The 121,896-nt window shown below is 44.1% G+C and overlaps 3 protein-coding genes across 3 annotated transcripts; all 3 read left to right on the top strand.

Annotated features, from left to right (window-relative positions):
* The first annotated feature begins 375 nt into the window (after positions 1-375).
* LOC138593487 (synaptopodin 2-like protein) lies at positions 376-22,978 on the top strand. Its single transcript, XM_069664511.1, has 5 exons — positions 376-587; positions 5,844-5,995; positions 6,173-6,439; positions 6,587-6,975; positions 19,352-22,978. The coding sequence occupies exons 1-5, from the start codon at positions 486-488 to the stop codon at positions 22,090-22,092; spliced, it is 3,651 nt and encodes a 1,216-aa protein (XP_069520612.1). The 5' UTR covers positions 376-485; the 3' UTR covers positions 22,093-22,978.
* A 7,571-nt stretch (positions 22,979-30,549) lies between these two features.
* On the top strand, positions 30,550-43,305 carry myoz1b (myozenin 1b). The gene is made up of 5 exons (XM_069664969.1): positions 30,550-30,631; positions 39,924-40,090; positions 40,168-40,237; positions 40,360-40,534; positions 43,071-43,305. The coding sequence occupies exons 1-5, from the start codon at positions 30,550-30,552 to the stop codon at positions 43,303-43,305; spliced, it is 729 nt and encodes a 242-aa protein (XP_069521070.1).
* Positions 43,306-45,026: 1,721 nt separating this feature from the next.
* On the top strand, positions 45,027-106,160 carry usp54b (ubiquitin specific peptidase 54b). Its single transcript, XM_069663907.1, has 19 exons — positions 45,027-45,067; positions 56,791-57,388; positions 68,092-68,184; positions 75,011-75,145; positions 76,678-76,791; positions 78,074-78,156; positions 79,769-79,874; positions 84,798-84,944; positions 90,103-90,252; positions 90,892-91,090; positions 91,302-91,484; positions 91,826-92,045; positions 93,262-93,651; positions 93,929-94,056; positions 94,147-94,305; positions 100,311-100,458; positions 104,572-105,395; positions 105,493-105,620; positions 105,716-106,160. Exons 2-19 carry the CDS (start codon positions 57,233-57,235, stop codon positions 106,052-106,054), a joined length of 3,702 nt encoding a protein of 1,233 aa, XP_069520008.1. The 5' UTR covers positions 45,027-45,067; positions 56,791-57,232; the 3' UTR covers positions 106,055-106,160.
* The last annotated feature ends 15,736 nt before the right edge of the window (positions 106,161-121,896 follow it).

The raw sequence follows: 121,896 nt of genomic DNA, 5'->3' as shown, positions 1-121,896 counted from the left end.
TCTTCCTCTAGTACCTGCTCTTAAACTACTAAGTTGTTCTACAGAGAGTAAAGCAGCTGAAATGCCTAAAATATGTCCTCTGTACACCCCCTGTCTGTGCTCTAAGGTGGGGGTCTCTGTGGGTGGATGAAGACAAATCTGTGAGCTGTGGCTGCTGTCCAGGCCGGCTGAGCTGGGGGTCAAAGAGGGAGTGGTGGCTGTGGTTATTTCGGGCGAGTATATCAGCAAGCATCCCCTCCTGAACAGAGCGCTCGAGAGTGACATGGCAAGTGTTGAATACTGGGGAGGATGAACACACACACACACTCATGCCCCCTCTCGCCCTCCTGAGTGCCCACCCTCCGACACAGCATTCCAGTGTAAGCAGATGAAAGCCAGCCTCCCCCCTGTCTCCTCATGGGTGGAGTGATTTGTCGTGGTCGCGGAGCGGAGCCCGGAGCTTTACCGCATTGATTCTCGCAGAGTGTGAGTGACTGAAGAGAAGGATGGTAGCGGAGGAGATCGTGGTCTCCCTCTCAGGAGGAGCACCCTGGGGCTTCAGGCTGCAGGGGGGAGCAGAGCAGCAAAAACCTCTACAGGTGGCAAAGGTATAGTGGATCTCTTTCTCTCTCTCTCTCTCATGTGTGTGTTGCAGAGAGTAACTGCCAAGGTGGTAACCCGAGAAGATGGGTTTAATAGAGACAGCCGTCTGAGGCCTTGATGGTCAGTCTTGTGGTTTGCTGTGTTTGTAATTCAAGCATTGGTTAGAAACTTTATAGTGGAGGGAAAAATCTGAATAAATGAATCATTACATGGCGCCACTGTGAGTTAAAACTCTGGTGTTTGTAGGTATTTGCAGTGCTGTTAAATAACTAAGGACAGTACAAATGCAGTGTAATTGTCTAGCTTTGTCAAACACCTGTGCTGTTGAGATCACTCACTCTAGAATAGTCGTAGTAACTAATACGTGGCGGCTGTGGCTCAGTGGTAGAGTCGGTCGTCTCTCAATTGGAAGGTTGGGGGTTCTTTCCCTGACTGCAACAATCATGCATTAAAGTGTTCTCGGGCAAGACGCTGAACCCTGAATTGCTCCCGAAGCATAGATCCTGATTGGAGATTGGCTTTACTCAGGCCTCTGCTGTCAATGTGTGTGTGAAAGGGTGAATGTGACATGTAGGGTCAAAGCGGTCAGAAGACTGGAGAGCACTAGTTAAGTAGTTACTATTGAGTTTTATGTTTTCTGTCTGCTAGTTTTACAATATAACCTATAACCTGGGATTAGTTTGATGGCAAAGTCATGTTGTAATAAAAACTCTACTTTTCTGATGCTATTGAACAGTAATAACATGTAATCCTCCCTTCTTCATGCTACATTACTTACAGTTTAAAATACTCAACAATTTAAAACACCAATTATAACAGACATGTTTTTTTTAGTTACAAAAATGGTCAGAATAACATGTTGCAGGTTTGTTTTAGTTTAACGTAAGGACAGTAAAGACAGGAGACATCCAGTCATCACAATCAATACTGAACACATGATCTAACTGAAAAAAACTTTGATGCTCGACCAAGAGCGCCATTGTTAAAAGGAGAACTGTGGTTTGAGTTGGGCCGCAACTAATAATTATTTTTATTGCAAATAATCGATTCGTTTTTTTACTCGATCAAATACAAGAAAATGTTAGAAAATGTCCAACTGTTTTGTCCACCAACCAAATATATTTACTTTACCGTCATAAAGACGTAAAGAAACCAGAAAATATCCACATTTAGAAAGTAGGAATCAGAGACTCTTTTCTCTAAATTAGATTAATCGTTATGTTAATACTTTGCAGTTAATTTAAAAGTTAACAACTGATGAATGAATCACTCGAAGCAACTTTACTTAAAGTGATAATCTGGAAGATTTTCATTTAAATAAATGTCTGTTAAGTCACTATCTATCGCCAAATGAGGTAACACAATGGTGATTGAGCCGATGGCCCACTGATGAAAGCCTTTGCATTTGCAGTACTACGGACTGGGTGTCTGTGCCGACTTTCGCAGAAAAAATCACAAGCGGCGCCCAGTTAGTGACGTGTTTTCCATCAGCCAGCAGTGGTTGGTCTGCCAGAGAGGGTACAAACAAAGAAACGATTGATGACTACAGATACAACTTCAAAAATCAGTGAAAATCCAAAGAAAAAGAAACAAACTTGACGCTCAGATGAAGGCAAAAAGTCTGACAAGGAAAGCGACCGTCAGCCAAGAAAATCAAGAGTTACAACCGGACAACACTGTCTGGATATCTGGGAAGTGTCCTCCTGTAATTACCGTTTATCGCCACAGGTGCCACCAAAGAGAACGAAGCTGAGATCCTCTAGATTATCACTTGGTCGCAGCATATTTTAAAGTTCCTGTAGTGATTCAGGAGCTTTATGGGTCAGAGAACAGTGCAAACACGTGTTTAGGCGTCAGAATGGCTGCATTCTGATGGTCATACAGTAGTAGAGAACACTATACAGCTATATAACTAACCTATACTGGCACAGCCACATAATTGTCCACATTAGACTTTTTCTCAGATCTGTCACCGTCACATATTTTTTAAGACAAAATAATCCGACTTTAATCTCAGTAATATTCTTCTTTTTTAGTTTGGTTTCTCCGCAAGCTTTTTTTGCATCCGTGTTTATATTTGTTGACAGTCCAGAATGTTCTCTCTAATAAGAAAATCTATTCTGGAGAGCAGGAACGCGACCTCGCTCACACTGATGTTACAAAGTTGGCCCGTCACTCACGAGCTGTCATAACCTCTGATGCAAAATGAAGGTGGTGCGATTCTGGCATCCAGGACGCCGCACTTTATCCGGGATTTTCGAGCTGATGAGGTCACCCTTAAATGAGAGATTGATCAGTGTCCGCTTCCTCTTGTTGGCGTGGGTGCGTGTGACCTGTTGTGCATGTCTTGTTGGACATACCTCAGATAAGCCCTGTTGGGACGGGAGCGCAAACTGCAGGATCAGAATAGCTCATTTAAGAGGAGCTGGAAGCGGGGCATGGAAAAAGAAGGCCTCTTGTTCACACACACACACACACACACACACACACACACACACACTTTCCCGTCTCTTATCAAAGCGTTTCATAGTTTCGTACATTTGATATTTTCTCTGATTCCCGTCACAGTCGCGGCAGCCTTTCTTCATCCGTCTAGGAATGTGGGTAATTTTTCTGCAAGGTTTTATTTTGGGTATGTGCGGGAACATATGGTGAACGACAGGCATCCCCCCACCAACGTCCAGACTGGTGATGCAGCTGTTCAAACCCCCTCTTTCTTGTGCGGTGTGTGTACATGTGTGTGTACATTAGCGCGAGGTAGATAGCTTGTTCCTGCACGTGATTGTGTGCACGCCAAAATGGGATTATTGGGTCAAGAGTTACTGATAAAGGGCGAAAGTGCGTCCACTTCAGAGTCCGAGTAGGTGCGGGAACACTTTCTGCTCTCAACATTTTTACAGAGATAAGGTGTGGGTGCGTCTGTGTGTGTGTGTGTGTGTGTGTGTGTGTGTGTCCTTCTTCTTTTAGAGGAAACAGTTATCTAGTTTACAAGAATACTTGCCGTCCCATCCATCCAATAACTCAGCCAACCCCCCGCAGACATACTTCCTGAAGGATCCTGTGACATCATCTCTCAGCGACCTCCAGGAACAGCTGCATGACCTCATGAGTTATTCTCATACAGGGACCAGGATGGCTAACATTAGAGGAGAGACGCCTGTTGCTGTAAACTGTTGATCAGTATCACAGCTGACGGCCACTTAACTAAAGAGAAACCATAAATTTGGTAGTATTATAACAGGGAATACAGTATATTGAAGTAACAACCTGAACAACTAGAGTTTGAAGGAGTGGTGGAAGAAGTACCTGTCCTTTAAGTAAAAGTAGCTTAAAGATACACTGAAAAAAGGAGTTTTGAAGGTAGTAAAAAAATCTATGCAAAATTGTGTAAGTGAAATATATTGAAATGATTAAAGCTTACCTGCATTACCTCATTTTCAAAATAATGTAATAAAATCTACCCAAAGATATCGGGCCTGTGCTGCAAAGTGAGCATGCGTCAAAGTTTGTTCTTGGCTGCAGGCCAGGGTTGGATTAAAGTTAAGATTCCTGTTTTGCTGTGTATCATGATGATGAATGAATCAAAGTGTTAATATATTCATTAATTCAATATGCCAGACGCTTTGTAGTTGCCGGGTCAGTATATGACAAGAAGTTTAAATGTGTAGCCCTCTCTTGGCGGTCACACTGGCCGACTTTCCTGAATATTAGTCAGTAAATTCACACAGTGGTTAGTGCCGTCGCCTCACAACTTGAAGGTTTCTGGCTTGAATCTCGGTTCGGACAAGTGGGCTTGAGTTTACATGTTCCCTCTGGGAACTCTGGCTTCCTCCCACAGTCCAAAGACATGCTATTTAGGTTCATTGGTGACTCTACTCGTGAGTGTGAGCATGAAAAGTTGTCTGTCCCTGTGTCAAGACTTATTATTACTCATGTTTATTAAGTAATTAGTTGTGTAATCTAATGAGAAATGTTGAGTAGAATTTACCCAATTTATTTTAGTGTATCATAGTTGTTAAATTTAGATACTCTTAACTCAAAAATAGGGTAAAATCTACTCAGTCAAATAAAGTGCAAATTGTTACCTCAATTTTACTGAGTAGATTCTATAGGTTGCTTTTTATAGTGTACTTGGTTAAAGTGAAGGTACATTCAAGGACTTGCTAATATTGGAGAGGAGAGCTCCCCAGAGGTAGGGGGAGGGGTAATTGAAGGGGTTGAAAGCCAATAAAAAAGTCTGAAACAACCTTTTAGTCTTTGAACCAAAATGCAGAAAAGTGTCTTGTGTTGGTCTGAGGTTAAAGTTCACAGATATGTAAACTTCAATGACTGTAGTGATTGTTTTAGTTACGTCTCCTCTCGCCGTTCCTCCTCTACTCTGCTAATCCGGAACTGATTGGCCTTTTTACAGCACCAAATAACCAATTAAAACTAAACTTGTCAGAAAAATGAACACTTGATCATGAATCAGCACGCTAAGAACAAACTATAATGACAGAAACCATGTTTGAGAAACATTTATTTTACGTGTATTTTGATTTTATAGTTTGACTCATGTCCCATCTATTAACATGGAGGAGGCGGGCTTTATGACCTATACTGCAGCCAGTCAGCAGGGGGAGATAGAGAGGGTTTGGCTTCACTTTTAAGGAGCTTTCATGTCGTCCATCTTTTTATACAGTCTATGCTTCTACTTACAACATAATACACAGAAGTTTCTCATGACATAATTTAGTGGCCAACACTTACCTTGAACTACCGTCCCGTTCTTTTGATTCTAACGCAACAGAAAGTTCCATCAGTGGCAGCCATTTTATTTGTTTGTTTACAAAAATATCTCAACTGCAGAGATAAACGGTTGTGATTGGCCTGACCGGAATCTGGTCGAATGAAAATCTGTGGGAAACAGGACAAGACACGTCTGCCAGAGCACGTCAAACATGAATTAACGGATTTGTCTGGTTTCCAGGCGAGCAAATGATTAAAAAAAGAGGAAAAAACATTTGCTACACAAAATTATTGATGTATTTGTTCTTTAATTTGTATCAATCTTTCCTTAATTTCTTGGGAATGATTGAATATATTTTCCCTTAAGAAATCCCCTCATGGTCATAACTTGGACTTTTAACAATGGACTAAAACTTTTAATACCTCAAACATGATGATTTGCAGGGAAAGTAGACTGATAAATGTCAAATAACGATATTTTCCCTGCTGCATCTACAAGTATTATATCATAATTAACCCTTTCCCCTCTGCAGGTGCGCAGGCGCAGCAAAGCGTGCAGAGCTGGACTGAAGGAGCACGACGAGCTGGTTGCGATTGGCGAACAAGTGTGTGCAGAGCTCAGTCATGCACAGGCCATGAGCCTCATAGATACACAGAGCGCTACACTCAACCTGAGGGTGAAAAGGTCAGAGCGCGGACTCACACACACGTACACACACACACACACACACGCACACACACACACACACACACACACACACACACACACGCACACACGCACACACACACACGCACACACACACACTCATCAAACAAACTGATGCATGTTTTGCATTTTAACTTGTGCTCTGTGTGTTTGCAGGCCTCCCTCTGGTTTCCACTCTGCATCGCCCCGCTCCTCCGCGAGGGTCCTGCCTCCCACCTCCAACCGTTCCTCCATCCTCTCCCCCACAGGTATACCCAGCGGCATCACTTCCCCTCCTGACAGCGAGGCTTACTACGGAGAGACCGACAGTGACGCAGACACGCAGTCGCACACGCACCGTCGCCAACGCCGCACACCTCCTCACGCACGCTCACCTGCGCGCTATGACAACCAGGAGGAGGAGGAGACCTCAGAGATGAGCGGGTAAGGGACCTAAAGTTGGACACCACTTCCTGTTCCCAATGTTTTTATTAATAGAACTCTTCTTTTATCAGTCTTTCTTAGAGATGTCACAGCTACTTTCAGACCAACTAAACTTCATCATCTCCCTTGTGTTGTCCTCCCGCTAAGGTACGAAAGCGCCACAGATGTCGGGGTCTCCCTGCAGGGCCAGTGGGACGGTCAGTCCCTTCTCGGCGTCCCCCGCAGAGAGCTCATCTACCAGCCCCTCCAGACCGACTGGACCACTCCAGCTCACACTCCACACACTCTGACCCCTCACTCACTCACACCCACCCCTGATCAAGGGTTGGCTGAGGCGGAGGGAGAAGGGGACAGTGGCTTCCAGGAGGTGGGGGGCTGCGTCGGGCTGACCTGCCCGCCGCTGGTGTCTCCTGAGCGGGCCAAAGAGGCTCTGATGTTGAGCTCCAGCAAACAGCTGGTGCCCATGGTGGGACCACAGATGACCCCTCTCAGCGACGAGCTCTCCACAACTTATATGGAAAAAGCACGACAAGCTAGTGAGTATATCCTCATCGAAAACTACAGTACAGTATAATAATACAGTTACAATGATAATTATACAGTTGGCAAAAACCAAAACCAGAGATGTTTTAACGTGTTTTAAAAAGGACAAAGAAAAATAAATTAGACATACAAAGTCATCGTGTGTCATGGTGTTCTATCTAGTCAGGTATTCATAGTATCTTGTGCTCAGGATGACAGTAAAATCCCCTTTAACATATTTTTAAATCTGTTATAGAGATGTTTTCATACCTTATACCCTTATACCCTAATACCTGAGTTTACATATCAGCTGACATCAAGCACCGAGCCAATACCAGAGTCATAAAAATGTTCTATATAGTTATCATTATTTATTATTTCACACCTGTATGGATGTGATATGATACCATTGTCGTACGCTCTGGCTCAGGTTCTAAAACATGAATTACATGCAGAGAATAATTGCCATGAGCTTTGCTTGACAGTCAGTCTTTACTGAAAAAGAACTGTTAGGGCCCGATCAGACAGAGCGCGTTTTGCAGGCTGTAAAAAACGCGAGGCACACCACGCAGCCTACAGTTAAAAAAAGAGCAGCTTGCTTTTTTTTCTACTGTTGTTAAGGCAACCACCGAATCATTAGCTGTCATTAACCTAACTGTTATATTGTAAACTGACAGAAGGCCCGCTTCTACATTCATCCGACTGGACAATGAGAAAAAACGCCCATGATGTCGGGCGCTTTTCTGCTTTGAGTTGATGTTTTTTCAGCTCGAGGTGCTCGGAGCGTTTCCTCAAAAACGTGAGGCGCTCTGCAACGCAAAAGCAGCGCGCAAACAATGACAGAAAAGACGCCCCCAGCTGCTAAAACGTGCTCTGTTGAATCGGGCCCTTATAAATCAATGTAGGAATAAGAATTTATTTTTTGGGAGCTAATAAGTAAAGAGCTAACGGTCTCGATCGATGCGCAGACTGGCGTACTTGCTGATGAAGATTGCTGTGTTTTAGGGGGTGTTGGAGCCATTTTCTGATACTAGTTATGACATTTGAACAACTCTACTTTGTACTTTTGTGAACTTGAAGAAAACACAGAGCAGGTAACACCAGAGGGGTGATGTAAAGGAGTTAAGAAGGTCTGTTAGATTAAGCCAGTAACGCGGTTCAGAAAATACAGTTTAATTGATGTAACAGCACTTATTATATTTACACCAGTGGTTCTCAGCTGGTCTCGCCTCAGGACTAGGGATGCACCAATACCAGTATAGGGTATCAGAGCTTAAGTACTCGTACTCGTAAACTACAGCGAGTACCGCACCTGAATAGCACTTTACAGCTTGGCGTTAGCCTCCCGGCGGAGAAGCAAAGTTGAGTGTTAAATTGTCAGCAACAGTTGCATCATCCCGTCGATTTACTTTTTTACAGTCGGAAAGTGAGGAACATCTGGTGAAAATTAGACATGTTTGTAAAGTCATTATGAGAACTGAAATGATATTATTAAGTACTCATATCGGTACTCGGTATCGGCAAGTACCCAAATGTAAGTACTTGTACTTGGTCTGAAAAAAAGTGGTATCAGTGCATCGCTACTCAGGACCCACCACCACCTCCTTGATGATTATTATTTCATTAAAATCTGCGCAGTTTGGACCTGAGACGGAGTGAAACATCACAGCATGTCAACATCACAAAACACAACAGCAGAATAGTCGAGCAAAGTGACCAGCAGTGCGTAAGAGGAACATATTTGTAACGGGTATGGTGAGGACCCAAAAGCAGCACAGGCAGACGGGATATCAGTCGGTAATGACCTTTATTATTCACTGCAGTCTTTAACAGTTTATACAATGGCAGGGTGAAAAGTCTTGGCTCACAGTGATCTTCTGCGAGATCTGAGAAGGAGGGAGCCTGGTGTCGCTGACTGAAGGCAAAGCCAACAACAGGTGGATTACCTAGCTGGCAGACAGGTCCAGTGGTGAGCTGTGTAGCCACAGAGCCGAGTAGGTGTGTAACCAGGAGGGAATAGGCGAAACTCGTGGTCGAAGACAGAAGGCTGAGGTAATATCCAGGGCAGAGACGAGGCAGGCAGGTCGGGGACAGACGAGGTCGGCAACAGGTGATCAGTCCGGGGAAAAACGCTGGAAAGTCAGGCATAATACAAGAACAATCTGGCACTGAAGCAGAGACAGGAGCAGGCTTAAATGCAGCCAGGGCTCTCACAGGTGTGGAGAGTTGGCCTGATGAGGAGGCGTGGCTGACAGGTAGAGTGGAGCAGAGACAGGTGTAGGGAGTTGGTCTGATGAGGAGGTGTGGCAGACTGGCAGAGTGGAGCAGACTGTGACAGAACCCCCCCCTCAAGGGACGGCTCTTGACGTCCCAAGAAGAATGGACCAAGCCGGGTGGGAGGCGGGGGGCCTGGAGGAGGGCTAATACTCGTCTGAGAGTCCGGCGTCCATCTCCACTTCCATGGTCCCGGGGAGAGTGTCGTCCTCCTCAGAGTAGGGGAAACCCTCTCTGTCCTCGGCGTCGTCGCTGTCGTTCGGGGACTCCGACGGAGGATGTGGTCTGGGAGGTGGCCTGGTTCTGGACGTCTGGTTGAGGTTGCGCCGATGGAAGTCCCTGATGAGGGTGTGGTCCAGAATGTCCCTCCCAGGGACCCAGGACCTCTCTTCAGGGCCGTAACCCTCCCAGTCCACCAGGTACTGGAATCCCCTCCCACGCCGGCGAGACTGCAGGAGGCGACGGACAGTGTAGGAGGGACCTCCATCGATGAGGCGAGGAGGCGGTGGAGGTGGCGCGGCAGGGACCAGAGCGCTCTCTCGGACCGGTTTAACCTTGGAGACATGAAATGTGGGATGAACCCGCATGGATCTGGGGAGCTTGAGTCTCACCGCCACCGGGTTGATGATCTCCTGGATCTCGAACGGGCCGATGAACCGAGGAGCCAGTTTCTTGGATTCCACTCGGAGGGGGAGATCACGGGTGGAGAGCCAAACCTTCTGACCCGGTTGGTAGTCCGGGGCCTTGGAGCGGTGGCGATTGGAGGCCGCAGTGTAGCGGCCAGCGGCCCGGAGCAGAGCCGCCCTGGCTCGGGTCCACGTCCTGTGACAACGGCGGATGAAGTACTGGACAGAGGGGCAGGATGCTTCTCTTTCGAGTGCTGGAAAGAGCGGAGGCTGGAACCCATAGGTACACTCAAAGGGGGAGAGACCTGTGGCGGAGCTGGTCAAGGTGTTGTGGGCATATTCTACCCAAAGAAGTTGTTCGGACCAGGAAGTAGGGTGTTGAGACGTCATACAGCGTAGTGCCGTTTCCATTTCCTGATTTTTGCGTTCGGTCTGGCCGTTGGACTGGGGGTGGTACCCCGAGGACAGGCTGACGGTGGCTCCCAGAAGCGAGCAGAACTCCCTCCAGAATACTGAGGCGAACTGGGGGCCCCGATCAGAGACCACGTCTACTGGGATGCCGTGGAGACGGACGACGTGGAGGAGGAGTAGCTTGGCCGTCTCTTTGGCAGATGGAAGTTTGGGCAGGGGCACAAAATGGGCCATCTTACTGAACCGGTCTACCACCGTCAGGATAGTAGAGTTGCCGCTGGATGGTGGTAGACCGGTGACGAAGTCCAAGGAAATGTGCGACCAGGGACGATGAGGCACAGGCAGAGGATGCAGAAGACCGGCGGGGGCATGGTGAGTCGGCTTGTGCTGGTTGCAGGTGGGACAGGCATTGACGAACCCCCGAATGTCCTCATCCAGTGACGTCCACCAGAACCGGCGCTGCACAAAGTCCTTTGTCCGTTGAATCCCTGGGTGACAGGTAAGTTGAGTGCTGTGGGCCCATAGTAGAACCTCGGACCGGAGATCAGGCGGAACGAACAGGCGGTTGGGGGGGCAAGCGCTGGGTCCGGGCTGGTCTTGGGCGGCGGCCCTGACTTTCTCCTCGATCTCCCAGGTGAGTGTAGCGACCAGACGGGAAGAAGGCAGGATAGTGTCCGGGTCGGCCCTGTCCCCCTCCCTTTCCAAGAACTGACGGGACAGGGCGTCGGGCTTGACGTTGCGGGACCCCGGTCGATAGGAGAGGGAAAAGTTGAACCGGGTCAGGAAGAGTGCCCATCGGGCCTGGCGGGAGTTCAGTCTCTTAGCGGACTGGAGGTACTCGAGGTTTTTATGGTCCGTCCATACCAGAAACAGCAGTTTAGTCCCCTCGAGCCAGTGTCGCCACTCTTCTAATGCCAACTTGACGGCGAGGAGCTCTCGGTTCCCAATGTCATAATTCCTCTCTGCCGGGGTCAAACGTCGGGAATAGAAGGCGCAGGGGTGCAACTTCTGGTCGGCGGCCGCTCTCTGGGACAAGACGGCCCCCACTCCTAAGTCGGAGGCGTCCACCTCGACCACGAATTGCCGTTCAGGGTCCGGCATTTGGAGGATGGGGGCCGAGGTGAATCGTGTCTTCAGGGCCTGAAAAGAGTCATTAGCGGCCCTGGACCAGAGAAAGGGCACCTTGGAGGATGTGAGAGCTGTGAGGGGGGCCGCCACCGAACTGTAGCCCCTGATGAACCTCCGGTAGAAGTTGGCGAAGCCCAGGAAACGTTGAAGCTGCTTGCGGGAATCAGGGGCGGGCCAAGTGGTGACGGCAGAAACCTTGGCTGAGTCCATCTCCACGGTCCCTCTCCCTACGATGTACCCCAGGAAGGAGACAGACGAGGCGTGAAACTCACACTTTTCGGCCTTGACGAAAAGGGAGTTTTCCAGGAGGCGTTGGAGGACTTTCTGGACGTGATGAACATGTTCCTCTCTGGAGCGGGAGAAGATCAGGATATCATCGAGGTAAACGAAGACGAACCTGTTGAGCATGTCCCTGAGCACGTCATTAACCAGGGCCTGGAAGACAGCAGGAGCGTTGGTGAGGCCGAAGGGCATCACCAGGTACTCGTAGTGACCGGTGGGGGTATTGAACGCCGTCTTCCACTCGTCCCCCTCACGGATCCGGACCAGGTGATAGGCATTGCGCAGGTCAAGCTTGGTGAAGATGGTGGCGCCCTCCAGGAGCTCGAAAGCCGAGGAGATGAGGGGCAGGGGGTACCGGTTCTTGATGGTAATGTCATTTAATCCACGATAGTCAATGCAGGGGCGGAGTGTTTTGTCTTTTTTCTCCACGAAAAAGAAACCGGCTCCAGCCGGAGACGAGGAGGGGCGGATGATGCCCGCCGCTAGACCGTCGCTGATATATGTCTCCATCGCCCCCCTCTCAGGAACGGACAGGGAATACAGGCGTCCTCTGGGCGGCGTGGCACCGGGCTGGAGGTTGATGGCGCAGTCGTAGGGCCGATGTGGGGGAAGGGAGGTTGCCTTGGCCTTACTGAAGACCTCCCTGAAGTCCAGATACTCAGCCGGGACCCCCAGCACATCGGTCGAAGAACTGGTCCCGGCAGAAGGTTGTGGTGCGGCGGCTTGCTTGAGGCAGACCTGGTGACAAGATGAACTCCACCCCAGGATCGCCCCTGTGGTCCAATCCAGGTGCGGATTGTGACGTCGGAGCCATGGGAACCCCAGGAGGAGAGGATGACGAGGAGAGTGCAGGATGTGAAACTGGAGTGTTTCATGGTGGTTCCCGGAAATTAACATCCGTATGGGTGCTGTCAGGTGGGTCACAGTTCCCAGAAGTCGACCATCCAGAGCGTTGGTGGAGACTGGAGCTGGCAGGGGAATCTGACCGACACCCAGCTGCTGAGCTAGATTAAAATCCATAATGTTGGCATCAGAGCCAGAGTCAATGAGGGTGGCGAGGGTCTGGGATCCCTCAGGCAGCAGCAGGCGGACCTGGCACAGGGATCGTGTGCTGGAGGAGGAGCTAGACGTATGACTCACCAGGAACTCCTTCCTTCCTGGTGAGTCCGTCCTTTTAGCGGACACCCGGAAATAAAGTGTCCCGCTTGGCCACAATACAGGCAGAGGTTCCCCTCGCGGCGTCTTTTCCTCTCTTCAGGAGTTAAACTGGCCCGGCCAACCTGCATGGGTTCAGGCTCCCCTGAAGACCGGCTGCCAGAAAGCATCGATACCCCGGAAGCCGCTGGTGGCGGGGCGGGCTGGCGTCGTCCCGCTAGCCCCTGATGTTTCTCCCGCCGTCTCGCTTGAATGCGACGATCGATGCGGGAAGCCAGCTCGATGATGCCGTCGAGAGTGGTGGGAAGATCATACGATATTAGTTCATCCTTGATGTAGTCAGCGAGCCCCATCAGGAATGCGTCGCACTGGGCAGCCTGGTTCCACTCACTGGAGCTAGCCTGGGTGCGGAAGTTGATGGAGTAATCGGCCACTGAATGCGACCCTTGGTTCAGACCAAGAAGCCCTCCAGATGCGTCCGGCCCTCGGGAAGCTTCTCCAAACACTTTACGAAGCTCAGCAGCGAAGGCTTGAAAAGAGGAGCAGGCTGGAGTGCGACGCTCCCACTCGGCTGTTCCCCACAGCCGAGCGCGCCCCGTCAGATGATTCACAGTGAACGCCACCCTGGCGTCCTCCGAAGCGAAGGTATGGGGCTGGAGAGCGAACAGGATCGAACAGTTCGTGAGGAACGGGCGGCAACCCTCCGCGTCCCCGGCGTAGCGTTCAGGAACCCCCACACGAGGCTCCGAAGCGAAGGCAGAGGTAGAGGCGGAGGCAGCCGGGGCTGGTGGAGGCTGGACGGGTTCCGGGGGCAGAGGGTGAGCTTGGGCAAAAGCTGCGGCGAGCTGTTGGACCTGCGAGGCTAGCGAGGTAAACGCCTGCTCCTGCTTAGCCACCGCCAGTCGAACATCTGCAGAGTTAGAAAGTAGCAGTGCCTCGTGGTGCTGGAGCATCGCCTCTACCTTCTCCAGGCGATCCATCGCCGTGTGTGCTGGGTCCATGTCTGGCCAGATTGTACTGTAACGGGTATGGTGAGGACCCAAAAGCAGCACAGGCAGACGGGATATCAGTCGGTAATGACCTTTATTATTCACTGCAGTCTTTAACAGTTTATACAATGGCAGGGTGAAAAGTCTTGGCTCACAGTGATCTTCTGCGAGATCTGAGAAGGAGGGAGCCTGGTGTCGCTGACTGAAGGCAAAGCCAACAACAGGTGGATTACCTAGCTGGCAGACAGGTCCAGTGGTGAGCTGTGTAGCCACAGAGCCGAGTAGGTGTGTAACCAGGAGGGAATAGGCGAAACTCGTGGTCGAAGACAGAAGGCTGAGGTAATATCCAGGGCAGAGACGAGGCAGGCAGGTCGGGGACAGACGAGGTCGGCAACAGGTGATCAGTCCGGGGAAAAACGCTGGAAAGTCAGGCATAATACAAGAACAATCTGGCACTGAAGCAGAGACAGGAGCAGGCTTAAATGCAGCCAGGGCTCTCACAGGTGTGGAGAGTTGGCCTGATGAGGAGGCGTGGCTGACAGGTAGAGTGGAGCAGAGACAGGTGTAGGGAGTTGGTCTGATGAGGAGGTGTGGCAGACTGGCAGAGTGGAGCAGACTGTGACAATATTCTCTCTGCAGTCCATTTAATTAGCAGCTTCTTACAACAGAAACAAAATATAAAACTGCAACATGAATGCAGCTACTGTCGGGCTCATCAAGAATGTGGATGTAACTGTAGCTGGGATTATCCAAGTAAATAATGAACTACACTACTACTACATGCACGTCATAGGAACACATGCCCTTCAAAATAAAAGCGCAGCATAGACTTTTTTTTTTTCAAGCACACATCCGCGACCCACTTTTGGTTGTTGAGAACCAAGGCTTTACACGATGCCATCGATGTATTTATATCACTTCAAGCAATCAAATCTCCAACCTGTTGCCGGGGATTTATGGCCTCTTAATTTCATATTTCTGTGGACACCACAACCACCACAGACCCAGGACATGTGCTATAACCACACCTCCAGAACCCAGTCAAACCTTTCAATGACTCTTCTGTTGCCACTGTCTTGAAGAACAATTCGAAGGCTCTCTTGATGCTTGCTTGGTGCCAAAAACAAGAAGAGAAAACGCCCCTGACTGCTGAATATAATTCTGGATGCAGCTTTAGTCGCTCTCATCAAAACTTATAAAGTAAAAACGTATAAAGTTTGAGGATAAGACTCTGAAAACAGGAAGCGCTCTAGTTTCTTACAGTGATGCAACTATTTCAGTTCGACTGCAGTGTTTTAACTTTTTCATTTAAATTCCTAAGCTCCCCTCAGAGTCCCCCGAAGGCTTCCTCTGCAGTCAGAGGTGCAGTGTTGGAGCCTGAATCCATCGCCAGATCGCCCTCTGGTGGTGCTTTGTCAGAACCGGAGCGTCCGGTTACATTTTCAGGCTGGTGGTGATGGGGTGAGATATACCAGATACCCACGGAGATATTCCACCTCCTCCCCCCCTCCTCACCCCTCCTCCCCTCGTCTGTCTCTGCTGTCAGTATTCTGAGCATTTGCCTCACTCGCTGTATTTATAGGCATTGAAGCTTCTGATTGATAGACTGGACGCAGCTCTGACTTACAGACGACACAGCTGAATGTGCAGTAAATGAGAGCGTGGTTGCTTGATTATGCGTTGCTGTTATATATTTTCAACTAATCAGTCAGCAGAACATCTACTGCTACTAATAGTAATATTCTTTTGGTGGTTTTAAGCATTAGTTGGAGAGAACAGTTTTCTCTTTGTGTCGTTAAAATCACAGGATTCGGTTATATTTCAGGCTGTACAATTCATTTAACTGAAAAGTGGTGGGTAACACTGGTTGTGAGATGATAACTCGGGATAAAAGGAACTTTTTTCTAAGGACATCTCCAAAGGCCTCAAAACAGGAGGGGTCACCAACACTGGCTGCTGGGAACTAAGGGGTCAAAGGCAAAACAGATGAAACCACTTAAATGATCGATGTCAAAAGTAATTACACTGACTTCTACTGGGATCATGAGAAGTAGTTTTAGGGAATTAGCCTAGCTTAGCATAAAGACTGGCAGTAAGGGGGAACAGCTAGCCTTGCAGTTACGTTTCCCACTGATATTCAGGGGATGAGGGGAGTAACAATATTATTAAAACTGAGCAGAAAGAAGAGAGGAACAAACAATAAGCAAATTTAAAGTTGTAATCTCGAAGATCTCAGCTTCGTTCTCTTTGGCGGCACCTATGGTGATAAACGGTTATTGCGGGAGCACACTTCCCAGACAGTGTCTCATGTGTGATGTCCACGGTTGGCTCCGGTTGTAACTCTCGATTTTCCTCGCTGACGGTCGCTTTCCTTTTTAGACTGTTTGCCTTCATCTGAGCGTCGAGTTTCTTTCTTTTTCTTTGGATTTTCACTTCTTTTTGAAGTTGTATCTGTAGTCATCGATCTTTTCTTTGTTTGTTCAGCCATAGTAGATTACTGTTTACTCGCAACACTTGCAGAGACCGGAAAAGCAGCCGCTTAGCTCCACCTACTCTCTCTGGCCAAAATTACACCCAACAACAGAGAAACACTGTCTATCTACTGAAGGAATAAACACTATAGAGGAGTCCCACTTCAGACACACTCAGCTGAAGGGCCCATTGGCACTGGCTGCCTCCTCTCTCCTGCTCTTTCTGCTCTTCGTTTATTGGCAGGTTGGAACAGGTGAGCTCAATCAATTTAAGCCGTATAGCCCCCCTTGTCTAAACTGTTTATTCTCTACAAAAAGCAAAGTGTAACAACCACAATTTGGTCTTTAAAGTTCCTCTAACTCGTAACATTTATTCAACCTTATGTGTCTTACTCATGATTTTAACAAAGGCAAACACGATCACAGCTGATCAGACTAGATAGTTATGCGCTGACTGAGTTGGTCCACTAATGAGAGATCTGTCCTCAGGTACAAGAGCCTGAACGGCGGTCTGGACTTAGGTTAGGGCTTTACCATAGCACGCATGATGACTGAGGCGTCCAGGGAGCTGCCCTTTCTCACGTTACACACACACACAAACAAACACACACACGAAACACACAGGCATGCATTGCCTTTGACTTTGGATATGGGATTGTAAGCTTTGCTGCTGTGTGTGTGTGCGTGTTTGTGTGTTTGTGCGTTGTTAGGTGTGAATTGTCAGCGGCCGAGGCAGAACATCAGTGAAGAGTTATGACCAGGCTTTCCTTTAAACTATAATTGGCTTTATGAACTCACACACACACACACACACACTCACAACACACTCACAACACACACTCAATGACACCGCTGTCTAAATATCCTGGGTCTTCCCGTCCTTGTGTGTGTGTCTCTCTCTCTGTGTATGAGACAGAGCCTGGACAGGTGTTTGATGCCTGTCACACAGACAGGAATAGTGGGTTGACATCATGTGTTGGTTTGAGTAGCTGGACACAGACAAAGGTCTTTACATGGGCTGTGCTCTGAGAGAAGAGCTGGAAGACAGACACTAAACGGTCCTCCATTCAGAGCAGAACCGGACTGGGTGTGTGTGGGAGGGTCTGAGGGAGTTTAAGGACACAAACACACTCACGCTTGTGAGATGAGGGACATCAGATCTCCGTCAGGTTCAGATGTAGGTGGACATACAATCCCACACACCGTGTACGCAGGTAAGCCACATTAAAACTCTTTTATGTACGTGTACTTAGTTTAATCACAGAGCTATGTGTAGCCGTTTTAAATGACATTTTTATGTTGAACATTTCTTTTAAAGGACTATTGAATTATTTTAATTTAATTTTAGTAAGTCACCAACTTCTAAAGATGAAGTTAAGGAAGTTAGTGAATCCTATTTACCTGTGATTGTACATCTCAATTTGCCAGTGTCGTAAAGACACATGATACAATTTGACGTGTCTTTACTGTACTGCTTTTCCGTCTTGACGAGGCTACACATCTCAACAGCTATTGGATACATAGGGATGAAATATGGAACGGATTTTCATGACTTTGGTCACTCTCCTTGTGTGACCCAACATGTCGTTCACATTTGTTGTTTTGAGTCTCTACAGCTAGTGGAAGACTGATCATAAATGTAATATTCGCTTACTCCAAGATTGTGTAATGCTTTTTGTTTATGACTACATACTTGAAAAAACTACTGACATTCATCTGGCCTCAGTTGTTCTCTTTGATTCGTGGTAATTAGCAAGTGTTAGCATGCTAACGTTCCAAACCAGGATGTGTTAGCAGGTAGCTCACTGCACCGCAAAGTCTAACAGAGCTGCTAGTATGGCTGTAGAGGAGTCTTTGTTGTTCTAGTTGTAGCAATGTTTTTGAAATATCTGATGTTTACAATAGGGATGCACGATATTATTGGCACGTTATCGGTATCGGCCGATATTGGCTTAAAAATCAGATATCGGCCAACACGCCGATATCCACCGATATAATTAACCGATAAAATAATGGGCTGCTGCATACTTGATTAAATGCCCGACCTCGGCGCAATGTCCCCGGCACGAAGAAGACCTGCCCGGCGCAGCGTGATGACGTCACGTGTGTCTTCCTGCAGCATGAGAGAGTTAGAAGCCAAAATGTCCGTGGTGTGGAAGTTTTTCAAAGTGTCCGAAATAGATGGAAAACTGCTATTTGCAATGACTGCTCAGCTTCGGTGATGCGAGGGGGAGCCAAGGCAAAGTCTTTCAACACTACAAACTTGAATAACCATCTCAAGACCCGTCACCCCGACCGTTGTAACAAATGTGATAAGAGTATCACCATTATACTGTGCGCTAATTCCAATACAGAAGAGAGTTGATGATCTCTGCAATTAGGTGTGCGGGAAAAAAATATCAGTATCGGTTATCGGCTAAATGAGTTGTAAAATATCGGCATATCGGATATCGGCAAAAAATCCAATATCGTGCATCCCTAGTTTACAAGTGAAATATTTAAATTGGTGTTGGGGTTGTGTGTGACCTCAACTGTATTAAAGATAATTCATATATAGAATATGATTGTGAATGAGCAGAGGTGGCATCAGTCCATCGTTATGTCGTGGGGATAATCATGTGAGGTGAACCAGGATACTAAAAAGATTGAAATAGCCCTGGACTTATCAGAGATACATTTGTGTGCACTTGCTGGCGTGCACATGTGCACACACACACAGCCACAAACAATCATATGTGCAAGAGAGACGCTCTGATCTCACCTTACAGGAGTGTGTGAGTCAACTCTGGAGAGCAGCATGAATTCTTTGTTCTCAATCCACAACATGCACTCCTGTCTGTCAGTGATAATCCTCATCACAGCTACTGACTTGGATAAAACTGGATGAATCAGCCACTGCTCACAGTCAGTGAGGGCTCTCTCACTGTTGTTTCCATTGTTTGTCACCTTGTTAGTTATTCATCCAAAATCTCATTACCAGTTCCCTCCTTTGTGTCCTCTCTCCTTCAGCACATTTATTTTGGTCTCTCTCTCTCTCTTCTTCCTGTCTTGCAGAGTTGCAGCGTGGAGAGAGTGTGGTTGAGAAACAGGTGAAAGAAGCTCGTACTAAATGCCGCTCGATTGCCTCTTTGCTGACTGATGCTCCCAACCCCAACTCAAAAGGGGTGCTTATGTTCAAGAAACGCCGACAGAGGGCCAAGAAGTACACACTGACCTGCTTTGGCAAAGCTGAGGGAGATAGAGAAGGAGAAACAGAAGGAGAGACAGGAGGGGAAACGGAGGAGGAAGGAGGAAGTTCCGTCCTAAGTGGCTCAGAAGTTGACGAAGAGGGATTCTCAGCGTCGTTTGACCCTACGTGGGACACCGGTTATCTAGACCTGCTGGACAGGAGGAGCTCTGCTTGCCCGACAGCCACACCAACTACTCCAACAACGCCAACAAGCAATCACAACTTAAGGCCTGACATATCAGCCTATCAGACTCCAGGACTTGTGACCCCTTTCAATCAAAGTCCAGGGTTGGAGGTCTCAGGGCTGGCTAGCTCTGCCTATCAGGGCTCAAGACTGGAGAGCAGCATCCCAAAGCAACCAATCAGCAACTCAACGATGTCTCCTCCAGCTGTGGCTCTGACTAATGGGGGGTCTGTAGCTGTAAGTCGGGCTAGTGTTGTTTTGAGTGCCCCCACTCAACTTTCAAGTCAAAATGGACAGCATGTCCACCCTAATCCTACTCCAAATCTTAGCCCTAGCCCTAATACAGACTCAGATCCTTATCTGAACGCCAACCTCAGTCCTAATCCAGCTGTTCTGAACCGCACTGCACGCCCTTTCACCCCAGGTCCTACCCCTTCCCGTCCAACAGTAACCTCTGTGATGTTCCGCCCTCCCCAACCCAAACCAACAGCCATGACTATGGCATCCAAACCCATGGCGGCAGTCTCCATGATGACAATCCAACCTACACGCCTTGCGTCAGGGCCAGATGCAAGGAGAGCGGTGTCCAGCACCTCCCTGTACATCCCTCCAAGAAACAACAACAGCAATACTCCCCCCTCTGTTAACTCTCCTCCCTCCTCTTTGTCTTCAGCACCGTTCTCACAGCCTGGGACAAATCAACCAACATTTACACCTCAGCCCGCAGTGTTTGCTTCCCAATCTACCCCGTACTCTCCTTCTGCAGCTCAAAGTACCCTGGTCTGTCCACCACCTGCTCAACCCTTTACCCCCCAACCTCCTATGCCATTTGCCTCTCATCCTTCTCCTTCTTATCCACCTCCTTCCACCTTTATTTCTGCTTCTCCCATGTCCCCACCACATCCCCCCGAGCCGACCCATATCCCCTACCCCCAGCCCACCCCTCCTCCTCCTACTCCCTCTTTCATCCAACCTTCTCCATCTCCAGTTGTCCACCCCTTCATCAACACAACATGTGCAGTGACTCCTGGGCCACAAGCTGCCATGGAAACTACATCACCTCCCCAAGCTCCTGCCACTGATTCCCTGGGGACACGAGAGCAGCGCATCTCAGTTCCTGCCGCTCGCACCGGCATCCTGCACGATGCCCGTCGTAGAAGCAACAAGAAGCCAATGTTCTGCGCAGTCCAGAACAAAGATGTAAATCCAAATCCGGACTTGATGTCAATGGTCCAGAACATGGATGACCGCTTCGTGAGAACCCCAGGTGCTGAACCTGGAGCTGCACCAAGTGGGGAAACAGGGCATGAATCAGGGCCAGAGGAGGACTGGCTAAGGCTGGGGGCAGAGGCTTGCAACTTTTTGCAGGCTCAAAAGGGACCAAGACCACCTCCTGTAGCTCCCAAACCACAAGCCCCTGAGGTGCCACAGCTGGGAGGAAAGGGAGGTCAGTTGTTTGCCCGCAGGCAGAACAGGATGGATAGGTATGTCGTGGAGCGAGCTCCTTCTGTTGCCGCAGCACCTTACTCCCCTGCCCAGACAAGGGAGCCCTCACCAACACCCTCTCTCCCCGCCACCTGGAAATACTCATCCAACATCCGTGCTCCTCCCCCTATCAGCTACAACCCCCTTCTCTCTCCTTCCTGCCCTCTCAAGGCACAGAAGAAGCCTGAGGTGGCAAAGTCTGGGCAAACCGGATCCAAGGGAAAGAAAGCGGCGATGAAGTCTATCGACATCATGAGCCACCAGCCCTACCAGCTCAACTCGTCTCTGTTTAATTACGGTGGCGGAGTTCCCCAGGATGCCTCCACTTATCATCAGAACCAAGGTATGACAAGTGGTCCTCAGAAGACGGCGCGAGTATATGAGGTAAAGCGCTTCTCCACGCCTCCACCGACATCCACAGGGCCTGCGCTCAAAGTTATTGTTCCTCGATCGGCTACTACACTTGGAGAACCGATGTGGCGCTCTGATGTCGCATCTCCTCCTCCTCCAGTATGCCCTGCCCCCTACCAACCATATCAGCCCCAACTCTACCAACCTCAACCCCCACCATACCAACCACAGTGGGCCACTTCCCCAGTGTGTCCTCCTCCTCCCCCTGCTCCTACCGCTCCACTCCCACAGCTCCCATCCTTCTCCTCAGCTCCTGCTCCAAATCAAGTCCAGTGCCCTTCTTTCTCCCATCTTCAGCCCCCCAACAGTGCGCAGGCCAACAGGCAATTTAAGAGTGCCCCAGATCTGAGTCCCCTGAGCCCCCCTGGTGGCTCTCGGCCGATGTCCAGCAACACTCAACCGACCAGGGTCCCCAGGCCCAGGTTCAGCACTTCTAACCTGGGTCTGCAGCCTAGCGTCTGGCGCCCTGGATCCACCACACACTGAACTCTGGTCTGGACATAATAAACTATGTCTCTATGGGAACATAGAAGAAAATTTTTATGTGTTTTTAGTATTGTAATATTGTTATTCAGGGCTGCAGCTTGGGGTTTTATCAGCCACGTTTTATCACAGGATCTTTATGGTTTAGCCACCCATGTAGCACATTTTATCACTTACATTTAATGCTGTTTACTCATTAAACCACTTTATTTGGTTATAGTTAAAAGGGAACACTGGTTTTTTTTAAAGGAAAATGTAGTGAGGAAACCTGAGAAACGGAAAAAAAAACTTTACGGCAGATTAAAATGACAGAAGAAGAGATTCTGAGGTATAAAGTTCTGTAAATATTGAATGAATGTAAAAGAATTAAGTTGTATCACAAAACAGAAGAACAGAGGACGTGATGAAAAGACAGTTGTGAGAAAAGTGGGGTTGGAGGATGGGAAAAAAAGATGGAAAGGAAAACGTTGATGAAGTGACGTAACTGAAACAATATCTGATGAGGTGGAGAAACACAGATTTGAATTGTAACTTCACAACAGGTCCCACACCCCACAGTACCTGTTGCCAAACAGAAATAAAGGTCGCTTACTAACAGATTTTAAGTACCACTATTGCGGTAATTCCCCCTCTGTTATATGTATTCAAAGGATTGTGTGTTTGATCATTCTGAGTGTCTTTTTTTAGTTTGCAGATGCAGCGGTGTGCTTTGTTTTCTGTTGCCTTTCTTAGGTCAAGGAGAACAGCTGTTATAAAGACGGGAAGCCTTTCACAGTAGGCTTGATTTCTGATCTGTTGATATGAAACTGGAGAGGTATAACATGTCTGTTTAGCTGTGATTCTTTTCCACAGAGACTGGGAGACTGAATAAAAATAGACATGACTCACATCAGCTGTCACTCTGTTTCTTCCTGTGTCACCTACGTCACCACTTGCTCCCACACTGCGCCCCTGTATCGTCCCCTCCTCCCATCATCTTTTACTCTTTTCTCTCTTTCAGGCATTTGCTGACGAGACTAACGGCCTAATTGTTCTCTGGGGATTTAGGCAGTTTTAGGATGAAATACAAAGATTTCAAAGGCAGTAGTTAAATCATGAAGGAGATGTTTTTTGATCTTTCACCACATGGAGGCACTGCAGGATATGTCTTCCAGACATGTTGCACCTTTACAGTTTATGGTCTCGTCTCTTGCCCTTTAAAATAATCAACACAGTAAAAATGTGAGTTACATTTAAATTTATATCATTATCTTTTACATCCTATCTTCTTATATCTTAAAATTAATTTCCTACATAATTGTAAACACAGGATATTGGGAAATCCAGTTGATTGACAGGGAAAATTAAAAACTATTTCAAATATATGCGTCCCTTTTTTACTTTTATTTCAATATTTGATCATTATCTCATAATTGCAGTAGGAAATGTCCTTGTAGGATTGTTGGCTTACATTTAAAAGAAGTTTAATGACAGCCAGCTGATGTCCTCAATGCTGTGAAACCCAACCACGGCCACCGAAAGGGATCTAACCTCTGACCCTTGACTGGCATCAGGTGACAGACGAGGCTAACTTTAGCTGCTAACTTTAGTCAACTTTAGGTCCACTGGTAAGCTTAGCTGCTTTGCTAGTGGAAGGCACAACTCACACACACACAAATCTCTGCTGTGTGCAGCGTTTTTACTTTTTCACAAACTAGGTCACTGGATTTTAGACAAATATAAAAGCTGCTGACTGGAGCGACTGTTTTTCACTCTTAGTTCTCCCTCTTTTTGGTCTCTCCCCTCTCTGTTAATTCCTCTCTCACCGAGTTGAACACCCTCACACACACACACACAAACATGCACTGCCCGTTTCACCTATTTTTGGAGCCGATAATCTGTAGCTATTTGGCACGGTACTAAACTCTTAATTCTGATGGCTTTTTTACAATGTGATTGAGTATGGAGGGGAACAGCTACCTGGTACATCCTGTCTCATCCCGCTGCTCGGCCAAAGAGGCTCTTTGATCACACCATGTTTGTGGGTCAAGGGAGTCAAGTGTTCAACGGTCAAAGGTCAGGGTTTAGGGGCAGGTCAGACATTAATGGTCATTCTCACATTCATGTGGATTAGTCATTTTAGGTTGTTGTTTTGAAATAATTAGTTTCTTTTTTTGTTCTAATTCATTATTAGCTTATCTGTGCGGCTGTAGTAAATATCACAAGAGGGTTATTTGCAACAACAAACCAGCATGGTAATAAACCTTCAGACAGGGAGTTACATCCCCCACTAGATTTATAACCATGCTACATCTGTGTCAAGGCCGCCTGGCTCATCCAATTTCAAGACCACGATGCTGCACGAGTGATTGTTGTCCCTGTTAGTGGCATGACTCTTCTGCAATACTGTTGATCCCTTTTTTTGTAAACTCATGTCCTGCCTGAAATATCTCGACAGCTATGACGTGGATTGGTATGAATTTCAATAGGCAGTCATAGTCCCCAAAGGATGAATCCTGCTAATCCTCAGACTCTGACATCTTGTGACAACAGCAGCTCAGTGTTCATTCACCCTGTGAAGAAACAGGGTAACATTTTTCACCATAAAAAAATGAATGAAGCTTGCAAGATGAATGTCTGAATGGTGATCAATTAACATATAAACTTCATTTATGTGTTCTTTAGTCTCGTTTATTATCAAAAACATGCAAAACTTGCGACGATCCTACTAGCCTTAGCTTTACGTTTAAGCTAGTGCTGAAGAGCAAATGTTAGCATGCTAACGCCCTAAATTAAGATGATGAACCCGCAAAGATCGAGTGTTAGCATTGTTAGCATATCAGCATGCTAGCTGTGCCTAAGAACAGCCTCAAAGAGGCACTAGCCTGGTTGTAGCCTCGTCACTTGTTAACAAACGATATAATTCATGACTTACCTTAAGGAACGAGATGGCACAAATGTTACCAAAAAGTCATTTATTTACAAAAAAAGGGGTTACAAATCTACGAACATTGAAATCATTTCGGATTCTTGGTCGCCTGATTAGTGCTAATGTAATGTTCACTCTTGTAGCTGTGTTTCTGGTCTCTGATAATTTCTGAGGGAGACATTTGGCTATTTAAGCTGCTAAATGCTTCACTATGTTGCCGCAGGTAGCTTATGGTGGGTTTTTAGAGCTTTTTTACTGAAAATAGCTGCCTGACACATCAGGAATGACTGATTGATGATGACTGATGATTGTCAGACGAGAGACAATGGACTGAAACTCACTATAAAGCTCAGTCAAGTTGACAGAAGCTGCTGATTCAGGTTGAATTTCTCTGAGTGACACATATCCAATTGTCACATTGTCTTTGATGTCACCTGATACTTTGTACTCATCTACATTACAGCTGCTTTGAAAATAGATTTTGTTGTCAGTGTTATCTTCCAACATACTGAACAAATTCTTTGCAACTCCGGAAGATCAATCTTCACCAGTTGGTGAACAAAGGTTTGTTTACTGCCTGACCAAAACTCAAGGTGACACAGCAGAGAAACATAGAGACTTTATAACTTTTTCCACAGTTGAACCATTGCACCTTGTCAGGAGACTGACAGGGAACAGACTGACACGATGATACCAGTGATACAGCTGCCAGGCACAAGCAAGGTTTTAAGTTGCTCATCTTGCCCACAGGTTTGCTTGTCGGCGTGGGATGTATAAAGAGAAAACAACAAAAGCGTAAATGCCCTCAAACACGTCGAAACCTATGACAGGGGAAGAAAGTAACTGTTGAAATGTTCTGTTCTCTTGGGTTGTGAGCCAGGTGATCAACAGCCTCTGTCTGTGTAATGCAATGGATGTGACAAAAGGGAAATATGATTGATTGTCTTGGAGAGGTGGGAATCAAATAAGGGTGCAAGTGTGTTTTTGGATATACAGGGGTGGGTGCATTACCTAATTCCACTTCATTCCTCAGGGAGATCCACACTCCACACTCAGGAATGACACCAAACGACCCAGGACCAACTGACTGAACATTGAGAACAACCAAACTCCACTCAGAAAGGCCCCAGCCAGCCTCAAACCCAGAAACTTCATGCTCCAAATCAACCATGCAAACCACCGTGCTACTGTGCAGTACTTACCTGTTCAAGTCTATCTATATTCCATTACAATATGACAACTTAAAGAAATGCACCACACAAATTATTTGTTTTGCCCAAGATGGGATTCGAACCAGGGCGCGAACGTACTCTTCTATCTACGGGACAGGTGCTATATCCATTGAGATAAGTGGATGCTCTTCTTTAGGGGACCGTTCATTGATTTGAACTGATTATAGGTTTTCACAATGGTAATGTTAAATGAAAGAGCAACATGATTGATGGTCTGATGGAGGTCGGGATCAAATGGATGTGCGAACGTGCTCTTCTGTACACGGGACAGACGGACCTACTGCTCCCTACTCTCCCTACCGCGGACAACCATGCTCCACTCAGCCCCAGCCAGTCTTGAACCCTGAACCTTCATGCTGCGAGTCAACCGTGCTAACCAACATGCAGAGCTTGCGTGTTCAACTGTATCTGTTTTCCATTATGATAACCAGGGTCTTAATTCACCCTCAAGAAGGAAAATCAAGAGTTAGAACCATGGCAGAGGGAGCCAGCCGTAGACGTCTGTTTAAATTGGGAAGTGTCCTGCAGTGATTACCAATTGTTGCCAGTGGGTGGCGCTCAAGAGTACAGAACTGAAATATTAGAGATTGTATCTTTAGCAGAGAGATTAAACCTACAACCCTGTTTAAGCGAGGCTTCCACATGAACCAGTTAGAATTACTATGCTTTGTTAAGTCTTATGATTTACTTTTGGACACACATTATCAGTTTCCTTTAGCGTTTAGAATTTTAGTTAGCTAGTGAGCTAAAGTTAGCAGCAGCTTGGCTAGCAGCCCCTGAAGCCTCACCAAAGTGCTCACTCAGACACTATTTTTTTTTGTTTTACATAAAACTGCTCTATTCAATGTTCCCTGATTGAAATTACCTGGTCAGTTTGTTTTGGAAAAGACTTAAGAAAAGACTTGATACGCCCACAGAAAAAAATCCTTGTAAATGATTAACATCTGAATCTAATAAGTTTAATAAGAGTTGACTCTGGGTCTTCTTTGCTGATGATTAAAATCGTTTACTTTGAGGATGCAGGCTTAATGTGAGGCACAAAAGAAGTAACACTGTTGTTATATATTTGTTTTTTTATTGGCCTTTGTAGGATTTCTTTATCAGATAAAGTTGATACTTTAAAAAAAATCATTATCAGCTTTCTATCATCACTCTGCTGAACTAGAAACACCACACCCACCTCCTGCTTGACCCCCTACTCAATTCACCCACATCCCCCTCCTCCTCCCACCCATCATGCCCAGTCCATAGCACTGGGGCAGCCCTGCTGATAGGGTTTCAGTCTCTCTGGGGCGAAGAGGAGGGCAGGCAGTACAAGCTCTGGGACTCAAACCTACCTGGGGATCTGTAATTCTCCTGTTTTGGGACCTTCTGAAACCTGCACCTTCCTGTGGATACCTGGGTCTGAGGTAAGATGTTAGAGAAGATGAAATGTGTCTCACACATGCTTTGGATGTTTGTGGATTATCTACGATGGCGGACACTGAGTTGTCAAATAATTCTGGATCATCACTGGGAAGGATGAATTAATGAATGAGGGAATCAGAAGCAACTTTTTATGATAGAAATTGCTGTTTTTGATGTACTTGCTCAAGAAAGGCTCTGCAGTTAACAAAGTTTGAAAGGAACATTGCAGATATAAAATTGCTTGAGGACAAAGTTCAATTAAACTGATTCTAACTAAATGGTCCCCAGCTGGTGGAAGACTTTTCTCCACTTCCAGCAGCTCTTACCTAACACTGCGGTGGGTGAGGAATGTGGCCCTGAGTGGTGGAGTTTTTAGTCCGTGGGTATGGATGTACTGTATGTGTGCATTTGGGAATGTGCTTACTGATGCCCTTCCTCCCCAGCTGTCCCCTGGAGATTTATCTGGAGCTAAAACAGGCTGGTCGTGGGGGACAGGAGAGCCTCTTCGCTCAGAGGGGCGGTAACAGGAGCCAGGCGGCTCCTGGAGTCGCCATCAGCTCGGCCTCCATCTTGCAATTCCCAGAACATCCAAAAACACCTGTAATCTCCGGTTTTTAATCCACAGCCGCTGACTCACGTTAATCACAAGAGGAAAGCAATTTAAGTGCACATCTTAGTGCTTGTATGTGCTGATGACAGTCCCACTCACAGCTATAGAACATGTGTTCATAAAAATAGCTCGCGCAGGACTGAATCCCAGGCCTGGAAATGAGCTTCAATTACAGCGGATGAAAAGCAATTACATTAACTGTCTCCCAGTGGACAGACCCTCCAGCTTTTTCTTCTTGTACTGGGACTCACCTACAGCCTTACATAATTGCTTTCGACCCGTGCGACAGACAGCGACATACTACTTGCCCCCATCTGAGCGGTTAGTCAAGAGAGACGCGAGCTGCCACTGGGAATTAGTGCCCTCAGGGGAATGCAGGGGGGCTATACACAATGTTTTAAGTGTGCTTAACTTAATTAGGGAACCAGGTTTTGCTGGAGCTTGAAGATTTGCAATGTGATCTGTAAGTTCATCGGACTCAAATATATCCCGGGAATCAATTTAGACTTCCTCGTGAAATATTTTGAAGCACTTTTGTCGTATCATGTTTCACTGCCTGCCAGTGTCTTGTTGCTAATTCTGTCGTGCTCTCTGCCAGACCCCCCGAGAGTGTTAATACTATTAAACATGTTGGGAATGACTTTTAAAGATAGTTTCTAGTCTCTGTTACATTGTAAATAAATTCAAGTAAAGTTGGCTGAGTCATTGGGCAAAAGAAATGTTGAAAGTAGTGCATTATACAAACATTTTAAATGCACTTAAAAACAAGCGTAATACACAAAGTAAAAGCCTTTATGTTGACATGATAGTACGACATAACCCCACTTTATATCCCAAACACACCTAACCCTGCCTTATAATTGTAAAACAATGTTTCTTACAGCTTTGCAAAGCACACAGTTTTTTAAAGCTCCTGTGAGGACAGTCGGTTTGTGTTGATTTTGGCGCCCCCTGTGGACAAAGCCGTATCTTATCTCTTTGCTGATTTTGCTGCTTTGCTGACCCCCTGCCAGCAGTTTCAGGCATTAAAAAATAACTATATAGAAATTATCAATCTTGTCACTTGTATAGTTTGCTTTTGTAGCTCATATAGAGTAATCAGAATTAATTTCAGTCTGTCTCATAACCAGCGAAAAACTCCTCACAGGAGCTTTAAAGGCCGGCATTGAAGCTTGATTCTGTAATTTAAAAGACAGTAGTCTTAACCTGCAACTGCATGGATGAGCAAACGCTAAAGTAAGACCACCTAGATTCTGAAATTAAAAGATTTTAAAACTCACCACTTGAGGTCAGTGAATCATGCTGAAATCAGAAAGTCGTACAATTTAAACAACAAAATATTTTGTGTCCGTGTTCATTGTCTGATCTGACATATTTGTTTTGGCCAGATCCTAATCTAATTCAGATGTAAGAACGCTTATCTGAAAGTTTCATTAGCTAAAGGCTAAAGTAGTCTTTCTAATAGGATGTTGAGTGTGTTTAAGCTAGCCATTAGCTGCCTTTTCCAGCTCCACTCCCCACCCCTCCATGTCCCTGTTGATACGTGAAACAATAACAACCTCCAAGCTAGAAACCTACACACTTATCGCTAATTAGCTAACTTGCAAATGGTAACTGAACTAGACTTAAATACCTGTCTTTACATCTGTTTACATTACATACCTGTTAAACAGCGTGTTAGCAGTATCATTTTAAGCACGTTAGCATGCTGACGTTAGCATTTAGCTCAAAAGCAAGGCTGTACCCAAGAGTCTTGCAGAGCTGCTAGCAAAAATTGCATGATGATTTGGATCATGGGACCAGGAAGGATTTAGGGTTTCTATCCTTGTGTTTTATACATCGTTTAATGTTTCATGTGGTGTTTTATTTTGCTGGGGTTCCCTTCTTGGTTATACTTTTAAAGGGCAGCATCCTGAGCTAGCAACGCAGGGAAATATTTGTATCTTTAGTGGCTAAAAGCACTGCTGCTGTACTAGCTAATTGCTAACTTTTTGTCTGCTGTTTGGTGCTGGGTAGATAGTGTACAGTGGATTCATCAGAGCTAAATTTTGACATGTCACTAACATTACAAGGTGTAAAAACCAAAACAATGTGCTTGAACATGCTAGAACGCTCCGTCAGCTAATGAAGACTGAGGAAATGCTAGCTAGTGGACCTTGTGTTATAAAGTTTCTGTTTCTCTTCGGACCGTACGTTTTTTTTTCTGTTTAAGGCAGCTGCAATTCTTTGCTTGTTTAATGGAGCTGATGATGATGATTAATACCTAATATAAAGTATTAACTTCTCTGTTCTGTCCTTTAGCCATGCCTCTCACAACTTCTGCCCCTTCTAACAAGAGGAAGGCCAACAAGATCATCACTGACCTGTCCAACATCAGCCAGAATGGTAAAACACATCACATGTAAACACGAAACATTTGCATGCCTCTCTATCCCTCGACGACCTTCCTCTGTCCCCCGTGTGTTTATCCAGCCCAGTAAATGTTAAATCAGATTGTAAGCTTCTCTCTGTGGTGTCTGTTATGTGCGCAGCATGTGTGAGTAAATTAAACCGCCTGGGTGTAAATCGCTGCGTGTGGCCTTATCTTGCAGTTTAATAAGAACACACACACTTGGTCCCAAGCAGTAACAGAATATCTAACATGCATGTGGCATCTCTAGGAGGAGCGTGGATCATTATCAGATGGCAGAGCAGCCACAAATCTGTCACCATTAGCAGGCAGCACAAAATAGCAGACGGTGATTCAGCTCGCACCATATTTGTTTCATGCTGTGCAGTCAAATCAATGTGACTTGTAAAGATGTAGAAAAAGAGATCACAACCTAAATCTACTAATGGAAAATATATGAGTATTGCTTGTTATTTGAGCAGCATCTTAACATAGAAGGAGCGAATTGTTGATTCATACAAATGCTAAAAGGTTTATCTTCGGCGTCGGTTTAGCTCAGCGGTTAAATTGGCAGCCCATGTACAGACGCTACAGTCGGCCCAGGGTTCGACCTCCACCCCCTGCTGCGTGCCTTCCCTCCTCCCCCGTTTCCAACACTATCCACTGTCCTCCGTCTAAATAAAGGCATAAAAGGCCCACAAATAATAACGCCAAAAAGGTTTATCTTCACTGTTTTCTTCATGCAGCTTAATTAGCTACGGCTGCACATGCTAATCCACAAAATCTTTCTCTGCCCCACAGATTTTAACTAATGAAGGAGAAGTGTTTAATACATTTCACCACCACATTTTCACCATCTGTTCATCTCGCTGTGCAGCTGAAAAAGCTTGCAGACTTTATTTTGTACTCTAGTGGGGAAACGATTTCCAAAACTTTTCAAACAATGCCGGCATGCAACCATAAGAGTGTGGACAGTGATAGAAAGTAAATGTATTTCCCCTCACTTATTTCAATTATCTACCTTATAATACTTTTCCACTACATTTCAGACAGACATACCACTCCAGTGACATGTCGACAAGTTACTTTGCAGATTCCTGTTTGCATCTGTTTATATCACATACCTATTAAACATTGGAGTGTTAGCAGTATCATTTTAACCCTCTGAGGCTCTTAGGACATTATTGTCCATTTTTTGCAAGTTTTTTTTGTCGTCTGGCCACCATTTTGCCTGTGTTAATGCACATGGCACAATTTTTTGTAACAACATTTTGGAAGTATGGAATTTTGGAATTCAAATATACATTTTTCTATAGACCAATAGAACACTGTTATATGAATTTACTACCCTATTTAGACGTTATGGACAAAAATGTCCACTTACAAGAATTGCTATAAAAATAGTACAGATTAATATTTTTTTTCCGCTTTTTGGGTTAAATCTTTTGATCAACTTCAGTCCTGATCAAAACTATCAAATATTGAATAATTATCAGGATTTTAACCCTTTAATTGCCAGTTTGAAAACATGAAAATCATATTTCTTGTGAAATAACACACAAAAAATGAGCTATTTTCCATATAACAAATGTTGGGTGGCTGGGGCATTTTTTTTTTATCAGTCTTAAATATGTCAAGGATTAACCAAAATATTGACTTTGATGCATTATTAGTTTTTGTGTAGCATCAGATTTAAAATTTACTACCCTATTTAGACGTTATGGACAAAAATGTCCACTTACAAGAACTGCTATAAAAATAGTACAGATTAATATTTTTTTTCTGCTTTTTGGGTTAAATCTTTTGATCAACTTCAGTCCTGATCAAAACTATCAAATATTGAATAATTATCAGGATTTTAACCCTTTAAATGCCAGTTTGAAAAATGAAAATCATATTTCTTGTGAAATAACACACAAAAAATGGGCTATTTTCCATATAACAAATGTTGGGTGGCTGGGGCATTTTTGTTTAATCAGTCTTGGATATGTCAAGGATTAACCAAAATATTGACGTTGATGCATTATTAGTTTTTGTGTAGCATCAGATTTAAAATTTACTACCCTATTTAAAAGTTAAGGACAAAAATGTCCCATTAACTCCCATTCAAACCACATTTTTTTTATCTCAAAGCCATTGCTGATTATAATCATGCATTCTGTAATGTTAGGGTTTCATTTTTGAGAAAAATAGTAAAATCTGTCATTTTTACTGTTCACCTCTAAAATCAGCCATTTACTCATTATAGGCCTATGCACACAATTCTTGTTATTTCTTGGTGATAAAACATATGTAAAATACTGCAGTAATACTATTTCTGCTTTTTTTCCACGTTTCCACTGAAATAATTTTGAAATCAGCATCAGATCTTTAAATTCTTTTTTAAAGATTATTTTTTGGCCTTTGGCTTTATTTATAGGACAGTTGAAGATAGACAGGAAATGTTGGGAGTAGAGAGTGGGGGATGACATGCACCAAGTGATCGGCAGACTGGGAGTTGAACCTGCGATCAGTGTGACGAGGACTGCAGCCTCTGTACATGGGGCGCCTGCTATACCAACTGAGCTAAACAGCGCCCCAGATCTTTCAATTCTTATTTATTTTACATATTTGAACATTCAAATTGAACATTCAAAACAGAACAATATGTTACAAAAAATAAAATGGATGTACAAATGATGAAAATAAACTGTGTGTGTGCGTGTGTGCAGAAAAAAGATGGATGTGCAAATTATGTAAACAAACTATATACATTTTAACTTTTAGAACAATTTATAGAACAAAAAGTGTGTGTGTGTGTGTGTGTGTGTGTGTGTGTGTGTGCACCGTCAGCAGCTCCAGCAGCTCCAGCAGCTCCAAAAAGAGGGGGCTGTGCTCAATTTGCACAGGAAAAAAAAAAAAAATCTACACCTGTTGCATCAGGTGTGACAACTTTGTGTGCAAAGAGCACACAGTCTCATGCTGCAAGTTCTGCTGGGAGGACTAATCTTGCCTCCACACACACACGCGCACACGCATGCACGCACGCACGCACGCACGCACGCACACACACACACACACACACTTTTTGTTCTATAAATTGTTTTATATATATATTATTTTTTGTAACATATTGTTCTGTTTTGAATGTTCAATTTGAATGTTCAAATATGTAAAATAAATAAGAATTGAAAGATCTGGGGCGCTGTTTAGCTCAGATGGTATAGCAGGCGCCCCATGTACAGAGGCCGCAGTCCTCGTCACACTGATCGCAGGTTCAACTCCCAGTCTGCCGATCATTTGGTGCATGTCATCCCCCACTCTCTACTCCCAACATTTCCTGTCTATCTTCAACTGTCCTATAAATAAAGCCAAAGGCCAAAAAATAATCTTTAAAAAAGAATTTAAAGATCTGATGCTGATTTCAAAATTATTTCAGTGGAAACGTGGAAAAAAAGCGGAAATAGTATTACTGCAGTATTTTACATATGTTTTATCACCAAGAAATAACAAGAATTGTGTGCATAGGCCTATAATGAGTAAATGGCTGATTTTAGAGGTGAACAGTAAAAATGACAGATTTTACTATTTTTCTCAAAAATGAAACCCTAACATTACAGAATGCATGATTATAATCAGCAATGGCTTTGAGATAAAAAAAATGTGGTTTGAATGGGAGTTAATGGGACATTTTTGTCCTTAACTTTTAAATAGGGTAGTAAATTTTAAATCTGATGCTACACAAAAACTAATAATGCATCAACGTCAATATTTTGGTTAATCCTTGACATATCCAAGACTGATTAAACAAAAATGCCCCAGCCACCCAACATTTGTTATATGGAAAATAGCCCATTTTTTGTGTGTTATTTCACAAGAAATATGATTTTCATTTTTCAAACTGGCATTTAAAGGGTTAAAATCCTGATAATTATTCAATATTTGATAGTTTTGATCAGGACTGAAGTTGATCAAAAGATTTAACCCAAAAAGCAGAAAAAAAATATTAATCTGTACTATTTTTATAGCAGTTCTTGTAAGTGGACATTTTTGTCCATAACGTCTAAATAGGGTAGTAAATTTTAAATCTGATGCTACACAAAAACTAATAATGCATCAAAGTCAATATTTTGGTTAATCCTTGACATATTTAAGACTGATAAAAAAAAAATGCCCCAGCCACCCAACATTTGTTATATGGAAAATAGCTCATTTTTTGTGTGTTATTTCACAAGAAATATGATTTTCATGTTTTCAAACTGGCAATTAAAGGGTTAAAATCCTGATAATTATTCAATATTTGATAGTTTTGATCAGGACTGAAGTTGATCAAAAGATTTAACCCAAAAAGCGGAAAAAAAATATTAATCTGTACTATTTTTATAGCAGTTCTTGTAAGTGGACATTTTTGTCCATAACGTCTAAATAGGGTAGTAAATTTTAAATCTGATGCTACACAAAAACTAATAATGCATCAAAGTCAATATTTTGGTTAATCCTTGACATATCCAAGACTGATAAAAAAAAAATGCCCCAGCCACCCAACATTTGTTGTATGGAAAATAGCTAATTTTTTTGCTTTTTTTCATAAATAATAACAGTGATATCGAGTAATCAAACAGGCATTTAAAGGGTTAAAAACTTCTCAAAATTATTGAATGTTTAGTTTTGAGAAGGACTGAAGTTGTTTGAGAGATTTATGCAGAAAAAAGTAGAAAAATATATTAATCTGTATTTTTTTATGTAGTTTTATGGGAGGTGGACATTTTTGTCCTTAACAACCAATTAGGATGGGAATTAAGACGAAGTCGGAGGGTTAAGCACGCTAGCATGCCGACATTAACATTTAGCTCAAAAGCAGTTTTGCAGAACGGCTCACATTGAGACATTTCCAAGTTTTAAAGATTAAAGATATGAGTCCTGTAAATATCTTGTTAATACGGGTACTTTAACCTAAGTAAGATTTACCAACTTCCTGGGTTTATGATCAAATACCTGCAAAACTCAAGACATTCCCATTAAACTCAGCTGTACTTCACGTTTTTTGCTAATTAGCTAACTTGCTAACACGCTAAACTAGACTTTAAGTAATAATCTGGAAGATTTTCATGTAAATAAATCTCTGTTAAGTCACTATCTATCGCCGAACGAGGTAACATAATGGTGATTGAGCCTATGGTCCACTGATGACAGCCTTTGCATTAGCAGTATGGACTGGGTGTTGGGTGCGACATTCGCAGAAAAAAAACGTCTGCTTTTCCGCTCTCTGCAAGTGTTGCGAGTAAACAGTAATCTACTATGGCTGAACAAACAAAGAAAAGATGGATGACTACAGATACAACTTCAACAATAAGTGAAAAGCCAAAGAACAAGAAACAAATTGGACGCTCAGATGAAGGCAAACAGTCTGAAAAGGAAAGCGACCGTCAGCGAGGAAAATCAAGAGTTACAACCGTAACAAAGGGAGCCAACAGTAGACGTCAGGTTATCTGGGATTTGTGCTCCCGCAATTATCGCCACAAGGTGCCGCCAAATAGAACAAAACAGAGATTGTCGAGATTATGACTTTAAATACCTGTTTTTACATCTGTTTACATTAGACACCTGTTAAACATCGGCGTGTTAGCAGTATCATTTTAAGCATGCTAGCATGCTGATGTTAGCATTTAGCTCAAAAGCAATGCTGTGGGTTGCCAGATTAGCTCAGCAGTTACAGTGCGCCTCCCATGTACAGAGGCCCAGTCCGACCCTTGGCCCTTTGCTGCATGTCATCCCCGCTCTCTCTTCCCTCATTTCCGACTCACTGTCCTACTTAAAGGATAACTTGGGGATTTTTCAACCTAGACCCTATTTTCCCATGTGTTTATGTGTAAGTGACTAGTGGAGACAACAAGAGACACTTACTGTAACGATCTGAGCCTGTCAGTAGCAAAAACAAGCGCTTTTAGTGGCTGTATATTGGCGTATGCCCAGTGCCCCGTTTAGTTACACTGTATCTCATTTCGCGGCTGCCGGATGGTGCTCCCTCCCTGAATACTGGATCGATTTCAGTAATTGTTGTCTCCACTAGTCACTTACACACAAACACAAGGGAAAATAGGGTCTAAGTTGAAAAATCCTCAAGTTATCCTTTCAGAAAAGCAAAAGCCAAAAAGTTATCTTTAATAATCTTGCAGAGCCGCTAGCATGGCTGAGACTTTAGCACTTCCTGTTTCGATATGTTTTTCTATGAGTAGAAAGATGTACTTACTATATCACATTATATACTATATCAATTTTATATTTTCTGCCATCTCTGTTCATGCGAGTGTGTCTAAGCGCACACGCTTCTGTTGTTCAGTAATCTCTTGATGTGCTTCCCATTTGTGTCCTTGCTGTTTTCGCTACCTCTCCCTCTGCTGCCACATCTCTATCTTTCCACCAGTTTGTTTTCAGTCAGTCATTCAGGAGCTTATCCCGCTTATCCCTTTTTTTTTTTTGCTCCAGTTAATGCCCACTCATCTCTCCATCATCCCTTCCTCTCTGTGGCACTGACTTTTCGTCCCGTGCCTCTGTCCATCTCTGCGCTGTCCATCTGTCCGCCCCCTGTCTCTGTCAGTCTGTCCAATTTCCCCCCAGTCAGCAGCCGGCTCCAGTTTCACATTCTTCTGAATTAACACTCTAATCAATATCCCCATGGGAGGGTTCGCTCCTCTCAGCAGCCTCAATTACTCTCTCTCTCTCTCTCTCTCTCACGCACACACACACACACACGCTTAACACACACCCACTTACACAAGTCTGATTTACGAGGTACTGCTAACAGCTCTCTGCAGCATTGCAATGCCAACTCCCCGCTTTATAGATGTATTCGTGCGTGTGTGCGTGTGTGTGTGTGTGTGAGTGTGGGTTTATGGCTGGACTCCAGGTGTTATGAGTGATATCAGAGTGTACGTGGTGGATGAGGAGAGTGTTTTATGAGGGGCTCTGGAGCAGTAAAATCCATCAGATCTCTCCATCACTGAAAGAGGAGAGAGAGGCAGCATGTTAGAAGGATTTCCCTCCATAAACAGTTCGAGCAGAAAACCTGCTCTGGCACTCCCCCGTGCCCTTTTCTTCCATATTACTTTGGCCCAGTAACCCTCACGACTCCCCTGGTCTCACGCACACACATCCTTTAACACCGCACCAACAGGTTTCAACTATAATTCAGCATAACAAGGAGAGCATGGAAGCCAGAGGATTGAAACACAGTATTTACTGTTTTAAACATCCCTCTTTCAATATTAGAAACTTAGCAGAATATGAGCCCACGATTTAATCCCCTAATGGGTTTGGCTGATAAGAAAGGGCACAGAGTTAAGAGCTGTAATTCATTAGTAAAAAGTTCATAAAATATTTTCTAATCTTAAAAATGAACATAATGCTGTGACACAGAATATGTATTAGATGGTATTTTGTGTCTTGCAGTATGAAGTTGCAGCTAGCAAGCAGTTAGCGTAGCTTAGAACCAACTCCTTGTAAAAGTTAAACTTGTTTTTTCACTTAGGTTAATGTGCAACGTATATGTGTTGAGTCTTAGAGGTTTAGATGACATATATTAGCTGCGTCCCAATTCAGGGGCTGCATCCTTCGAAGGACGTATAAGGCTGATTGCGTCCCAGCGGTGCATCGAAGGCTGTCCCATTTTGAAGGCTCCGACAAATGCGGCCTCTTTTTCCCGGTGCCTCGAAGGATCCATCAGGTGCATCCTTCGTGGTCCAACGTATCGGGAGATTCATTGTGCGCCAATTCAAACAAGATGGCCGACTCTCAAGTGTGAAAGTGTAAAAGTTTTTGGTTTCAACTCAATCGAACAGCTAGCGATACAAAGTTAAAAAAAACAAAGGGCCCTTGAAACAAATTATCTTTTAAGTAATAGGTTAAGTTATGTGACGCTACTTATGATAGCTAGTTAGCCAGCTTGCTACCTGTTGCTAGGCTACGCAAGGGTAAGGGAACAGCTGGTGACTCAAACAGGAAATCCTCCCAAGACCAGATGGTCTCATTTCAGTTGGGCCTTAGCGGTCTATGCAGGCTACGACTGCGTCCTTGGAAGGATGCAGCCCCTGAATTGAGACACAGCTATTGTGTTGGCTTAGGACAGAGCCAGGCTAGCTGTTTAGCTCTGTCCTTAAGCTAAGCTAAGCTAACCAGCTGATGTTGTTAGCTACAAATTTACAGTCTAGAACTGTTTATCATCACCAAATTTTATCTAATACCTTTTTAAGCTGTAAGCCATGTGTCAGTCTAGTGGTTAACATGAAAAACTGCAGTGAATATACAAAGAATAGACATTGGAAATGTTTTCCAAAATCCATCCATGTTGTCTTTCATTACTGAGACGTCCTCCTCTATCTCTGGTTCAACTTCAGTCTCCTATTCACGATTTGTTTCAAGGGCCCTTTGTTTTTTTTAACGTTGTATCGCTAGCTGTTCGACTGAGTTGAAACCAAACACTTTTACACTTTCACACTTGAGAGTCGGCCATCTTGTTTGAATTGGCGCACAATGAATCTCGGGATACGTTGGGCTACGAAGGATGCACCTGATGCAGTCTGAAATGTGTTGTCCTTGTGGGGGAATGTGTGGGTTTGAATGGGGATGTTTTCCATCTGATGGATGAACATAATCTAGTGTTACCCATTAGTCAGATTTGATCCGAACACAACAGGAGGCTTAAAGTGGTATTGCTTTTTTCATCTTGGCAAATATACTGAACAAGGATTTTCCATGAAAGGCTAAATTAGTCTTTGAAACTTTCATTTGTCATTTGTCTTTGGGACATTTCAGAATTTTCTTCCAAATTGGAAATTTGACCTCTCTTAACTATTTACTCATACTGCTGAGTTAGGAACAGACATTAAATTGAATAAAAGATACATCCTTAATGCAGGCAACCCATATCTACCATACGTTGTACACAAATCCTTCTAAAATGGGAATTTTGAGAGTGAGACAGAGAGGAAAACGTTACAGATAACCGATATAGCAGCCAATTTAGTGATTTTACGAGAGGGAAAGAAATAAAACCTTTGTGTGTGTATTTTGCACCAATATGACGATACGGTAAATGTAAAATAACTGTCACGGACGAATTAAGTTTCTAAATCACTCCAAAGATTGTTTTCTGTATTATATGATCAGTACCTAATGCGATACTGATATATTTGTATTAATAATATCGGCCCAATAATTTATCAGTTGAGCTCTCTATCTTTTTTCTACATACACCCACCTGCAGTTAGATGTTAAGCCTCGCCGATTTGCTCTTCTTTTCGTCTTTGTCAGATGATGAGTCAGACCCCGAGGCCGCTGAGCTCGACCTGGGCACCAAGATCAAGACGCCCAAGGACACGATGCTGGAGGAGCTCTCCCTGATGAAGAACAAGGGCTCCAAGATGTTCAGGATGAGGCAGCAGAGAGTGGAGAAGTTCATCGTGACCAACGAGAACACGGTAATCACGCAGTAGAGAAAGAGCGTGTGCACGTCGTGTGTATTTGTGTGTACTGATGTTCTTCTTTTGGCTCTCAGCAGAACCTCGAGAACCTGCTGATGTCCCCTCCCCCGATCCCACCGAAGCCTGAGATGCCAAAGGTGGAAGGTATGAGCATGAGTGTTTTACATCCCTTCTCAATATTTAAGATTATTGCTTTACTGTTAGGATGTTTAATTTAATCTTTCTGGTCTTCCCTTGTTTTTCTCTCCTGCCCCCGTGTGCCTCAGTGGTGGAGGAGATGGTGGTGGAGGAGGAGAGGAAGGAGGAGTATGTACGCACCTACGTATCGCCATGGGAAAAGGCAATGAAGGGCAACGAGGAGCTGACAGCCACCATGAGGGCCTGCATGCCGGGACCCATCCAGATCCACCCGGAACTGCCTCTGTACAAGAGCTTCAACAGGTACGCACACACATTTACCTCCATCTCAGCTTCTTTGTATGCAAGCATAACGACGATTGATTTTCAATCAGTTGTTCAGCTCATAAAGTGTCTTTACACGTCTTTGTAGCTTTGAAGTACCAAAGAAACTTCAGTGACAGCTTTGCATTTGTAATGACAGTTATTATGTTGAAGGAGCCGCTTGAGACATTAAAAATTAATTATAAACTTATCCTGACTTTTAGTCCCCAGTTTGGGTCAAGCTCCAAAAAAACATGAATAATAAAAACACCTTCCACAGCAGGAAGTATCTGTCATCTAACTTTGGTGTGGATGAAATAATGTGTCACTTTAAAGCTGCGATATCAACGTGACGTGTGTTTAAACACGTCAAGCTTCATGTCCGACAGGAGATCAATGTGATGAGGATCATTATATGTATATTTTCTCTTAAGCTTTGGTGTTAAGAGAAAATGAGTTATTAAAGGATCATAGAAAAATCAATCATCAATTAAAACATTATTCTACATATCAAGCAGTTAACTCAGGTTCTCCAAAATTACCAACAATCATCTCAGAATAAGGAAAAACCTCAATTAAATAGTCTAAAACTGTGGTTCTCAACTGGTGGGTCAGGACCCAAAAGAGGGTTGTGGAGCTGTTTTCAATGGGTCGCATGTGTGCTTGGGAAAAAAAAAGTTGATACTGCGCTTTTATTTTGAAGGACATTGGTTTCCTCTGACGTGCGCGCAGTAGTGGTGTAGTTTAGTCACACTCTATGTATTCACTGATTGGGTAATCTCAGCCACAGTTACATTCTTGAAACTTGAGCCTTTAAGTGGTTGCATTTATGTTGCAGTTTTCAGCACATTTCTGTAGAGTTCAACTATTATACTGTTGTGTGTTGTGATGCTGACATAACTGTGATGGTCCGTTCCGTCTCAGGTCCAAACTGCACCATTTTTCATCAAATAAATTGAAGTGGTTGAAAAACAATCTGAAATTTGGGTCGCAGTTTGTCATTACGGAGGTGGTGGTGGGTCCTGAGTTGAGACCAGTTGAGAACCATTGGTCTAAAAATTATGCCCCATAAAACTTGCCAGGTAAACATCCACATCTGTCTGACTGCATGCAACAGTTTGTAACGCATTTGTTTTTATAGTTTGTAGTCTTCAAGCTTTAGCAGATATGGTCCAAGCAAACTAATTTTGATACATTAAAGGGGGAGTATTATGCTTATGTCAAGCTTCATACTTCACTCTGTGATACCTGTGGAGTAGCTTAGCATCATTTACAGTTAAAAAACCTCCTCATTTTTCTCACACTGGTGCTCTGTGCAGGCCCTCATACAGCCTCTGTCTGAAGCGACTCAGTCAGCTCTGTCCCTTTAAGAAACCCCGCCCCTACAAGCCCACTTTCTTCTGATTGGCCAGCTCTCCGAAGCCTGCGCGTAGAAAAAACAGTGTGAAACCTGGCGTTCACAGCAGCCTGCAGGCTGAGCTGAGAAGCCTGGGGATTACTCCAACATACTTTTACCTACAGATTTCAACAACATAAATCCCCCTCTTTAAACAGTTAAAGCAGAAAATACTTCATAAAAAGATAAGAGTGTCGACCAGCAGTTTGCCATGTCAGCAATAGTGAAAATGTCTCCCTTACACATTCATGGCTTCACCCAGCAGCCCACATACTTCACATAATGCGCCACACTACTGACATTTGGGAATGTACCATTATACTGTCCACTAAGACAACATTACGCCCCAATGTAATTATATTAATCTTATTTGAACCCTTGATCTCTGTCCTTTGTTATACTCCTAATACTGTTTGATGACCCTGGTAAGAGCAGCTGTATCCTTCTTAATGGATTATGGGTCTGAATAAGCAAAAACAGCCAGAGACAACGGGCCCCTGAGCACAGATATGTCTCTTTGTGGTTTGTTTAGTGTAGCTGTTTGCATCTCTTTGTGGTCATTTCTCTCACTGTGGGGTCATTGTTCAACTCTTTAGGTTGTTTTGTTTCTCTTTGCAGTTGTTTTGTGCATCTTTATAGTTGTTTCACACCTTTTTAGTGGTTAATTTACGTACCTTTGTTGTTTTTTTTGCTGGCTTTGTGGTCGTTTTGTGTCTCTTGTTGCTGGTTTTCGTATGTTTGTAATCAAGTTTTATACCATTGTTGCCATTTTGACTTTCTTAAATGACTTTTTTGTATCTTTGTTGTCATTTGAATCTGTTTGTGTTTGTTTTAAGAGCCTCTTTGTGGTTGTTTTGAGTGTCTTTGTAGTCTTTTTGTAACTCTGGTTGTCTTAAAACTCAGATGTTGTTTTGCGTGTCTTTGTGGTTGTATTGTGAAGTCATTTAGATAACTACCCCACAATTGTCAGTACATTCAGAGGGTTTGGTCCTGAGGTGCTCTGACTTCTTTGGTGTTTTTTATCTTCTCGCAACAAAATGTTAAAGTTGAAAGTTGCTGAGCTCGATTGTACAGCAAAAGAGCTTCCTATCACAGGGTACCTTGTCTTTCCTCAGTTTCCTCTTTCCTCTCTCTCACTAGGACGGCCCTGCCATTCGGCGGCCTTGACAAGGCGCCCAAGACTCTGACCTTCGAACTCCCAGAGCTCAACATGGACAATGAAGAGGCGGAGCCTCTGCCCAGCCTGCAGGCCGACATCCGCTCACGCCCCTCATTCAACCGCACGCCCATCGGCTGGGTCTGCAGTGAGGACAACTCAAACATCCACATGGACCTGGACACCATGCCCTTCGACGGAGAGACAGATGACCTGTGAACACGCATGTACACACAAGCTTATTTATAGTACAGGTAGCCTGCAGAACACACATGCACTGGAACTCATTAACACACACATACAACCTCATAAGTGTATACATGAGAGCGTTAGGCACAGTTTATGATTAACTGAGATACACCAACAACATAGACACTGTCAGGACTGCTGAGGCTCCCATGAACACATGTTTAAATGTATTTTACTTACCTGGAACAGAAATGTAAAAGAATGATTTCGAAATGATTTAAAATGACTACAAAAGTATCTCTCCTGGTCTCCTGCGTGCTTTTTATCTTTTTTCCTCCCTAACCATGAGTCTTACTAGGATTGTGCATACTCTGAGCTTATGTGAGACCTGTGTGAATAAATAGAGATAAGCACTGTGCACTCTTGAAACAATGTATTTATTCAATAAAGTTTCCCTTTACAGAATGTCTGTGTGCTTCTTATGTTAACACTGCATGTCATAGTCTGACAGAACTGCTGTTAAAAAAATGACAATATCTCATTTATATATATTATATTTTTCTTGATGTGGCTCAGTTGTAATAATAATTTTTTACACCAAAGACCAACCTTAAACAGAGACGGGTTAACAGGTTTATCTGGTAACAAATGAACAGGGTTACAAGCTAGGCTAAGCTAACAAAGGTACTTCTAAATAAATCTAGCAATAAAACAGACAGCAAATATAGCACAGTTTGCCACAGGTGAGCTGGTTGCTTGTATTGGGTCTGAAGATCCGCCCATCCAGGAAGTGGAGAAGCAGGTAGTGGAGAGACAGAAGGGGAGAGGATTTTGCCATCCCTTCCCTGCTAGCTTAAGTCATGAAGTAACTTTTTAGCCAGCTAATAATTTAGCTAATGATAACCTTTATAACTTAACATGCTAACACCTCACTCCTCTTCAGCTCCAGCATCTTGTGTAATTATGGTCACTTCTGGCAGCAAGAAACCAGGACGGAGGCTTGAAAATGGTAGTACACAATCACAGGTGTACACTTGTTTTTATTTTATTGTTAATGCTAGACTGTCTCTCAGCTAGGAGCAGTGATTGTGGACCAAGCTATGCTAGCTCTTCTGCCCTGTCCAGTCTCTGTGCTAATAAGCTAACCTAACTCAGGATATTCTTTTTATCTTATACTCCAGGGAAGAGAATGAAAATGGTATTTCCCAAGTCTATTTCTGTCCATCCCATGTATGCTGCTTTATTTAGTGACATTTTTGTGCTTTTGACTTCTCATGCCCACTTTCTCTCAGCTGTGGTCTTAAAAACCACTGCCAAACTAAACAATGTCCCCACGACCTGCTCTATGAATAGCTGTGTTCAGGCTGTGACTGTAAACTGGTGCTGGCAGGTCTCCAGTGATAGCAGCTAAACAGATGTCCTCTACATGTAGCTGACAGCGGGTTACATCTGACAGTGGAGAGCAGCAGAGATAAAATAGAGACGAAGAAAGAGAGAGAAAAGGTAAAAGGCCACATGAGCAGCTACGGGATGACATCATCACCATCCTCTTCGCCTCGTGCCCAGAAGGCGGCGGCATCGCGCTGAGCAACCCTCCTGATAAAACCGCTACGTCACACACTCTCATTCGGAGAGCTGGAAGATGGCACGGTATCGCGAGAGCGGCGTGCCGCGACCGCAGCGCTGGATGGCGCTGGTGGGGGCTGGATGCGCCCACGGCTCGCCCTCTCTCCCGTTAAATCACACGGTAGGACACGCGAGCGGACGGAGACAGGCGGCGACAGCACCCGGGGTGAGTAAAAAACCTGCACATTATACGCACTGGCATGGGGCTCCGTCACAGCTACAGAGGCCGGGAACACGCGCATGTGACCGTACAGGACAGAGTACACCATCAGTAGGTGTGTGTGTGTGTCTGCGTGTGTGTGTGTTTATGGAGGAGGGGGCAAGTCAGCGTGTCGGCCAGATGTGATCCTCAACAGATGTGTTCTCGTGACAGTCTCAGAGGATGGCTGTCAGCTTCTTCTGTCGTCTCCATCATTGTCATCATCACTCTCATCAGCAGCACGAGCGGCGTTTGTTCCTCGTGCTGGCTTCCCTCACTCTGTTGCTCTGTATCGTGTCAGTTTTAGTGTTTTATCCGAGGTCTCGTGTCACACTACGCAGCAACTCTCCCTCGTGCTGTACACTGGTTGCAGCTTTTACGGACAACAGCATCCCTTCAACTCAAGTTCACCCCGGTTTCATCACAGTCCGCGTTTGTTGTTCGTAGTTACAGGTGTTATTGTTCAGGATCACATGCCACTACCGTGCGCGTGGCTCCTGTCCTGTGCTGCGTGTTTTTGGTCTCGGGGTTGTTGGGCTGGACTCTACCCTGCGTGGACTTGTTGATGGATGGCCGAGAGACCGCAGCCTTTTACCGAGGCGGATTCACGCGCGGCTGTCATCGCTCCCGGGGGCCTGTATTGATTTAACGTTGCGGCTTCGATCCGCGTGATTGATGACTTTGGCCCCTTACCGGGCCCGCATCACCGCCAGCCTACAGTGCCGTCACATTCGCGAAGGGGGGGTGACACAGCCCTCTGCTGCCTGCCTCACGCGCGCGCTCACACGTGAATACTTACCAAAAAAAAAAAAGGGGAAAATAGGGTACTTGCCATCCCCTCATTAAGCAGCAGCACACTTTTGTTTTTGCTATACTTGTGAGGACATTGCATTAACAGTCATCCCTAAAAGCTTATCCTAACCTTAATCAATACTTAAAGCTCCTGTGAGGAGTTTTTCACTGGTTACGAAAGAGACTGAAATTAATTCTGATGACTCTACATGACCTACAAAAGCAAACCAGACCATCAGCGACAAGACTGATTATTGCTATGCAGTTATTTTTAATGCCTGAAACTGCTGGCGGGGGGTTAGGTGTCACATAACGCGGTTAACTGCACGCTGCCTTTGTTTACACTTTTAGGGCTAAACTTTAAGTGAGTGATACATGACTGTTAAAGAAAGCAGGGTGAGATTTTTTGTTTAAAACCACCACTGAAGCATGTACAGGACTAAATCAGCAAAGAGACAAGAGGTATGGCTTTGTCCACAGGGGGCGCCAAAGTTAACACAAACCGAAAGTTTCTCACAGGAGCTTTAAAAAAACAAAACTTAACCCTAAAATACATGCCTTACCATGCGGATATAATGTTGCTTCTTAATGTATAATTGGCTACAACACATAATGTCTCCGTACCATGAGAAATACAAACCACACACACACACACACAGGGACACACAGGGACACACACAGCTAGAGCAGCACACCTCCACACTGAGCTGAAATGTCGCCTTGACATTTAAGCTGGACTTATCATCAATTTTAGTTTTTGGGGATGAAGCGTTCCGGAAAGTGGTGCATTTTGTTTTTGCTCTTCTTCTTTTCTAGTTTCAATACTTTGTTTAGTGTTAGCGTTAATATCCAGCCTGTTTTAGCGCAAAAAAACAGCTCAAATACTCATATATGTACTTTCTTTCATACAACATGTCCTTAGCCGTTTCCATATTTTGTGACCTGCCTCTGCAGCTCTGGTACAGTATTCTGCTCTTAAGTCCTGGAGGAAAAAGTCACTTCAAATTTATCTTCAAAATAGTTTGCCCCGACTCCCTGCAAGTGAAGTCTGCCTGGTGTCCATCTTTGATCTCAGAGCGATTTCACTCAGTCGGGGGCGTTTTTTTAAATACTTAAGCCAGTCAGGAAGATTTGATGTTGTGATGTTACTTGACGAAGAACATCCTAAGAACTGACGATGAGGATTTACACACTCAGGGTTTAGGACTTATTTTTGCATGATAAAAGGCCGGTTAAGTTCATCCTGCACGCGTGGGAAAATGTCTTTGAGAATAATGTCATTGACTCATTTCCTGTGCCTGCACACACGCGATCATGTGGTGAAATAAGAAGTTCAATTCTACTTCAATTCACTTAATTGGTTTAAATCCTCCGAGTGCTTGTTGTGGACTCGGTCACGTGTGAAGGATCCCCCGGCCTGTGTTCTTGGGCAGGTTCCCAGGGCGTCCGTCCATTGTTGACGTTTGAGTTTAAAGTGTTCCTGCTTCAGAGGTCGAGGTCGGTCCACATGCACGGGATTATGGGAAATATAAAAACGAGCAGATGAAGTCACGGCCCGAGGATGAAGATGGAGGAGAGGAAAGGAGAGGCACGCTCACATGAAGTCTCCTTTGACCTTTACCCTCTCTGTCTCCTCTTTACATGTGGTTGTTCAATGTAATGTTCTGCTTATTCCTCTCCTCTTCTTCCTCCTTCCTTTCTCTCCTTTCCTTTCCCTATTCTCCCATTTCCAACTCTCCCTTTCTCTTTACCCACCTCTCATCTCCCTTTACTTTACTTTCTTATTCTTTTATCCGTCTTTCCTTCTGTACTACTCTTTCTTCTCTTTTTCTCTCTCCTTTCCTTCCCTTTTATTCCCTCCCTAATTTCCCCGTTCCAACTCCCCCACTTTACTTACTTTTTCCTCTCGTCTCCCCTCCTTCCTTCTCTTTTCTCTCCTATTTATCTCTTTTCTCCTTCCTAACCTCTCCTTCCTCTTCTCTCCCTTCATCTCCTCTTGTCTCCTCTCCTTGCCTTTCTTCCTCTTCTTCTTTTGTCCGACTTCCCTTGTTCTTCTTCTGCTTTGTTTTTTATTGTCTTTTTCTCAATCTTTCCTTCCCTTCTATTCCCTCCATTATTTCCACTTTGCAACGCTCCTATTCTGCTCCTCTCTACTTTTTCCTCTCTATCTCTCCCTTTCCTTCCCTCTCCCCTCATCTACACTCCTTTCCTTTCTCCCGTTTTCGTCTTTCCTACAGTTTTTTTCTTGTCTTATTTCTTTCCGTTCCTTTCCTTTCCACTTCTCCCCTCTGTGTGCCTCCCAACTCCTTTCCTTTTGTTTCTCTCTTATCTCCTTTCCTTTTCTTCCTTTCCCCTCTTTTCTCCTTTCCTCTCCCCTCCTCTTTTGTATTTACTTTTGTCCTCTCTCCTTTCCTTCTCTGTCCTTTCCTCTATTCAGTCTTTTGTTTTACTTTCCCCACATCTCCTCTCCTCTCCCACGTTCTCCTTCCCTATTCTTTCCCCCCTTCCTTTCCTTTCCTATGTTTTCTTCTCCTTTCCTCCCCTCTCCTTTGTCTACCTCTCCATCACTCTAAACCCCTGTTCCTCCTCCCCTCCTCTCCCTCTCCTCTCTGACTTCAACTGTAAAAACCTCACATTATTCCCAGCATGCCTCGTAAATAAGGCTGCTTATGTAATAGCCTAAATATTAAGCAAATATTCCCCCTCTTTATATTTTCTACTGACACGATTGGGTGTGCACATGTGATACGGCGATAATGGGTTGCATCTAGGTTACACCGTGCGTGTGCGTGCGTGTGCGTGCGTGTGCGTGTGTGCGTGGATGCGAGTACATGTGTGTTGTTTCCCATGTATACTTTAATGTTGCAAAGTCTGAGCGGGGAAACGACCTTGAAGCTCGCACAAAAAAAAAGACCTCAGTCTCGCTAATATGCTCACACATGCAGCCGCACGTGTGCCCACTATATGTTCACACAAACACACACACTCAGCCCAAACACACACACACACACATGTGTAACTTCTCTTCAGACACAAGTGGGGAAGAGGAGGAGAAGGAGAGGCACTGAGGGGAGGATGAACTCTGGGCTCTCCCTATTGTCGACTCAGGCTATTTGAAGTTACACATAACCCAGTTACAGGGAAACCACTGCATGTGTGTGTGTGTGTGTGTGTGTGTGAGAGAGAGAGAGGTGTATGAAGTGAAGTTTTTTGGAAACAGAGAGGAATTAGACAGAGATGAATGGGGGAAGAAGTGGAGAGAGTGAATGAGAAAGGAAAATAGAGGTCAGTGGAAGAGAGTGAATGACAGAGAGAGAGCAGGGATGAAGTGAATGGAAGAGAGAGAGAGAAAGAGAGAGAGAGAGGAAAGTGCAGCCAAAGGAGACGAAAAAGAGCGAGCACAGTTTGTGAAAGAAGAGCTCCAGACTTCCTCTATATATAAATCCAGTTCTCAGCTCTGTGTTTGCAGGAGTGGGAGGGAGGCAGAGTGAGAGACGGGCGATTATCCTCGGGGACAGTATCAGCTCTTTGTTCAGCTTGCATGACACCGGTGTCACTGTCACCGAGCCACACTGACCCACAGCACACAGACACACTGTCATTCACTGCATTTAAGTCCCTTCGAACGCTGACGCCAGCTTTCACTGCCGGAATGTTTTACCTCTACCTGACAGGGAATGAAGCCGATCATCAAGCGGAGAACAAAAGAGCAAATAAGACTAATCGGATGTGAGCAAGGTGCTTATTCGTTGTAATACCGCCGATCATTTGAACATACAGGGTGTGAAAAACAGAAAGAATGTGCCACCTTTCAGGGACGTCATATTCTAGCGGGGTATGCACTACAAGATAATCAAGCTGATTTTGGGCCTGATTCCCGACATCAAATCGTAAATATAAACCATCTTCAGTATTTACGATTTGGTATCCTGTTATGTTTAAGGGGTGAGGGACCCCAAGGACATCCGAGCACGCACTTTGTGGATAGTCACGTGAAATGAAACGATAGGCCAATGAGAAGGCAAGCTGAGGAAGACGGAGGCACAACAACCCAAACGCGAAGCATAAAGTAACACGTATAGCCCATGTTCACGCCGTCTCCATGACCTTTTTCTTCGTGAATTTTCCGTAAAAAAGTCGTCCAAACAATATCACCAGCAACTCTTCCTGCCCGTCGTCCGCCATGTTTGTGGTCAAACTCTAAAGTCTCGTTTGACCACGAGAGATATAGTGAGATTTCCTGTTGTGAGCGTCGTGATGTGTTGTTTGTGTTGTATCATTGCTCTCCACACACTAAAGGAACTTTAGGAACAAAACTGTTCCTGATCCTTCCTTATTTGTCGTCATGTGTGGGGTCTTTCATTTTTAAAATCTTTCAGTGTGGGCCAGCATTAAGCATGTAGAAAGTGTCCTTATCAATGGAGCTTCAGATGAAGCACAAACTAGCCATCAGCTACCCTCAGATCGATCTCAGATCCCATCGGTTATAGTCGGAGACGATAGAGCCTCTGGGCACACCGGTGAACGTGCCGGGCGGTAAGCGATAAACGACTTCCCGTCAAGACTTCCTTTTCCGCGTGCTGCATTGTTACGGAAAGAGAAAGCGTTTTTCTTCTGATTGACTTTAATTAACGGGTCTTACCTTTGCTGGAATTTCAACATCATGATGCAGATTAGTAAGAAGTAAAAAGATGTCTGAGATCAATAAGAAGCTAAATCGTCGTCAGATAGCTGCTGATGGGAGCCGGGATGTCATCACGGCGGATTACGCTCCGCCTGCTTTTGCTCTCCACCCGGACTGTTTTTCCTGCATACGCCGCAGCCTGCTGATACGTGATTGGTCAATATTACTCGGACTACAAGCGTAGTACAAACAGAACACTTGCCTTCTGGAAATCCACGCCCCTGCCTACAGATTCTACATTTCTATGTAGAATCTGTAAACAGAGATTAGCCTCAGATTAATTGGCAGCTTTTTGGATTCATTCCAGATTCAGGAGGGACGTGTTGCAAACACAGGTGTTGTATAAAACAGCAGATAGACAGAAACTCAGCGTTATCGCTCAGCTAATATGCACTCTTTAATATTTGTTTATTTATCACACTTAAATTGTATTGAAATATTGAACAATGTAAACGCACATCACAGAGTTTTCTCACATGCTGCAGGCCTGAGCACGTTTCTGATCTTTCCTTACTGCTGCCATTTTGGACATCAAGCATGTGAAGATGAAAACTAACAAGTAGAAATATGTGACCTTTCTGGGAGGTCATATTTTGGATGTTTGACTCATATGGCCAAAAATGTATGGACACCATACTTTTCTTCACAACGAAACAAATTTTTTTTTGAGCTGTTGATCACAACATCAAAAATGCAATGACAGCAAGCAGAGCAGCCACAGAATGGACCTTGTGCTGAGACTGTTTTGCATGTGTGCGGTGATATTTTGGACAAAGGTTTGCTTTTAACTCAGCAGCAACAGATTGAGGCATTGAGAGAAAGGAGGAGAGAAGACAGGAGAATATAGCAGTGGGTTGGATAATGACAAGGTAGGGTGAGAAATGTTTGAATAGCAGTATTAACATTAGAGGTGACGGTACATGAAAACAGCTGTCTGTCCTCATCGCTCCCAGCTGTGCCCTCGCTGACTCTTATTGATCCACATGTAATCGTCTGCTGTCACACTGACACACACACATCCATTTAGATATGACTGTTTTTAACCCGTCCCTTTAAGTTTGACATGAAACCTACACAGCTCTCCAATGTAATATAAACCAACGTCAGACCTGTTCCCTAATGTGAATTGATATGGATCCTCAAGAGTTAATTTTATGAGTAACGAGGGGAATTATCAATGGACGCAGACCAAAATGCCTCTGGATGCTACAACCAATAATAGCAATGGAATGTGTGATGTAGCGGTTGGCTGCTAAGCTAGGTAGCTATTTCCAACCAGTCCAAACCAGTCCCATTCATATGGTTTCTATTAAACAAGATACACAGATGGTTGGCATGACATGATCAAATAGCCAACAATTACACTTAATGTGAGTCCAGGTTATTTAAACCCGACCTGCGAGCAAATTTAGAGGGTTTGCATCAGTGGTGCCCGTCTTGGTTGTTTACAAACAGGCCTCAACTGTGCTTAAACATGCTTCATACTAGATGAAGAATTGTTATTGGTGAATGGCATTTTGTTGGTGGTGACCAGTGTATTGAAAATTACATAAAAAACAGTTTTTATAAGGACTAAGTTTAAAGGGGGGCCATTATGCTAATGTCAAGCTTCATATTTCACTCTGTGACACCTGTGGAGCAGCTTAGCATCATTTTCAGTTAAATATACATACAGCATAACATACAGCCCTGTCCCTTTAAGAAACCCAGACCCTACAAGCCCACTGTCTTCTGATTGGGCCAGCTCTTGTGATTTCACAAAGTGCAGCGTGTAGAAAAAAACAACCAACATACTTTTACCTACAGATTTGAAACTTCACCAACGTTTAGTCTGGACATCCAACGTTGTAACATTATATATATGTCTTAAAATGTGAAACAGCATAATACCCCCTCTTTAAAGTATTTCCAATTAATACTGTTGACAGTAATAGTAAAAGTAGCGATAGACCGATTAATCGCCATCGGCCGATGTTTGCACTCACAAGGCCGATTAAACAAAATATGTCCGCATACACAGGAAACCTCGTCTGTGTGGCTGGCTTGAAGCATGCGCTTCACGAAGTCTGCTGCAGGTACTTTGTCTACACAGTCTACACTCACTTCCAATAACAAACCTGCCAGACGTCACACATAAGGCCTTCGTTCTTAAAGGGGAAGGCTCCGCCATTACACACCTAACTCAATAACTACAATAATGTTGTTTATTTTTTATGTAAGTTTACGAATTTCTGTGCTCTTTCAAGTGCACTAGTGCCTTAAAATGTTATCATTCACATATATTAATTACATCTTTTTTTATTTACAAAGTTTAGTTTTTAGATTCCAGTGGACATTTATTAAGTAGATATATTTATTTCCCCAAATTTCCCCCCTGGGGATCAACAAAGAATTATCTCAATAAAGGATTATCTTAAAATAAGTGTACTGCAGACAGAACGCAGATCTACTTGCAGATAATGCAGTAAACAGTGTTAAATAAATGTTCATTCAAGTTTAGCAATTTTGTGTCTCATTTGTTGTTATTAAATTGTTGTATTTTATCAAATGCAAAAAAAAGCAACAACCTGATATCGGCCTCATATATCGGCCATTGAAAAACCTATATCAGTCGACCACTAGTAAGAAGGACATTTCTGAAAAGACACATTCATGTTGAGTTTTTAAATTTACTTCTTTTTAATGCCACGAGGATAAAATTTCCCCCTTTTTGTATTGGGTTTCAGAAATATTATAGGAGTGTTATTTTGGTGGATCAATCTTTCACATCATTTAAGATCATCTTGATCCACATTCTGACCATGTATGAAATCAGGACCTTACTTTGACACAACTTTTCCATGGCCAGAGTTAAGCTGGGACTGATTTCCACCAGGTTATCACACACACGAACACACACTGTGTCTGTGTCTGGATGTAAAAGCAGTGTCCTCCCGTCGGCGTCTCACGTGGTAAAAAGGCTTTTATGTGCGCTCTCTGTCTGGACCCAAACCACAGCTCCTGGTTTCCTTATGCCTGCCGGGGTCAGGGAGTTTGATTGACTCGTGCCTTGACTCACTCTGGCTTCCAGGAACTCTCCACCATCAATACACATCATCATCACTCGCCAGCCGCGTCTGTCGCTGTTTGTGTGTGTGTCTTCGCTTGTGTGTGTGTGTGTGCTTTCTCTACCAGTGCGGCACAGTGTGTCTCTCAGTTAAATCACATGGTTCGGCTTTTCCCCCGCGTGCCTGCTGCTTGGCCTATTTCCATGGTAACTAGCCGAAGATGTGGGGACACACACACACACACACACACACACACACACACAAACACACACATTAACACACACACGCACACTCATACATATACAGGCCACAAAAACAGCGCTTGTGCGAGGGCCTGCCAGAGCGATCTCGGTTGTGTGTGGCTGTAGGGAGCAGTCAGAGAGAGGATGTGTGATCACACACTCCACACAGGCTCAGCGGGAGACAAACACACACTCGCATACACACACACACACACACACACACACACACACACACACACACACACACACTGTATGCTGAGACAGAAGCTCAGGATGCTGGGCTGTAGAAAAAAAGGCACACGGGCATGCCAGCCAAATCCCTTTATAAATCCTCTGGCAATTTGGATTTGTTTGTTTATGGAGGAAAATATCCGATGTGAAATTCAGAGACTTTCATGAAAGATAGAAAGAGAGACAGAAAGAGAGGGACAGAGAGAGAGAGAGAAAGAAAGAAAATATAGATGAGAGGGAGATGGATGGATGGATGAAGAGAGAGAGAGATATGGGTGGACAGAGACATAGATGGGGAAAGAGAGAGATGGATAGTGAGTTAGATGGATAGAGGGATGGACAGAGAGATAGATGGGAAGCCAAGAGAGATAGATGATGGAGAGACGATAGAGAAAGATGGGTGAAGGGGTGATAGAGAGATAGATGAGAGAGAGAGCGAGATGGATGGAGAGATGTATAGAGAGATAGATGGAGAGATTGATGGATAGTGAGTTAGATGGATGGAGAGCCAGATGGATAAAGAGATGGATTGATAGATAGATGAGAATAGAGAGATATATGGATTGATAGAGAGAAATATGGGGAAAGAGAGAGAGAGAGGTGAATAGAGAGAGAGATGGATGAGAGATGGATAGTGAGTTAGATGGATGGAGAGAAGCCTAAAGAGATAGATGATGGAGAGACGATAGAGAAAGATGAGTGAAGGGATGATAGAGAGAGAGAGAGAGATGAGAGAGATGAGAGAGAGGTAGAGAGATAGATAGATTGTCAGACAGACAGACAGGCAGGGTGGCGGGCGGACAGACAAACAGACAGACAGACAGGCAGACAGACAGACAGACAGGCAGGCAGACAGACAACAGGCAGACAGGTAGGCAGGCAGATAGACAGACAGACAGACAGACAGACAGGCAGGCAGGCTGGCGGGCAGACAGACAGACATGCAGACAGACAGACAGGCATGCAGACAGACAGACAGACAGACAGATAGGCAGGCAGGCTGGCGGGCAGACAGACAGACAGACAGACAGGCAGACGGACAGACAGACAGGCAGGCAGACAGGTAGAGTCTGGGACAGTTTGCAGTCTGTCTGTGGAAAGTGGACAAACTGACTTCACAACATTGCGTAATGTTTCTTTCCTCTTGCCATCCCTGTCACGACGTTGCCCCTACCTCCAACCCGCCCCCTCATCACCCCGATGTGGCCATCGCCATAGCGACAGCCCACGCTATACACTTGCTCGCCGCAGCATCCCCGCGCCCTCTGGCCTTTCGCCAGGGGGGAGGAGGGGGGGGGGGGTGTGCCGTGGTGACAACGCAGCCCGGCATCCAGGCGAGGGAGCTTTGCCAAAAAGTGGGGAAGCTATAGGGGAAGAGAGGGAGGGCAGGGTGGAGGGGGGCACTGCGGATCTGTTCGCTACTGCCCTGTGGTGTTATGCAACTTCATGTACACACACCCACGCACACTTACTGTAGGGTGACAAACACACACTGCCTCTCCTTTTCTCCCTCACACACACACACAAACACAATCGGAAGCTTTGCATACGGTGCTTGAACCAGCATAAGCTTCAGATAATGTTCCTAAGTACCGCTTATGACATGACATAACAGATTTCTCCAAGCAGTCCCTGTGTCACATCACTGATGCAATGTAACCCGGACTCGCACAGTTGTGTTCATGTGATGATTGTCATGATTCATGGTGGCAAAGAAATGATGATGTACATTTAAATGAATCGATTTATGGTCATTAGGGGGCAGAAGAACATCAAAACATGCTCACAAATACACGGCATCTACGTTAGCTTAAATCATTGTCATTGCTAACTTGCTAGCATACACGGTAATTGTCTGATTGAAAAGCAAGACAAGTAACAACATAAGCTTTCCACATGTGTTGTGTTAATGTCCTACTAACAAATTTGATTCATATAAAATCCTTTTGGCTCCATTTTGGTCCCCGCCATCCTATGTGAAGAAATATCTGGCTCTTTAGCAGCTAAATGTTCAGCAGCTAATCGCTAAATGTGTCTGCTGTTTGGTGCCTGACGTGTATCTACTCTTTTGTCTTGTAAAGCCGGCCGAGGATTTTAATGTCTCGTTTGTGTAAATGAGAGTTAAGGATTGAGCAGTATTTGCACAAAAACTAAATTAATTGCTAAAACGCTCATTATGCTACAGCATTAGCTGTTAATCTTCTTTGAATTTGGCACATTGCATATTGATTTGATCTTTGAAGGTAATGCAATAAATGCGTAACGATATCTCATCTGCTAAACGCATTTGAAAACTACCCATATTTTTGTACAAGGCTACGACAGTAACCCCCACAGGTAGCTAGCTAGCTAGCATCCGGGCTAAACTTGCTTCCACCAGGTTAATGAAGGCTACAACCATTTTGCTGTCCATTGAAACAAGGAAAATCTTAACAACAGTGCTTACTTACTTATTTTCCAACCATGAGAAGGCAACTTACTCATGTTTTTTTAAATGCGCATTGCTAGCATAGTTTTTACTATTATTGAAACTCTCCTTCTGTTAGCCAAACTCACCCTGAATGGCTCAAAAGACATTTTTCCTCTGTGTGTTTTTAAATTGATTTTAAAACCACGGTTATGCCTGTTGGTGTAAGCCTGCTAAAGGTCATTCCTGCTAGCTTGTCCTAACAGGTGTTTTTTTGTGTCTCACAGGCGAAGTGAAGAGCAGCAGAGAGCATTGGAGGGGTCCCCACATTGGAGCAGCAGTGCTGCTTAATCAACATTTATCTGACAGAGTCTGCCAAACGACGCTTTGGACACGCTCACATGTCCCCAACCACAACCAACTAAATCCAAGGAGCTAAAAAAAGAGGAACAAAAAGCCAACCGCTGGCTCCAGCAAGTGGACAGATTTCTAAGTAAACACGGCTGGAGAGGGGGAGGGTTGTATGGGTGCCGAATCCCCGACCAAGACGCACCACATCTCCTCGATCTTCCTCTGCCGCCTCCCTCCTCTTCCTCCCTCCATCTCCTCGTCTGTTTTTCTCTCATTCTCCCTCGTTCTCTCTCATGGGAGTGACATAGAGGCCGTCGCTTGGTCTGCTGCCCCGCCCCTTCCCCGCCTCGCCGTGGAAACGGGGGCGTCCAGGCAGTGATGTCGTGGAAGAGGAACTACTTTGCGTCGGGTGGCGGAGCGGCAGGCGGGGTGCAGGGGCTGGTGACCCCGAGAACCATGACCTCCATCGCACCCAGCAAAGGCCTGAGCAACGAGCCGGGACAGAACAGCTGCTTCCTCAACAGCGCTCTGCAGGTCAGTCAGATAAACACACACACACAAAAACACAGTCAGGAAGCATAGCAAGGTAACATGTTTTTCATGGAGTCATGTCTTGTTAAGCTCAACTGGTGAAGTCAGCTGATTGCAACCCCCCCGTCTTGAGTCAGCTATTTTTAGCAGGCTGTGTAAACTACCTTTTATTAAAGCAATAGTAAATAATCCAGTGTTTGCTAATAAAGAAGGTCTAAACTAAAGTAATCTGAGCTTTTTGGATGTTTGACACTTTCTAAAGACCAGACAAAAAGACCCATAAGAAGAAGAGTGAGGCTGGCTGCAGTGCGGTCCTGCAGAGTATCACAGAAAGACACAGAGTATCTGCTGAAGTCTGGTGGGCTGGAAAGTTTGGACAGACCCTTAAATATTAAATCAGATGACTTCATTTGAATTTAATGTGACTGTAACTCGTCCAAGTCCTTTATCTTTCTCAAACTGGACAAATGTGGTAAAAAGGGACCGAATTTCTACACAGATCTTCCACTGAGGGAGTGAAGACTCCGTTTGCTTAATCAGCATTTTATTTTATAGTCGTTTCATTTCATTGTGCTTCCCTGACAGCAATAGACTTTAGAATGTTACCAATGACAGGAGAGCTGCACTAATGATTATAGTAGTTTAGTTTGATGAATCCATTACTTGAAGTCTGTAAAATCCAAAGTGACATCTTCAAGTTGATTTAAAACTCAAGGCATTTCATGAACTATAGGACTCAAGAAGTCAACGGTTCGTATTTTTATTCCATTCAGGAACAAATTTAGGTACTCAGGGCCGTCGTCCACTGACGTTATTTTTTGCGTTCATTCGTTTCAGCACCTATTTTCGATACAAAACCAGTGCAGTTCAGCGTTTTTTGTTTTTGTCGCTGCGCTCTCAATTGAAAGTAGTTCAACTCTGTCAACAACAACGGCGGAGTTGTTCGAGGGTACAATTCCCAGGTGTAGAGCTGCTGCTAATGCCAGGACATGATTCCTTTACATTGTTTTTAAGTTTCTTGTAAAATTTCCACGAATTAAAGCAAATATTAAAGTAATCTTAAGTCACTATCTATCGCTGAAACATAATAGTGACTGAGCCTATGGCCTGATGAAAGCCTTTGCTTTTGCAGCATTACAGACTGGGTGTCTGTGGCGAATTGTGTGGAAAAAAATCCCAAGCGGCGCCCAGTTAGTGGCTGCTTTTCCGGTCTCTGCAAGTGTTGCGAGTAAACAGTGATCCACTATAGCTGAACCATAGACTTTATAAAAAGATGAACGACATGACAGCTCCCTAAAAGTGAAGCCAAAACATTTCCAGTGCCCCCTGCTGACTGGCTGCAGTATAGGTCATAAAGCCCGCCTCCTCCATGTTAACATGTGTGGATATCTGGGAAGTGTGCTCCGGCAATTACCTGTTCTCACCATCGGTGCCACCAAAGAGAATGAAACTGAGATCTTCAAGATTACAACTTTAAGCATATTTAGCGATTTAAAACAGACTTAACGGTCACTACTAAAGGAAGCGGAAGTGCTGCGATACAACTTCCGTATCCTAGCAACAATAAGCGCCGGTGAGAAGCGCTCTGAAAGTAGAGGTCATGGCCGCTGCCAGCGCAAAACAAAATCCCTAAACTCTGAATAATAGAAACTATAAACAATAAATAAACAAACAAACCTCGACAAATAGATATAAATGAATATGAGTGAGAGGGAGACCACTTAGCTAAGAGGACTGGATTGCACTGCAGCATAACACAGATATCAGAGAAAAAAATGATTGCAAAAGCTTTTGTTGCTTAAATAAATGTCTCAAAGCTGCAGATCTTCAGAGTTAAGAAGCGGCCAGCAAATGTTGCATGAAAAATAACCAATAAAAGTGACGATTATCAAAACATTTGCTGATTAATCGATGAATCATCTCTCACTGACAGGCTCTTCTCTTGTGTTTGTGCTTTTTTTTGCTCCTTTCCAATGAGACACACTCTATAAAGGGTTAAGCTGTATATATTTTAGTGACTTGCACAAACTGCACAACACTCACACACCCTCGGTTCACACGCCCCCCCTCCCCCACTGCAGTAAATTGATATTTAAGCACGACAGGGATGAGATTAGGAGCATATTAATGGGTGTTTGCGTGTTTCGGTGGTGTTTGGCAGCGCTGCCAGTCTGGCTTCAGTGTGGACATCCAGTGTGTGTGTGTGTGTGTGTGTGTGTGTGTGTGTGTGGAGATGCTGCTCACACTGCACTGCTGCTGCTGCTGCTGCTACTGCTGCATCTCCTCTCTCTCTTTACACACACACACACTCCTCCCAAGACCTCCAGCTGGCACAAACACACCCTCTGCACACACACACAAATTCCTCTCGACTACTGGCTTGAGAGAGAGAGCGAGAGAGGGGGAGAGAGAGAGAGGGAGAGAGGTTGGAGCAAGCCGAAGAGGGAGAGGGGTGATGAGGCAGAAGCTCAGGGAGAGTTGAAGCGAGCGGAGGGATAGATGAGAAGGAGAAAAGTTTCTGAAGGAGGAGAAGAGAAGAAAGAGGGATGAGGAGTATCCAGTATGAGAAAACAGAGGAGAAGACTACAGGGGATACTTCTGCCGGGAGAAAGACTGGAATTAAAGAGTCTAATAAGGTAGGGGCTTAAAAACAAGAGTGCGTGTGATGAGAGGAAGAGGAGAGACGAAGAGACAAAGTGAAGGACATAAAGTTTATTTTAGAAATGTAGAGAACGTCTCAACAAAGGCGAGCGTAGTGGAGTAGAAGTGGGCCGCTTCAAGGACACACAGACAAACACACACATGTACACACGCATGAGAGAGGACGGCGAACTGTAGTGACGATGAACTGAGGGAATGTTAAAGTATTGTGATGCTGTTCCTGTGTGTATCTTTGTGTAACAGTTGTACCTTATAGGATAATGTGTCTGCTTGTGGCAGTGTCTAAGGGGTCAAAGTTCAGGTTTCGGACATAAATTGCTCCTTTAGCAGCCTGGTTGCTCATTAGGTTGCTCACTTGGTCTGAAAGCTGTTCAATACACAACAATACAAACCTGAAAAAAAGCATGTTTTTGCTTGAAGATGTACTTTCTGATGACAGCTGTCAGGTTTTTCTCCTCCGTCCTGATGAAGTGGAAAACTCTGCGCTGCCTCCCGGCCCCTCAGGGCCCCTCGAAGCGAGGCAATTAACCCCCCATTGCTGCAGTGGAGCTGCAGGGTGGCAGCAGCAGCAGCGGCGGCAGCAGCAGCAGAAACAGTAGTTGTTCTGTGTGAAATGTAACGTTGTAAAGCGTGTGCACATGCACAGGTACTAATAGAATGGCTGAAGATGTTGCAGAGTGCTGTGGCTTTGATGGAGCAGAAACACATGGATTGGGGGCTTCAGCGGTGGGGAAGGAGGATTTAAATCCAACATTTATACAATTATTTCTAAGCTAAATGGTACTTAATGGATGAAACAGAAGTTTACATTGAAGTATGTCTTATTAAATGTGTTTGGGCCTAAATACAGATGAAGTCAGAGGACATAAATGAGGTGTTACTGAGTCTGGATTGGACTGACTGTTAAGAGTAACATAAAAACATCTAAACCTTTGAGAAATAAGGCTCAACTGTTTGTTAAAACACCCACAGATGCCTTTAGTTTGATACAGAAACTATAAGGTTGTAACTTAGTGTTTGTTGTACTCACTGCAGGAGCCACAGTTCTGCATGTTCCCAGCTGTTGGGCTCCACTGCAGCATGACATTTACTATGAACATAATGAGGCACTTTTAAATAACGTATCTGGCGACGCTCAGCAGTCAATACAGCTTCCTTATTTAACTTTTAACGGTTATGTTTATGTGCTGGCAGCACTTAGTCAAGGTTAGTAAAATGTGATGCTTTTGGTTTAATACCGATGCAGTGATTAAAGCTAAAGACACAAAATCTTAGCGTTTAACTGAGCGCAGATCTTTCTCAAACTTTAATCAAAGAGCTTTTGATGCCTCACCACACGCGGGACTCGGGATGCGAGAACCCGGTCCCTGGTGTCAAAGTCGTGCACGCCGCCTGCCTTCCCTGAGACTTGAAGCCGGGTTCAAAATGAAAAGCGCTTCATAAATTAAAAAAGTTTGCATCTGAACATAATCCACACAACTGTTGTTTTTCATCACGATCAGCTCAGCAATAAAGAACCCTGATTTTCATGCAGACAGGGTCGCAATGCAGCTAAATACAAACACTGACAACTGCAATAATGTTTGTGTAAAAGACACTCAGAGGATGTAGCAGTGTGTGCTGCAGAGACTGTTTCACTCTTGCATTTAGTAGAAGGGGCCGTTATTCCCAATAAATCCAAACAGCAGTGCAGGATTTGGCAGAAGCTCAGGCTACTTTAGAGCTCGACCGATATGGGATGTTTGAAACCGATATTGGTACCGATTTTAGAGGGGAAAATTGACCAATTACAGATATGTCGACTGATTAAAGTGATTCTTTAATGTGGATTTTGCACGGCTTTTGAACTGATATAGCTATATAAAGGTACTCAGAAGGTCGCCATGTGAAACAAAAAAACTGTTAAAGAAAGAAAGAAAGAACCATCTGCTCAGCTGTCCGTCTTTGTTACATGTGCTGCAGACTAGGGAGGGGAATATTCATTAATAAAGTAATTAATGTATGAAAAATCAAAACGTTTATTCGACTATTATCTCATCTTAAAAATGTATTTTTGGCTGACTGCCGGGGTTAGGCCCTACACATGGGTCTGTATGTGACTGAGTGAGTGAGTGACGGTACTTTCAGAGCCATAGGCGGGGCTGCTCGTCCGCTGCTCGTCCGCTGCTCGTCCGCTGCTCAAATCAAATCAAATAACTTCCTGGAAAAGTTACAAATAAAGTAAAAAAAATAACAATAACAACGGGAAACACTTCAAAATAAAAGCATTGTGTACAAAGGAGGGGAGTCAGAATTCCAGATCGGGCTTTTACTTTGAAAAAGCATACCAGAAGTGCTACTTTACTCTCCATTGTAATGGCTAACCTGGCTAGAGCTATTCGCGCGTATAGCTACTGTTTGTTAGCCCTTCTGTCTTATATGTCTCTCATTGACTCAGTGACTTTGTTCCGTAGTTATCTGTAATCCAAGAGAGCAAGCACAACAACTTACTTATTTATTTTACGGGGGGCGTCCGACTTGGTTTTCCGACGCGGTCAACTCGGATGTGACGTCATTCCCAGTTCTGAATTCCGACTTCTGATGTAAATGTAACGCACCAATTTACTACAGGAAGAGATGTTAATATCGCTGTCAGAGATCAATAGGACTCATCACAATCCATTTTCACCGTGTATTTTGGCCGAGAACCCGTGAATAATTGTCTAACAGTATTTTTGCTTGAAAGGCCCATCCTCACTGCAGACAGTGCTGAGAGTATTGTGCACTATGGAGACGGAGGGCACACAAAGTATTAGATGACGCCATCTCTAAATGAACTTAAGTTTTGTTTGTTTGCTTTAAAAAAGTGTTCATATCGGCCCGTATCTTAAAACATATACGCCGATACTGATATATCTATGATAGGCCGATATTGGACCCATACTATCGGCCAACAGCTATATATCGGTCAGGCTGTAGAAAACGGACTGTGTAAGATTTCTGGTTGGTTATGTTAACAATCTAAAGCAAGCTTATAAACAGGGCAGGCAGGATTAAAGGGACAGGGGCCTGTATGTATACTTAGTGGTAGATGAAGATGTTAGGAGAAGGTTCAGAGGTCGTGTGGAGGTCGGATGATGATTAAAGGCGGGGAAAGTTGAGGGAAATTGCCAGACAGGGAGGAAATAGCAGAACATTTTGTCATATCCCGGTCGGAAAAGTCCCAGGTGTGAAGAATAAAATTAGAACTGGCTGAGCAGACTCATTTTTAATTTTATGTGATTTTGTAGTCAAAGTATCTTCTGTGAAAACCTGTTAGCAGCCAGACAGATAACCCAGGTCAGCAGTGCAGAAATATTAAGAACTGGCTGTTGCCATGACAGCGGCAGTATCATGTGATACACCAAATCTCCAGGAAAGACTTTTTTTTTTTGCCACGAGGGCTAACAGGAGACGAGAACAGAGCCAGGAACAGCAGATAATATGAGTGTATTAATTGAATACAGTTAGAGGCTTGTTTGATACGATCAGTGTTACTAGAGTTAAGATTCATCTGATGCCTATCAGCTGATGTGCACGACCTCAGAGATCTGCCAGTTAACCAGTTTATAATAAGTCATTATACTAATAATAAGTCATAAATAATGTCTTTATTAATGTGTAAAAACATGTATATTCATGATGTATTTTGCAGTAGCGAGCCTTGTAGTGTAGAAGAAACCAGCCTTCTCCAGTTCAGAGTTGTGATCCGGTGTCATGGTCAGAGTTGTAATCCCGGAGATTTAAGGCCTGAAGGTGCAGCAATAAAGCAAACAATTAACAGATCATGGCTCTGGTGATTACCACGGCAACGGACATTTTGCATTTCCTGTGGCTGCTTCAGAATAAAAGTCAGTGCTTTATCGGTTCAACACTTTTGATGTTAAGTTGCTTGAACTCCAGCTGATCTCATTGGGATATTTTATGTATCTACAGTTTTCCTTTGAATCCTTCGTGCTTTATTGGACAACCTGAACCTAAGGAAGTCATGGCAGAACAGGCCACTAATAACTTAATTCAATAATAGAACACTGGATTGACAGCAGTGGTTAGCTTTGTCCCATAACAGCTAGAAGGTTCCTGGTTTGAATCCCGGTTCAGAGCTACTGGGCCTTTCTGTTTACAGTTTGCATGTTCTCCCCGTGCATGCGTGGGTTCCCTCCGGGTACTCCGGCTTCCTCCCACGGTCCACAGACATGCTCATCGGGTTCATTGGTGATTAGAGGGGGTGAATGTGAGCGTGAAAGGTTCACTGTCTCTATGTGTCAGCTATGTGTAGGGTGTAACCCCACCTCTCGCCCAGTGACAGCTGGGATAGGCTCCAGCCCCCCCGTGACCCTGATCAGGATAAGAGGGATAGATAATGGATTGGATGGATTGTAGTGGCAATTTAAAGGGGGGGTATTATGCTAATGTCAAGCTTCATATTTCACTCTGTGATACCTGTGGAGTAGCTTAGCATCATTTACAGTTAAAAATTCCAAATTTTTCTCACACTGGTGCTCTGTGCAGGCCCTCATACAGCCTCTGCCTGAAATGACTCAGTCAGCTCCATCCCTTTAAGAAAAGCCCGCTTTCTTCTGACTGGGCTGCTGAGGCTGCACTTTGTGATGTCACAAGTGCAACTGTGTGAAACCTGGCGTTCACAGCAGCCTGCAGACTGAGCTGAGAAGCCTGGGGATTACTCCAACATACTTTTACCTACAGATTTGAAACTTCACCCTCGTTTAGTCTGGACATCCAACATTGTAACATTATATATATATCTTAAAATGTCAAACAGCATAATACCCCCTCTTTAAAATAAAAAAAACTCCTTTGCCACTCTTGCAGGACGGGAAGTTTCTGACTCCAAAGAGGAAACCAGACGGATGTAAAATTACAGAATTAGACGATTTATTCCGCAAAAAACGACTTGAATTATATCACGCACAGCTAAAACATATGTTAAAATAAACCTGATTTTCTTTATGGCTCCAACAGATGTATGATATGAAAATCTTAGCAAGGCCTTATCAATATAGTTTGTCTTTAAAATATGCGTCTGGACCACCAGAGCCAATCACATACTGGCATTCCTGCATCCAGTGTCATGTCTTAGATTTGTCTGTGACTCAAATTACCATGACAATGATCAGAGGCCAGTTTCCGCTCTTCTTGTCACTTTTTATGTTCTTTAGTTAGTTACACTGTAGTTTCCTGTTGTTTGAGACGTCCTGCAGATAACGGGGAGAGATAGAAATACGAATGGAGGGAGAGCAGAGGAAGAGACAGAGGGATGTCGAGAGGTGGAGAGATGGATAGATGGATAGAGAGATGGGCATGGGGAGAGTGCTCCCTCCTTGTGGCTGCTGCAGTGCTGTTCAGGGAGCCGATTCATCACGACCAAATAAACCAGAGAGAGAGGGAGAGAGAGGAGGGGAAACAGAGAGGGGGGGAAAGGTAGAACGCATACACCAGCGTCAGCATGCAGTCCGTCATCCTCCGCCCCCTCTTTCCTCCACCTATCACTCTCTCCTTAACACACACACTCAGTGCAGGCCTGTATTGCTAAGGTTGCCATACATATTGGTTTTGTGTGTGTATGTGCGTACTGTAAGCGTGTTTCTGTGTGTCTGTGTGTGTGTGTGTGTGTGGTCCTGTGCTGCAGATCTGAGTGGAAGCCTCAGGGACAGTGTTGTGTCAATATTATCTTTCAGCATGCTGGATGAATGTACCGAGAGCTCCCTCCTCTAATTATGCACTGGAGAGAGAAAGAGAGAGCGAGAGGAGAGGAGAGGTCCACCTCATGCAGACCACTCCTCCGCTACTTTTCATGTCTTCTTCCTCCTTTCTTTAGACTCCGTGCCGGCTGTTTTCTGTCCCACTCAGTCTGTACTTCTCTGCCTTTTGTTGCTGAAAATATACAAAGTGGAAAACACACTCAGCGGGAGGTGCTGGGAAAAACAATTAGCTCAAACTGGCTGGAAAGCACACAAAGCTGCTTCTCCGCAGCCCTCTCACATTGCAGGAAGTCATTTGATCCAATATTAGTCTAACAAATGTTGCTGGAGTTTTTTAAAGCTACAGGAAACCAAATATATACCTCACTTATTGCCTTACGTAAGGGAATTTGTAAGTAAGTCTTGACACCAGGATTTCAGCATCATTCCTCCCGCATGCTGACCAATCACAACCAATCAAGAACACAACACAGGCACAATTGAATGAGGCTTACATGGCATACCTGAACCATGATGCAGTGTAAAGGCAGCAGAGGGATCCCTCTCTACAGCTGTTTGTGCTTTGAACTCCCTGAACTTTATCACAGAGCAGTTCCACCATTTTCAGCCCAACATGTGACTGAACGGAAACAACTATTTCAACGGTCACGTTTGACCTTTGACTTTTGTTATCAAGATTAAGCATCAAGACCAATGACTGTATAATGAGATGTACGACATGAAAGCTCCCCAAAGTGAAGCCAAACCCTCTCTATCGCCCCCTGCTGACTGGCTGCAGTATAGGTCATAAAGCCCGCCTCCTCCATGTTAAAGAGGGGGTATTCTGCTGTTTCACATTTTAAGACATGTATATAATGTTACAATGTTTAGTCCAGACTAAACGTGTTTCAAATCTGTAGGTAAAAGTATGGTAGAGTAATCCTCAGGCTTCTCAGCTCAGTCTGCAGGCTGCTGTGAACGCCAGGTTTCACACTGTTTCTTTGTGACGTCACAAAGTGCAGCCTCAGCAGGCCAATCAGCAGAAAGCGTGCTTGTAGGGGGCGGGGTTTCTTAAAGGGACAGAGCTGACTGTTTCAATTTAACTGTAAATTATGCTTAGCTACTCCACAGGTATCACAGAGTGAAATATGAAGCTTAAAATTAGCATAATACTCCCCGTTTAACAGATGGGACATGAGTCAAACTTTACACGTCAAATACATTTTTCTCAAACATGTTTTTTGTCATTATAGTTAGTTCTTATCACGCTGATTTATGTCCAATTGTTCACTTTTCTAACAAGTTTAGTTTTTAATAGTTATCTGAAGTTATAAACAGGAGGTGTGATGTCATGACTGACAGCTCTGTTGACAAATCCGGCTCCTGCAGATGAGTAGAGGAGGAACGGCGAGAGGAGTAACTAAAACTAATCACTACAGTCATTGAAGTCTCCATACCTGTGACATCTGCTTCAGACCAACACAAAGAAGCTGTCCTGCTGTTAAATACACCAGCGTGCGGGGTCTTTGCTGAGTTTTCAATAAGTTGAATGTGTTTTGGGGTTAGCGGAAGGGGGCGTGACATCAATGCAGCGGCTCCACCGGCTCCAGTTGCGCCAGATGGCAGCGCCCGCTTAAGACGGTATTTGGGCTTCATTTTTGTACAATGAGAGGAGGTGGAGACGCGTCGTCCATCTTTATGTACAGTCATTGACTTTTCCTTTCGAATCTTCCCATCGTGTTGTCAGGGTTTTCAAAATGGTGATTCCAATGTTACTACTTATTCATTTAAGTACATGACGCATTCATGTGTCATGCAAAGGTCATCATCATCTCACACACTCACACACTTAAGGCATTTGGTTTTCAGTATCTTGCCTTCGACAACCCGCTCTGTCTGATCCACAGTTGCCCCTGCGATGATCTGCCTGAGCAACACCAAACTTTCTCTCCCCATTAGTTCTCATTTAGACCCAAAAATAGGCAAAAAAAGAAATGGGCCCAAGTTTAAAGAAACCGGAAATTCCCCTTAAAGTGGATCCTGGAATGTCCCTGTCCTCTGCCAGACACAGCAGATGACAACTCAAACACATAAAAACAACCTGCTATTCTCAGAGACAGAGCAGAACAAGAGCAGGCAAAAGAAGAGAGGGTAAACAACACAAGAAAGCATAACATAGAAGAGAGGAACAGTTCCAGGGGGACCTGAGGGAAAAGAATGTTTATATGGCTAAATAAAATAAAAAGTATATCCCTTTTAAATCTCAGAAGTCGATCCAGTCTCTGAATTTTCTTTTGTGTGTGTGTGTGTGTGTTTGTCTCTCAGGTACTTTGGCATCTCGACATCTTCCGCAGGAGCTTCCGACAGCTGACCACGCACAAGTGTATGGAGGACTCGTGTATCTTCTGCGCTTTAAAGGTAAACAAACCTTTTTCCTCTAATGACTCACAGATTTCTTCGACAGCGCAGGGACAGCGTTGTGCTTGGATTTGAACTTTGTACCATCTGCAGCTGTGACATTTTCTCTCTCACACAAGGAGAGAAGACATGTTTTTGTGGTCTTATGATGTCTTCTTAATTCTTGGTTGTTCAAATCATAAGAAAATTCTGGACACTTTACATAAAGAGCAGGTATAGACTGTACTCTTTGCAGTATTTAGTATTAGTATAATGTTTAAAGAGACCCTACATTAATCCACCACGAATACAAGCAACAGTAGCAAGAAAAACGTCTTTTTAACAGAGACTTCGAGCAGAAGCAGACTCACTGTGAACACAACTTTTACACACTTCAATGCAGGACTTGAGCTTTTACAATACTTTTTCTCCTTGGTTTTTCTACATCATCATCTTTGTCTCGTTTTCTTCTTCTTCTGCTTCTACTTCTTCTTCTCTGTTTTCTTTATCTTCTTTTTCTTCTTCTTTTGCATCTACATTTTCATCTTCTTTGTCTTCTTCTTCTTCTTCTACTACTACTTCTTGTTCTTCATCTAGTTCTTCTACAGTATGACTTCTTCTTGTTCTTCCACTACTTCTTCTTGTACTTCTTGTACTTCTACTTCTTCTATTACTACTTCTTCTTCTCCTAATTCTCCTCCTTCTCCTTCTACTTCCTTTTCTTGTACTTCTTCTTCTTCTTGTACTTTTCCTCCTCCTTCTTCTTCTACTTCTCCTACTTCTTGCACTTCTACTTCTTGTACTTCTTCTTCTACTGCTTCTACTTCTTCCACTTCTACTTGTACTTTTTTTTCTTCTTCTTGTACTCCTTCTTCTATGTACTTCTTCTACTACTTCTTCTAGTCCCTCTTCTTCTTCTACTACTACTACTACTTCTTCTTGTACTTTTCCTCCTCCTTCTTCTTCTACTTCTTGTACTTCTTCTTCTTGTACTTTTCCTCCTTCTTCTTCTACTTCTCCTACTTCTTGTACTTCTTCTTCTTGTACTTTTCCTCCTCCTTCTTCTTCTACTTCTCCTACTTCTTGTACTTCTTCTTCTACTGCTTCTACTTCTTCGACTTCTACTTCTACTTCTTTTTCTTCTTCTTGTACTCCTTCTTCTATGTACTTCTTCTACTACTTCTTCTAGTCCCTCTTCTTCTTCTACTACTACTACTACTTCTTCTTCTTCTCGTACTTCTCTTAAGTCTACTTCTTCTACTAAGTCTTCTTCTTCTTCTTCCACCACTGTGTAAAGAAAAACACTTTTCCCCAGTAAATATCTTCCTCACAACAACCAGCACATTTAATCTCCTCTGTTATGAGACAGTTTCTTCTGGAGTCACTGCTGAGTTTCAGCGTCTGCAGAAATAAAGTAACCAAACAGGAGCTGAAGATCTGTAACGCCGTGAATCCCTCATAATGAACGAGCCTTATGCAGCTCTGCTCCAGCCATTTGTTGCATCGATGATGACAAATATGTGTCTGAGCGAAGGGAAGTGTTGTGTGTAATGTGCTTTAGTGTCGTCAGTGTGTGCGTGTGCGTGTGTAGCAGTGTCGATGTGTGTGTTATACACGCTGTTCTGTCTCCTGCGCTTCCCTGTAATTAATTGGCTGACTGAAAGCGCTGAGCTAGCAGAGCCCACGCCGGGATGCTACACGCACACACACACACAGATACACGCACACAAACACACACCTATGCATGCATACAAATCTTACTTGCATGCTGCACACGTTAGGCTGCTACACACATGCAATTTGAGGTGCTCGCAAATCTTTCTTAGCACGCTGGGATGCTCCAAACACACACACACACGCAGAAAGAGAGGCTTGTGGATGTTTTGTGTGCGAGTCGGCCGTGGGTGTACGAATCAAAGGTATTGTCACCGTGTTAAGTGTTCACATTTCGCTGTCAGTTCTCATTAAGCGTCCTGTCACCGCCTCTCCTTTGTCAGAAACCAACAGATGTAATGTTGTTCTCACGTTGTGTTTGTAGCCGTGGTCCCCCGAGGCCATGGAGATAAAAGTCTTTGAATAACTGAGCGAGACAGACACCAAATGAACTTTAACGGCGTGTTAAAAACATCCATTTTCCAGCAGCAAAGAGATAAGTGATGATTATGGGAGCTTTTATTTTGGAGGGATTGTGTGTGAGTTTTTTTTTTTGTTGTTTAACTGCAGCAGATAAAGACGCTCGCCCTTGTAGTAAACATAAGTTCAGAGGCTGCCTGTGGCTATCCCTCTAGAAATCACTGCAACACTTTATCTCTCTCAACAGCACACACGCACACACACACACGCACACACACACACACACACTGCAAGGAATAAGGAGAGAAGAAAAGAGAGAGATGAATGAACGTGGGAGTTGCTTTAGATTGCTCCTGTCTTCACACTTAGACCCTCGCGCACACACACACACACACACACACACACACACACACACACACACACACACACACACACACACACATCTCTCTCTTACTCACTCTGCCTCATCCCTCCCTGTTCTCCTCCCCCTTTCCTCCTCCACTCCTCCCTCCCTCTCTCTCTGTAGGGTATATTCCCCCTCCATTCTCCTTGGCGCATTGCTGCAGTCAGCACAGCCACCATAACACACACACACACACACACACACGCAGACACACACCCTATTGCTCACACAGTCCCTTTTTCCTCTTCTCTCTTTCTCTATTTCCATCTCTCTCTCTCTCTCTCTCTCTCCCTCGCACACACACACACACACACACTGCTCTCCCCATCAGTAGGACTGCATTACCTTTCCCATTGCCAGCAGCTCTCAGCCTGCACACGCTCAGACTGGAGCCTATTGTTTTATCACATATCCGCTCCATATGATCACAGTCGTCTTCCTGCTTCCAGAGTGTTAAATACGGGATCTCAAATGTTTCACTAACCAAAGACAGAAAGAAGAGGGACATAAAACTGTATGAGTTTGTCTGGGAAGGAACTTAGTTTGAGCCTTTATGAACTGATTGTGAACTTAATGCCGTCTGTAGGACGAGAGGTGAAGTAAAGGCAGCTACAACAGGTGCTGTAACCCCCCAACATGATGCAATTATTGCTATTATTTAGCTGTACAGGGTTTTGTATCTTGGAAATACAACATTTGTAAGGCATACTGCACTGATTTCACAGGAGAGAGGTCAAGGCAGATAGACTGGTGTTATCAACAGTAATAACAATCAGAAATAAAACTGAACAGAGAAAGACTACAAATACAAAATTACAGGAAATGATCAAAAGCCAATTTAAAAGGGTGAGTCTTCAGCTGCTTTTTAAAAGCAGAGGAACTGCAGAGCGTATTTTCAGAGGCAGAGTGTTCCAAAGTGTTGGAGCTACAACTTCGAAGGCACGATCACCTTTAGTTTTCAGTCAGACACGAGGGACGACAAGTAGACTCTGGTCAGAAGACCTGAGGGATCAGCAGGGGATGTAGGGATGGAGCAGGTCTGAGATGTACACAGGTGCCTGATGCCTGAAAGTGAATTCTGAATTTAAGTGGAAGTTAGTGTAATGAAAATGGCATTGGTGTAATGTGACTTGACCTGCTGGACCTGGTCGACAGCCTTGCGGCAGCGTTCTGGACCGTTTGTAGACGGTCGAGGGAGGACTTACTGAGGCAGCTGAAAAGGGAATCGCAAAAGTCGGGCCTGGAAGAAACAAAAGCATTTAACAGTGCAGAGAAAATGATTCGAATAGTGTCCAAAACAGACTTTTCATTATTCCGATGCGCTCGCTATTTACAGTTAATACATTTGTACGTATACAGTTTGGCCCTGGTCAAAGTCGCTCACATCCTTCTAGTAGTCGTCTACATAAAATGGATTTAGAGGGAGATGGTGGCTTTGGTTTCACAGTTAAGTAGTGTAATAGTGTAGTGTACCTTTGCATGTGTAAAAAAAAAAGTTAATCTGATTAATTGCCTCAAGTGATGTCACCTGAGTCAGCATCTGTTGGCTCTGTAGACCAGTTTGAAACAACAGTTTGTGTGTGGTGTTTGAATCTAACGGCTCAAAGCTACATTAGCTGCTAGCATGACACGCAAATCCCTGACTGAAACATGACATGACATGCAGCCGTAACAAGCTGCATTGTGGGTAATGTTGGTGCCAGCTTTTGCCAAGTGAAAATCATGCAAATACAATCGTGTCTATGCTATGCTATCCTTGATGCTTGTTCAGTGAGCTGCTTGCACTGCTGTGCTCGTGACAAACAGAGTCGGGAGCGACAAAATGTTTGTGTCAGATACGTTTAATATCACTTTCACTTTAAATTGCAACTCTGTACAAACAAAGAACACTTTAATGAATCAAAAACTTTGCAAGTCTGTGAAAGAACTCAGAGTAAATGTAGGAAAACGTAGCCGGTGCGATTCAAACAGATGAAACCCTGCTGATCATGTCAGGCTGGCTTGTTTTTACGTCTGGTTCTGGCTGTTTTAGTTCTGGTCAAAAATAGGTTCTCAGTTTTGTTTTCCAGCTGAGAATTCTTACAAACAAAAAAATTGGGTCATTTTTCTCCGTTGGCGATGTGGAGAGGGTTATCTAAGCTTTTATCTCCCCTCTCTCAGACGTCTGCAGCTCGGGCTCCGTCAGGAGTCGCTCTCAAAGGCCTCGGCTTGAACTGAGTGCTGCTTTTCTGTCCTCGTGTCCGGACTGAAATAACTGCAATTACAGCGTGTGTCGTCTGGTGCTGCTACGGCTACCTCCAGCACTTTTACTTCTCCAACTATAACTGCAACTTTTTCTAACTTATACGACAACAACAGTAAAAAAAAAGTACTCACAGGGCACAAGGCTCCACCGAGTTCACACAGCGATCTCTCTAAAGTTTTAACAGTAACGGTCATTGGATGTGGATTAAAGAAGGAGGAGGAACATCCCTTTTTTATTTAAACTGAGGATTTTACTATTCATGCTCTTTTTTACCTCATCCATACCGAGCAATTACTTGTCATGTGCAATTGTTATTTATTCTGCAATACTGTAGGTCACTTTTCCACAATAAGTGAAAGGTGTACATAGTGTATATATTTATTATTAATATTATCATTCCATTTTATTGTCTTTTTGTCTTGCCTTTTTTTATCCATCAATTGTTTTCTATCTTATCCTATCTTATCTTATCTTAACCCCAAGGTCTCTGGGACACCACAAAGTCTAATATGTTGTTTGGGTAGTTTTAACCTTTAAGGGATTGAACATTTATTGAAATGAATCGTGTGAGGATCAAACTCACATCTCATCCATTAATCACAGCCTTGATGGGAGAGTTGTCAGGACCTCCAACAACCAACCAGTGCAGCCAGCACTTTCTCCCAACGCGTGAAACACACTTGCTTCGTGATGATGATATAGATACCCTCACCATTATGTAAATGCTCTCCTCTACCATTCTGTTACTATGTGGTGTTGAAATCCAATGACGCAGTACAAAGAGCAGGAAAAGTCTGACCTGACTTCCCGAAACTTTCACTCAGGAGACCGGGTAACAAAAGTTAGCGTTTGTTATGTTACTCATGTTCATATTACATTCATGATTTTATTTAACTTAAGAGACTTTATTTGTACAGCACTTTTCATACAACAGTAATGCAACACAAAGTGCTTCATAAAAACAGATAATCAATAAAAGCAATACGGTCACCCCCACAAAAAGAGAGTCATAAATAAGGGACTCGATGAAACAGGAAGCTGACAAACCGATGAAACGCTGTGTTTTTGGGATGAGGAAACGCAGGAGGGAGAATAAAACTTGCGAATAAAATAAAATAAATAAGCTTACAAAACACTAAAAGATAAAAGCTTTTTTTTATACTTGTTTTTATTGTTGTTAGTCATACAACTCATAAAATTTCTCTCAGCAAGCTTTATTTTGAAAGTCTTACAGGAAGTGGCATTTATATCATTGCTTACTTTTGAGTGCCTTATTTTGAAAGTGTAAAAGGATGTTGCATTTATATTATTTTTAACTAAACAGAGCCAAAATGACAGCAGGCGGGAACCTCAGGCTTCTAGCTTGACGCACAGGGCGGCCATATTTAAAAAACTTAGGAGGAAGAACAGGCGGATTATTGTGGATAAATGTTCTTCTTTATCATTAAATGTCATAAAGATGCCTCATGTAGATTTTGTCAACTTATATGGGACCAAAGTATTGACCTCCTGCGCAGACGTGTTAATAATAACACTTGTTCCTGCAGGTAGAAATGAACCACTGTGAACATCTCCTCCTCTTCAGTTCTCTGAACGCTGCCCTGGAAACACACTTCACCGGCCCATCTTTCTCTCCACGCCCTCTGCAACAGTTTGATTCTGTTTCTATTTCACCGCTACAGAGCACTATGAGAGCTGTTTTTGTCGAAGAAAAGTGCACTACAAACGCCATCTATTATTGATACGCTCTGATATAGAGGCCAGCAGCGCTGCGAGGCTCGGCTGCGGCGTTGGTTTGAGTCCAGTCTGGGTTTGTTGTGCAGCACTTTGGTTCCTGACACGCCGACGACTCGCTCCACTGTTCGTGTTTTATGGGTCAGTTGACAGAACATGATGCTGATTTACGGCGGTTAGAGGCTTTATTCTCAGTCTGAGAGAAATAAAGTCATAAATACACAAACACATAAATGTAGACGTGTGCGCGCGGACACACAAAATGTACGTTTCCTCTCCAGGAATGTCGGAGTAAAAGCCTTTATGGCACAGTGTATATCTGTAGCACTGAAATATAGAATTAATGGATTTCTATATGTCTGTGTGTGTTTGTGTTTTGTGTGTGTGCGCAGAGTATCTTTGCTCAGTTCCAGTTCAGCAGTGAGCGCGTGCTACCGTCAGATGCACTGCGGAGCGCGCTGGCCAAGACCTTCCAAGACGAACAACGATTTCAGCTCGGGATCATGGACGACGCTGCCGAGTGCTTCGTGAGTCTGAGACACACACACGCACCCACACACCCACACACACACACACACAGTGGAGAGAGGTTTAAGGTTGCCTGAAGGTTTAACTGAGTGAGAGTCTGAGTCAGAGATCTTCAGGGGACGGAAGAGATCCAACACAGCGGCCTCCAAGAAATTCTTTGTCAAGTTTGTGATGTTCAACTTTTTCTTTTTGTCTTCTGAGTTCGTCAGGCTGCTGGGTCGGTTTATTCATCTGTAATCTGTACCAAACACTTGCTGATTTAAGAGGATTTATATGTAGATATAAAGTTACATTTTGTAAAAAGACTTTTTTATTTTACACAGAAGTCTTTCAGCAGCTGAGATAGCTTAGCATAACTTGAATTTGAATTCCCCAAGAATTAGATTTTTTTTAGAGAGGGGTTTCACACAGTTTTTTCTACACGCGGCACTTTGTGACATCACAGCTTGTAGGGGCGGGGTTTCTGAAAGAGAAAGAGCTGAGTGAGTCGTTTCAGGCAGAGGCTGTATGAGGGCCTGCACAGAGCACCAGTGTGAGAAAAATGAGTTCTCTTTAACTGTAAATTATGCTAAGCTACTTCACAGGTATCACAGAGTGAGACAGAGCATAGTTATTTTTTCTTAGGGCTTTGATGGCGTCATTTAAAGAGAGAGGACAGTGGATAGTGTTGGAAACAGGGGGAGAGAGAGTGGAGATGACACACGGCAAAGGGACGACGGTGCCTGTAGCCTCTGTGTATGGGACATGCGATTTGGCCACTGAGCTAAACCGGCGCTCTTGGAGACTTTTCTTTTATATTTTTCTTTAGATTTTCAACCAATAAAGAATTTCTTAAAATACAAGAGTTTTACCTCGAGCGGACGTTAACACAATCTGGTCCCCCTCCTCTGAAAGTCAGGCAGGAGGCAGTCACGACGTTCCTCATCATCCATGACTCATATTGCAGATTAAAGACTTAAAAACGTTGCTCAGCACTTCTGCGCTGTATAGATTCTTTATGTCCTGCAAAGAAAACGCTCAGTTACTTTATACTCTTATATATTTTGAATCTGCTGCTTCAGAAACAAAGACCAAGTTCTTGTTGCATCTTTGGAAACGTGACGCATTTCGGATGAACTTTATTGAAGGAGAAAATTAGGAAAATAAAATGTCATTAGTCGCCGGTTTATTATTGTAATGTCCTTACACGTCTTCATTATCTCCCTCTCTGCAGCTCCTTCTGTCTGCTGCTTTTCTTTCCGCCTTAGAGACCTCCTCAGTGTGAGTGTGCGTGTGTGTGCTTTATGTGTGTGCATGAGAGGCTCAGCCTGATCGATTGGTAGTAAATGTGTTCAGTCAGGGAATCCGTCGGCTTCTTATGAAATATAGATGCAGCTCCCACGGTCAGATTAACAAGAGCACCAACAGAGAGGAACGATCAAACACACTCACACACACACACACTGTACATGAGCATACAATACAAACAAGCACATATGCCAGCTGAGCACACAACAAACACATTAATTGGTGTCCTTTTCTTGGTTCTCAGGAGAATCTCCTGATGCGGATCCACTTCCACATCAGCGCGGAGAGCAGAGAGGACATCTGCACGGCCAAACACTGCATCCCACACCAGAAGTTTGCCATGACTCTGTTTGAACAGGTACCAGAATGTGCTGCCACGGGACACCCGAATCCACAACAGTCCAGACACCACCGTATCTCGTGCTGTGTTCTGTTTACTTCACGTGCCATATTCAGTTTTGTCGACCTTTCAGTCGTAGCCTTCAGTTCGTATCTTTTATCCTTTATTGCTTTCTCTCGCTGTTTTGCCTCTTTTCTTTTTCCCCTTCTGTGAACAGACAGACGTCAAATTTACCGGACTCCTTTCGGCGGATTGATATGATTACAGTTAGTCCTTCAGATTGTGTGATTAGAGCTGCATCCCTAGCAACGGTCTGTTCTTCATAGCAACGGTCTGCTATCAAGAAAGAGCTGTGATTAACCAATCAGAATGAAGTATATAACACAGCCACATAATAGTTGTCATATGTATTGTATTGTAATATTACTACGCAGGTTTTTCAGACCCCGGATGACCTGCTAATAAATGCTGATTGTCTCTTTTCCCATTGCTAGTGGAGTATACTCCTGTCAGTATCTTTTCTGCTGCGTCACCGTCTGGTGTCACAAACGCGCCAGAGACAGGGTTAGTAAACAGTGAAGATGTTACGGTGGTTAGGTCTTTATTGTATCTATTACTCATTCAGTCTGTTTATCAAACTCGGCGCAGAAAAATTAAGAACGATGTGGTGGAATTTGTAGCAGACGTTACTGACGGAGCATAGCATCGTGCCGGGAAAAGGGCGGAGATTAGCGTGTCGACACAGGTTTTGTGTTCCCATCAATGCCGATCGGAGCCGAGGCGATAATTACCCAGGTCTACTGCAGAGTCATTTGACCTCGGAATTCTGATTGTAACCTGTTAAGCAAAAGAGCTGGATGTTAGCAGGTTTTTTGACCAGTGGGAAAGCGGCTTTAGCATCTCAGCCAACATTGCATGTGTATGCTAACTGCTAACTATGATATACGTAGCAAAGTATTTTGAGATGAAAATGTTGCATGTGTGCAATTGATTGTGCAGCCAGGCAGATGTCAGTCAAAATGCGATCGGCCACGCCCACATGGTCTTGAGAAATTGTCGAAACAGCAAAATGAGCTGTTGTTCCAGCAAGTTCTGAATGTTTATTTTCACTCAGGATTTTGTGGATGCTTAATAAGACTCTTCACTTTAATATAATTTATGCATTTTTACTAATTCAAGACAAATGTCCTTAACGAACTGTTACATAATCATATTTGGGGCTTTAGTTTAAATAAATGAACCTCACACGCAAACATGTCGGCGTCCCACGACTGACCTGAGGATGTGTTTGTGTTTGCAGTGTGTGTGTAACAGCTGCGGAGCCACATCAGACCCCTTGCCCTTCATTCAGATGGTTCATTACATCTCCACTACATCCCTCTGGTAAGACCAGACACACACCTTCTCACACACACACACACACACACCTACACATACACTGCAGTAAATCTGGCAGCAAGCTGAGGCTGGGTGGCAGTAAAGGAAGGTACAGCGTGTTCTCTTCTTCTTCTTCCCTGCACGGGTCCCTGCTGAACTGCGAGCACACACATGCACGCACACATTACGTGCGCACACACATTTACGTTCATGCATATGGAAGAGCAGGTGAGCCCGTGCATAATTCCTCTCCCGTATTCAGGTAGCTAACGCGCGCAGGAAGGAGGAGGCGTGTGCGCATTCCTCGGTGCCGTTACATAAAACACACACACTCCGAGTCAATGAAATAAGGAACAGGGGAAGTAATCAATCAGCTGTTTGATTCAGGAGACCCAGGGGGGCGACATAAATCTATAAGTGGAACAGTGGGGTCGGACGGAGCGCGAACAGGAGGGAAATAAGAGGATGTATCACTCCGTATCCCTTTTTGGAAGCAGAGGAGGCAGAGGAAATCGAGGGATAAATGAAGGGGGCAAGAGTACAAATAAACACCGTGTGGAGGTAGTTTTGGGGCAAAGCGGTGCCACTGCTCTCTGTTTGCGCCTGTTAGCGCTGCCAAGCTATTTTTACCCTTAGTGGAGCCTGTTGTTTACAGACGAGATAGCCGAATATGCAAAAGTCAACATGAGTAAGATAATCAGAGGGCAACAACAAGACAAAACAAACGTCTCTCTCTCCCTCTGTTTCATCCCCTCGCTCGCCCAAACAGAGGTAGAGAGAAACAGAGGTAGAGAGAGAGAGCACAGGGAGGAGGTTGAGTTCAGTTCAGGCAAATTTAGAGGGAAGGGAGGAGGAGAAATTTGGACGGCTTTTGTAAATTCTTAAAGGAATACTTCACAACAGTGCTGATTCATCGCACGCATAATCCCAAACATGGCAGCGAGCGTGCTCATTCTGCATTCCCAGATTATAACAACATGCCCTTCAGAGGACGATTCCACGGAAAAGAAGACGCTCCGCATGAAAGTGTCACTGCTTCAAACTCTGCCGAAGGGACTTTCCTTTAATAATCGCAACAATAACAATGCCTCCTCGCTGCCCGTGCTCCCCGCTGGGACGTTGTCTGTTAGCTGAACCACTTTACGAAGGTCAGGGATCATAATCTGCCCGACAGGATTTAAAAACTTGCTCGGAGGGAATCTTAACGACTGAATAATCTAGATTTGTTCTTACTTCTCTATTTCCTTTGTTTTATTTTCTTAATTAAAGCAGATGAGAAAAGCCTGAGGGACTGTCTCAGTCTGTGCAGTCAGTGAATGGTTGCCTAAGCAATATGCAAAGCAAGTGGACAGAACACTGCAGAATTTTTTTTTTACTGATTTTGAGCCAAAAATACGACAGGAAACGAACCAATTGTGTGCAGATTACTGCACGGCTCCGCGAGACACACCAACGTAACCAGTTTAGAGAACGGAGACAATGTTTCTGCCGGTCACGAGTCGCATTTGTGCTCAACAATAGATGTTTTCTTCTTTGCACAAAAAGCTTTTGTCTCGTACACATTCGCTTTGTCATTTTGTGTTTGTGTGTGCGCGTGTGTGTGTGTCGGATGCTGCAGTAACCAGGCGGTGAGGATGCTGGAGTGCAGAGAGAAGCCCACACCGGACATGTTTGGAGAGCTGCTCCGCAACGCCAGCAACATGGGAGACCTGCGCAACTGCCCTGTGAGAGCACACACACTTCACACACAATCAGAGTGGGGAGGGTTGCTTTAAAAATGTATTCCAATACAGTTGCTAATTACCTGTTAAAAAATGTTGCATGATATTATCGGCACGTTATCGGTGTCATCAGATATGTCATTTTTCTGCTGATATTTTCCGCCGATAAAACAACTCTTTAATTCTGCCTAAATGCTCGATGATTCCCTAAAAAAGCTGACGTAATGCTACTGCATTAACTCGGCGTGAGTGTGCGCGCGCACTGCATGAGCGAAGTTATCAACAATATACAAATAAAGACTGAAAAGTCAAAGAAACTCGAGCCAATGAGCAGAAGTTTCACAACTCTTAACTAGCTAACAGTTAGCTCACATTTTCATCATTTTACCGACTTAACAACATCAAACACGCCGAAAATACACTCGCAGCCAAAGCCAACGCTAACTGAGTGTAACATAAACATCACTGCAAAACTAACTTACATATTCATGGACGCACACACGATAAAAAGACTGTTGGTCATCACTGATGTCTCCGTAGAAGGTGCAGTAAACAAGTCCGGGCATGTCTCCCTCACTGCCGTGTTTCAGGGGGATGCTGCATTCAGGTGCGCTCAGAAACGTGAGCGATCAGACACGTGACCTTTTGTAATACGCCTCTTCCGTCAAGCGTGAAGAAGGGTGCAAGATGTCTGCTGTATGGCAGTTTTCGGCCACTATAATAAGAGTTGGTATGATTTCAATTCCACTACAAGGCATTTTGGGCACATTGGGCTCATTTAATGTTCTTTGTTAACAATGTTATTCACACTACTTCAAACTTCAAGTAAACTGGCATAAACTTAGTCCAGTCTGAAGCTTGTGTTTTTACCCACACCATCCCGACCGCGGCTTCACCAGAGTCACAAATTATTTTTCAGCAGTAGAAGAAGACGACAGGTTAGCTAACATTTTTAACCTGTTAATGTTTCTTTAAATTAGATGTGGAGTCTTTGGATAATGACAGCCAGACGGCATAACTTGCACTGTACTGCGATGTTGCTCCCATTTCCACCCAGTGAAAGAGTTTATTCACCACCGGCCAAAGACAGTTGATGGCAATTTTGAGGAGCGGTGTTGTGAGACCTTAACGTGTGTGCGCAGGTGCATGGTATTATCGGAGACGGTCAGACGGACGGTTTAGAAATGAGATGTTACAGAGCATCTTTGGTGTTATATCGTTTTCATTTTAAAATGTATTTTAAAATTGTAATCCTGCTGGTAATCCCCATTTTTAATAAATGTATCTGTAATCAAATTTTTCTGTAACTGTAACAGAATACAGTTGTTGTTTTTTTGTATCGTAATTACACTGTTACTCCATTATTCCCCAAGCCTGCACACACAGGACACAACATAAACTCTGCTTTAGACTTCACTTTTGTCCCTTTTTATATTCATTTTTTTGTGGGGTTTTTTTGTGGGTTTGAGTTCAGTTTTGTGTTCAAGAAAGAAACAAAAATCTGCACATTTAATATAAAGAAATCAACAGACGGAGAGATAAAAGAATCAAACTAAAAGCCGCCTGAAAATGAGATTTAAAAATATAATTTGCAGCGTAACCACTTTGCCGGTTTCATCATGTCTACTTTGTTTTCCCCCTTTCCTTTCTCGGTGCGTCTGTGTTGCATAATCAGAAGCTCATTTGCATTTTCCTCCCATTTTTCTCTTCACTTTCTATTACCGGAAGCATTTTCTGAGCCGTCGTCATCAGCCTCTTTTACTGTTAAACAAAATGATCATCAGATTCCTGCAGCAGGAAACAAAAGAACATTCGGTTGCACAGGGAAAGTCTTTCTAACTGAACAGTCTTGTTGTAAAAAAAAAAATGGGTATTTTGGGGTGCGATTTTGTGTATAAAAAACTGCATTTAAGAGAGATTACAGGCATAGAATGAAAAGGCTGTAAGGTAGAGCAATGGAGGAAGGTAGGGATTGAAGGAGGTGGACGGAGGAACGTGCGTGCTGCCTTTGTTCTGCAGCTCCGCGTGTTGTATTGCCACATGGGAAAGTGCTGCTGCTGAATAGATCCGGCTTGGCCCCGCTCAGCCGCCTGTCCCTGCCAAAGCGTCCGCACAAAGAGCCTCCTCAGCGGCCGCTCTTCTCCAACACAACCAGCGACACACACCACGAGCTTATTCACCGGCCCGAGCGCCGACGTGTTCGCGGTCCTGCGGGAGACGCACAACCTGCCTCTGTTTATCTTCCATCGCACCCAGCGCTGATCTTTTGTTAATACCACGCTGGGCTCTGCTCAAACACAGTGATGCTATTTGGATGGCAGAGAGGCTGCTGGGAAATACTGGAGGTGCCAGACTGAATGCAGGGGGGTGTGAGGATGTTGGGTGCCAAAGAAAAAACTGTGAAGTTCTGGATACATGATTTTTGGTCAGTTACAGGATAATTAATTAAATCTGAAGGTGCTGTCATGAAAATAGTTATCAGATCTTTTGTCCTTTAGAAAGTAGCATCATCAAATATTAACACTTGATAAAGACCTCCTATCTCAGGGTAAGAGCCGACATGAGAGCAAAACTTTTCTGAGAAATTTAGATCAAATTTATTTCACATGCGAGGTTTCTGTGTTTTTGTGCGTGTGCAGGCGTTTGTTATAGAAAGCGATGTCACATCTATCAATGTTCCTTTAACAATAAAGGAAGAGAGTCGGAAACTGATGACAGCAGGGGTTGCCTTTTAACGCCAAGTGTTCCGGTGCTCTAAGTCAAAGTACAAAGTATTATTGTGAAATCGTCCCCAACACAGCGGCCGCAGGTTCGTCTCCCGCCCTCGGCCCTTTGCTGCGTGTCATTGCCAAATCTCTTCTCCCCGTATTTCTTGTCTCTCCTCAGCTGTCCTGTCTAAGGCGAAAAGGCGAAAATTGAAGTGATTATTCAATTCACGATTATTAATCGAAGAAATGTAGCATCAAGCTACGATTTAATATCAGGTTCTCTACCTGAATTTGACGTATCTTTGCATTGGTGCATCATGGGTAATTTCAGTGTGTCATTGGGAGTTGGGCGGATAGGGTGTCTCACTGCTCAGCGTAGCTGTTATGGATGTCTGACTTGACGCTGGACAAGGACGGACAGTAGCGACGTTCTTCCTCTTGGCCTTCACTCTCTCATCATGCTGCACTTTGTGCTGTTTTTTTCAGCTGCTTCAACAACTTAGCTGCTTCGTGGCGCAGACGCAGGTTTCATTCACTCTTTGATGTTTTTTCTTAACAACACTTAACCTAAACCTGAAATACGTCCAAACCGCCGATGAGTTTCAGGGGACAAGTGTTTCGATTTAACGAGTGACTTGCTCTCTTCCTGTTTTGACGGAACAACAAGCAGCGTTCAAAACTCCACTGAGCGTTAGTTGTTTGCACAAACAACACTTAAAAGACGTAAGTCGATTCTGAGCTCATAATGAAAAACAACAAAGACGCATTCACGAGGACAGCGACGTATTCTCTTCCCGTTTTCAACAGCTGCTGTAACTACGACAACCACAGACGTATCCGGCTTAAAGTCACCAGTGAACATGGTCACCCTTTGCACCGAAACACCGGCCCCTGTTGTTTACACTTCCACTCTAAACTGCCGCTGCAAGATAGGCGCTCATCACATGACATGCCAGCTCCCCCAGAAGTGAAGCCCAAACCTCTCCATCGCCCCCTGGAGGAAAATCAGGATCAGTTATTATATTCTATTAATTGTGCAGCTTTAGGTTGAGTAGTGTTATCATGACTAATGGAAATGAAGACAGAGCAGAATGTTCCTTTAAGAATGCACTCGACAGCCTCCACCTAACAAGATGTAGACGTGTGGTGTCTGCTAACCAGTCCTTCAGCTTTCACCCTGAACAAAGAGGGGTTGGCTCTTCATCTCCGTTTTGTACTACTTCTGAGAAAGTAAACGCACAAACATTTTCCTAAAGTTGTTTCATTTCTGCTCTGAAGAATGCCTCCATCAGCACTCTGCAAACCTCCAGTATCCTCTGACCAGCAGCTCTGTTATATAACTCTCCCCCTCTCTGAAAGGTCTGCAGAGCCTCAGAGAGAAGAGAGAGATCTTTGCATATAAAAATCAGAGATGAGTCTGCAGCGATCAGTGTTGTATCAGGAAGCAGAGCGACTCTGTTTGTGCCATCATGTGATGAACGATGTTGTCACCAGCAGTGAGACGGCACAGAGGGCTAACTGAGGCCGTGTGTCCCGTGGATGTGTGCTAAGCTAACAGATAGCTTGAGTGTCGGTGTTGTTTGGCCGCCGCTCCCTGGCTCGTGCTTGTGTCCCTTTCGTTCTGAGAATCGAGAAGCAGTCCCTGGCAGAAAACCTTCCTGCCGTCTCGGGTGCCAGCGCGAGACGTCCCGCCGCCCACAAAAGGGGAGAGTTCTGTGTGTGTGTGTTTGTGCATATGTGTGTGCGCGCGTGTTTGGCAAAGCGTCTGGTTGCCGGGGTGTTCTCAGGCTGTTTCCGAGCCGGCGCTGCCAACACTGCGTGCATGCTCGTGTGTGCGCTTTTTGTGTGTGTGTGTGTGTGCAGCAGCTCTGCGGTGGGTCATGACTCAAAGGAAGGACTCAGAACACACGGTTCTGAACTCGACAGAAGGCCCAAGGGACAAATACAACTGAGCACAGTGCTTCTTCCTCTCTCAGTCTCTCTTAAAGTCCTTTCATCATCTCTTTCCTCACGCCTTTTATCTCTGCCTCTCTTTCTCCCACTTTTCACTCTATCTGTGTGTGTGTGTGTGTGTGTGTGTGTGTGTCTGCATGCGTGTGCTCATCCCTGCCAAATAAAGGGTTGATTTCAGCGCTGTACACCTCTGTCACACCGTCTCACAACACACGATGAATAAACCTGTTTGATCACACACTCTTCTTTACCTCCTCTCCTTCAGAGTAACTGTGGGGAGGTGCTGCGTATCCGCCGGGTGCTGATGAACTCACCGGAGATCGTGTCCATCGGGCTGGTGTGGGATTCTGACCACTCGGACCTGGCGGAGGACGTCATACACAGCCTGGGGACCTGCCTGCGCCTGGGAGACGTAAGGGAATCACACACACTCATCATGTGCTCATTTGAACACTTATGTTATGTATGCCCATGTGAGCAGCCGGGCACGTTGGCCTGAACACTTACAGACTCAAAACACATGAATATGTAGGAGAGGAGAGCTTTTCGCACAGTTTGCAGCCATGAGCCTGCAACAAGTGGACTCAGGGGACCCACATGACCTCCATCCATCCATGATCCATACCGCTTCAGCTGCTCGTGGTCGCAGCGGGGCTGGAGCCAATCCCAGCTGTCGAGAGGCGGGGAACACCCTGGACTAATCGTCGGTCAATCACAGACAGACGACCTGTCACGCTCGCACTCACACCTACGGGAAATTTAGAGTCACCACTGAACCTAACATGTCTTTGGACTGTGGGTGGAAGCTGCAGGCATGCACAGGGAGAACATGCAAACTTCACACAGCAAGGCCCCTTTAGTCTGAGCCGTCTATGATACATAAAACATGATGACATGCTCTCCAGGGCGCCTTTAAAATGGAGAAAACATACAGTGCCCCATAGGCTGCCCTACATGCTAGAAAACGTTGTGTGCGCCTCTCTGCATGCAGCTGGTACCCTTTTCTGTTTTTTTGCCCATTCCCCTCAGACAGCGAGTAACTGTAAGATGAACATCTGTTGTCAGAAACAATAAACCACAAGTGTTTGTGGTGGTGACTCACGAGGCGCTGAGGGTGCAGCAATTTGAGGCTTAAACGATACAAAGTGTTTCAGTAAAAACAGAGATTTTCAGCCTCTCTTAAGTCGGCGAGATGTTTGTCCAACACTTTGGTCCGGACTAAAATATGAAGATTCGCCTCCTACATTTTTAAAGATACAGGCTTGAGAACTTGGAGCTTCTCAGGAAACACTGTAAAGAGCGATCGTTGAGCCTGAGAGTGTTTTTAATGTTCTAGGAAATTTATTTTAAAAGAATTTAATGTCCAGAGAGTTTAAAGGGTTAATACAGTGTTGATGTTTTACCCGGTGATGCCTCTGTTCTCTGCAATCTCTCATTCAACACTTCTTTCATTGGTCGATCTGAATACTGTGTTCATAGAGTTTATTGTCCCCCACCCCAACCACTATGCACAGTCTGACCCAAAAATAAGCATGTGAAACACCTGAAAACACTCAAATACATGGGACTTATTCAAGGACAGACAAACAACCAAATCATTAACTGAACAAAATCAACAAAACGACACAAAATTCCCATCTGAGAGGCCGAACCGCAGCAGTCCCCACGCTGCTTCTGATGTCAGTGCTGCGGTCTTGCAGATTCACCTGCAGAGTTGAGACAGCAGAAGGGGGAAAGGGACAAACAGAACGGGGAAACATACATCTGTAAGAATATTCTAAGTCAAATCATCATCCTTTAAAGTCAAACTTAACAAGGTTAATGTTCAAGCAATACAGTAAATGATTATGTTTTTGAGATTATGTTTTTGGCCTATCCTTTATTTTGTTAGGACAGTGGATTGAGTCGGAAAGGAGAGAAGAGAGAGAGGGGATGACATGCAGCAAAGGGCCAGGGGTCGGAGCTGTACCCGGGGCCGCTACCCGAGGACTGAGCCTCTGTAGATGAGACGCGTGATTTAAAGGGATAGTTCGGATTTTTGGACACCAAGTTGTATGAAATACTTGCTAAGTAGTGTAGTGGATGCAAAGCTATCAGCTCACTCACCGAGTCCCGTGGTCGGAGTTCTGTCCGGTTCTGAACGTAGAGATGCCAGGGTCATGAAACCAAAAAGCTTTACCCTACATACATCCATTTTCAACACAAAATCATCGTCTGACGATTTCATATACTGCGCCGTTCTTTTGGCACTATTTTCTCTCTTGACAAATCCAGTATCACTACGCCTGCGGCAGGCCGGTTTCTCGGGTATGCCAACATAGTAGCCGTTTCACGTTGATTCTGACTGATTCGCGTCATCGTTGAAGTAAACATGTCGGACTATGAAAGTGATGAGGAAGATTTACCTTTAACGACGGATCCAAGGGGACCTCTGAGGCTACGATCAGTGTCAGGAAAACGATGAAATACAAGCAGTGGAATTTTTTCATTACTACAGCCAGGAAAATCACAAATACACACCATGTAGACGTGTATTATCCTCTGTGGCGATAAACGTAATCTCACAAAGTACCAATTCCAGCGTGTTCTCTTAGAAACAGCTGATGGATCACGTCACCTGAGAAACCGGCCTGCCGCAGGCGTAGTGATACTGGATTTGTCAAGAGAGAAATAGTGCCAAAATAACGGCGCAGTATATGAAATCGTCGGACGATGATTTTGTGTTAAATGGATCACCAGTGCCTGCGTGTTGTTCTTGTAGGGTAAAACTTTTTGGTTAAATGACCCTGGCATCTCACTGGAACTACTTACTCTACGTTCGGAACCGGACAGAACTCCGACCACGGGACTCGGTGAGTGAGGTTTCCAGAAAAGATAGAGTAAAAAAAAAAAAAGAATGGTAGTTCAAAGAAGGGAACTTCGACTTTGGTTCCACAATGCCACCCCAAACAGTCCGTCTCACTCTTTATTATATTCTCTTCATTTAGTCACTTCCTCCTTTGCTCCAGTCATAATAACTGCAGCCACTAAAGATTGACACCTAACTACAGAAGTAATTATTGGTTGTAATAAGCTGTCAAACAAACTTATATAATTACTTTATATGTAAGTAATATATATGATTAAGTATATAAGTTTGGGGCTCCGGTTTAGCTCAGCGGTTAAATCGCACGTCCCATGTCCAAGCTCAGTCCTCGATACGGCAGGCTCCGGCCTCGACCCTCTGCCCCCTGCCTCGTGTCATCCCCGACCCTCTCACTGTCCACTGTCCTCTCTCTTAATAAAAGCATACAAGGACAAAAAAGATCATCTTATATATAAGATTATCATATGTGTACTTTATGTGCGGGTAGTTCTGGTTAGCTACGAGCTAACAAACAAAGAATAACAGAAAACTTAACCTCCACTTTAGCAGCACAAATACCTAGAGGCTCTGATGCACACTTGAAAGGACACACATACACACACACACACACAGACACACATGAATAAAAGCACATGTGCCACACACAAATACAAAAAGACAGAATACAGTAATGTGTGTGTGCAGCAATAAGCTAACTGATCCCGTACCAGCACTTTGAAAAACACTAAATTATAACACACGACACACTCGACATGACTTCCATCGCTCTCACACAGATCTCAGGATACCTCCGTCTCGTGCTGCAGCTTTCACACACACACACACACACACACACACACACACACACACACACACACACACACACACACTCTCACACACGTGTTTGGCCCCTGATACTCCGTGTCATGACTGAGTAATGTTGATGCATTTTAATGCTACTGTAACATCTCCAGCCGCATTGTGAAGTGATACCCATGAATAATGGATCAGTGAATATGTGTTACAGTGAGTTGAGTTCTTCCCTCTATCTTCTGTCTCCGCCTGCTGCCGTCTCTCTCTCTCTCTCTCTCTCTCATCCCGCCACTGCTGCGAGATGAAGCTAGTTGTGAGATAGGAATCGGAGGCATAATTTATCGCATTTTCTGCTTTTGTTCAGCCGTTCAGATCAGGAAAATGAATCCATCTGCCTCCTGTATCCCCTCCTCTTCTGCTGCCTCTCTTTGTCTGTCTTCAGCATCTGTTTTCTCTCTTTTCTGCTTCCATGTTACACTTTAATGTTCTCTCTCTGCTTCGATAAGGGCGTTCAGCGCCGGAACAATTAGTCTGTTCCAGTAGAGAGATAACAGTTTTGATTAATCATTGCGAGCTGTTTATCAAGCAGAAATGCTGAACGCTTTCTGGTTCGTAAATATGGGGATTTGCTGTTTTTCTTTTGTTTGGTCTCATTGGAAATGGAATAATTTTTAGTTTGGGGCTTTTGGTCGGACAAAGGAAGCAATTTAACGACTAAATTAGGCTGTAAAATCTCAATTTTTGGGCTATTTTCTGGCAGTGATTAAGTGAATAACAAAAAAAGGATTCAAAAATAAAAATAACTGTTTGTTGCAGGCGTAGATGTGTGTGATTTTAGAGGGAAGATAAGGCACAACAAGACAGGATTATATGGAAAGTTATGCTTTTAAATAGGGCTGCACGATATTATCGGCATCTGCAGATTCTGCTGATATTTTCCACCGATAAAACAATGCTTTAATTCTGCATAAATGCTCGATGATTCCCTAAAAAAGCTTGACCTAATGCTACGACATTAACTCGGCGCGAGTGTGCGCACACTACTTGAGCAAAGTTATCAACAATATACAAATAAAGACTGAAAAGTCACAGAAACTCGAGCCAATGATTAGAAGTTAAACTTTCACAACTCTTAACTAGCGAACAGTTAGCTCACATTCTCGTCATTTTACCGACTTAACAACATCAAACACAATGAAAATACACTTGCTGCCAAAGCCGACGCTAACAGAGTGTAGCATAAACATCACTGCAAAACTAACTTACATATTCATGGACGTACACGCGATAAAAACAGTCCGTGGGCGATCACAGGTGCAGTAAACAAGTCCGGGCATGTCTCCCTCACTGCCATGTGTCGGGGGGATGCTGCGTTCAGGGGCGCTCAGAAATGTGAGCGATCAGACACGTGACCTTTTGTACAGTGCCTCTTCCGTCAAGCGTGAAGAAGGGAGCGAGATGTCTGCTTTATGGCAGTTTATGGCCACTACAATAAGAGGAGGTATGATATAAATTCCACTACAGGGGAGACTTGATGTTCTCTGTAAGTAGGTGGAAAAAACATGTGCCTCATATATCAGTATAATCAGCAAAAAGGGTTGGAAAATATCAGCAAAAAAGTGTGTAGACACTATGAGATCAGTGCATCTTTTCTGCATTGAAATCTGCAGCATACATGCAGCATTGTGTCGTATTTGCAGCCCACAATGAGAGGAAAGTGAGGAGTGTATGTGACAGATTACTGCATACAGCATTTACACTAGGTGAGCAAAAATGTGCTTGTAGTCCCATTAACTCCTCTATCTCTATCCCTCCTCCTACCTCTCTTCCCTGCACCTCTCCCTCCCCTCCCTGTCTCCTCCCCCTCCGTCCTCTCTCTCTCCCCTCTCTCTCTCTCTCTCTCTCTCTGTAGTTGTTCTACCGTGTGACAGAGGAGAGGGCTCGCCAGGCGGAGCTCTACTTGGTGGGCATGGTGTGCTACTACGGCAAGCACTACTCCACCTTCTTCTTCCAGACCAAGATACGCAAGTGGATGTACTTCGACGACGCCCACGTCAAAGAGGTGAGACACAGTTTGCAGGAGGCTGCATGCTGCAGGACGGGGAGGAGGAGGAGGAGGAGGAGGAGGAGGAGGAGAGGAGGAGGAGGGGAGGGGGTGCTGTACGGTATCTGCTGCATCTCCAGCTGAGGCTGTGAGAGCAGCAGTGACAAGAACTACGCTGTGTGTTAGTTTGAGTGCTGCATGGTGACTTCTTTTGCAGAAGGGACGTTTTAAGATTGATTAGGCGTTGAAGGGTTAACCCGTGTCTTTATTTAGATCTTCGTGCAGCTAAAACTGGTCTCATGATGTAATACTTTATGATTGATGTCCCGTACGGCTGGAAAATGGTGTGAATCTTGCGGTGGCTGCGTCCAGGATAGGCGAGCTGGTTTGCTGTGTTAAATGTGAGATGAAGTGGCTTTGCATGTCCTTGATACTTCTGTCAGCTAATTAGATTATAGAGCTAATGACAGAGTGTCATAATGTGATATCAATAAGGACACAGCAGCACAATGTGTGTTTGACCTTCTGCTTTTTGTTCCTAATGCGTAATTTAAAGGGATAGATTACTTCCTGTGTGTGTTTGTGTGTGTACACGGGTTCATATGTATGTTAATGTGTGTCTTTATGTGTGTGTGTGTTGCCCTGCTGCACCTCCAGATCGGCCCGAAGTGGAAGGACGTGGTGTCTCGCTGTATCAAAGGCCACTATCAGCCCCTGCTGCTGCTCTACGCTGACCCCCGTGGGACGCCGGTGATACTGCAGGAGAGCCCCAACCCCTGTAGCAGCTCCAACCCGCAGCTGGAGCTCCAGCACTGCAGCAGCAGCAGCAAGGCAGGCTACGACAGCGAAGACTCCGGTACAGCAGAGGCGACACACGTCAGATCGTCTTACTCTGTGTTTATCACCGTCAGGGGGTGGAGGGGGGCATGCGAGGTTACAGCTTTAAAGCTCTGACCTTCAATCCTATAATCCAGCTTCTGCCTCTGCATCCTGCTGAGAACTTACTTTGCTGCAAACATATGTGGATGCAGGATTAACTGAAAGGTCTTTCTCTTGTTCTCTCTCAGGTCGGGAGCCGTCCATATCCAGCGATACTCGTACCGACTCTTCGACGGACAGCTCGAGTCACAGAGCGACTCGCAGCCGACCTCTCCACCAGTCGACGGGCAGCCACCTCTCCAGCGAATCCCAGACCACAGTGGTCTGTAACTACGACATCGGCACTCCACAGCACGGGGCCGACGCCGGAGGTAAGACTGCATCTGAATCCCAGTATTAAGTCTATGGAGACAGTTTGGAGGCTTCTAACAGCTGCAAACACATGTAGCTACAGTGTTTTACAGAAAGAACGAGCGAGAGCTAAACTGGTGCTTGTTAGAGACAAAAACATTAAGATCAAAGGTCGGTTTCTGAGTTTGAGTCCAAATGAAGTGAGATCTTTGTCCCTCTGCTTCATCACTGCGGACTCCTCAGGTTTTGCGCCCCCTTACTGGTTACCCTCAAGTTTACTCGCCCTGCTGCTGGGATAATTGCTCCCTGTGGGATACATAAAAATGGATTTACTTTCTGTCTCTTCTTCTCCCACCCGCAGAGTCAGCGGTGGAGGGTCCTCCCCGCCCTCCCTCTCCTCCCCTGCCGGAGTACAAGGAGACGGCCGTGTTCCTCCTCTCCTCCCGCCGGCCGCTTACCTCCTCCTCCTCCTCCTCTCGTCCCCTGTCCTCTTCCTCTTCGTCGGGAGTGGGGGGCTGTGAGGGAGGAACTGGGGGGCCCCACTGGGAGGATGAGAGCACCAGCAGCGAGAGCAAGTCCAGGTACTGCAGCACGGATACACACAGACACACAGACTTTACTTTACAGAAGTATTACTGACAAAAAGTATCAAAAGTATATGTTTTTTAAGTAGCTTAAAATAAAGTATATAAATTAGTCAAAGCTGGTGTTCTCGGTAATCGCAATAATATTTGAAATTGGCGCCATAGCTGTGGAGAAAGTTGTACAAACAGCTCGTGGTTTCGCCCATTCTACATTCCTACAACACCCAGTGTGCATTGCGCCCCTCCCTCTGAAAGGAACGGCCCAGCGAGAGACGCTGGAGTGACATACTACCGTTTTCGCTGCAGGCAACGGCTCAGAGCGGGACAGAATCCGAAATACGACGAGAATATACCGGTGGATCGTCTCAAAAATCTTCAGGTCTGCAGTCTACATTTCAAACCTGACGATTTTGAACGAGACATGACATCGGAGGCGGGCGTCCTAGATTGAAGAAGTGTAGTTTAGCGAGCTCCCTGGCCTCCACCAGATGATGCGTTTCACGTCATCTGGTGGAGGTTTTCCAGGGCCCATTGGAGAAGCGGATAGCGCCCTCCAAAGGCACAGAGCCAAATCGCATTTTTCCCCTACCATAATGACATTAGCTCCCCAGGTTGAAAATCAGCGAACTGGCCCTTTAAGTAATTAAGTCAATCCATTGGTGTTTGCAAAGGAGTATTCATCATCCTATGCCATGTAACTGGTAGAATGACGAACGCTCCAGGTCCAGGTGGTCGTTTTATCGTCACATACTGTCCAATGAAACGTGGTCACAACCCCTCTTTTCTTCTTCTGCATATAAGCTCTGCATCGCTGCTGCTGCTGCAATGCTGCACGCCTGCTTTAACAGCTGCCTCCACCTCCCCCGGTGTATTATTAGCATAAAGATTGTGAATTTAGGTGTAAAGTTTCTCCCAGTGTGTGTTCACATTCACAAAAAGTTATTATGAGTCTGTTATTCGCTTGCTTGTTCTGATCACATGAATAGAAGTGCACTGTGTGTATATTTGGTGCAATAAATGGTTAAATCTCTGTGAGAGTTCCGACTGAACTGTATTTAAGTCGTTTTGTAGGTCAGGTATTTTTACTCTTTTTGACTCGCGTCTTAAATTCTGCTGAAGGATGCAGTTGCACATTTCAGTAGTATCATGTAGCTATTCGGGTAGTATTTTTAATGTAACATCCCGTGTAAAATCTTCCTCGCTTGCTCTGTAGTTCTTCTGGAAGCCGCTACAGGCCCACCTGGAGGCCCAGAAGAGAGGCCCTGAACATCGACAGCATCTTCACCCGACCGAGAGGCTCCTCTCTGGGCTACAACACCCTGCCTGGTCCCTCTCTCCCTCCGGAGCCCCAGGACTCTCTTCCCTCAGCGGGACCCGCTCCTGCGTCCGCACAGCAGGGATTACAGGAGGCAGAAGGGAGGGAGGCTGGGGAATTGGAGGCGGGGTTTGGGCTGGTCGGGCAGCCCAGGTCTTTAGGCAGCGGGCGGACGATGGGTCCCCCTGCCCCTCCACCTCTGAGAGGGGTGGAGCACCAGCCACGTCTGATTCAGAGGATGGAGAGTGGCTACGAGAGCAGTGAGAGGAACAGCAGCAGCCCCGACAGGTAGGAAGCTCACACATAACAATTACTGTCTCTGCCTTTCTCCCTCTGTCATCCATCGTCTCTCCCCCTCTGACTTTCTCTGTCACTCTTGATTTTCTGCTCAATTTCACTTTATCAGCGTGAAATACGATTGTGACATTAACAACAACGAATTGTCCAGCGATAGTAATCCAAACAACAGATCAATCAAAGGACAGATTTGTCTGGGGACGCGTGATCTGCGCTCAACTTTTCATCCCTTTTTGTCTCTTTTTTCCTGCTCTCTTTTTTTCTGCAGGGAGGTGGGGCAACAGAAACGGGTGCTGATGTCAGGACCTTCGTGGCGTACGGTGCCCAAGTCAAAGAGCAGCGGTGCCATCCTGCAGGAGCTGCCCTCCCCCAGCTGGGGTGGCGGCACCAACTCAGGTGTGTTGTACTTTTTGTGTGTGTACTTGCATCCACCTGGAGTCCGATTTGATTTGATAGCTGACTGCTTTATTTTGTTTGCACGTTCAGGCTCAGGGCGCAGCGAACTGGACGAGCTGCAGGAGGAGGTGGCGAGGAGAGCCCGCCAGCAGGAGCAGCAGAAGCGGAAGGAGGCGGAGCGGGAGGCAGCCATGGGATTTAACCCCAAACCCAGCAAATACATGGACCTGGACCAGCTCCAACACCAGGGTAAGGAGGAAGGAGGGATGGAGAGACAGACAAGTGGGAGGAAAGAGGAGATGTGTGGGAGGATGAAAGTTTTGTTAACCCAACTTATAGAAAACACATTTTCTCACTTAACTCTGGAAATATCTTTTTTATTGTTATATATTCACCTCTTAGATTTCAGTCGTTTCTTCCACACACCTGAAGGGAATATTGTTGTTTTTGTGTGAACTGATCCTTTAAGTTGAAGGTCAAATTACAACGGCATTTAGAGCTGCACCGGCCGATTCCTTTTGTTTTGAAGTTGGGATAGCAAAGAGCTACACGGACATAGTAGACAAGTGTGGATTTCAATCTTAAAGAGGGGGTATTATGCTGCTTCACATTTTAAGACATATATATAATGTTGCAATGTTGGATGTTCGGACTAAACGTGGGTGAAGTTTCAAACCTGTAGGTAAAAGTATGTTGGAGTAATCCCCAGGCTTCTCAGCTCAGTCTGCAGGCTGCTTTTTCTACACACTGTACTTCAGAGTGCCGGCCAATCAGAAGAAAGCAGGCTTGTAGGGGCGGGGTTTCTTAAAGGGACAGAGCTGACTGAGTCGTTTCAGGGAGAGGCTGTATGAGGGCCTGCACAGAGCACCAGTGTGAGTTTTTTTTAACTGTAAATTATGTTAAGCCACTCCACAGGTATCACAGAGTGAAATATGAAGCTTGAATTAGCATGATACCCCCCCTTTAAGTTTCACCTAAAATAGAAAAAGGTTAAAAACAGAATTTCAGAGCATTTAAATAAGAGGAAGGCCAGGATGATTTGACTTTGGCGGACAACAGCAACATTTCCCTTACAATAAAAGTGCTGCAGCTTGAGAAAAAATAGCCAATTCAAAAACACGATCGAAACCCCCCCAAAAAAATTAAATTAAAGTCTGTTGCAAATTTTAAAAAATGCATTGCAGTAAACAACAACTAATACATAAAAAGTGAACTTGCAGCAAATACAGAAACAATGCTAAGGCGAAACAAACCCCCAAAACATTTGCAACATAAAACGCTGCATACCCTGTCAACACAGCAGTTCTCCAGGCCACTAGGGGGAGCTCTAAGTAGAACAGCTTTGCTTTTCAGAGAGTAAATCCTTTGCTATATTATAATATTTTAAAGGACTAATACCATATATACAGAAGAAAATGCACCTCTTTTTGGCAACTCATTACTCTCTTTTTCTTCTACCTAACACTCTTTTGTCTGGTCTCTCTCTCTCGTATCGAATGATGAAGCTATTCCCATCAGAGCTCCCCCTAGAGGCCCGGGGGCCTTCCGGTGTCTTGACTCGATATGCAGAGTTTTTCACAGTTTTTTGTTTGTCTTTGGTTTGTGTTTGTGAATAGTTCCAGAAGCTGCATCTCCTTCTCCTTATGGAAATGTCTGTGTTGCCCTTGTCAGCCACCGTAGTTTTATGCTGTGCGTCATTTCATTATGCAAGCTGATGAGGTGTATTTTTATGTAAAAATCTTGCCGGTGCAGCTTTAAGGTCACATTAGCACCTGTTGTCTAGCTCAGCAGTGACTTGTATGTCCGTGGTTCTGTCTGACCTCCTCTTTGTCCTCATTCCCATCTGTTGGTTTGTCTCTCCATCTGTCTCCCTCTGTCTGTTATTTAAATGTGTCTTTCAGTTCAGTGTGTTTTAGTATAACTCATAATGTATTGGGTCTTTGTGCGTTATTCATGAGTGTTTAGTGACGGAAAAACTGTGTATGTGTGTGTCTGTGTGCGTCTTTGTTTGACAGTTCCAGCTGAGTTTATCTGAGTTCAGTGTAGCTGAAAAGAGCAGAAGCACATCCCCGTCTGATCAGTTTTTACCAACATTTAAACTATATATGTAACTATCAATAGTTGTATGTACATCTGTTTCATCATCGTATGTGTGTATGTGTATGTGTGTGAGATTGTGAGATGTAGACATGACACTTACTTGGTCTCATGTCTACATGAGTCATTCTTAAAGGGGTACTCCACAATTTTTACATTTCAAAGTCAATTTTACCAGTCATCACTTTTGAGACTGTCGTGTCTTCTGTGAGGCTGTTCTGGCATAACTGTCCAACTAACATTAACTCATTTTGAGCTGGGAGACTACACGTTTAAATTACAGACTGCAGTAGTGAAAGTAGTCAAATATCATCAACAGAGGGTCTGACAAAAGTAGGGATGGGTATCGAGAACTGGTATTTTTTGGTACCGGTACGTGATTGGTCAGTACCAAAAGTACCGATAAGCTCATGGACAAACGGTGCTCCTATGGGTATTTAACGTTAACATTCCATCTTATTTAATGTTGTTTTAATTCAATTAGTTTCATTCTAACGCAGCTGGCATCCGTCCCCTAGTGATGACGAAGCCGCCACCGTATCGATACCAGTATCGATAATATCCTAACGGTACCCATCGCTAGACAAAAGACATTGCGTTATGGGAAATGTAGCGTCTCATGTTTTCAGAGCCTGACTTGTACTAACGATTTACAGTCAGTCCATCTCGGCCTTTGCATTGGCTTGCATATATCCATGCTACCAGTGCAGCCCTATTGATACCAGTGTCGCTCCATTGGTCCACCAATTTGGTCCAGACTGAAATGTCTTAACTGATATCAGATGATACAGGCGTTTGTGGTTCTGAGAGTATGAATCCCCTGGCTCTAACACGCTAACACACTAAACCAAAAATGGTGAACATTTTACCTGATAAACATCAGCATGTAAGCATTAGTGCAAGCATGTTAGCTTGCAGACGTTAGCATTTAGCACCACTGTGCCTTAATGTATCCTGACTGAGGCGTAATTCTTTTTTCAGCTAGAGCTTCTTTTAATTCCGCCACTTGCGCTGTGATTGGCTGGGAAAGCCAATAGGTCAGGTCCATGTCTTCACCAACGAGCAGTGTTGGGTAAAGTTACTTACCTAACACTATGTTACTACATTACAAGATTACTGCCAATAAAAAGTAACTTGTTACGTTACTGCATTACCTACTGAGAAAATGAACGCGTTAGAATACTTTTGAGTTACCAAAAAATGAAATCCCCTTTGCGACTCCTTGCGCATGTGTGTTATATTGTCAGGACAGCGTGTAGCCGACTGTACGTCTACATTTGAATATAATGAATTACAGCCCATAATCTGTAACTCTGCAGCCTAATAACAGGAACGACAGACGCAATGTAACCTTTACAGCTCTTTATTATGCTAACAATCTGACAGTAAACTGGGCAGAGGTGTACAGTATCAGGCACAGCTGTTTCCATGACAACAATACAACACAGGCTCTTAGTCCCACCAGTGTTGTGGAGCTGTGTTTAGCTGCAGACGCTTCTTCACATTTGACGTAGAGCTCTTCACAGCTGACGAGCACTTATCCTCCAGACCTTACATTTCACCGTCATGATGTTTTTGTCCCTTTAGCCCAAAAATTCTAAAATAATGGGAATATTTCCATGAAGTAAACGCTGTCCTCTCTGCCATCTCGCTAGTTGAATTAGCTAGCAACGCATGCACGCTGACTGTGTTTACCTTCCGCTGGTACACAGCTACCTGCCAAGAAGTAGGAGAGAAACAGAAACAGTGCTTTTGTGGCAACAAAAGGAAAAGGGAAAAATGGCAAAAACGCTGCCAATGAGACTGCTGTTTTTAGAGTGTGAAACCAAACATAAACGTTGACTTACTGCTTCAATGTAAACTATAATCTTTACCCAAATCTAACCTTTTTTACTTGAGCATTTGGGTTATAAACAATTCAACTGACAGCCTTAATTTGCCTCGAATTAATAATATTCAAATGCTGTTTCATAGCTCTTGTGTTGTTCATATTCTTGTATGTGTGTTTGTTTTTTCATGCATATTTAAACCCTGCATCCACACATTTTATATCTGTGTGTGTGTGTTACTATTTTCAGAAAGGGTGTGTGTGTCTATGTGTGAAAAAGAGCTCTGTATGAACTGCAGGTGTGCAGGTTCTCCCCTCCAGCTCAGCACTAACTAAATCTATATCAGGGATTATTATGTTGTGTCCTGTCTGTCCTACTGTGTTGTGCTTCAGTGTGTTCAGCCTCATGTACCTGACACACACACACGTACACACACACCCCTGAGAGAGTACACTCAACCTTGATGAAGTGAAAGGACGACTTGCGAACGAACAGATGGCCTCACTATCAGTGCGGTTACGTAACAGAATTTGGTTTCCCACGTCCGTATCGATGGTTTCAGGCGGACTCCAAACAATCTGCCTCAGTGTTTTAGAGGACGTTACAGCCAACAGCAACAACAGAGCGGCCATCAGTCTTCCTTTATTCTGTCTCCATCAATCAGAAGTCTGTAAAGTCAAGCCAAGATGGGGGATGGCTGCTCTTTTGTTGTCCTCTTCTTCATCTTTTTATAACCAACTAACACCATTCAAGGTGCGTTCACAAAGCTACGCACCGTAGAGAGCTAATCTTTGTCTTTCTTTCCTGTCTGGTGTCCGTGGCTTAATGAACGTAGCCTCAACTTTGCTCCTCACTTTTCTAATCTCGACTTTTTGACTAACTGCAGTACAAATTCATATGTTGATGTATTTACAATTGAGTTGCCAAATGGGAGGAAATGCTGCGTGTGGAAGTATATTTTCTTCTAATGATATCTCAAAGTTTATTAACATTAAAAACCAGGACTCGTCGATGAGACAACAAGCTGAACAGAGGCTAGAACAGAGTAGTGAAGAGTCACAAACTCTTCACTACACTATTTTGTGTAATTTTGCTAGCATTAGCTTATATTAGCCATCTTAAGCTAATGGTCGTACGAGACCAAGTAAGGCTTCAGCACTAAATAACTTGATGAATTAATTTTATTGCTTATGAATTTAACTTTTTGTTTGTAGGAGAATACATGTGCAATTTTAACTTTAAAGTTACATAGTCTTGTTTTTAAGATACAGATCAGCTTTGTCGCTTCAGTAGCTAAAGCTGTAGCTATGGGACAAAGGCACAAACAATAGCTCTAGCATATAGCTTTAGCATACGCACTTGTGTTGCAATTGGACATAAAATGAATAAAAGTCTAAACTTGAACTGAATGTTTTACATCCTGTTCAAGGTTTCTAGCTAGCTCTATGCTAGCTCTAGCTAGCTAAGCTTTTCAGCTGGTATGTAGCTCACAGTTAGCGCTATAAACTTCTTCTTCTGAAATGCTACTTGGAAGCCTAGGTCACAATCAGACAGAGCGCGTTTTAGCAGCGGGGGGGCAGCTTTTTTGTAATAGTTTTCAATGAGCGAGGAGCTTTTTACGCGCTGCTTTTGTGTTGCACCTCGTATTTTTCCGCTCTGTGCGCCCAGCCTCATTGCCGTTTTCTCTCATTGTCCAATCAGATGAATGGAGAGGCAGGCCTTCTGTAAGCTAACAGTAGAACGGTTAGGTTAATGACAGCTAATGATTCGGTGATTGCCTTAACAACAGAAAAAAAAAAAGTTACTGTGAGCTGCTCTTTTTTTTAACTGAAGGCTTCAACAGAAAAGTCTTTTCACGTTTTACAGCCTGCAAAACACGCTCTGTCTGATCGGGCCCTTAGTCAACTTTGAATTAGTTCTGATCGACACTTGCTGTTCCTTGGACCCTTTTTTAAAATCAAAGAATCATGTGTTTACACCTTTGTAATATTTTGAATGTATGATTTAACCAATTGAAAGAAGTTTGTCAAGAAGACGCCCAAAATAAATCCTCCCACTTTGCAACTCTCTACATGTATAATATACACACACATTGAGTTACAGTAGAGGAGCGTAATGCATGCCAGCCCCCTCATAACCACTCCTTCTGCTCTGCTTCTGTTTTCTCTCTTTTGTCTCACCTGTTCTTTCATCCTCATCTTTTACTCTCTCTCCTTTTTTTCTTTCCTTTATTTTCCATTTTCACTCTCTCTTTCTCCGCCATTCTGTCGTTATATCTCTCCCTCTTTTCTCCTTTTTTATCTCCCGCTCTGTTGTTAACATCCTCAGCTGTGCTCAGACCCCTGCATGAGGCTAACGCTCATAGCGGATTGGCTGTAGCTGCGTGCATGAGGAGCACTGGGGGCCCAATCAAACGCGGGCAGGAACAGGAAATGGAACGGGAGACAGGAAGCGCCCGCCCACAGGGGCCTCGCAGGTACCACCACTGTCCCCCCTTATGTGTCCGAAGCAGGTGCCTGTCTCAAAATCACCTCCCTTCCTCCCTCCCTCACTTCGTGTGTGTCCTCAGCTCAAGCTGTCCCTAAACCCGCCTCAGGACTCCTCTGTGTGTGTCCTTTGGGTGCTGGCTGTCCAAAAACACCTCAACACCCTCATGTGTGTGTCTTCAGCTCTGGCTGCCCGAATATCCCAGAACCCCCTGTTTTTGTAACCCCTAGCACTGCACTCTCACATCCTGCTGTGTGTGTGTCTGAATGTGTGTGTGTGTGCTCTCAAACACACACTTAACTTTATACAGTAACGTCTTCTCCTCTGTGTGTCTGTGTGTTTGTTGCAGTGCAGTAAAAACCTGCTTTGCTGGGCTCTGTGTTGCCATCGAGAATAAAAAGAGAGAGAGAGTTCCTCTCTGCTTCGCCGTGCTTCACTGCCTCCGCTCATTGTTGTTGTGCTGCTCTTTGTAGCTGTGTGCTGCCAAGGCTTCCCTCTGCTCTTTGTGCGCTGCTGATCTGTCCTTCTGTGTACTGGAAAGCTGCAGTCTGTGTGTTAGTGTGTATGTGCGTGTGACTGTGTTTCTGTGTGCTGCTGTGCGTTTGCAGTCACAGATCCCGTTCGGTATCCTGTTTGTTGTTTTTGTCTGTGCTGCCGCTGCTTGTGTGTTACAGTGAGTCAGACGGTTTTCCTCCTGATGTTCAGTGTCGCTGTGTGACGAGGAGAAAGTGAGCTGAGGGGAACTTTTTATAAAGCTCCGGGAAATATTTCATATTTACAAAGTGTGAGGCAGAACTAATCAGGCAGAACTAATCACATGAAGTATAGCTGGATTGTAGCGACTATCTGAAGTCCCAGTGTCCTAACATTAGTCACTTGCATAGGTGTATAAAGGTCGCGTATCCAATGACAGTCCAGAATCGTTTATCGCAGAATGATGAAACAGACATAAAGTGATTACCGACTGATGAGATGAGTGGTGATAAATCCAATACCTTACGAGCTCGAGGTAAAGTTTCAGTAAGTCTACAGTAGGAACTGTTTGCTCCCTCTACCTACGCCAACTAAAGGTGCTTTTTGACAGCAGGAACTTTCCCCAGCCACCTTTTGAGGAACTCTGCGTTTCAATAGCAGGAACCAGGGTCTAAATTTAGTTCTTGGGTAATTGAAGTCCCTGCTCGGGGGGTAGTACTTTCCAAAGGTCCAGGAACTTTCAGGGCGGGGCCTGTAGTGCTGATCATTTTTGATTGGTCGAGTACTCGCAGCTTTTTATTTTACCCGCCATGTTTAAAAGACTGCAGCTGCAAGCTCACTGTTGCATGCAGTGCAATAAAGCACGATCAAAAACAGCAACAAGTTGAATCTCCTCCATGCTAACAGGCTAACTGTAGTGTCGCACAAATGATGATACTGACCCGTTCGTCACGTTTAACAGCGTCGTCTTTGCTGTATGGCCTTCATCTTCTTATTACCGCCACCTACTGGACTGGCGGTGTAGTGCAGTTGCTGTTATTGCCTCTCCATACGTCATGCCTGATTTGCATAATCTTCCCGGGACTTTCGGCCGCTGTGGAAACGCAGACAACAATGAGCCACATTAACAATTTAGTTCCTAGTTCCTGGAACTAAAAGTTCCTGGTTCCTTTGGTCAAAAAGCACCTTTACTTCGTATCTCCCGTGACCTATAAACACCCGACCCATCATGTGACCTATTAGCCAACACAAACACACACCCTTACAATATAAACACCAAACAACATAAGACGATAATAACACACATGCTAAAACATTGATCATAATAATAAGTGTATGATTGGGTCAAAGAATCCCATGTTATTAAGCAAACTGGATGTCATTGTGTTTGGGACTGTTGGTCAGACAAAACAAACAATTTAATGAAATTATGTGAAAAAATTTCACACGTTTTAGACCAAATGGTGAACAATTGAAAGTGGAAATGTTAGATGAGAGGGGTATGAAATAAACATTAAGAAATTTAATTTAATAAATATGTTGTATTATTTCAAAGTAGTATTTTTAAAGGAGCAGTACGTAGGGTCAGATTTTATCTGGTGCACTCACGCCACCGTCCCAAAGGTAAAGGAGAAACTACAGTAACCAAGAAGTCCTGCTCTAGAGCCAATGTTTGTCCATTCTGGGCTTCTGTAGGAACAAGGTTGTTTAACCTGGTAGACTCTGTGGATGGAACCTGGGCTTATACTACGAGATCCATTGCTCCATCATTAGAGCACCGTACATTTAACCTATTATAACACTTGTGTGTTACATTAGATTAATACGTTGCACAGATGTATTTATGAGGGGTTTGTGACAGATTTAGATTTATTCTCTCAGCCCAGACGTGTCAAACTAGGGAACAAATAATAAATATAAAAGCAAAATTTAAAGCAGTACGTATGCTTCATATCTTATATGTACAAAAGCACTTAAAGTGTTTCGTCTCTCTCTCCCTCCTCCCTCTCACGATCAGCTCACAGAGCTCCTAAATCAAGAGACCTGATTGGTCAGCAGGTGGTGTTTAGTTCATCTCTTATCTAAAACATAAGCTGCCCCGGAAGAGGTTAGGCGCTCAGCATAAGTTACCATGGCGATCTGCCATGAAGTGAACCACCTTCGTAGTCGTTAAAACTCCAACTTAACCCTTGATAACCGCCCTGCTCTAGAGCCAATGTTTGTCCATCCTGGGCTTCTGTACAACACAAGGTACTACAACAAGGTAGTTCAGATTGGTGGACGAGACCTGCTCAAGCTGTAGATAGAAAGGGCTCATTCTAACGCAAGAATAACTTCCTATTGTCAGGTGATTGTACACTAATAAAAACGTACATTATAAACATCTAATATTCTGCTGAAAGACTGGTCCTTTGAATTCCAGAGTCGAGGGCTCCGTCTCCTCTGGGTTTTATCATCAAGGACCTCAGATTAAACTCTCAGGTTCATATCGAGTTAGCAAGTCAGAAATATAGCCACAGGAAATTCCCATATGCGTCTTAAAGGTCATTAAAAGGTCATTAAAATTTCAACATCTAAGTTCTCCCCTTAGATTCTGCTGCAGCACTTTGAAGCAGCTGAATTGATGGTTATTACACAGTTAGAGACCATGATTGGATCTGCTAACTCGGTTATATAACGTCGGATTTACTCTCAGTTTCATTAGACTTTAGTTTCACTGGAGCAAAATTAGTTAAAAATTAATCAACTGTAAATCCAAAGTGTTAACAGCAGGATGAAGGGAAGGAAGAGGAGGAGGTAAAGCTCCGCGCTCAGCCTCTTTTATTACCTTCCTCCTCTCCTCTATTGATCAACACAAGCCTCTGATTTATAGCTTGCCGCTGCAAAGCCTGCTGGGTAATTACTAAGGCTGAAAAGAGACGGGGAGAGTTAACGTGGGGGATGGGGGCTGGCACTGGCGTAGACACACACAGGTTTGCGCACGCTGTCTTTAAAAATAGACACACAAATTTACAGACGTGCTGTTCACACATACCAACACACACTAGTTTACTGCACACACACACACACACACACACACACACTGCCACAGTGAAGAATGTGTAGCACGTCTCTGCAGAGAGGATCCACTAATGTTCAACATATATCATATCAATGCATGTAAATCAATAACGTAATATAGTGTCCCGCTGAGGCTGAACGACTCCAGACTGTGGAAGACACATTCCTCCTCAGCGTGTGATGTGATGCAGCCGAGCAGCTGCTGCTGAATAATCAGATTAAAGTCAAATGTTCTGATCGCAGAGAGAAGTTTGGTGAATCTGCAGCGATCTGTCACTCAGAGGAGCCGAGCTTGTGCCTGACTCATGAAGCGCATGTTTGTGAAACCCCCGTACACAAAGCGATGCTTACACAGGCTGCATCATTGTGTGTTCGTAGCTGTTTGAGCTTGTGTGTGTGTGTGTGTGTGTGTGTGTGTGTGTGTTTTCTGCTTGTTTATCCTGGTCTGCTGTTGTGACCTTCCCTCTATGCAGTAACTCACCTGACGTCAGAGCAGCTCTGTGTTTTTTTGGATGCGTTTCCCCGTGCTGCCCGCTGAGTGACACCCTCCCTCTCTTGTGTCCTCCAGTGAACAGCCTGGCCCGGTCCAAGTACTGCTGACGCCCAATCAGGAGGAGGAAGAGGACCAGGCGACGCCCAACCAGGACGCTGCTCTGGGCCAGGACCCGCCCCCTCCACCCTATCGGCCCCCGCTCACCCTCAGCATCCCTCACCCTTGCGCCCCTTCCAGCCGAGGGGAGGCGGAGGAAGAGGAGGGGGAGGAGGGTGGATGTGTGGGGAGGAGAGGTGAGGAAGGCGAGGACGGGAGGGTGGGGACGGGGGTGAGGCTGTGCGAGCTGCTGCAGGCAGGGGGGGTGAGTGTCAGACCCCTGGGGAAGCACTTAGCCATCTCTCTGCCCTCGCTTCCTCTGCGTCTCTGGGATACACACACCACACACGCCGCACACTACACACACCTTGAACCCACGCACACACACCCTCCCCCTCCGCCCTCTACTCCTCCCCCATCTCCCCCTCTGGAGGCCTCTGGGCAAAGGAAACCTCTCACGCCTCTCTGGCAGCCCCCTCAGCCCAATTCCCCCACCGGCGCCGCGCAGCATTGGCCGCTGCACGGAGCCGCCAACGACGGCACTACGCGTCATTGGTCCTCCTGGAGTTTGGACCGCCCCGACGCCGTGGTGACGCCGTACGACACGCCCCCGGACCGCTGCGTTCCCATCAGGCCGCAGACCTCCAGCCAGCACTACAGCTTCAGTTGCCAGTCCTCTCCAGGGCACTACAGCTCCCAGCATGCCCCAGGGCAACACAGAGATCCCTGCTGTGACCGGGAAGAGGCCGAGCTGTCTGAGCTCGACTCCCTTTACCAGGCCAGTCTGCTGGCTGGAAGGACAGGTACACTCACCCCACACACACACACACACAAATACTTGTACATATACAAATACAGACCCTCCTGTTTGACCTCCACCCCGGCCTGTGTGTGTTTCAGGCTGCAGCCCATCAGAGAGGCTCATATCCAGGGTGGGCGGGCAGGCTCGCTCCAAGACCCCCAACGCAGACATGGAGAGGAGTGTGTACGGGGCCGACTGCACCAGCACCCCCACCTACCTCAACAAGGTAGCGTCTGCGCCGTCTTCCTAACAGAACCCGCTCACATGTCTGTTACTTGGATCCATTTCCCGGCGTCTGACAGACATTTTCTCCCCCCGCAGCCAATGATGTTGCGGGATCCGCGTTTGGGGGCGGAGCCTGATGACAGCGAGAACCTGAGGCGGATCGGACGCAGCCTGAGCGGCACAGTAGTGACCCCGCGCCGCAGCCGCCTGACTGCAACCCGCAGCTTTGTGAGTGTGACTTCCTGTGCTCTGCTGCCCCCCTGTGGCTGTGCTATTGAACTGCACCTGGCTGATGTCCCGCCGTGGCACTTTACACATTGCTTTTCCCTGTGCTCTTCTCCCCTGCTGTTTGTCTCGTTTCTTCCTGTTGTCCTGCTTTTCGATCTCCTGCCTGTCCTCCTCTCTGCTTCTCTTCTGTCCTCTGTCTCTCTCTAAGGTGAAGCAGGCTGATGTCAGTGCCTCGCCTTGCTTACTTCCTCTCTTCTGAGTCCCTGTTGCTATTCCACCACTATCATCTCCTCCATCCTCCTCATCACCAACACCTCCTCATCACCACCTCCCTCCACCGCTTCACAGGTAAACACTGCGCTGAGCTCACATTAAGTTACACTTGTAATCTCAAAAAGGAAAAAACCATTCATCTGCTTAAGACTGGTCGGAGTGTGCATGATATAAACTCGGTGTGAATAGCAAAATAAATAGATATTTATAACAAGTTTTCGGATAACATTTTATGTTTTTGGCTTAGCAGACTCAAAGTAGGCTAAGCCCCTTTTTGCACATTGCTGTATCCCGAGGATGTGCACTGATTTACAACGACTGTGGAGGGCCAAATTTTCATCCCTCAGCAAATCTGTCACGTGTCACATTTAGTTAAAACTTCCGGCAGAAATCGCCAGCGTTTTGCACAAACTCCAAATCAGACGATAAAAAAGGATTTTTGTTTGTAATTCTTTTTAAAATACAGATTTCCTTCTCACCTTGAGAGACACCCTGAGAGAACAACACATAAACAGTGCCTCCTCATTAGGAACAAGGCAGATTAATTTCAACCTTTAAAGATTTATTCTGTGACACAATAACTGCAAAGCTGTTTTCTTTGTTTGTCTCTTTGAGATTCGGATATACAGATGTATCCGCTCAGGTGTTTGCATTGCTTAGGAATGTAAGAATCACATCAAAGTGAATTATTTTACCAGATTTTGTTACACCTCTAATTTGACAATATTATTTATAATAGTAAAACTGTTGAAAATTAGTGATAATTGCATTATTTGGTCTTAAAACACAGCCTTAAACATGTGTCTCAAACCTACTGCTGTAACTGCTGGTATGAAGTCCTATCACTATCAATAAGAGTGCTATCAGTTCTCTGTAGTGCTTCACGTTTTTTAAGGATGAAAACTGAAACAAAGTTTGTCAAAAATATAGAAAATAAGTTTTAAAAAACAAACTGTATTTGGCAGCTCTTGAGCCACCACTCAGGCAGGAAGCTGGAAGTGACATTTCCCGGCTGCCTGAGGTGTTGGCACTTTAACAAGCAAACCAGGACGCAATAATATTACAAACATAAAACAGAAGAGCACCAATCAGCGAGGAGAATCTGACTCTTTAAATCGGATTTCTTTTCAGTCTCTTTTGGATGTCAGGTGAAGTCGAACGAGACAAGTAGCAAACCTGCAGCTTCATCAGCAAGCATGTTGACACGCACACCATTATCCCGGTTATGATCACGTTTATCTTGGCCGAGTGCATGTAAACATTACATTCTGAGATAATCGGAGTACCCGCATTGACTTTTAAATAACCAGGTTACAGGTGCATGCTCAGAAACCTGGTCATGATTGAAAAACTTTTGTTGACATGCTGCTGCTGATTTTGGGATGTTACAGCTTTTCACATTTTTATGTGAATTTTCTTTATTTTAATTTGTTTAAATCAATCAAACTGTATTTGTATAGCTCCGAATCATAACCAACGTTATCTCAAGACACTTTACAAAAAGAGCAGGTCTAGACCGACTCTTTGTTATGTTATTTAGAGACAGACCCAACATGAATCCAACATGAGTAGCACTTAGCAACATTCGGCACGAAAAACTTCCTTTAACAGGCAGAAACCTTGACGCATGTTGAACAGCCGTCTGCCCCGACCAAGAAATGTATAAATGTAGCGACCCTGTCCTGGGAGAGTTCTCTCGGTGTGCCGTCAGTCACAGAACTTTGTATTCAATTTCTGCCAAATTCCAAGGAGGTCATTTCGAGGAAAATGTCCTAAATTTATGTCGACGACATTAAACATTTTAGATTTAACTGAAGTGGCACTGCCATAAAAAAAATCTTGTGACTGAACAGTTTGAAGAGCCTGCATGTTTCAGCGTAAAATTATACCCAAAGTAGGATTTGTAAAAGCCTGAATTTTACGCTGGTGTTTTGAACGTCTGTAGCCAATCAGAGCGTCTGTAGAAGGAAAAGAGATTCTGTTCTCTTCACATAACTCGTCTCTGTATGAATATTTGTGGACAACTTATTTCTAAGTTTCTAATTCAAGGTGTACCCTGATGCTAATCTGACCTCTCGCTCCACCCTCCTCTCCTCTCGTCCAGGAGCTGTCGGGCGGTGCAGGGAGTTTCTGGCTGTGTCTGACGGGGGTCAAGCTGTCATCTGACCAGAGTCCTGCCCTGCTTCACTAACGTCACTGCATCCGCCTCCACATGGGGGGGGGGCAGCGGCGCGGGGACCTCGACGGCCTCGCCTTGACGGACCTGGAATCGGCTCAGGAGGATCAAACTAAACTCCCATCCTGTTCCTCCTCCTCCTCCTCCTCCTCCTCCTCAAACATGCACACGCAAACACATGCACGCACACATCTGCACTGACGTAGAGCCTCCCTCAGCGCCTGCAGCACCTTGCTTAGCCCCTCCTTGCCTTCCTCCCTCCCTTCCTCCCTTCCTCCCCTCCTTTCCTTTGACCTACTATTCTGTCTATGCAGTCACTCTGACCCCCAACTACAACCTCAACCTTCCCCCCTTTTTTCCCGGGACTGTTTCTCGTCTCCCCCTGAGGTTTCTGAGGGTTTGACTCGGACCCGAGCACTCGGCAGACTCCACCCCGCGGGACCCTCAACTCAGGGGGAGGCTCTTACCAAGTAGCCACGCCTCTTCCTCTTTCTTCACGGGCATTTCCTGTTGGACGCACACGTAGCCGAACTGGGTCTATTTCAGATGGACAGCCATATTTTTTCTCTTCTTGTTTTCGGGGTTTCTTTGTTTTCTTCTTCCTGTGTGCGCGCACAGTAAACCCGCCCGAGACCGAACTCTCTAATAACTAAAAGTCATGTACAGAAAAACTCATGTATGAAACCTGTATGTTAATTAATAAGACCTTATGGAATGTTGATAATGATAATTAACGAAATATTGATAAACTTTAAAGTGGTACTTCCTCATGTCTGCATTTCAAATAGAAGTGGAGTGCACTTCACAAGTGTCTAGCTGGAGTTTCCGCCCCCTAAACCGCTCGCCGACCTAATGACAGCTCTCCCGTTTCTACCGGGAGATTAAACAAGAAAAGCGCTTCTTTTTTCTTGTTCCTTTCTTTCTTTCTTTCCTCTTTTCTTGCTCTCTTTGATTCGCGCTTGCTTACTTTCTTCCAAAACAGGAAAACGGTAGCACCAGAAAAAGGCCAACGGAGGAGGAGAAGTCTTGAAGGAGTATGTAGGCTAGGAAACAGTTCTCTTTAATAGGGAATGACTCAAGTGCGCTTTGCAAGGTTACTTGGCAGAAAGTGCACTTTTTGAAGGTTTTTTGACTGAATAGCAGCCGGAGAGACGACGATTGTGTTTGTTTAATTTAAAAGGCCTCAGGTGAACTTCAGTGGCACTTATGAATTCACTTTTATTGTTTTATCCTCCCACTGAAACCGGTTTGGAGACCTCAGTTGTGAATAAAAACGCTCATCTTCAGCCTGAGACAGCGACATGTCTAATATGAATATGCTTTATATGATATAAATGTATTAGAGGTATATTTTCAGCCAGGGAGCTATCAGAGATGTCAACCATTCCTCAGTTGTTAAACATTACTGAACAGTGATAACATAACTCACTCCCCCTTTACTGAGGAGCGTTTTGACATGTGTAGAGTACATTTATTATATGCTTTATTCTATGAAATATTATATAATAACAAAACCGGCCGATGTAACGTTCTCCAAGAATTTACTGATGTTGATCGATCGTTGTAACTAAACCAAAGGTTGGCACTTAACTCAGAGGGCGTATTTAACATTGCTGTTTTTACTTACATTTACGTTCAGATTTTGTTGTTTTTTTTGTTTGTTTGTTTGTTTGTGTTTTGGGTTTCTGGATGTGGGAGAATGTAGCCAATTGTAGCGCATGAGTCCGCTATGCAAATCAACCTTCCCTCACGATCCTGTATCAGAGACAGTGCAGGAGGCAGACACACCCACCCTCGGGCGCTCTCATGGACTCTGGCAGAGACACGAGAGGAGGAGGAGGAGATCTCATGTTTTAATGCTGCTGGTGAACTTTGTTGTTCTGCATCTACTACTATGTTTTAACCAATGGAATGCAAAAAGAGAGCAACGAGGCAGGAGAACAGAGGGAGAGAGAGCGAATGAATGTAAACTAAAGGATGAAAGTGTGTGTTTGTGAATGATAGAGGAGACAGAGAGGTGAAGAGTGACTTCAGAGGGTTTATTGTTTGTGGGTGTGTGTAGACTGCGTGTCAGTTCTGGGGTGGTGTTGCTCGGGGAAAGAGGGAACCTGTATTTTTGCAATAAAGTTATTACCAATGCACTCCCACAGGGGGCGTAACCACCGTACAACGTTTGTGTGCGTGTGTCATCATTTGTGTGTGAAATGATCAGGGGAAAAAAGGAAGCTTACAATTTAACTGAAATAATGTCTTCTCCAAATATCAAAAAATAATTAAAAGATTTAGCATTTAGCATCAGCTAAAAATAGATGCAACAGAACTAGAGGTATTGTCTTTTATATTCCACAAATTCTTGTCAGACAGTCATGGTGCCTACATCACCCACAAAGCTACTCTACCAACAACAGTTCAGTCGTATTCAGGTGTGTTTTGCTAATAGTGGCTAATGTAGCCTCGCGCTGCTAGCCACCATTTTTTTTTCACCTAATTCACATGACAGCAACTATCATCAGCAACATTACACTCATTTAAACAAACTGATATAATTTAACGTCTTCATTGATCAACAATTGAAAACAAAATAAATTGCCAAAATTAGGTCAACAAGTGACAACAGTTAACACTAGCATTCAATTCCTAGCTAACAATAACTTTAAATAGAGCACCATTTCACTGTCCAGATTGTGTAACGATCAAATTATAATGTTAGCTAAAAAGTAGTTGAATGATAAATTCATTATTTTGTAACAGTTGTTTAGCTAAGCTTGAAACATGGCCTTATACATTAGTGTTAACTAGCACAAATTACTGTTAGCTAGGCATGTATGCCTTTCCTTCTCTATTATCACTATCAAATTATAATGTTAGCTTAGAAGTGATTGAATGCTAACATTAACTGTTGTCTAACAGTAGAGTTATCAAAGAAGTTGTTTTAGCTTGAATAATAGCCTCATGTAGGTCAGATTTTCACTATCCATTATCTTTTCACGTGGGGATAGCTAACAATGCTGTTAGCTAACACACATTACCGTTAGCTAGTCATTTACAAGTTTTCCTTTTATATTATGTAACACAAATTATGTTAGCTAAAAAGTGGTTAATGCTAATTTTAACAGTAGAGTTATCAAGTAGGCTATGTTATTTTAGCTTGAAACATAGCCTGATGTAGCTTCATATATATCCAGAACATTTATCATATACTTCAATATGCGAAAGCACCAATACTACTTGGTGTTTGGTTAAAACAAAATGTTAACATGGGCTAACTTAAGATACCAACAACAGCCTCCTGTACTCCTTTGTGAAAGTGTGAGTACCAGTCAATCATAGCAGAGTAAAGTGGGGTTAGGTGGAACCATTCATATACAGTCAATGGGTTGAACCCTGTTAAGGGTTTTGTCTATTTTCTGCTAGCCTCCAGCAGAGATGAGGAGCGGGCTTCAGCGGTCTGGTATTGTTAAATATTGATCAAGGAGGGAGAACACATAAAGGTAGGCGTATTCTTCACATAAAGTATTGATTTTTTCTATATATATATATATATATTTCAGATAGACAAAAAAAAAAAAAAACAAGTAATTTCTACAGTCACCATCAAAGAAAACCAAAGACAGTTTCAACTCAGTGGGGTGCACAATCAATCTGAAAATGGTGTGGAAGATTTTGCTCCGTTTTCCAACTTGAAAAACATTTTTCCCCCGGAACATTTTTATAAACCCTTACCGCAAAACAACAGGGTCTTCAAAATGCCACCATTTCAGAATACACATTTCTATACATTTTGTCGAGTCTTAATGCACCCCTGAGGAACTCCCTGAATATTCACAATACCCCCCCAACACCCCAGAAATGGCACAGTCCGGTTTCCTCCCACCTCAAAGCCCATTGGTTGCTTTTACTTCCTGTTTGTTACTTTTGACTCATTCAATGCTTTAATGCAGTTTTTTTCTTAGGCCTTAAGCTACATAATGCACAGAGTGAGTAGTGCAAAGATGGTCAGTGAAACTACACAACTAGGAGAACAACTTTATACTCCTGGCCAGATGACATTGCTAGAACTGGTGTGCCATTGTGACAGGTAAGCTCACTTCTTTCTACAGATTTCACTCACTAACAAATATCCCCCACCCACACTGATCCAGGAAACACTTGGGATATTTTATTGGATTTATTTAATCTCTTCTTGACGCTCAAATGGTTTTGTTTTGAAACTTCTTCTCTAAAGCAGTGTGTGAACATTTAAATGAGGCAGCAGGAGGCTTGAGGCTGGAGTGCTCATTACACTGCTGAAAGCAACAAAATTGCTCTATGGATCAATAATGGAGATTAAACCTTGTAAATTTCAATAACAGTATGAAGTTTGGCCTAAGGAGCCACCATATTGATGAATAAATGAATTAATTTACATTGTTTGGCTTTTGTATTCATGATAATGAAACATATTTATCACTAATGTTTCTTAAGATTTCACTCAGAGAAGAATTTCTGCCCTTGTTTAAATCGAGTTTGAAGACACCACAAAAAAACACTTGGGATAATAATGCTGCAGTATGTGTGACATCATGTTGCACTTTGAGATCGAACTACTGGTTTTTCTACGTTTGGTGAGCTTTTTCAGCGCAGCATGTTTGATCCAACGTGACTGATGGACGGTCTGCAGTTTGGCCCTCCACCACTAGATGTGAGCAGTGATACACTCTCCTGCCGCGTGCCTTCACATGACCGTCCATTCACTCGCGCCCACTCATTCACCGGAGTCCCGACACACTGTCGTCATTGACACATAAGCACACGAAAACGCTCTTTTCACACACACAGAGAGCCTTTTATTGTCAAAGTCGTTCCTTTAGCCCGAGGTGACAATCAAATGTTTTTTTATGGAGGAGAAGGGAAGAAGAAAACTCCCTGCAGAACAGAGCCGAGAAAAGGTGATGGATCGATATCCATTACCTTTCACATACAGCGCTGTCCAGTTCACAGAGAGTACAGTTAATGGTTCTTTTATATGTCAGTTTTTATATGTCAGTGTCTGTTAACGTTTGTTCTGCTTTTCTTTTGAGAACCTGTATTCAGTGTGAAGTTGTTGTTGCTAAGTGCAGACGTCGTTACTGTGTTCCTCTGTCATACCCTTTCACAGGCGTCAAGGATAAAGTTTAGATTAAATCCCTTTAAAGAATACAGCAAAAATATCTTCCTAATGTAGTTGTTGGAGAGTGAATTGTGAAATAGTCTTTTAAAGGTTAAAAATGTGTATCTCAACAATTTTCAAAGGCCACAGCTCTCTTCTGGACTTCATCTAAAGGTATTTCACAAGATTGCAACAAGATTGTGTGGAATTTAGGCACCCAAAACTGCATAAAAAATGACACTAAAGTGCAAAATAGTGGTTTGGTTGTTTCGTTTAGAAAAAGGCAATGTCATGTTAATTTGCTGTCTAATTAGAGACAGACTAGTGAGTGGAATCATTTCTTATTTGGTGAAGCAGGCGTTGCTGGGAGAGGCAGACATCTCTTTTAAAAATGTCACCGGCATTAGTGAAGCATCAAGACCACCGAAGGCCAACTGGAACTGATGATGATGAATATATAAGCATGCAAACATAGAAGGCAAAGATTTTGATGTAGTAAAACAAAGACATACCTTATATAGCATATATTTAGAAATGTATATGCTGTGTCTAAAAGCCAAATCATATAAGGATGAGACAAAAACGAGACTTCAGGTCTAGTGTACAGAAGTCAGATGGCTGAAGATTTCCGTGAACCCCTCCCCCACACCTGTCTGTCAATTTATTGGCCATTATTTGCAAGTTGTGACGAGGTGAGAAACTGAGCTCCTCTCTCAAGCACTCTTATCATTTTTGACAACACTATAGCTGTCCATTTTCATGTTGACGGCTGAGTGCGACACTCGCTTTCTCGCCTGACAGACGAACAATGCGCGCCATCATTCCCACATTTCAAATCGTGTCTCCTCAGTATCCACAATTCAAGACAAGTCTGTTCACTCCTCATTCGACTGTGTTGGACCGCATGCTTCAGGAACAACCTCTTTTCTGTCGTATCTGTCGTAAATTTAAGTTAAGTTAAAAAACAATTAGGAAACCGATTACCTTGTGAAAAGTAAGTAAAAGAACTTAACTGTGTCAAACCATGTGAAATGATTGTGTTTAGAATAGACTTGCGTTATTTGAGTAAGCAAGTGTACTTTATTTTAAAGATGTGGGCACTTAATGTATCCAAGTACACTGTGAAACCTTAAGCTAACTTATAAGCATGAAGTTTATTTCAATTTAGTCTGCTGTTGGTTTGGGGGGTTTTCATAGAACAGATATTGACTAGAATTGCAGTTACACGTAATTACAATCTGAAAATAGCTGTCAAGGAACGCAGGTTTTCAGGCCAATACTAGGCCTGTTTTGTAACGTTGTAGGTCAACACGATAAAAAGAGATGCTGCAGTAAACAAAGATAACATCCAAGAGGACTCGCTTTCAGAAAATAGAATGTCTTTCATGGCTTGGAATGACTGGAGGGAGAACAAACCACAGAGAGACTCAGCGGCACTAACATTTTCCGACAGAACTCTCTAGGAAAAAAATAGAGAAGTAAATAAGATGAATGCGTCCACTAAATGTGAAAATGCAAATGTTGTTGAGGGAGCGCCATCTGGAAGACTCCGACTATGTCTTGATCCACGAAAGCAAAATTCAGCAGTCAAACCAAAACGCTATCAGCATCCAGCTGTGTATAACATCACATGTAATTAGCACATGATGATTATCCAATGGTAAAAGCTCTCAAATGTGCAGACTCAATGCCCCATTTGGACACTGCTGATTCTTAAGGATTCTATTTGATATAAGCTACATCTGAAATTAACAGGGGAGCAGGTTTTTGTAAAAGGCTTGGATGGCAAGTATGCAGGAAAATAATAATAAGATCTGGTGGAAATTAAATAACTAGGACCCAAAAACTACAACCAGGAAGGACAAGAGCATTCAGCACTAGAATGCAATGAGAGATTTAATTTCCAATTTCCAACCTACCTGAACACACAGCACTGCTGCAAGACGTCCAACAGGATGGTGTTCTGTGGAAACCTGAGAATGAGCATGAAACGCCTTCAGTGAAATGACGTCAACACACCTGTGGCGTTGTCCGTGTGCTACACGGATTAGGAGCAGTCGGTCCACAGGAAGGAAAAGCTGTGAGCCTGGGTGAATTAGCATAATGCTAGATAACGATTTAAATGATTTTGAGTTTTATCATGTAACTTTTTTTATACGTCAAAAAACTCAAGTAGACAGAGAAATGCTGAAAAATCCAACTTGACTTAGTGTCAGCTCGTCAAGCTCCGTTCAACTTTCAACAGATTTAGCTTTAGCTTACTTTGTCACACGTAGCTTGACATCCTTCAGCATAAGTTGCTCACAGCTTGCTAATATTGACATTGAATAATTGTGCACATGTGTAATTAGTTTTGAAGGTATTTGATCAGAAATCATTATTGGTAAGTATTGGATAATGCTAACAATGCTAATGCTAATTACAGCTTGCCAATATTGGCATGAAATGATTGTGTAAGTGTGTAATTGTTGGGTGTAAAAACTAGCTTAAGCTTAGGGGATGTTCATATCCATTTCTAAAGCTAAAGTGTGCGAATATTATTGGCGAATATCACACTTATTTGCTTTGATAACTAGCATTGGTAGCATGCCTGTACGGTAGCCTAAATATTAACAATTAGCAGCAAGTTAACATAGCTTAAGATACAGATTGGAAACACGTAAAAGCTAGCTTGGCTCTGTCTAGAAGTAACACTATACACTAACCAGCCTCTTAAGCTAGCAACTTCATTATTTATTTCACGTCGAAAGGAGCCAGTTGAGGTGGATTGGGTGTCTGATTAGGATGCCTCCTAGGCGCCTCTCTGTGGAGGGATAGAGACCACAGGGTAGACCCAGAGCTCACTGGAGGGATTATATATCCCACCTTGCCTGGGAATGCCTTGGGATTCCCTCGGAGGAGCTGGAAGCTTTGGCTAACTTGCTTGGCCTCATGCCACTGCGATACAACCCCGGATCAGTGGAAAAAAATGGATGGATGGATTTTACTTAAATTTAAGTGTGGGTTAAACATTCAAGGTTTAACATGTTAATTAGTGAGCATAAGTAATGCTAAGTGGACAAAGGCAGGGTAGTATCAGCTGTCTCAGTCTTTGTGCTAAGCAAAGTTAGCTTGCTGCTGGATAAAGCTTTGTATTTAATGAACAGATATGAGAGTGATATCAATCTTCTCATACGACAAGCATATTTCCAAAAACTATTCCTCTAAAATGATAACTTAGTTTAGGATAGGGAACAGTTGTGGTCTTGGTAAAGAGAAACCAACGTTGACTCTAAGGAAATGGGAACCAATCAGAAGCCTCCCTGTTTTGTTGACCCTTTCTGCTCACCTGAACCAGGACCTGAACTTTGAATCTCTTTGTAGCTTAACACACATTGGGCCTCATGTAGCGACAGTCTCTTAAATTTTCTCTTAATTTTCTGTTAAGAGATAAAATAAGAGAAGTCAACGCCTGATGTACCAAACATTCTTAACCATCCCAATCTGCTCTTACCCAGGAGAGCTGAATGATGAATCCCACTTGATCTCAAACTTGAGGGGTATGGTTGATTTTTTGTAATTAGCATAGGTAGAGTCCCTTAAACTCCATTTAAGGGCAGGTGCATGTTGTGGCGTGTGCCAATCGGGCACAAGGAGAAGAAGAAATGCCACCAAAAAAAGGTAGTAAGAAGAAGAACTGCAGCAGTTGTGAAATGTAAGTACTTTTAAGTCAACTTAAAGATATAATCTGGAAGGTTTTCATTTAAATAAATGTCTTTTAAGTCACTATCTATCGCCAAATAAGGTAACAGAATGGTGATTGAGCAAATCAAGAGTTAGCACCATGACAAAGGCAGCCAACCAAAGATGTCTGGTTAAATTTGGCCGTGTGCACCTGCAGTACCCTTGTATCACCATTAGGTGCCGCCAAATAGAACGAAACTGAGAACTGTGTTACAGGTACATCAAAAATGCAGCAAAAGATCTGTGATGCTGTGAATGCCGTGTCAGCCGAGGGACGGACGGTTACTGAAATAAAAAACAAAAGTGGTTTGATATGAAGATGGAATCTGAAACATTCAGCAGCCATCCATCCGTCTCATATTAAATCTGTGCGATCTCTAAAAGTGCGCTCTCTGCGTAAGACCTGGAAGGCCAAAGCATCTAAATGCAGCATGTAAGCCATTCAGAAGCAGAAAGCACACAAGCATCCAAGGCTTTTTATAGTGTTAATTGGGATCAATTGAACAATTGTATCTCTTTATCCCCAAAGTTAAATAATCCAATCATTGTAATTCCCCTAAAAACACAGAATAATCTAAATTTGATTATATGATTCATGTTTCTCAGATCTAAAACTTATATTTCCGTGCATTGGACAAACATTTGCTGACTGTGAAAACCAGAGGGTTTTTTTTCTTATCTTGGTAAGCGTGCTCTCCACCAATCGTAAAATGTTCTCTTTCCTCAGAGACGAGCAAAAATAAGAAAACACCGCTGAATCCCGAGAACCAATGGGTAAGAGAAGTACAAGAAAAAATTGTGTATCAGATCAAAAATAAGAGAAAATGTGTTCTTATATCGCTTCTTGCATGAGGCCCGTTGTCTTTAACGTCCTTAAATGTCCACTATTCAGACGACTCTAAAGTAGGCTACGGAGGAGAGAAATGATGGTTTGGATTTAGCAAGAGCATAAATGCCAGGCAGACAAAAGATCTAGACGCGTGTAATGTACACATGATTGTCGGCTTAAATGCCAGTACGTTCCGACAATGTAGGAAATATGTTAAAGCACATGGACAATTAAGACTGATGGTGAGGAGGGGACCCTGCTCCTATAGGAGCATTCAGGACTGCTGGAATTACAAAGAAGAGATAATGAGCTGTGATGGGATTCTCTTCAAAGGAGACAGAATCATTGTACCACAGGGGCTTTGGAGCTGTGGAAGAAATGTGTCTCTTTTAGTCAGTGTTCTGTAAGATGACTAGTTAGCGGTTAACATACAAAGAAGGAAATGTTCAATGTCTTCAAATTGTTGAAAAAACTAACCAATTCTGAACATCCCTTCAATAGTGACCACTGGTTGTTTTTTTCAGCCAAAAAATGTTCAATGGGAGGATTCAAGCTAAAAGCTAACATTAGCATGCTAACATGCTGGTGTATGTTATCTACTCTTTATTTTTTACCACGTTTAGCATCTTAGCCTACTGTGTTAGCATGCTAACATTTTCTAATTAACCTTAAACAAGTAGGCTAAAATTGGAGCTTACAGGGTTTTTATTTCTGTGGGAATATAAACATAAATCAAACTTGTGGGAGATCAAATTTGGACCTTATGATGGCCAAGCAGGGGCTGCACCAATGACTGTGTATAGATGGACCACGCGTTTCCATCTGCTCCCATTGTACGAAAGTGATGCCAAAATAGCCCCCGTGAAAGGTGCTGCCATCTTGCGATGGTGACGTCATATGGCGCCTGATCTGTAGTAGAGCAGTAGAGATCGGCGGGCAGAGCCGCCGTAGCCACTTCCGCTAACCCAAACACACACTGAACTTACCGAAAAAACGGCAAAGATCCCGCACGCCGGCGTGTTTAACAGCAGAACAGCTTCTTGTGTTGGTCTGAGGTTAACGTTCACAGATATGTAAACTTCAATGACTGTAGTGATTGTTTTAGTCACGTCTCCTCTCGCCGTTCCTCCTCTACTCTGCTAATCTGGAACAGATCGGCTGCAGGAGCCGGATTTGTCAACAGAGCTGTCAATCATCATTTTTACATCATCAAATAACTTATTAAAAATAAACTTGTCATAAAAATGAACACTTGGACATAAATCAGCATGATAAGAACTAACTATAATGACAGAAACCATGTTTGAGAAAAATGTATTTGGCGTGTATTTTGATTTTATAGTTTGACTCATGTCCAATCTGTTAACATGGAGGAGGCGGGCTTTATGGCCTATACTGCAGCCAGTCAGCAGGGGGCGATAGAGAGGGTTTGGCTTCACTTTTAGGGAGCTGTCATGTCGTCCATCTTTTTATACAGGCTATGGGCTGCACGGAGGTGCGGTGGTTAGCGCTCTTTCCTCACAGCTAGTTTGCATGTTCTCCCCGTGCATGCATGGGTTCCCTCGCTCGTTAGGTTCATTGGTGACTCCAAATTGTGAGTGTGAGCAGGAAAGGTTGTCTGTCTCTGTGTCAGCCCTGTGATTGACTGGCGATCAGACCAGGGTGTACCCTCTCACCCAATGACAGCTGGGATAGGCTCCAGCCCCCCCTCCAACCCTGAACAGGATAAGAGGTATAGATAATGGATGGTCAAGCATTTCCAAAGTTATTACTGTTTGTTGTAACTTTCTGTATTTAAAAGTAGTTCTTACATCAGCTCGGCTGTGAGACATTTGACTAAAATCTAAAACCTTGGCATCACCAGTCAGTTAGACCTTTCAAATATCTCTATGAGATGTCAAGGCGATCCATGTAAAAGACTCCAGAGTGCTGGTTAAAATTTCGCAGAATTGTGTGGATTTCACCGTATTTCACAAAGCCCACACTTCCTGCAGTTTAAAATGCCTCATTCATGCTAAAATAAACACGAGCAGATGGTAGCGATCCCTAAGTTGCATTTTTCAGCTATGAACGAGCTCATATACTGAATGAAAGGTGTCTAATATCCGAAACCAGCAGCACAAAAGCAGACAACCGCACGCACAGTAACCGAACCGGCCGACTACAATCTGACACACAGCCTGAGGAGATCTCTACCGAGGATATTCAGTCAATAAGCAAGCTGGACTCCTGTGGAAGTCAAAAGAACAACTACTGGTCATGCACAGGCTAGTGCAAACTCCAGATAGGCAAGTCCACAACACAGAAAATCCCTTTTGAAAATCAATGAGCTGCAAAAATCCCGGGATAAGACTGAGGTCCCAAATCAAAACATGCTGGTAATACAGGAGCAAAATCCCAGACACGTCACCCTGAAAGACATGTGTGGTCCACTTACTTAAACCCTCAAGTGAAAAAGGAGTTAGAAAGCTATGGAGAAGTTAGGATGAAGGAAAAAGAAGAAAGCAGTGCTCTGAATTAACCATTAGAAGTTTTTTTTGTTTCCGCGCTCCAGAACGACGCCACTCTAAGCGAGGAAATAATTTGTCAGTGTCTTTGAGAACCATTACAGTCACTGAAACAACAATGCACTGCCATGGACTGCAGATTGCATCCTTTGTGGCTATTTAACAACTCCTTTGTTCTTAATGGACAAAAGCCACAACTCCTACAGTCGCAAGAGGATTTGTCATTTGAGCGTATTGGGCGAAACGACTTGTGTGTGGTGACAGCCCGTCTCCTCTGTGTATGCTGACAGGCAGCTTCAGGCCTGCCAAATTTCATTCAAGGTTCAAGTCATTCAACAACAAAAGCGTCTGCTGTGCCTGACATGGGTGTACATTTTTCATGCTTTTTATGCATAATTGTTAGTTTGGTGCGTGTTTAGTCCAAATATCCTTGTCTATCAACCAAATACAGATTGATTCTGTTGTTTTTCTCTGAAGGTTTTAATTACCTGATAGTCAAATATTTAGCTAATAGCTTATTTTCTTTTGAAGCAAAAAATAATTTTGCTTTGGTTTGTCAGTTTTGATTCATTGTGAGTATTTTTTCAGTGTGTGTGAGTGGGTGTATTTGTGTTTGCGTGTCACAGTTGTTGAAGTCCGTTGACTGTCTTAGGGCCTGTGTCCACTAACAGCGGCAAATTTTTTCTACACAACCAATGCAGTTCAGCGTCTTCAGCGTTCAGCGTCCTTAACGCAAAAACGCCCTCACCTTAGCTGTTTGTTGCTGCGCTCTCAGTTGAAAATAGTTCAACTTTTGGATCACTGCCGCGCTCGTCAATGTCACTTCTCCCTCACCAACCAATCAAAATTAAGAAGGGGCGGGACCTACAATATCAACTTTGTCAACAACAATGGCAGAGGAGAAGCATTTTGTTTAGTTTTTCCGAGGGTAAAATCTCCAGGTGTAGAGCAGCTCATAATGCCAGGACACGACTCCTTTCCCTTGTTTTTTACATTTTCTTTGTCAATTCATTTAATAAAAGCAAATATTAAAGGAGCGATTGTCCCCTGGGAAAAGCCACTGTCAGTCAAAGCTGGTGTTGTCTGTAATCGGTAGAAAAATATTTGAAATTGGCGCCATAGCTGTGGACTCTCATGTTTTTGCCCTTTCTACATTCCTACAACATCCAGCGTGCATTGCGTCCCTCCCTCTGAAAGGACCGAACCAGGGAGAGACACTGGAGTGAATCTGAAATACAACGAGAACATACCGGTGGTTCAACTAAAAAATCTTCAGGTCTGGAGTCTCAAACCTGACTATTTTAATGAGACATGACATCGGAGGCGGGCGTCCTAGATTGAGGAAGTGTAGTTTAGCGAGCTCCCTGACCTCCGCCAGATGACGCGTTTTATGTAGTCTGGCGGAGGTCTTCC

The sequence above is a fragment of the Semicossyphus pulcher genome, unplaced genomic scaffold (genome assembly GCF_022749685.1).
Source record: "Semicossyphus pulcher isolate SPU_LCO1_2020_fin unplaced genomic scaffold, fSemPul1.0.p SCAF_16, whole genome shotgun sequence".
Lineage (NCBI taxonomy): Eukaryota > Metazoa > Chordata > Actinopteri > Labriformes > Labridae > Semicossyphus > Semicossyphus pulcher.
Note: the sequence above shows the minus strand (reverse complement) of the source record. Positions and strands in the feature narration are given on the sequence as shown.

Excerpts from the sequence above, each read along its gene's own strand:
- LOC138593487 (XM_069664511.1), top strand. The coding sequence starts at position 486 with ATGGTAGCGGAGGAGATCGTGGTCTCCCTCTCAGGAGGAGCACCCTGG. Across the intron at positions 5,996-6,172 it reads CTCAACCTGAGGGTGAAAAG|GCCTCCCTCTGGTTTCCACT; the intron begins GTCAGAGCGCGG and ends GTGTGTTTGCAG. Across the intron at positions 6,976-19,351 it reads GGAAAAAGCACGACAAGCTA|AGTTGCAGCGTGGAGAGAGT; the intron begins GTGAGTATATCC and ends CCTGTCTTGCAG.
- myoz1b (XM_069664969.1), top strand. The coding sequence starts at position 30,550 with ATGCCTCTCACAACTTCTGCCCCTTCTAACAAGAGGAAGGCCAACAAG. Across the intron at positions 30,632-39,923 it reads GTCCAACATCAGCCAGAATG|ATGATGAGTCAGACCCCGAG; the intron begins GTAAAACACATC and ends CGTCTTTGTCAG. Across the intron at positions 40,238-40,359 it reads TGAGATGCCAAAGGTGGAAG|TGGTGGAGGAGATGGTGGTG; the intron begins GTATGAGCATGA and ends CGTGTGCCTCAG.
- usp54b (XM_069663907.1), top strand. The coding sequence starts at position 57,233 with ATGTCGTGGAAGAGGAACTACTTTGCGTCGGGTGGCGGAGCGGCAGGC. Across the intron at positions 94,306-100,310 it reads GGACCAGCTCCAACACCAGG|CTGTGCTCAGACCCCTGCAT; the intron begins GTAAGGAGGAAG and ends TAACATCCTCAG. Across the intron at positions 105,396-105,492 it reads TCTGCTGGCTGGAAGGACAG|GCTGCAGCCCATCAGAGAGG; the intron begins GTACACTCACCC and ends TGTGTGTTTCAG.